The 144,179-nt window shown below is 37.2% G+C and overlaps 1 protein-coding gene across 2 annotated transcripts; it reads left to right on the top strand.

Annotated features, from left to right (window-relative positions):
• Positions 1 to 60,936: 60,936 nt before the first annotated feature.
• Positions 60,937 to 131,247, top strand: LOC113112091 (carbonic anhydrase-related protein 10-like). Of its 2 annotated transcripts, XR_003293390.1 has the most exons (4): positions 60,937 to 61,112; positions 61,505 to 61,892; positions 78,814 to 78,888; positions 130,580 to 131,190. XR_003293390.1 is itself a non-coding variant. In XM_026277485.1 (3 exons), the coding sequence occupies exons 1-3, from the start codon at positions 61,832 to 61,834 to the stop codon at positions 130,771 to 130,773; spliced, it is 330 nt and encodes a 109-aa protein (XP_026133270.1). In that variant the 5' UTR covers positions 61,151 to 61,831; the 3' UTR covers positions 130,774 to 131,247. The 2 variants fall into 2 exon arrangements, 1 of the variants encoding a protein (XP_026133270.1); XM_026277485.1 differs by lacking the exon at positions 60,937 to 61,112 and having other exon boundaries at positions 61,151 to 61,892; positions 130,580 to 131,247.
• The last annotated feature ends 12,932 nt before the right edge of the window (positions 131,248 to 144,179 follow it).

The following is a 144,179-nucleotide window of genomic DNA, read 5'->3' as shown; positions in this document are numbered from 1 at the left end:
GTGGACTTTAGTTCGGCTTTCAGCACCACCACCTCAACAGCCCTCTAGACCAAACTAACCCAGCTCTCTGTTCCTAGCTATATCTGTCATTGGATCACCAGCTTTCGGACAGATAGGCAACAGTTAGTGAGACTGGGAAAATTCATGTCAAACAGCTGCACCACCAACACTGGCGCCCCTCAGGGATGTGTTCTCTCCCCTCTGCTCTTCTCCCTGTACACCAACGACTGCACCTCTAAAGACCCCTCTGTCAAGCTCCTGAAGTTTGCAGATGACACTACAGTCATCGGCCTCATCCAGGACAGTGATGAGTCTGCTTACAGACAAGAGGTTGAGCAGCTGGCTGTCTGGTGCAGTCTTAACAACCTGGAGCTGAACACGCTCAAAACTGTGGAGATTATCTTGGACTTTAGGAGAAACCCCCCTGCACTTTCCCCACTCACCATCATGAACAGCACTGTGACTGCAGTGGACCCTTACGAAAGGAAAATATATTTACTATTAATGGAGATGATGATTTTGCAATTGTACTGTCTTGATTAATGCTTAATTTGCTATAAACAGATGTACTGTAACCTAAGTAGTAATAATGCTTTTGCTTAAGTACAAAGATGTAACCCTGTGATTAATGCTATATGGAAAATGTATTGTGTAACTTCACTAACATTAAGAAAACTGCTTACTTGCATGAAATGTATGTAGTGACTGATTTAGAGTAGAAACACTTATGTATTAGAAATAGTTTTTATGATAAATGGACAATATAGTATTTAAGGTGTATTTCACCGACTGTTAAGAGGAAAAAGAAGAGGAAAAGGGCTAAAGCAATGCGACGTAAACAACTGAAAGCCTCGGCAGAGGAGTTGGCAGCACTCCAGGTGATGACATCAGAAGAACCAGCGTTCGACGTCTGGGTATAAAAGACTGAGAGAGAGACTCGACCGACGGATACTGAACAAGCACAGTATCCCTCGACGCCTGATACCAGCTGATTATACCTTGATTTTGTAACTTTACTATTGTACTTTGATATAACTTTTGTTAATTTTAATAAAACTTGTATTTTATTATTGACAAGTTATGGTCTGCAAGAGCAGTAATTTAAGAGCCGTAAGCAAGAACTGACCACAGGGAAGTCTACTGAGCAAGATGTAAGTATTTTTGAAATGCTTATAGTTTTGTTCAGGGTCGACTTTCCTTACCTACCTGAGAATAATAAAGAAATAGGTAAAAGGTGTATAGATAAAGGAGACACCATAAAACATTACCAATATATTTCTTAAAATATATTGTGATATATTATTTTCCTTTTTATTTCTAATATTTTATATATTTTAATACATTTAATAATATATTGATGACACATATATTATATAATATATTGCAAAATATACAAATGATTGCCGCTTTCAATATATTGGAAAAAATAAATATATATAAGAATATATGCCTAATATATTACATTATATTTTCCAATATACTCAATATATATATTGGAATATATATTCTCTTGTTGATATATATTCCAATATATGTTTCATAAGGGGAGTCGTTCAGATTCCTGGGAACCACCATTTCTCAGGACCTGAAGTGGGACAATCACATTGACTCCATTGTGAAAAAGGCCCAACAAAGGTTATACTTCCTTCGCCAGCTGAGGAAGTTTAACCTGCCACAGGAGCTGCTGAAACAGTTCTACTCAGCCGTCATTGAGTCTGTACTGTGTACTTCTATAACTGTCTGGTTTGGCTTAGCAACAAAATCAGACATCAGAAGACTACAGAGAACTGTTCGGACTGCTGAAAGGATTATTGGTGCTCCCCTGCCCTCCCTTCAAGAACTGTATACATCCAGAGTGAGGAAAAGGGCTCATAAAATCTGGATCCCTCACATCCAAGTCACCCCATTTTTGAACTTTTGCCATCTGGCCGGCAAATACCAGAACAGTAAGGCACAAAAACAGTTTCTTCCCCCAGGCAATCTACCTCATGAACAGTTAAATGTTCCCCACTTATGCTTATGCAAACAAAAGTGCAATATCCTTATATTTATTTGTTACCCCTCCATCCTAGTACATCTTATTCAATCCTATTCCATTATCATTTATAGCACAATTATTTAAACACTTATTTATTTGCCTACATTTTTTAGTTTTTTTTTGTTGTTGTCTGTGTGTTGGTGTCTCTGTGTACTGGATGCTTATGTACTAAAACAAATTCCTTGTATGCGCAAACATACTTGGCAATAAAGCTCTTTCTGATTCTGATTCTGGTACTGACCACGCGCACATGTCCGCACGGTCGTCTGCTCAGAGCCTCCGCACACACTCTCCGATGACAATTTTTATGTCACACCTACCTAGCTGTCCATAGCGGACTCGCGGACGCGAAAAGTATAACAGAGGCTTAAGATGCAATCTGTAAGATGTGCAGGGGAGCATGACTTCATGACGCGCGACATTGCAGAAAATGTGCTTTCACAAATGTAGCCTATGGAAAGCAATTTCAAATTTAATAATATGAGGTTCTCTCCATATATGTTTTGCCACATTTCTTCAATTAAGGATGATTGCTGCGTAGTATATGGTGTTTCCATTTGCTTGAACTTCTTCAAGTGAGTTGCGGGGCAAACCGAAAATCTTCCTTCACTACTGATAATGCAACTATTCTTTTGTGTTCATTCACTGTCATTCTCCACATTTCTTTTTTTCTCCCTCAAAAAAAAAAATTACATTTCTAATGCTCAATTTTACAGAACTAATGGCTGTTGATGACTATTTGAATTGAATTCTGCCAAAGTGCACGCTTGTAGCCTATGTGTTCTTAATGTTATGTAAGTCGGCTCATGTTTGAAAATAATTGATGAAAAACTAAATAATTTCACATAAAAACATCAGGCTATAGTTTATATTTTGTTTAGTAGCCTAATTATTATTTTTTTTATTAATGTAAAAAAGAAAATTAATTATAAAACAGAGTTTTCATGTGGCCCGCGGTCCGCGGGATGAGAACCACTGCCTTACGTCATCCCAAACGCACACGGAAAACGCATGGAGAACACAACGCGACTGAGCATAGTTATCAGTTTTGTTATTTTGGTGCTATTATGCACAGCATAATAATTTATTTTAATTATTTAATTTTAATTAATTTAATTTTGATGTGTAGTAGTGTGTGGAATCAACCTCCGCTTTCTCGTAGAGCTGAAGATCTTTGCCCAATGGGACCTGACGGGTTCGGTCGGGTTTGGGCTTAATTAATATCATCTTACGTGGGCTCGGGCTTGCACTCCGGTTTGCAAGGTAAACGAGCGGTCATCTGATGTGTTTCAATTAGCATGAGAAAGATGTGAAAATGGATGCTGAGTAGGTGAAACAGAGGCTTGCCTCTGGCGATTATGTTTTGGTTGCACCAGCAACTAAAGCAAAGTCTGAGGTGTGGACAATTTTTTACTATGTTTATAATGAGAATAATGAGGGAATAATGACGCACCATCAGTGAGCACAGGGACGCGCTGAAGCCATCTACAGTGGATTCAATAATGATCATCCACAAAAACATGTAGGCTCAGCCTAATATCTATGAGTAAAGGTTTTTCAAATGATAACTAAATATTCATTGAGTCTTAAAAGCATAATGTGGACAGACTATTTAGGCTAAAGTTGGCATTATTCTTTTATTAAATGTCAGCTGCTAGTGGCGAAGCAAATCCGGCGGAGCCTTTATCTTAATTTCATTATTGCCAAACACCTTCTTAATTTAAAATTCATCTCAATTTAATTAGTTTAAGACTCGTTTTTATTGGTGCGTTCGTCTATTTAAAGGCTAAATGAGCCTATGCCTATTTAGAATGTTGAGATGTTAAGATGTCACAGAGGACTTATTTTATTTCTTTATTCCAACTTCCAAGTGGTCTGGTCTATTTTAGTTATGAAGAAATTATGTTAAAACCTGTATAATAGACTCATTCTTGACAAAAGGCAAAAGAGCTGTGTGTGTGTGCACATTTGAATAATGTCGGGCTGTAAACTGGTTCGGGCTTTTAAAAAGCTGTCAATCCAGATGTACTTGTTGGGCTCCGGTCCTGTCGGACCTATCATTTATGCCCCGATTACAGCTCTACTTTCTCTTGTGTTGAGGAAACAATGATATCGACAGTGTTACGCTTGTGTGGGATACTTTACTTGAAAGGATACATTTTTATGATTTTTTTTAAAATAAAAGATCACTGCAGATTAATTTTCACCGCCTTCTTTGATCATATTTAGCAAGGGTTCCTATATTTTTGGCCATGACTGTATATATTAGAAAGGGGTTGAAATAAATGTATTATTGTATTAACTTAAATTCTTGAAATCTTCATAAAAATGCAGAAAATAATAATGTATATGACATAATAATAAACATTAAATCTAGAAACCTAAGACTAGAGAATTCTTCAATTTGAGCATTCATATGTCTGTGTGTCTGTGTCCTAGCTCTTACTCCTGAGGCGGCACACACTCCAACGCAGGTCACCTTTCGACGGAAACTATGCTCACTCCCTCCACCTCACCTATCTTTTGTGGTTTCATCCTCATTTCCTTCACTCTCTCAGTTTGCAGCTCTGGACAAGAAGTTCCCTCAGTATTTAAGCAGGCTCAGTATAAAAGTGGCCACTCAACTGAGACTGCCCTGCTCTCAGTTACTGAAGCCCTGTGACTGGCAAGAGCAGCTTCAAAATCCTCAGTACTCATCTTACTGGACCTGTATGCTGCTTTTGACACTGTTAATCACCAGATTCTACAGTCCACCCTCAGAAAGTTGGGCATCTCTGGAACTGCACTCCTGTGGTTGAAGTCCTACCTCTCCGATAGATCCTTCAGCGTGTCTTGGAGGGGTGATGTGTTTCTAAGTCACAACAACTTGCTACTGGGGTTCCTCAAGGCTCAGTACTTGGACCACTTCTCTTCTCCATCTACATGACGTCATTAGGATCTGTCATTCAGAAGCATGTCTTTTCTTATCACTGCTACGCTGATGACACCCAACTCTACTTCTCATTCCAACCAGATGACCCGACGGTAGCTGGTCACATTTCAGCCTGTCTGAGTGACATTTCTAGCTGGATGAATGACCATCACCTTCAGCTCAACCTTACTAAGACAGAACTGCTGGTGGTTCCAGCTAACCCATCGTTTCATCACAACTTCTCTATACAGCTGGGTTCGTCAACCCTAACTCCTTCAAGGACAGCCAGAGACCTAGGAGTTGTGATGGATCATCAGTTAAGCTTCACAGACCATATTGCTACAATGACCCGGTCCTACAGATTTGCCTTATACAACATTAGGAAGATTAAACCATTACTGTCAGAGCAAGCCACCCAACTTATTGTCCAAGCTCTTGTTCTCTCCAGATTGGACTATTGTAATGCTTTCCTGGTGGGCCTTCCTACATGTACTATCAAGCCTCTGCAGCAGCGAAGGTTGTCTTCAATGAGCCAACAAAAGCTCACGTTACTCCTCTCCTCATCAGGTTACACTGGCTACCAGTAGCCGCTCGCATCAAATTCAAGGTACTGATGCTTGCCTAAAAGACGACCACTGGCACGGCACCAACATACCTAAGCTTACTATTTCAATCTCATGTGCCCTCCAGAAGTTCGCGCTCTGCAAGTGAACAACGCCTTGTGGTGCCATCCCAAAGAAGTTCAAAATCACTCTCACTAACCTTTTCCTGGACTGTGTCTAGCTTGTGGAATGACCTCCCAATCTCAATTCATACAGCTGAGTCTTTACTCATTTTCAAGAAACATCTAAAGACTCAACTTTTTCGCCAGCACTTAACCAACTATTAATAGGACTTTTCTTGTCTTTCATATATATATATATAAAAACCTGGCTATGTGTTCTGTACTAGACTAACTAAGACTTGTCATGGCACTTGTATACTGTTGTTGTTCTCTTGTTGATCTGATTGCTTCTATTGTTCTCATTTGTAAGTCGCTTTGGATAAAAGCATCTGCTAAATCAGTTGTCCCCAACCCCCAGGCTGTGGACCGGTACCGGTCCGTGCATCATTTGGTACCGGGCCCCACAAGAAGGAATAAATAATTTACATTAAAGCTGCAGTTGGTAACTTTTGCCGCTTGCATCTGGCGGAAGAATTTTGTAGCCGGAGCTACTTCTCTCTGTTTACATCTATGGCGAGTCACGCAGGTACTGTGCTACTCTGCAGTGTTGCCGACCCCATCCAGATGAAAATAGTCAGAATATAAACACTTATTATAGGTGTACCGTAGTGATTCAGGATAAGACAAAAACACGGTTTTGAAAATGGATTCATGATGTACTCACTCATTATATATATTTTTTACATTTTCAGCACAAAACAACACTGTGGCACAGCCCTGCACTGATTGGACCAGAAGAGCTGTGAGCGGTGGATTTTTGCAAAACAAATAACAGAGGTGAAGGCAGAAGTGTGCTGAGCCATAACAATCTTTTATTTTGAAAAAAGGCCGGATGCTCTGTGTTATTTTCATGGATTTTATATTAGTTTTTGTGGTGTATCTTATTTTTAAGGCATGTTTAAACGTGACCATAGCGACCAGAATCAATGAAAAAAGTGGGTTAGGGGTCAGAGAGGATGTTATTTATGTTATGTTGTTGGCACCATGTTACGATGACGCTGATAATAAAGTTGGATACGAATACACAGTGGATTCATGTTTAAGGGAAACAGGTCAATTTAGCTCAAAGGGAATCATTTAATAATTTAAAGGGAATTTGAACAGAATCACTGTTTCACGGCTGTTCACGGAGACGCCCTGCGATTCAGTGAACTAGTCGTTTAACATCAAATCTGCGCTGGATACTAATATCCAAACTATAGTGAAAACACTATTAATTAGCACAGTAACAAGATCGGCAGTTTAAGACATTAACTTGTAAGTACAAAACACAAGATACTTCTCTTTTCAATATGAATAAGGTTTTATTAGATAAATCTAAGACATATAAACTAATCTAACACATAAACGCACGCACTCACACACATTCACACAAGTTGCAGGAAGATCGAAAGTTAGGAAAAGATGAGTTTAAGAGAATGGAAATATGGAATCACAAGTTCACAGCAATATGTTAAATTGCATAGACATGAACAACCATCAATCACGTAATTAGCGCTCGCATTGAGTTCCTCAATGGGGTTAAAATTATATTAGATACACCAGCACAACAAATATCTGGGAATACATTGCCTTCGTTTGCTGTGAAAGGGACTCCCGTTGAAAGGAGTATCCCGGTGTCGCTGATTGGCTGGAAGTTCAGTAGTGGCTGAAATGACATCTTGGGAAACCTGTGCTTGGGCGTTGGCTGAAGCTGGAGTTGTGTGGCTGGTTGGAAATCAAACGCGCAGACGAGGTCGACGTTACAAAACTTAACTCAGAACACGAAACTCTCAAACGGAAAAGAAAATAAATAAAGTTTGACGAGACTAGGTTGTGTTCCTTCTCATCGTGGCATAGTAGCAGCAGGCAGGCACGCTGGAACCGCGCTCAAAGAACAGTGATGACTACACAGCATGGACTGATAGCACAAGCAATGCTAGAACTAAAAGCAAATTTCATGGTGTCCAAAGTATTTAAACTTCCCTGTTGGCCACCCCTCAAATGTTGCCTTGACCAATCAGATATGGTCTTGGCTCGGGGGTATCATAAATCATTTGTTTATCTTACCAAGCATGTGGTTCCTGCCCCGCAGGGTCTAATTTTGGACATGATTCCTATAACACGATTATGATATATTTTACAAATAAATGATTGTCAGGACAATATCAAGCAAGAAAATTCGATTATATCAATACTAGACATGACTATGTATCCTATAGGTATCAAAAGACATACACAATAAGTGATTATACATGATAGTCAAATGTGTGGGTTACACATAAATGAATATGGAGTTAAGCAATGGAATGATTAATTTATAAGTCTTTTTGAGTTCATTCTGGTCCATATATAATGTACAAAAATCAGTTTCTTTGCCATTCTCTGGCAAAGGGACTTTTCTGTGAAGACAAAGGTTTAAAGCCCTTCCCCCTTAGGAATTTCAGTCTGGTTCTGCTGGGTGGGGGAAGTCAATGCAAGTATTTAACTTGATCTCCTGGGTTTACATGTGATGTCCAGCATTGCATTTCAATCACGAACAATAAATTTGACAATCTCTTCTTCGAATTAAAATTGTCAATAATTGTTCTATTGGTGTTAATGTTGAAAGCTGTTGTATGAACAAGTTGGTTGGTTGGTTATCTTGCTTGGTTCTTGTGGTACTAGAACTGATTTATGACTTCCTGAGGAGTTCGGCTGTCGTTTCAATGCACACAGCTCTGATAGACTCTTTAATTTGTATGGTTTGACTCATTTCTGCTACACATGTTTATTATTATATTTACAATATACCACAGTTTTTATGCCAGTCGTATAATTTTATTTTGTTGTATTTATCCATCACACCTTAAAGCCCGGTCCGTGAAAATATTGTCTGACATTAAACCGGTCCTTGGTGCTAAAAAGGTTGGGGACCACTGTGCTAAATGATTAAATGTAAATGTAAATGTGTGTCATGTTAATCAGAGCAATAATCTTAGATGCTACTTTTAGTTTCTAATTCAATATGTCTCAAGTGTTACCCGCTGTAGAATTGCTGCTGTCTCTTTATGAATGAATGGAATATTCAAGTCAGATGATGCAGAGTGATAAATAGCAGTGGATCCTCGGACTAGGGGTGCCCTGAGATTTTACTATAGTGCTATAAACTTGTTCGCCATTGATGGGAATGCCCACAAAACATCATAACCATTTATACCGTGGGGGAAAACAAACCATTCGAATTGACATGCAGAGATCTTGTTAGGCACGTGATCTTTACTTTTTGTGATGATTTCATTTTAGTTTGGTGCTGTGCCGAAAGGTTGTGTGACCTTCTGTACCTCTAATAAGTAAAAAAATATTACACAAAAAAACAAAAACCCGATCGTAAGATTTATATGACTGATAAACAGATGGACTACCAAGGAAGCACTTAGTGGGTAGCACAGATAGTGTCACAGCTGGTCAAGGTGAATCAAACATAAGATAATCAAGTTGACCAATAGAAGCAGAGTAAACAGTCTTATCTGAGCTGAAACTTCTAGTCCTTCAATAGATAGCAGAGGATTCCAGGATTTACAGGCTGACAGGTAGGCAAGGGACACGCTGAGAAGCTTGTAACCTTGAGACCAGCCGATGAGTGACTGTGGTGAGACTGCGGGGACTCAGCTTCCTGCTGGGCAGCTGGAGGGGAGTCCCACACCCTCTCAATCTCACAGAACCCGTAATCTACCACGGGGACTTCAGAACACTCCTCCGTCCAGGGAAACAATGACGGACAAATTGAAATGGAATGAGTCCGGTGGTTTCCTGGCACAGTGAACTCTGGCCGCACTCTGCCCAGGGTAGATACTGGCTCAAGCTGTCCTGATGTTCTTCCGGAAGACCGAAGTTCCTGAATACATGTTGGAAGAGGGCTTCTGACATTTCCAGGGTGGTAGGTAACCTTCATAGTGGGATTAATTTTCAGGATTTGGAGAACCGGTCAATGACTATTAGGAGGTCGGTGGTAAAGTCCACCCCCAGGTGTGACCAGGGCCGGCGAGAGATTGGTAATGAGACCAGCTTATCCTCAGGCAGATGATGTGATGTGATGGAATTGGCACCTAATGAACATCCCTTGATGTAGCGGGCAACATCTTGGGCCATGTTAAGTCACCAGTAGAAGTTCTGGAGGAGCAAGAGGGTTCGGTGGCTGCCTGGGTGCCCAGATCCCGGAAATGTGTGGACGGAGTCCAAAACTGCCAGACTCAGGGTGGACAGGACTTAACTTTTCCTGAACCTACGGCAGAGAAGGTTGCGTGATAGTGGCGGCATGGATTTGGTCATCGATTGCCAATTGGTTGGGAGACATGAAGACTGAAGGTGGTAGGATGGACTCTGATTCCTCTGGGGTTGAATCAGTCTGGTGTAGGTGGAAGTGCACATCCGCTTTGATATTCTTACTCCCCAAATGGTAACTGTCCACAAAGTGGAAGCAGGTAAAGAACAGAGCCCAGTGGCCTGTCTAGGGTTAAGGCACTTGGCTTTTCTAAGATACTGCAAGTTTTTGTGGTCTGTGATCACTTCAAATGGATGTTGGGCACCCACTAGCCAATGTCGCCACTCTTCTAGGGTGAGCTTGATGGCCAGCAATTCCCAATTCCCCTTGCCGTAATTCTGCTCTGCCGGGGATAGTTTCTGTGAGAAGTACGCACATGGATGGAGTACTGGGGTTTACCCTTCCATTGGGAAAGAATGGCAACCGCAGGATCGCCAGTATCCACAGAAGGTGGATTTGAGCTGGAAGCAGGCCCGGTGTGACTCTGGGGTCCAGGTGAGGGTTTTTGCCTCCCATCAGAGGAGAGAGGTGAGTGGTGTGGCTGTAGTGGGCGAAAAAGCAGGAATAGAAATTTGCGAAAACCCAGGAACCTCTGCATCTCCTTGACAGTAGTGGGTTGTGGCCAGTTTTGAACTGCATTCATCTTCCTCTGGTCCATTTGTATTACTGCAGGGGTGACAATGTAGCCCTGGAAGTGGATGATGGATTTGTGGAATTCACATTTCTCAGTTTTTTAAGTACAGGAGGAGTTGGCGGAGGCGTTGGAATACCCAGGTGTCATGGACCCCATCTTTCTTGGCTACGAAGAAGAAGCTCGATGCTATGGAGGAGTACATTTCAAGAACAACAAGGGTTCATCCATCCATCCACCTCAACTGCAGCATCGAAAAAAATGTTTATTGGTTACTATAGTTAAACCATGGTAAAAACAATATGTTTTGCTATACTAACCATAATTTAACCACTGTTTTTGTAGTAAAACTGTGGGCTACAATTGGTAATAAAAACATGGTTAGCCTAGTATACTTTTACTATAGTAATGCCATTGCTAAGGGATTGTATAATAATATTAAATAAACATTTTAATAGATTAAGACAGCACAAAATTACAGGGAGTGAGATTTATTTGATTGAGATGTGAAGGAGGGTTACTGTAAGCCGTGCAGGGGGAATAGATTAACGACAGATCACTGCAGGGTAAGTAGTATGTAGCAGAAATGAGTCGAACTAGACAAATTAAAGAGTCTATAAGAGCTGTGTGCATTGAAACGAGAGCCAGGCAGTCATAAATCAGTTCTAGTGCCACAAGAACCAAGCAAGATAACTAACCAACCATTTTGTTCACACAACAGCTTTCAACATTAACACCAATAGAACAATTATTGACAATTTTAATTCGAAGAAGAGATTGTCAAATTTATTGTTCGTGATTGAAATGCAACGCTGGACATCACATGTAAACCCAGGAGATCAAGTTAAATACTTGCATTGACCGGCGAGGGATTGGTAATGAGACCAGCTTATCCTCAGGCAGATGATGTGATGTGATGGAATTGGCACCTAATGAACATCCCTTGATGTAGCGGGCAACATCTTGGGCCATGTTAAGTCACCAGTAGAAGTTCTGGAGGAGCAAGAGGGTTTGCTGGACATCACATGTAAACCCAGGAGATCAAGTTAAATACTTGCATTGACTCCCCCCCCCCCCCCCACCTAGCAGAACCAGACTGAAATTCCTAAGGGGGAAGGGCTTTAAACCTCTGTCTTCACAGAACATCCCTTTGCCAGAGAATGGCAAAGAAACTGCTTTTTGTACGTATATATGGACCAGAATGAACTCAAAAAGACTTATAAATGAATCATTCCATTGCTTAACTCCATATTCATTTATATGTAACCCACACATTTGACTATCATGTATAATCACTTATTGTGTATGTCTTTTGATAACTATAGGATACATAGTCATGTCTAGTATTGATATAATCAAATTTTCTTGCTTGATATTGTTCTGACAATCACTTATTTGTAAAATATATCATAATCGTGTTATAGGAATCATGTCCAAAATTAGACCCTGCGAGGCAGGAACCACATGCTTGGTAAGATAAACAAATGATTTATGATACCCCCGAGCCAAGACCATATCTGACTGGTCAAGACAACATTTGAGGTGTGGCCAACAGGGAAGTTTCAATACTTTGGACACCATGAAATTTTGCTTTTAGTTCTAGCATTGCTTGTGCTATCAGTCATCCCAGTTTCTAGTCTCTAGCTATGCTTCGGCTAGCTTGTAGCATCTAGCCATGCGGTTAGTCATCATTGTTCTTTGAGCGCGGTTCCAGCGTGCCTGCCTGCTGCAACTATGCCACGATGAGAAGGAACACAACCTAGTCTCGTCAAACTTTATTTATTTTCTTTTCCGTTTGAGAGTTTCGTGTTCTGAGTTAAGTTTTGTAACGTCGAGTCTCCGACGCCTGACCTCGGGTGCCCGTTCAACTTCGACCAGCGTACACGACTCTGCACTTTCAGCCAACGCCCAACAACCATGGGCTTCCCAAGACGTCACTTCACTACTGAACTTCCAGCCAATCAGCGACACCGGGATACCCCTTTCAACGGGAGTCCCTTTCACAGGAAACGAAGGCAACGTATCCCCAGATATTTGTTGTGCTGGTGTATCTAATATAATTTTAACCTCATTGAGGAACTCAATGTGAGCGTTAATTAAGTGATTGATGGTTGTTCATGTCTATGCAATTTAACGTATTGCTGTGAACTTGGGATTCCATATTTCCATTCTCTTAAACTCATCTTTCCCTAACTTTCGATTTTCCTGCAACTTGTGTGAATGTGTGTGTGTGCGTTTATGTGTTAGATTAGTTTATATGTCTTAGATTTATTTAATAAAGCCTTATTCATATTGAAAAGAGAAGTATCTTGTGTTTTGTGCTTACAAGTTAATGTCTTAAACTGCCGATCTTGTTACTGTGCTAATTAATAGTGTTTTCACTATAGTTTGGACATTAGTATCCAGCGCAGATTTGATGTTAAACGGCTAGTTCACTGAATCGTAGGGCGTCTCCGTGAACAGCCGTGAAACAGTGATTCTGTTCAAATTCCCTTTAAAATCTTAAATGATTCCCTTTGAGCTAAATTGACCGGTTTCCCTTACAAGTACCAACCTCCTACACCTGTTCACAATCACCTGATTATTAATCACTGACACCTGCATCCACTTACCACACCATTCAAAAACACACTCACCACAGTCACTCATCAGCTGGTCTCAAGGTAACAAGCTTTTCAGCAGGTCCCTTGCCTACTTGTCAGTCTGTCAATCCTGGGAATCCTCTACTATCTATTGAAGGACTAGAAGTTTCAACTCAGAAAAGACTGTTTAAGGCTGATTTATACTTCTATGTTGAACCGTAGCCTACGCATAGATGCACTCCCTTACACAGCCTTGCTGGATTCAAAATTCCCCACTGCAAAAATGACACCACCTACCAGATCGCCAGTGACCAAGGAAATCTGCTGGGCAAATGACTGGTGCGGCACTGCACACCAGAGGTCGTTCTACGCATTGGGTGCTTCACACTGAATGGTTCTCGCTACTGGTGCTGAAGGAGGCTGTTGAATTTTCAAGTGGAGTGCAGAATGTGAGCAGCAATGCCTAAAGGAGATGCCCATCCTGATTTCAGTCTGAACCAACCTCTCCATCTGCTCCACCTCAGTGGAAAACCCAGACTCACCGCATGTCACTCCTATTCTTCCTGAGTATCAGGGATTCCAGGACGTGTCCAGAAAGGTCACAGCCACTCACCTTCCACCTCACTGGCCATGGGACTGTGCCATTGACCTGTTGGCTGAGGCAAAACAACCCAAAGGGCATGTCTACCCATTGTCGATCCTGGAGAGAGTGGCTATGGAGGAGTACATTTCAAAAATAACAAGGGTTCATCCATCCATCCACCTCAACTGCAGCATCGAGAAAAATGTTTATTGGTTACTATAGTTAAACCATGGTAAAAACAATATGTTTTGCTATACTAACCATAATTTAACCACTGTTTTTGTAGTAAAACTGTGGGCTACAATTGGAGTTTTACTACAAAAAACAGTGGTTAAATTATGGTTAGTATAGCAAAACATATTGTTTTTACCATGGTTTAACTATAGTAACCAATAAACATATTTTTTTTTTGTGTGTGTGTGTGTGTGTTATTTGATATAAATACAGTACAGACCAAAAGTTTGGACACACCTTCTCATTCAAAGAGTTTTCCTTATTTTCATGACTATGAAAATTGTAAATTCACACTGAAGGCATCAAAACTATGAATTAACACATGTGGAATTATATATGGAATTACATACATAACAAAGCGTGAAACAACCGAAAATATGTCATATTCTAAGTTCCTCAAAGTAGCCACCTTTTGCTTTGATTACTGCTTTGCACACTCTTGGCATTCTCTTGATGATCTTCAAGAGGTAGTCACCTGAAATGGTCTTCCAACAGTCTTTAAGGAGTTCCCCCGAGAGATGCTTAGCACTTGTTGTCCCTTTTGCCTTTTGTCTGCGGTCCAGCTCACCCCTAAACCATCTCGATTGGGTTCAGGTCCGGTGACTGTGGAGGCCAGGTCATCTGGCGCAGCACCCCATTATTCTCCTTCATGGTCAAATAGCCCTTGATGCCTTCAGTGTGACTCTAGAATTTTCATAGTCATGAAAATAAAGAAAACTCTTTAAATGAGAAGGTGTGTCCAAACTTTTGGTCTGTACAGTATATTCATGTAATCTTTTTATTTTACGACATGTATTTGTGAAAATGATAAGGCAGCCACGGCACACAACACATCGAATAGTGATGCACATTTGAAGGCACTTCAGTGGACCTTAATGTAACACTTTTTTTCAATGTATTTTTTTTTTTTATATATATATATTTTTATATATCAATAAGAAAGTATGACAGGCTTTTACTCAAGTCAATATCACTTTATTAAAATTAACAAAATGACTACTTTCTTTTTTACTTTACTTTTTTACTTTCTTTTTACTTTCATTCTCGTACAAGATTGTAATCTACTTTGAGTTTAAACTAAACGAGCCAATGCACTATGGAGCCAAAAGAGTCTCAATAAAGATAAATGCACACACTACATTCACATATGCACACATAGGATTCATATATGCACAAACATAATTCATAAATACACACACAGGATACACAAATGCGCACAAAATTCACAAATGCACACACAAAATTTAAAAAGCACAGAAGATTCACAAATGCATACAAAATTCAGAAATGCACACACAATTCAGAAATGCAAACAACATTTACAAATGCACTCAAGATTCACAAATGCACAGGACAGGATTCAGAAATGTATTTCTGATGCACACACACATATATCTTGATTTACAAACTGCTTGCAGTCTGTGAACTTCACTGCATTTGTGTGTGAATTTTGAGACTCCCCTGACTTGGCTCGACACACAAATGCCTTTTTTTAAACATGGAATGATCTGCAACCAATCAGATATCTCCCTTGTTTTAGCAAATCACAAGAATGCACCCCACGTGGGGGATTGTTTACCTATAAGCCAATAAGCGAACGACTCACTTTCCTCAGCGAACAACTCACTTTCCTCACGCAGCCGGCGACTCACTTTGCGCAGCCGGACACCCACTTTGTGCAGCAGAAGACTCACTTTCCGCAGCCGGAGAGTCATTTTCCTCTCACAGCGAACGACTCACTTTCCTCACGAGTCACGCAGGGATCGACTCACTTTCCTCATGCAGCGAACGACTCACTTTCCTCAGCAAACGATTCACTTTCCTCACGCAGCGAAGTTGAGTGAACGATTCACTTTCCTTCTGCAGCGATCAACTCGCAGCCGGACACCCACTTTGTGCAGCAGAAGACTCACTTTCCGCAGCCTGAGAGTCATTTTCCTCTCATAGCGAACGACTCACTTTCCTCACGAGTCACGCAGGGATCGACTCACTTTCCTCACGCAGCGAATGACTCACTTTCCTCAGCAAACGACTCACTTTCCTCACGCAGCGAAGTTGAGTGAACGATTCACTTTCCTTCTGCAGCGATCAACTCACTTTCCTCAGCGAACGAGTCACTTTCCTCACTCAGCCGGCGACTCACTTTGCACATCCGGAGACCCACTTTTCGCAGCCGGAGAGTCACTTTCCTCTTGCAGTGGACCACCTGACTCTCTCTTCATGTAGGGACCAAATATTATAATTAAAGTGACTTCTATATTGCATCCAAAAGAATATTTAGATATATTTAAATATTCAAAAAGGTGTATTTTTTTTGTACTTTCATTACAATATTCCAATAAAATGAGATAATTGCCTATTGCAAATTTATGAATCCATTTTCTGCAGTCACTGGGCTATATGTATTGAGACATTTTTTTATTTATATTTTGTAAAAAAGAATAAAAAATAAACCTGAATTGTAATCTAAACATCTGTATTTCCATACAATTTCATAAATAAGTAGGCTATAATATGCCGCACCACAGGCAGTGAACGCGTTCATGTGATTGGCTTATAAGTAAACAATCCCCCATGTGGAGTGCGTTCTTGTGATTGGCTAAAACAAGGGAGATATCTGATTGGTTGCTGATCATTCCCTATTTAAAAAAAAGCAAATGCAGTGAAGTTCACAGACCGCAAGCAGTTTGTAAATCAAGATATATGTGTGTGTGCATCCGAAATACATTTCTGAATCTCGTCCTGTGCATTTGTGAATCTTGAGTGCATTTGTAAATGTTGTTTGCATTTCTGAATTGTGTATTTCTGAATTTTGTGTGCATTTCTGAATTTTTTATGCATTTGTGAATCTTCTGTGCCTTTTAAATTTTGTGTGTGCATTTTTACATTTTATGCGCATTTGTGTATCCTGTGTGTTTATTAATGAATCATGTGTGTGCATGTATGAATCCTGTGTGTGCATATGTGAATGTAGTGAGTGCATTTATCTTTATTGAGACTCTTTTAGCTCCATAATGCACATTGGCATGCAATTATTGCATCCAGCTGCCGCTGATCACAGCATGAGTATAAGAAGGCAGCACGTGCAATGTATACCAGGTTTTCGCTGAGGAGCCGAGCCGGAGGAGTCTCCGTTCCATCCTTCAGGAGGGATTTCAATTCAATTCCTGAATTTGATCTGAACTGTTTGATTGTACAAATGTATAATTGAAATAAATTGACATGATTGTAATACTGTAATACTGTAGCTAAGTGATGATAGATAGATAGATAGATAGATAGATAGATAGATAGATAGATAGATAGATAGATAGATAGATAGATAGATAGATAGATAGATAGATAGATAGATAGATGGTGGTGTTCTGACATAAAGCATCATTCTCTCTTAGTTCATCATCTGTTTATTACATTTTGAATACGTAAGTCATCCTCTCTGTCAAAATCTTTCAACACGAGGAATGTACAGCATTTGTATTTCTCTGCTTGTAAAAAAAGATACAGTGCATCCAGATTCTACATCAAAATTGCATCTTGTGTCGTCAGCACCACATGCATGCATCATGGTACTCTCATGAACGTGCGTCAAAGACTTACACAGAAGAGAAAAAAATTGTTAAATAAAGTCATTCTTTTTTCAGTATTCTAGTAGCTTCATATCATTATGGTTGAACCACCTGGACTATTTAAGGATGTTCTTACTACCTTTCTGGGCCTTAAACATGCCAGTTCCATTGTTGTCTATTCAGGGAGAGAAAACTCTCAGATTTTATAAAAAAATATTTTAATTTGTATTATGAAAATGAATGGAGGCCTTAGGGGTTAAGAACTACATGAGGGTGAGTCTTTAATGGAAGAATTCTGAGTGAACTGCCCCTTTAATTTTCCAGATTGCATTGTTGACTTTTTTTATATGACCTTCAAATTCTTTTACCATTTCATCATGAATTCAGTTTTCTCAAGTCAATTTTGGACAATCCTGACACCTACATATTTTCTACTCTAAATAAACGAGACCTTTCTGTTTGAAATTAAATACAAGGCATAGTGAACAAACTAAAAGCACTTAGTATAGTGTATAGCATAACAGAAAAAAGCTTTTAAACTCAACATATTGAGAGAACAAAGCCCAGAGTTGAGATCAAATACCCTCTAATGAGGACTCCCTCTACTCCATTGAGTCAGACTGCAACAACACCTGCAAAGCAATTATGGCAAGTGTGCTTTGCTGTTAGATACTATGTAACTAACATGCGAAATAGAGCATTTAGCAGAGGTACTATCAAAGCCAAGTGAAATCTTTATGACCTTCTAATGAACACTTTAGACATGTCTAAATGTGGATGTATAGAAGTTGATATCGATTTACTGAACATTTGAGCCCTTGATGCTGTCAGTCAAATTAGTTTTTTTTTTTTAAGTTTAATGATTTATTTCCATGATGGGAGCTATATACTTTGGTCATCTTATTTATTTGTATGTGGTAATGTTTAGATGATACTGTTAATAATGAAGTAATGTTTTCTTAGGGATTTTTTTCGACATTTAACCTACATCCAGTTTTTAGAACCAGTGAAACATTGTTTTCATAGTACATTTTCTCTTTATTATTAAAAAGTATTGTTAGGATGTTGCTCCATATAAGTAGTATAAGTACCTCAATCTAAGCTATTAAGTAAGAATATTGAGCTCATATTGCAAATGCCATCCCATCCCATCCCATTTATTTAAAGCATTTTATTGGTCATTTTCTGGTCAGGGTGTGCAGGTGGAGTTTAACATTCTTAACTGTACCTGGCCCCTTATCTGACCCGGAGAGAGTTAAATGAAGTATTTCTTGCATGGTTGCCCCATGAAGATCAGCAGATACTGCCTCAGAGACTTTGCTCCAAAAGGTATGAGCCATGTGCTAGCTTTCTGAACTCAACAGGGCAATATTTCTTTTCCTCCCTGAGCACAGCTGGAAGTCATCCTCCTCCTCATTACTTAAACTGTCAAGATCGGCCCCAAAAAATTCTGCACTGCATCTATGAGCAAAGAACAAAATTCAATCACACCACAATGGCACTGACCTCATTTCTTTCAGGAAAGTGCATCATGTAGTTAAACTACACAATGAAACTACAGTTTTACCGCAAAGTCAGTTTTTACTGACCTGATTCCTAATGCCTTGATGCAGCACTTTCTTCCACGGAAAACTCAGATTGCCTGATTTAACAATGTATCACTGTTTATGTTTCCAAGTTTCCCTTTTTACCATGCCAATATTTAATTAATTTACTGATATTGGATAGCTGGTTGTGTTGCAATGGTAGAGCACACATATCAGTGTAAAGATTTTCTTCTCTTGATTTGCTCGCTTACATAAATAGTATGTCTTGATAATTCATGTTGCACTCATCCTAGAATAACTGACATCTGTGTTTTCACAACAAAGAGCGTATATCCCTGATGATCAGACAAGAACTGAATTTTGAATTTAGAACATAATGTATTAGCTTTTATTGTTGGGTTTACAATTATTATCAGCCTATTACTTAGAATAAAAGAATAACATACAATCTAAAGAATAGAAACTTGTTTTATCTGCCTTTGTTTACTTGTTAGCATAAAATAAATGAACTAGAATCTTTATTTGATGACCATCATTACTTGTTAGAATAAAATATGATGGCATAAAAAATATTTACACTGCAGTTACCATTGCATAAATAGTGTTAAGAGCCTAATGTTTTAATGTAACATATTAAATTAATTGGGTACACCAATGATTCAGTGATCCATTCATAAAGACAGTCTATGATTTCATTCATGAATGAATCAGCCGGTTTGATCAAATCTGTTAATTGAAAGTGTCTCATTTATTAAGAATTGCCTAATCAATTAAAAATGCAGATTCATTCAGTAATGATACATCTCTCTGTGTTGCTCAGAGACTTTTGTTTGGAAAATTGACTGTGTTGTCTGAAAATAGACAATTGGTATTAATGTACTGTTGTATGACATAAATATCACCTTCACATTTGTGCTGATATTCAGTAAATAGCAAACTTACGTGTTTGATATTACCTAACTATAAATATTATGGAATTTATATAAATCTTTGGTGCTATTTCTGACCCCACTTGACACTATTTTACGTCAACGTTAGCTTGTTGTAAAGCTTAATGAAGGGCTATTATTAGGCTGGCTATAGAGATTTTAAGATTAATTTAAGATTTGAAAAACAATTTGAAGTCACACCCCTGGACTGTCTGTGTGTGTTTTCCCCCCATGTGCTCCCTGTGACCCAGTTTTTCCTTTATGTGTTTGTATGATTTGGTTCAGGTGTGTCTCATTTATTACCCCTTATTAAGTCTTTTATTTAAAGTGTTGTCCGTTCCTTTGTCCAGTGTCAGCTATATTATGTGCTCTGTGTGTTCCTGCCTGCCCTATGCTACCCCTGTTTGGATGATTAAAGACTGTTAAACTTGAATCTCCTGCATCTCTGCGTCCTTCGCTCCTGCACAGCAGACATTCCTGACAGCTGAAGCTTAGGGCAAACACTATTGTTACAACTAGTGAAAGCAAGCCAGGGAGACTCGGATGCTGGTCTGCAGTGCAATTGATTAGCATATGATAGTGTTGTGGCTATGTCCAATAATGATGAAGAAAGCACATGGGTTCATGAGGTCTCAGAATTAGTTTAAATATACGCTTAATTGAGAAATGATACCATGTGCCAAATTTGAATGAAAACTAAACCAAAAAATGAAAAAAAAAAAGGATAAAACCTATCTAGTAAATGCCAAAAAGGTAGGAGCTTGGGGCTGTGGCTGTGTATACTTGTATAGAATAGAATTGAATATTGTTACTGGCCTGTGTCCAGTTATACAGTCATGCATTGCTATCAAATGGCTTTACCACCATCTTAACCATTTATAAATCCAGCATCCATAAAACAAAAACAGTATTTGAAGAGAGTATTTTTAGATTCACAGAATAATAATAATAATAATAAAAAAATGTATAGAAAGAAATCCCCAGATTACCAACTATTTCTGAAGAGATCCTGAAGTGTGCATTCAGTGGACAGTTTACTATCCCATGAGGCCTTGGGAGAGGATTTGTGAATGGCAGTGAAGTGATCCAACTAATACTGGCAGGTCACATGACAATGACAACATGACGAATGTAGTATGTATGTCCAGATTACAATCGTACTACTCAGTACACAATTTCGGAAATGGCCATGCTCTTTTTATAGTGCACTTTCAGATAGTATATTTAAGTTAGTATACTACAACTGCCATGTATTGTTTTGACATTAATACATTTGGCCCAGAAAGCTTTAGCTGTTCATTGACTCATTCCGAGTGTTTATAAATATCTATACATATTTCAGGAAATGGCTTTCTGGAATATCAACTCTGGCTCTTGTTCACACTTGACCCGAAACACTGAGGTGTGAAAAGGGCTCTCATGTTAAGAGAGAAGTAAAAAAAAAAAAAAAACAGCTCAAGGTGGTAACATCTGAGTAATTTTTATCAGCAAGGTCTGCGTTAATGCTCTGTCAAGACCTGTAAGCTGCCTATTTGATTTTAAGGCAAATATTTATCACCTGGACAGCACAACAGAAGGGTAACCACTGCAGATCTATTTCATCAGGAGATCCTCCTCTACCAGAATCTCCATCTATGACTCAGATGTCACCTCTGATTGATGGTGAGCACTTAGCGTTTCCACAAGGGGCCCATGATCACCTGAGAGCAGTGATGTGGCTAGACAAGACTGATGCCTCATCCGAGTGGATGGATTGACTGCTCTTCTTCAACGGCACAGGCAAAAGGGCAGGCAAAAGGGCTTGATTTCACAGGGAGAATAAAATAAATATGCCCCCCTAGACATTCCAGCGGTTTCCAACAGGGCTATCAAACTCCTCTCCGTCAGCAGTAAGATAACACTTTGCGATGGCTCTGATTTAGTTGGGACTGTTGATGCATTGATATACATCTCATCTCTTGTCTGTAAACCATCCATTAATGCATGAGAGGTGCATTATCTCTATGCATGTTTTCACCACGGACAAAAGCAGGAAATAAGATGTCTTCATGCTTTTTCCGCCTGCTAGTTCTTTCCACCTCCAAATTTAATCTCTAAAAACTCCTGGGTCGAGCAAGGCTGCCTGACATATCAACAAGAAACTTGGTAACCTTTCGATTACCCATACATAATGAGTTTTAACTCGCATCTGTCATAGAATGTGTTGACAATGACAAATCTGAGCACCACATGCTGAGAGGAATTCTAAACAGCCTGGAGAAGCAGCAAACATCCATGTTTACGCATGCTTTGGGAAACTCCATGGTTGCATTCTTGGGCTCACAGGAATTATTATTATTTTTTGACACTTCTTGTGTGAAGGAAGCGGGGTGGTCGTGGCTTGGGGTGCCATGTATTAGAGTCAGTGGTGAGTCTTCAGTGTGTTCCAAGTCATGCCTTTGACAGATGCCACATTAGCATGGTCAGACTGGTCTGGCCAGATCGTCTGTTCTGTCATACTGGGCACTGTCTGTCTTGACTGAATACATAAGTGCATTATAAGGCCAGAAAACAGCCTGGAGGACTGAAGGCTGGGGAAGTCTCTTGCTTTGGAGCCAAATCATGTAGATCTGGAGATTACAGAGCCACAACTTACTGGCAAGTGATTTATTTAACAGCATATCCAATATCAAATTAGTTTGTTCACTTTGCTGTCAGTCTACATACTTTTGTCTTTTACTACTAAACTGTCACCTCTTCCAGCTCATTTCAGGGAACTATCATGTTTAAATGACACAGAATTTACACTACAGTTTAAAAGTTTTGGGTCTGTATGGTTTTTTAAGTCTCTTATGCTCACCAAGACTGCATTTATCTGATCAGAAATACAGCAAAAAATAGTAATATTATGATAAATGTTTTCTATTTTATTATATTTTAAAATATTTTTCCTGCAATTCATTCCTGTGATGGCAAAGCTGAATTTTCAGCAGCTAGTATTTCAGTCTTCAGTGTCACATGATCATTCTGAAATCGTTCTAATGCTGATTTCGAGGTCAAGAAACGTTTCTTATTATTATCAGCTCCGAAAACTGCTTAATATTTCTGTGGGAACCACAATACCTTTATTTATTAGGATTCTTTGATTAATATAAAGGTAAAAAGAATAGCATTATTTGGAATGTAAATATTTTGTAATGCCTTACTGTACATGTATTTACTGTCACTTTTGAGTTTTGATAAATTTAATGTGTTAAAAAAAGTTTGTACAGGAATGCACATTTTGTAATATCTTTCAATATAAAATACATACATTGTATATTATATTATATTATATTATATTATATTATATTATATTATATTATATTATATTATATTATATTATATTATATTATATTATATTATATTATATTAAAGTGTGTAATATATAGATTTTTTTGTTACACCAAAAAAACATCATTCAAAAATATTATCTAAACTTTGGTATTTAGCAAACAGTGATAAGAGATGTGAGTGGCTCAGTGATGTTAGACTTGATATACTGCTTCAAAAGGCAACTTTTGAAGGTTTAAATGAGTGTGAGATTAATGTAATGGTAGAGGGGATGATCAGTCACAACTTAAATTATGTTCTGTTCCTCACACAGTGATTTTACACTGTTGGCTTCGGAAGACATTGAATATACCACTCAAATTGAATGAACTGCTTTTATTATAGTTTTATGGTGTGTTTGTCATTTTTAAAGCCGCAGCTTGGACAAAAAGCACCTTCTGTGTAGCATAGAAAACTGAAAATAAAAAATAAATGAGCAATAATCATTTGGCCTTGGGTAAAATAATAGAAACCTCTAAATCTAGTTGAATATTGCACTAGTGCCAAGCTTGAAAAATGGAACTAGAGTGGCACAAGCATTATGTCAGCGTAGTTGGAACCATCAGGAATTATTTCTAAATAAAATTAACTTTCAGAGTTAGAGTACAGTAAGCGAACTTCTGGAAAACCTAAGCTGTCATTGTTTAAAGTGCTTTGTATGTTTTTCTTCATTTGAACTTAACCCTGTGTTTGTCTTTCATCTTACATCAGTGGCAAAGGCCATTTTCACTCATGATGCTTTTGGCTTTCACTGATGGTCTTGCTTTTGTGCACTTGTTTTCTTTGAGTCTCTTGAGAGCCTATTTCCACTTAAATTCACAGTGAAGATACCAATCTGCAGTGTTCCAAGGTGTTAACCCCAGCACCTCTGTTACAACACAAGTACCTGCGCTACAGTCACTTACAGTGTTTGTCTAAAATGCAATCACCCCGCACTCACAAATACAGACAGTGTCACAGAGTTTCAATAAATGGGCTATTGTTGCTCAAAATCAATAACAACTTACAAGCCTTTGGGAAACCTTGAGGTTAGTGGAAGGCTAATAGGGCAGTATATGATTATGAAAAAAGTTTTGAAAAAGAAAACTTTGTGTGAATGTGTGTCAGTAATCAAGTGAACATATTAAAATATAATGGTTAAAAGCTAAGTTCTTCCCAATGATTTTCCATACCACAGACATGCAGACAGACCAGAAAACTTACATTCATGTTGATGAAGAGTAGACACATTGATTTTAACATTTATTGTCACAGGAATTATACCAATGAATTTAACTGAGAAAAAAAAATGAATAGAATAGTATTCATATTACATTTGAATCTCAAAATCACATATCACTGTCATTCTATAAATCTATAACAGCCAAAATGAGTTATCCCTTAGACATACATTCTTGAACTGTTTGAACTGTTATATTGGATTTGCTTCCTGTATATATTTTAATGTTGAAAAGAGATTCTGTAGGATTTATAAGTAAAAGTGGAACAGTAGTTATGTGACAGTGCCAGTTACAAAACGATTTTGCCTTCATGTTAAAGTGCTTTATTTCTTCAGAAATTTGTGCTAAAACAATGGACAATTTACATTAAAGAATATTAGTTTATATTTTTCCACCTGCATAAAAACATTTTGTGTGTGTTGTCATTGAGAAAACACTAAATGTAAATGGGACAAAACGTGACTTATTTTTAGCCCTATTCGGACGGGACGAGTTTTACAGGGGGTCGTTAGAGAAATCTGTGTTTCACAGACGTACTTGGTGATTTTAATCCCGTCCGAATCTGCCACGTCTGTGTTTTTCTCACACAACCTCTGTGATAATTCCAGAGCAAATTACCTACTGTTTTTCAGGAAACTCCGTGATCCTCTGAGAAAACTAATCCCGTCCGAATGCGAATGTCTGTGATTGCCGGTGATATTTTATTTCAACGCGTTTCCTTGTGTGTTTTGGCCAACGTGAATTACCGTAAATGCTCTTACCGCGCGCATGTTTGATATATTTGCTTACCGGCAAAGAAATAATAATAAAAATATAATACAAATAATAAAATCAAGAGCAAGATCACGTAAACTGTTAATACCGGCTATTGTAATATCAGCATCAGGTAAGATTACTCACGTTCATTTATGCATTCAGTTACATAATGTTTTAAATACATGTACCTTCATGAAAATTAAACATACGGTAGGTTTAGCCTACTACACAAAAAAAGGAAAACACGTTAGACTAAAGGAACCACACATTAACATGTATTTGCTATACTAGCCATTTAGTATTTATTGTGTAATAATTCTAAGGGCCGTTTCATAGTCAACGCATCTGTACGCATACGCGTCCCTGAGGCTACGCATCATTACGCTTCGGCCGCCATTATGCGTCGGTGCGTAGCCAAATGTGTCGTCCTAGTTTTTGATACGTAGTTTTGAAACTACTGTAAATTATTTAAATTATCATTATTATTAGTGTTGTTGTTGTTATTATTATTATTAATCTATTAAGGATTTTCTTTTTTCTAAAAACTAATTAACTGTGGTTAATTCACCTGTATCAATGTTAAAAATATATAACATATTCTACTTTTTTATAAAATAATTTGAAACTGGTTGAACTGGTGCTTTGGAGTCACAAAACAGCTTGATTCTAATGTTCAAAGACAGGGTGGAAAATTGTCACGCACTACCGGTCACACACAATGTGAGCATAATGCACTATAAGTGGACTTCAATGAAAGAAAATGCTAAAAAATTTATGATTTGGCCCTTTTAATCTATACAGGAGGGTGACCTCATATTCTGTCATATGCCATGATCTGTATCAAGTGTTTTGACTAAACCACATTTAACATCAGAAAATCGGGCCATAGTGGAAATGAGTGATCAAAGGAAAACCTGGATGGCAAAATCACTAGCACAAGATTCCAGGGTATCGTTTGTTACATAAAATCAATTTCTTTAAAGACAAATCAAAGCAAAAAGTGATCAAAGATGTGAATGATTCACTTAAGTAAGAGGTTAAGTCAGAAATTAGTACATTTAGGCAGATATGTTATGCGTAATGATGTATCAAAGACAAAAATCACAACCAGCAATGTTTTCTTTGATCTCAGTGTAAGGTGCACTGCATCAGTAATCCTTCTGCTAATTAAACACAATGCGAGTTTAACTTGGTAAACTGTTCAAGTTTTCTAACAACCCTTAGATCTTCCTCACAGTAATCACCAACCAGTGCCAAATAATCACAGACCCCCTCAGCTCCCACTGAAATTGTATTTCTTTCTTCTTTTTCCTTTTATAGGCCAAGCTTGCTCGATTATGACTGCTAGAAACCGCCCCATGCTGTTATACAACATTGCCTTGAACCAGTTTGCTGCTCTTTGTATCTCTTTTTTTTCTGTCTAATAATTACAGTTTGGTATTTAATCATGTCAGTCGTTCTCTCACGCACGCACCCAAGTATTAGCTGGAGGTTTCTGCTCTAAACAGAGAAAATGTAGATCATTTTGAAGTGCTACCCTCTTCAGAGAAGCATTTCTATGGCAGGGACTTTGAGGCGGGTTGCGATTTTATTACATATTCCTAGGATATAACACTAAACATTTCCATAATCTTCACCTCAGAGCAGCACAGTAAACAGACTCATTTTCAATCATTTCTCATGGCTCTATGCAAAACAGGCTGTTATGAATAAATGCATTTTGAAATTGGGGTAAAACACATACCACACATGCGATGATGGGATTGACGGAGCTCTCCGTGATGCAAAGAGCATGGTGTGTGTTCAGTGTTGCTACTATGGCACAGATTTAAAATATAAATGAGGTCAAAAGAGCATGAACAAAACCAAGAAAATTATTGAAAAAGAGCAACATTAAAGCATTATTTGATACGATCTGTTCTGACATACTTATATATAACAGGTATTAGTTTGAGGATCTGTAAAGGCTCTCTCCCATTACTAATGCAATATTATTCCTCCTCGCTACCTAAAGCTGCATATGATTTCACATGACTACATATGATTTGTGATTTGCTGCATATATTTGCTTCTGACTGTGAGATATGACATGTGTGACACTGAATTTATATTACTCATGTCTTCAGAAGATTATTGCCAGTAGCATTCGGCATCAGGAAACAAACACATGCTGGTTATCTCCCCTCCTCATTCACTCTCTTTACATTGTAACTCTTGGATGACAGAAAGCCTTGTTTTCCAGCATTATCACACAGGGGAAATCCTGTGAGCACAGGCCCCATGGTTTGGAGTGACAGAGTCGCCTGTCACTCAAGATTACAGCTCAATAAAAGTGACATGTACGATCACTGTTTAAAAAATATAAAATAAAAACACTTCCTGGCTGCAGCCAGGACATGCCTCTAAAGAATTGGAGCCTGCTTGAAAACTACATTTCTCACAAAAAAAAAAAAAAAAAAAAAAAAAAAAAAAAAAAAAAAGAAAAAAGAAAACTGACTCCTTATTCCAAACTCAAATTAGGAGTCTAAGGAGTCTAAGAATAGTTTGCAATATCCAACACAGAGCAGGGCCCCCTGAGCAGTTACTTGTACAGGGGCATTATATGCACTGTTAATGAAGAAGATTTTGCCAGAAAAATAAAAACAATACAATTACTAATTTAACTTTTTAATCAACCAGTTTATGAGCTGATATGCTTGAGGGACAAAATTACATTCCCTATCATTTTCTGTGTCATAATAATAATAATAATAATAATAATAATAATAATAATAATAATAATAATAATAATAATAATAATAATACTGCACATTCTTAGAGTTTTCTGAGCTTGTAAAAATTGCCCAGGAGGACATGAATGCATCATATTCCTGTTTATGCATCTGAGCACATCTCCACCCTATAGTATGATACTTCCTGAACAAAAGTGGTCCAACTGCACAATGTTTCCCTGAGGCAACAACAACAACAACAACAACAAACATATATATTAGTAAAGTTATTTAAATTTAAACATGTTTAAAATTTATGTTTATCTTAATTTTGGCACTGGGTCCCCTGTGTGCTTTCATTTCATGGATGTCAGGTGATATATATTTTATATATATATAAGAGTTATATATATATAATAAAAAAAAACTTTTAAGGGCGGCAAGAGGTTCAAAAAGGTAGTTTGTTGCCTGGGGGCAACCCTATCCCATAGAGCAATGGTTTACAACCCTGGTCCATGGAGAACCCACAACACTGCACATTTTTGGTGTCTCTCTTATCTGTCACACACATTTGCGATCTTGGAGTCTTCACTAATGAGCTGATGAGTTGAATCATGTTTAACACTGTTAAAGGTATAAGACATCAAGGAAATATGAGATACAGAGTATACATGACATTTGTGCGATACACAATTTTTATTGCTAAAAATCATCCAGTATTCTAGTTATGTTTTAGCATATATTACAATATTTTAGAAAAGAGCTGATCTCATTATTTTCCACTGGCCAAATAGTATTTCAGTAGTTTTATACAATTCAAATCAAATGTAATTTAATTAATGCAGTTTTGCTGATAAGGTGAAAATCTATTAGCTATTTTTAGTGTATGTTTATTGCAGTGTAAATAGAACTGTCTGACTCACGTGTCACTGACAAAGTAGCTATTTTAAAAAGAAAACATGCAAATTACCATTTTCTTCAAGTTGTATCATTCAAACCCTGACAGCAAGCAGTTTCGGCCCAGATCCAGCCCACCTCTGGCCCGCATGGATTTCACGCGGGCCAGATGTGGGCCGGATCTGGGCCAACACTATGTTGCTGTCTGGGAATACAGTGGTATTATTCATTATGTTGGGGAGACCTTCACATGTAATCATTACCTCATTGTCATTGTACCTATTCAAACCAGACGGAATAGACCGTTCCACCAAATCCAGCAGTGTTCGCAACAATATCGAAGTGTGCATCATTGATCATAGTTCTCATACTTTCTCAAAACATTGTGCACCTATTGCACTCCTCACTGTCATTAAAACAGCATACCACAGGGAAAGTGACCAAGCGCATCAACAAAACATGCCTAAATTAGTATAATTTCCATTAATGAGAATGGAATATTTAATATAAATGTGTATTTCGAAATTAAAACAGATTTTAAAATCGTTGTGAGAAAGAGAGTGTATGCATAGTCTAGAATGCTGGTATCAAGTTTATTTTTTTTTTTTTTATAACTCCTGATACGTGCATGGAAAATTACGTACGCATTTTCTATGCCCATTTTGTGCATACACAACGTTCATAAATGAGACCCCAGCTCAGTAGCCTTACTTAATTAAGGACTCCCTTTCCCAGCATCCCGCCTGCTTCACACCTACACAAAATCCCACACCTCAAAATCAGCACACCTGCCACCATTCACCTCTTCACCTACTATATATAAGCAGTCACTTTTTACATTCTCCTTGTCTGGTCTCGTCAGGGTTTACCCACACCTAAGTCCTTCCTACCCACCTGCATTCTCACATCCTGACATCTTTTCTTCAGCCTGCCAACCTGCAAAGAGGAAAGGAAACATTGTTACTCCTTACCTGATTCACCTACCTAGACTCTTGCCTGTTACCCGCCTGTCTTCGCCGTCAATATTTTCCGTCGGAACTGTGAAGAAATACAAGGATCGGTTATCAACCTGAGCTAAGTCCAGTCATTTTCAAAAGACTCTTAAGTTACTCACCAGTTTGCTCTGCATTTCTCCCCTCCGCACCAAGATGCAAATAAAGATTATACTACCGGTCTGCTTTCCCGAGGTCTCCTTCTGTATTTTGACAAAAGCATAGTATGCAAATAATACTAAAAATGGTATAAAATTAAATAAGCTCAAATTATGATAACATTAATAATAACATTTTAACAGTGTTATTCTGTTTTGTGTTAATTTATAGAGCCATGCCAAAGCATCTACATCACTTATCCAAGCTAAATATATATGTATACATGCATGCATGCATGTGTTCTGGAGCCAATTGAGTTCAATTTACAAGTCCTAGGATGAGCACAGGACCCCCCTGAACCTGTGTCTATTCATGTGCACCAAAAATAGAAAATAGTAAGATGTTTATTAATTATTAGAGTGCTGTGTTACTACCTGCCAGTCACTTTGGTTTCATTTGCATCAATTTTTATATCAGTATCAGTTACTTTGCTGCCGCCAAGTGCCATATCGCCATCTGCATGTAGGCTGTCTCTCCCACACAGACTCACAGGTCAGACAGTTTCAGCATATGATGAGATCTCAATGTCTATGGGGGGGGGGTGGGGGTGGGTTGGGGGAAGAAGAAGAACAAAACCTGATAATTTATTTTGGTTGATATTTATTTTATTAAATTAGTTTCAGTTTATGAAAAGCTTTTAATTAACACTGACATGAAGATTATAGATGGGTTTATAGAGGATGATTAGGGCCCTTGTGCTGTTTGTGCTCCGGGGCCCCAGAAACTTCTGCAGCAGCCCCCAAAGAACGCAACATTTAAGTAGTCACTGTGATCTACTTACTGAAATAGATATGATAATCAGTGTGAGGGACTGTCTGCAGATGGATGTGAATGAGAATCAGCATCTCGTGTTGTCAAGAGTTGTGTGTGACAACCTTGCGGACAAAAGCAGTGAAAAACACAGCGAGGTTCCCAGACATCTCCACAGTCTTTTAACCTGTCACACTTCATCTGCTCACTACGTTCATTCATGAATATTGCAGCTAAGAAATGCAATATGACTAGGAAGTGCACTGTAGAAAGTCTGAACTGTGTCCCTCAGGTGTTACACCCACTCGTGTCACCAGCTGCCCAATTTAAACCTCAAATTTAATTTGTCCTCATAGACATGACGGTCAGATGAGGGTATGTCATAGCCTCTGTGACCTTGTTTTTTTGTTCTTTCTTCTGCTTCTTCTGTGGAAATTACATTTCACATTCTTTCCACAAAACGAACTGCTGCTATAATCCATATTTGAAAATGTATTTATAAAAAGATATTCACACGTTGTTGTAATGGATTAAATATCACTGTTCCTAACACTTTCAGGAATATCCGAATAGATGCATTGATATTCCGGTGAGTGGCAGCTAAAGTGATGCAATCAACAATGTTCAATCAGGCATGACAGACCTCAATACCATGGAAAAATTGTTTTTATAACTAGAACAAATATTAAAGGGATAGTTCACCCCAAAATACTGACATCATTTATTCACTCATTCCTTTTCCATACAGGGATCACAGGAGTGGCCAAGTTCTAAAAAGGACATATATTTTTTCTGAGGTAGACCACTTTGAGATATAGTAGTTTTGTGTGAAGAACTTAAAGGGTTAATTCACACAAAAGAAAGCTCTCAAAAATATCTTAATATGTGCTCCGAAGATGAATTAAGGTATTATGGCTTGGAATGACATGAGGGTGAGTAATTAATGACAGAATTAAAATTTATAGGTGAACTATCCCTTTACTGTCCTCAAATTTGTTGGTGTGCAATCAGTTATTTGATTTCAGTTTACACAGATATAAGAATTGAAGACTGTGGTGGTTTTTAATGAATAATTGGTATTCCTAGTAACTTGTCATTACAAAATATTTTTTTATGATGCTTTTTATGTTCATATATGGATAGCATCTGGTCATCATTCACTGCAATTGTATTGAACAGAGAATTGTATAGATTTTATTTTATTTATTTATTTATTTATTTATTTTGCAAATTGATAGGATTATACCCAATTTATTTTTAAAAACAACAACAAGACGTATTTTAAATGAAGTTATAAATGGAAGGTGTATTATAGTAAATGGAAGGAAGACAAAAAATGTATATGATCCTTTATATAATTTATGGATATTGTGTTCTCAGATGTGCTTCATGTTTGAACAAGCCACTATTTAAAAAGCCTGGGAGTGATGTTGCCAATTTGTACACCGAAAATGTATTCAGGATTTACCACAAAGACATTTACACACAAACACTGCTCACACATTCGAGGGGATCCTCGTTCACTTAAAACAAGGAAAGCTGTTAGAGCGGATAAGGATCTCATCCAGCATTAATCCCAACCACTCAGCCCCGTCAGGAGAATGGAAAGCTTTGCCAATGTATTTTGCTATTGTCATTTTTGATTACATGCTCTGGAAATATTACACTTTATATTATGTTTTGAATAGCAATGATATAAATCTACAGGTGTTATATCAAATTCCTCAATTTTACTCATAAAACAAGAATGGAAGTGCTCTTTGGCCCTGAAAGACAACCCATATCATACAAATAGAATAATGTTACAGCAAAAGTCAGGCCAAATCATTCAATTTCCTCTGTACGGGGATTTAATAATTGACAGTTGAGATGATAAGACGGTGACTGCAGAGGCCTGACCTGAGGTCAAGAAATTAATAAAGCAAAGACAGTGAATAAAGTATTTCGTTTCTCCAGTGCGATAAGCTCTTAGCATAAAGCTTGTAATTGTATAATCACCACAGCTTCTTTTCTTCTCACAGGACTCAGCAACTCAGGTTTGCTTGTAAATGAATATCGATTTGTTTGTTTCACACTTTATCTGATTAACATAAATATTGTTGCTCTGGGGTCCACATTACAAGTTCAGAATGTTTCATTATATTGACTCCTGGGGTCTATGAATGGAAGTTCCACCATCAAAATGGAATTCTTGATTATCACAAAAAAGAAAGCAAGCTAATGACTTAATTTTAGTGTTTGATTATGTGGTTAACTAGACATGAATCTCTTGACAATTAACTTATTCTTGTGTTTAGCCCTGTGTCCAGAGGACACTTTAGAGGCAGTGGATGGCACGTACTGAGAATGGATGTTTCATGGCCAGATGCCTATTTGGATTGGCATATTTCCCTGTGTAGACACAGGTGTGATTGCTCAACATTTATATTACACCTGTCGAGGTGTGCTAGGGTTTTGCAACCTTGGAATGGAATTGAGAATGCTTTTAAATTCCAGTTAAACTCCTGAATTTGAATTTTGAACCCTAAAACATTGTGTGCTGTGTCATACATATTTCAAAATATGGGTAAACATATGTATACAATTCCTTCATTTTCATACTGTATTTTTACTTTATTCAAATAGTCTACACACTTTATACACCTATATTGAAGAATCTTTTTTTTTCAAGCGTGTATTTTAATGTAATGAATATGTACTGTAATTTAACATTGACGTGTCTCTTAGCAAGACAGGGAGTCAACTAGACTGTGTATAATTCAGTCATCAAGTTAAGCCTTGTTCATGCAGAGGCTTTAAAATATTAAGAGTTTGGACAGTCCACATTAATAATTAAAGTATGGTATTCCAAGACAAAGTGTCTGATGTGTGCTAGAGAGAAAATTTGACCAGGTAGTATACTACCATTGTCCTCATGAAAAGAAACGGGAGGCATCCAAAATTATAAGAATATTATCAACCATAAATGCAAATAGCTTTGCAATTTACCTCCCACAGTTATCTTTTAAGTTAATGTATATATTATAAACTTACCAAACCTTTGATATTTTGTTTTCTCGATTGAAATGTAAAATTCAACATTGTACACTGTTAACATGTTTTGCTATCAATTAAAAAACAAAAGTTGCAGAATAGTTGATAATTACCTTTTTTGATTTCCACCTATCTGAAACCATAGCAGACTAGTTAATAATTACCTTTTTTGATTTCCACCCATCTGAAGCCATAGCACAAGATGGTGTTTTCATCTATTTGTGTAATTTCATTTCCAAGTTTACTGAGATCAAATTAACAATAATGTGTTTTTGCTAAATGAAACAGAAGTATGTTCAAAACATCTATGTCTCTCTTTTTTCTTAAATAGAAGCATTTGACAAATATTAAAGAATCACTAGTAGTTCAAGTCAGACGAAAAGTCATTTTGAATCTTGTTAGTCTACAGCACACTGCAGTCTTTTGCTGCTGGTATAATTGAAGGAAACAATTAACTGATTATGCCAAAGGCAGGACACAATTAGGCAGGATATAATAATAACAATATAGAAAAACAAATATGTTAAATTTCCATTCCGCTCCTAGCAAATAATTACAGTAATGAGATTTTCTCTTGTAGAAGTCTTGTAAGGTGGAACTGGGACTAAAACAGATTGAACAGAGAAAATTGAGTGAAATCAATTATTGAGTGTAGCTAGAAGCTGAATCTTTGGTGGTCAAAATGCTTTGGTTGTACTATTGTGTTTAGTCTAAATGACATATTATGTTATTATTCTGTCGCTCTGTGGTAGAACGAGTTTCCAGCCTCCATCCAATCTGTACAAATGTCACATGGAAGTCTCACTGGCTTGTGCTCTTGCGGATGCATTGTGCTTTTCACGGCAAAAACTGCTGTGCTGTTTCCCATCAGATCTAGAGTCTGCAGTGAGGTCAGACACCAGATCTAATGGCCCACCGGCGTTCTTGGCTGACCTGACAGTGTGGAAGTTGCACATTCTTTTTTAGAAACACACCTCTCCCTTTCACACCCTTTCATTTCCTCTGCGTTAATCAGGCGACTGACAGAGCTGGAGATACTGACTAATGAAATGTCACTGTGACTCTGATAGAGATGCAGACCTGCAGAAACTGCATCCCCAGTATGGTGATCTCGCCATGGTGAGTCCATCTGTTTTTCACATGGGATCCATAGATGGAACCAAATGGATATCATCTGCTTATGATGAATTATAAATATTCTCGTTTGAGCCATAAGTAGGTCAGGACAGTGTAAGTCTTTGATAAAATTGCTGTTGGGACAAATGAACCAGGTATATTTGCATTTAGGAAATAAACAATTTTACTAACCTAGATACTGTAGGGTATATATATATATATATATATATATATATATATATATATATATATATATATATATATATATATATATATATATATATATATATATATATCAGTGTATGTAGGGTATTTAACTTTTTAGTGTTTTTAAACTGTATTAGATTAGATTAGATTCAACTTTATTGTCACTGCACATGTAGGTACAAGGCAACGAAATGCAGTTAGCATCTAACCAGAAGTGCAATAAGCAGTAAGTACAGAATAAAGGTCTATAATATGTACAATAACTATACAGGTAAGTATTATGGACATAATTTACAGATATTAAATACTATAAGCACGATATACAGATAGGTGTACTATGAACATACTATACAGATGGGCTATGTAAAAGTGTATGTACACTATTGGCAGAACTATGAACATAATTTACAGTATTGCAATGGACAGTAAAGTGCATAGAAAAAATATTTCAATGTGCAAATGGATTATACAGTGTTCCTGGATGAACAGGCAGTAGTGCAAGTAATAACAAGTTACTTTTTGCTTGTTGTGAGTAAATAAATAAATCAGAGTGTTGAAGAGGGGGAGGAGTCTATGTGTGGTGTGGGGGGTGTTGAGGGGTGTCAGAGGGCAGAGTTCAGCAAGGAGACAGCTTTAGGGAAAAAGCTGTTCCTGAATCTTGTGGTCCTTGTCCGGAGGCTCCTGAGATGCCTCCCGGAGGGGAGGAGGTTAAACAGTTCGTGGTCAGGGTGAGAGGAGTCCTTGAGAATGCTGCGAGCTCGACGTAGACAGCGTTTCCTCTGGATGTCCTCAAGAGCAGGAAGTGGTGTCCCTGTGATTCGTTGGGCAGTTTTCACCACCCTCTGCAGTGCCTTGCGGTCAGCCACTGAGCAGTTCCCATACCAGACTGTGGTGCAACTGGTCAGGATGCTCTCGATCGCACACCGGTAAAAGTTCACCAGGATGGATGAAGACAGCTGGTTCTTCTTCAGTGTCCTGAGGAAGAAAAGGCGCTGGTGAGCCTTCTTGACCAGGCTGGAGGTGTTTGTGGCCCAGGACAGTTCCTCCGAGATGGTGGTTCCCAGGAACTTGAAGCTGGAGACACGTTCAACAGCCAGCCCGTTAATGTGGATGGGGTCATGAGTGCTTCCATTCTTCTTCCTGAAGTCCACAATGAGCTCCTTGGTCTTATTGGTGTTAAGGAGCAGGTTATTGTCAGCGCACCATGTGGCCAGGTGCTGTATCTCTTCCCTGTAGGCAGTCTCATCGTTGTCACTGATGAGGCCAATCACCGTGGTGTCATCTGCAAACTTAATGATGGAGTTGGATCCATGCACAGGCTTGCAGTCGTGGGTGTAAAGGGAGTAGAGGAATGGGCTCAGCACACAGCCCTGTGGTACGCCAGTGTTAAGTGTGATGGTGGTGGAGTGGGTGTGGCCTGACCGAACATGCTGAGGCCTGTTGGTCAGAAAGTCCATTATCCAGTTGCAGAGGGAGGTGTTAATGTCCAGGTCTCCAAGTTTTGTGGTCAGCTTGGAGGGAATGACGGTGTTAAATGCTGAACTGAAGTCAACAAACAACATCCTAACATACGTGTTGTTATGGTCCAGGTGTGTGAGTGCAGAGTGCAGCACTGTGCATACTGCATCCTCTGTGCTCCTATTTCTGCGGTAGGCAAATTGGTGTGGGTCCAGTGTGGGTGGGAGGCAGTCTTTGAGGTGTGCTAGGACCAGTCGCTCGAAGCACTTCATAATGATGGGTGTGAGTGCTACGGAGCGATAGTCATTGAGGCACGTTGGGGAGGAGTGTTTCGGTACTGGCACAATGGATGTGGACTTAAAACATGTAGGCACAGTTGCTTGGATGAGGGACAGGTTGAAAATGTCTGTGAAGACCCCTGCAAGCTGCTCTGCACATGCCTTAAGCACACGTCCAGGAATGCCATCCGGGCCAGCAGCCTTGTGTGCGTTGATCCGGCTCAGTGCAGTGTGGACATCTGTGGAGGTGAGTTTGAGAGGTTAGTGGTCTGAAGAGGCTGAGATTTTGGTGGCCGTCTCCTTGCTGTCGCTGTTGAAGCGAGCATAAAAGTCATTTAGCTCGTTAAGGAAGGAGACGTCCGTGACCGTTGGAGTGGAGTTGCTAGACTTGTAGTCACTAATGATCTGGATGCCCTGCCACATGCGTCGGGGGTCAGAGTTGGAAAAGTGTTCCTCTACCTTCAACTTGTAGCAGTACTTGGCCTTTTTGATGCCCCTTTTCAGGTTAGACCTGGATTTACTGTAGGCCTGAGCGTCATCTGACCTGAAGGCGGTGTTGCGGGCTTTCAGCAAAAGTCGCACCTCCTTGTTCATCCATGGCTTCTGATTAGGGTATGTTGTTATCTGTTTTTCTGTTGTTACACTGTCAATGGTGGAGTTGATGTGATCCAGTACAGAGGAGGTGGAGATATCAATGTCCGTGTGAGAACCACAGGCAGCCTGTGAAGCAAACATACTCCAGTCAGTGTGTTGAAACCTGTCTTGAAGTAAAGAGTCTGCTCCAGTTGGCCACACTTTGATGGTCCTCACTGATGGCTTCACACGGTTGATGAGGGGTGAATACTTAGGGGTGAGAAACAAAGAAAGGTGATCAGACTGTCCGAGGTGGGGGAGGGGGCTCACGATGTAAGCTCAATTAATGTTTGTATAAACATGATCCAAAGTTTTGTCTCCTCTGGTGTGGCAGGAAACATGCTGGTGAAATTTGGGGAGTACTGTTTTTAATTTGCAGTGATTAAAATCACCCGCGACAATAAAAGCAGCCTCAGGGTGAGCAGTCTGTTGTTTACTAATGGCTGCATGAAGTTCGTTCAAAGCAAGCTTGGCATTAGCATTTGGTGGAATATAGACTGCGGTTATTATGGTGGAAGTGAACTCCCGTGGCAGATAAAAAGGTCTACATTTAACCATGAGAAACTCTAGGTTAGCTGAGCAGTGTCTCCCAACAATGACAGTGTTCGTACACCAAGCTTTGTTGACATAAATGCACAATCCACCACCTCTTGTCTTGCCGGAGTGATCTGCCGTTCTATCTGCCCGGAGCGTGTAGCGTCCGGCTAGCTCAATAGCATTGTTGGGTACGTCGCTGTGTAGCCATGTTTCTGTGAAAACCATGACATTGCAGTCCAGAAGTCTTTTACTGTGGGTGATGCGGAGTCGTAACTCATCCATTTTGTTCACCAGTGACCGCACATTAGCGAGGAAAATGCTGGGTAAAGAGAGCCGGAGCAGTGTTGGCTTAGGTTAGCTCTTAGACCTCCGCGCTTCCCCAACCTTTGTTTACGATCTCGACGCCGCCTGCGAGCACTTCCGCCCGGCCAGGTAGAGTGTGAAGCCTCGGGTGTTCTAGCGATCTCAGGGATGAGTCGAAGATTGGTGATAAAACTGCTGGTAAAGTCCTCACCGATATCCAAAAGCTCCTGTCGGGTGTATGATGTTAAAGCAAAGCTGTTCAGTACGAACAGACCCGAGATGAGCAGGAATAAAACTGCAAAATTGCAAAAACTGGAGAGGCGCTGAGCCTCGCGATGTGTTCGCGCCGCCATCTTAAGACTCATATCAGTAGTATGAGAGTGGTTTAATTTAGCATAAAGCTGGACACTGAATACTGCTATAATACTCAATAACTCAGACTTCTTTCTCTTAATGCTCCCAGCATTGCCAACGAGGTCCCAGTTTGTCTCTCCCTCTCTCTCTGTGGTGCTCTGGCTTATATCCGGTCTCTCCATGGCAATTACTGAAATCAAACATACGTGTTCATTATTTGCACTTGACCTACTTACGCCACGCTCTGCTCCGTCGTCACTCTCCCGTTACAGGCTCTGCCAAACCACGCCCCCCTCGCCACATACCCCGACCGCTCGACTCAGGCCGGGGAGCCATCCGGCCTGCAGCCCAAACCCCCCCCCCACCCCTCCTGGAGAGGAGTCAGCCACAGTCATCTGTACACCCGGCCTGTGGATCACCTGAAATTTAAAAGGTTGTAGAGCGAGATACCAACGGGTGATCCGCTTGTATTGACTTTATATCAGTGAGCTGCGAGGGTAAAAGGTGGTCTCCTCCAGGGGCCAGAGCGAGAGATTGGGACTTTGAACTCACTTCTGGACCAAGATTCTAAGACCATTTTTTAAGCAGGTTGAGGTGATATATTTGATGTGCTCCGCCTCTATCCGTTCGAGTTACATCATAGTTGAGGTCACCAACTCGCTGTGTGACCTTGAAGGGTCCCTGCCACTTTGCGAGTAATTCTCCCAGTGCGAATTGACGTAGTCTAGCCCCCCTGTTGTACAACCGACTCTGTTTGTCTTGAGACTGCAACAAATTCCATTGACAGCCGCCCCAACGTGAGGAGTTTTGTTCTTAGGTCCACGACGTATTGAATTTCATTTTTGCTATTAGAAGGTCCATCCTCCCAAATCTCTCTGAGGACGTCGAGGACCCCGCGGGGCTGATGTTCGTAGAGAAGGTCGAAGGGGGAAAACCCTGTGGAGGCTTGCGGGACCTCCCGTACAGCGAACAAGAGAGGTTCTAGCCACATATCTCCATTTTTGGCTTCCTCATGTGCGAACTTACGAATCATGGATTTTAACGTGCAGTTAAATGGTTCGACCAGCCCGTCTGTTTGTGGGTGATAGATGCTTGTTCGAATCGATTTAATCCCCAATAACTCTTGCGAATAGTACGTGACATAAACGCCTTGCCCTGATCGTTGAAGATCTCCTTCGTAATCCCCAACCAGTAGATTAATTGAAACAGTGCACTCACAACACTCTTAGTGGAAATAGTGCGGAGAGGCACTGTTTCAGGATATCGCGTTGCATAGTCCAACAGAACTAATGTAAAGTGATGTTCCCGCGCTGACCGCTCTAATGGCCCGATGAGGTCCATACCAATTCGTTCGAAGGGGACCTGCATTAATGGTAGGGGGCACAATGGTGCTTTTGGGGTGGCTGTTGGATTCACCAACTGACATTCACGACAAGACGCGCACCACATGTGCACATTCTCGTGAATGCCCGGCCAGAAGAAACGGGCCATGAGACGGTACCATGCGGCTATTATCCAATGCCCTCGGATGGATCAGACTTTGATGGATGGAGGATTGGTTACATCCTGCATCCACCAAAGCCTGATATGTACCCCACTTGCTACTCACTGGTATTTGGTTGTAAGGTCCAGACACTCGGCCCAAGGAAGGTATCCAGTGCTGGATGAAGGTTTCCTGGGTGTTCTGTCTTTCAGCGCGTAGAGTTATTAATTTTAGGTTAAACTCAAATCTGACTCCATTTTATTATTTAATCTGACTCCATTTTAGTATGACCTCGAATTTAGGTTGAAATGCAAATTGGTTGTATGCCTTTTTAATTAATATTCTTCTGACATTTGATTATTCTAGTTAACTCTATTTTTATATTAACTCATTCATTCGGGTGCTCATGTTGCTAACAAGGATACAACGTAATCTACTAGTCAATAATTACAGAGTAAGACAGAATAGAATCAAAATTTAACAATTTATTTACAGTCAGGTAGATATGTATTTTGCCAATTACATATCCAATTGAAACACATCAAATCATATCAATACAAAACATCAAATTCTCAAAGATGAATCTAGGCCAGCTTGATCGAGGGCAGCCTGTGGCAGGTCGGGGACCCAGATCAATGTCCTCACCTGCATCAATGGAAGTCTGTCAATGAAGTGTCCTGGGTCCCTGCAGTGCCAACAGGCTGGCCCAGACTTTACCGCCACCCTGGCGGCAGGAAGTGGGTCAAGCGATTGGCGTGGAGAGAGCGGAGAGGGCATGGGCTGGTTGAGGGGTCCCGTGGTCAAACTCCCTCCCCTGGGAGGAGCCTGGGGTGCAGCTGCTATTTCGGCTGCGTAACCCGTCCTCTACCTGGGTGCTGCTTCGGCGGAAGCCCTCCACGGGACCCAGGAAGAGGGACAGGTTTGGAGAGAGATAGGGGAGGGGGAGAGAGAGAAAAAAAGAGAGAGATGCCGATGGTAGAGAATCGCAGACTCCTGGACATGCCACCATTTGGTCCTCCGCCAGCTGGATGGCCTGGTTCAGCGACGTCGGGCGGTGGCACTGGTCCCTCTGCGCCATCTTCCTTGGCAGCTTGGACACAAACTGCTCCAGTACCACACGATCGATCACATCCTCGACGTTGCTACTGTCGGCCATCAACCACTTGCGGCAGGAGTCCCTGAGCTGCTGTGCCGTCATGAAGGGCTGGCCAGACTCTTCCAGGGTCAGGGTCCTGAACCTCTGTCGATGTTGCTCCGGGGTCCGACCGACCCGCTGGAGGATGGCACGCTTGAGGTCCTGGTAGACCAGGAGGTTTTGGACTGGCAGTTGGTGGGGGGCTTCCGGCGCTTCTCGTGACAGAAGGGGGATAAGCCGCATGGGCCAGTCCCCGGTGGGCCACCCTCGAGCCTCTGCCGACTTCTCAAATAGATCCAGGAAAGCCTCCGGATCGTCGTGAGGCCCAATCTCGTTAAGCGGCAGAGGAGATGTGCTGTCCTTGGACGAGGGGATGGCCTGGACCTTTCGGTCTACCCAGCTCCGGAACAGCTCGCGGTCTTCGCGCTGGGCTCGGAGGAGCGCCTCGAAGCGTTTGTCCTGCTCCTCCTTGATCGCCAGCTTGTGTTGATGTTGTTCCTGGTGAAGACCGGCGAGCGACTGGATGATGTCCGCAAATGGTGTACCTGACAGGGACTGCATGGCGGCGGCGATCTTCCTCCTTCCCAGGTTTCGGCACCAGTGTGATGTGGTTCAACTCAGTCTTAATAAGGAAGGAAGAAGACAGGGGTCGGCTTGAGGCTGGGACTCTCGTTTTATTTGGGGAATTTGTGGCCTAATGGTTAGAGGATTGGACTCCCAATCGAAGGGTTGTAAGTTCTAGTCTCGGGCCGGACGGAATTGTGGGTGGGGGTAGTGCATGAACAGTTCTCTCTCCACCTTCAATACCACGACTTAGGTGCCCTTGAGCAAGGCATCGAACCCCCAACTACTCCCCGGGTGCCGCAGCATAAATGGCTGCCCACTGCTCCGGGTGTGTGCTCACAGTGTGTGTGTGTGTGTGTGTGTGTGTGTGTGTTCACTGCTCTGTGTGTGTGCATTTCGGATGGGTTAAATGCAGAGTACAAATTCTGAGTATGGGTGACCATACTTGGCTGAATGTCACTTTCACTTATTTTAAGACAAAACTAGCAACGGTGCGCAACAAGCGCAATCAGCTTGCTCCTGCACAATAATACTCAATAACTCAGACTTCTTTCTGTTAACGCTCCCAGCATCGCCAACGAGGTCCCAGCTTGTCTCTCCCTCTCTCTCTGTGGTGCTCCGGCTTATATCCGGTCTCTCCACGCCAATTACTGAAATCAAATACACGTGTTCATTATTTGCACTTGACCTACTTATGCATCGCTCTGCTCCGTCGTCTGTCTCCCGTTACAGGCTCTGCCAAACTATGCCCCCTCGCCACAATAAGCCTCCCCAGACCATCTCTGACCCACTACCAAACTGGTCATGCTGAACTATGTCACAGGCAGCATAACATTCTCCAAGGCTTCTCCAGACCCATGTATTGATGTGCCATCCTGGAGGAATTGGAGGTTGCACTGCCTGTGCAACCTCTGTAGGGTCCAGGTATCACCTCATGCTACCAGTAATTACACTGAACATAGCCAAATGCAAAATTAGTAAATAAAACCGTCAGAAAAGATGAGTAGGGGAAAAAATGTCAGTGGCCTCTATAAACCATTTCTGTTTTGGGGGTCATCTCATTGTTAATTGTTAACTGTCAAGTAACACATTGAATTAAACATGATAGAATGTTCTTGTAAAACATGCTTCAGTTTTATTATTTATATTTATATTAATTACTTACATTAATATTTATATTTAAACAAACATATATTTGGAAAAATACATTAATGTTATTAATGGGGTTGTGTAACAGTTACCACAAGTAAAATTATGAATCAGCTGGTTGAGATGGTCCAGTGGCAGCTTGCTCTGTTTTGTTAAAAGCCATCTGTCTCTAATTTCTTTAAAGCAGGCATTGGGCCCACATACAGTATCAGTCTCTTAAAAAAAATTAAATAAAAAAAAAACATATAAAAGTTGCCTCTTTTGATGCTTGGTGATATATGAACATGCAGCTAAGGCACATTATCTAAATGTAGGCCACAGCACTGGAGCCATCCATTTGCTGATTAATTAAGATGACATTGCTTAATGGCATAGAAGAGGTTTAGCAGTTTGACACTTAATTGTAACAGGAGAGCAAACAATATGGATATTAAACAGACCACACTTAGGAAACACTAAATGTAGTGTTTGTTCTCACTTGGATTGGAATTGTAAAGATTGATTGACTCTGCTCTATATTCTGCCCTTTATTCTTAGCCCAGCGATTCACAAAGACTTCAGAAGTGTATATTCTGTTTATTTATTTTAGAGCAGAGAAAATAAATTAGACATGCACCACCTGTCATGGTAACTCTTCAGATACGCTGAGCATTGATTGTATTTATAACGCAGTTTTCGGTAAGTCAACTCGTGACAAGCTCATGGTTTCCCGCTGTTCTTGTGGTCGCTGCTAGGTGTGTGTTCCCTAGAGGAAGCGGTGTGTTCGCTGTGCAAATACAAACGTTGAGTGTGAAACCGCTTCTCGAATATGTGTTGACGAACACGGCACAACACTGAAAACACATCTTGCCCCTGAACTTGTGCTGATGGAGCTTGTTTCCTCACTCTCAAGATTAGTAAACACATTTCAACACAAATTCCTTTTATGCTCAACCTAGACAAGAGATTTGTCTTTTTTGTACTTTCTGTGATACGTTTCCCTGTGAGACCTCTTAATCACATGTGAAGGGTGCTACAATGAATCTTAATTACATAACAGACATTGTGCTACACATATTACAAATCCTCTTTTGGGGCACACTATAAAACAATAGAGGAGAAATTAGATGGGGGATTACTGTTCAATAATCCCATTAACGTGTGAAAGCAGCAGCAGGACTTCTCACCCCAGTTGTTTAATTCACTGGTAATTTTTGGGATGCTACAGTGGCTTAAAATTGTATAAAGAAATGGAAATGAATGTATGATGCCTGTCGAAGGCATTTTATTTTTAAAAAAAAGTTAACTACTCTACCTGCCTTGGGGAAATTGCTTTCACTGGTAAGCTACTAGAATGGTAATTTTCTCCAAACAGTTAAGAAAGTTAAAAAAACAAAAAAACAAAACAAATCTGTCATAATATGTATTGTATCCCCCAAAAAATTATATTCTTTTTCTTAATTTGAAGACTTGTCAGATGCCACTGCGGCCTAAAAAACTGCTCTCAGAAAAGTTAATTGAGCCAGTCAGGAGATTGTTATAATACATTTATAATGTTGTTTCTCCAAGGAGAACATTAAATCCCATCATCAGGCATTGTGCAGATGGCATTCTTGGCTTAGTCAATGAGCACTGCAAACAACCCGTTTATAAGAGTGCATTATAATCTTAGAAATTAACTTGAAAATGTAATGGGCGTTTCTGTTTCATTCTTCTGTCATACAGTGAATAATATAGATTAATGCAGTGAAAATATATCTTAGCTAAATCTCTTGAGTCTTAGTAAAACATTTCTCCTGCTTTTGAATATCTCATTGGTCTGATCAGTTTCTTATGTATGTGTGGTGCCCAGGCAGTGGAGAGATATGGGTTTGTGTTTCCTCTCGCATGACTCCTGGTTGAATTACAGTACTACTGTAACACTATTTCTGTGAAGTCACATTAATAATATATACAACTCTCCCTAATGAGAATATTGGCCTACTTTTGATATCCCATTTACAGGAATATCAACTCAATATGAAACAATTTCCACATAAATCAAACAAATTGCTTGTAATTGCTCTAATTCAGATTTGTTTTTGTTTTTTCCTTTCTATAGTCATAAACTGATGATAAATGATACACTGATGGTGAACCTCTTTCTAGTTATCTATCTGCTTTTTATTCTAAATTTCTCACTGTAATGGTTTTTTGTATAATAAATGAGGTAAAAATCATACTTACTGTGAACTCTAAGTACAAATTATTCATATTTGATGTCACAATGTCAAGCTGAATTGTGGCAAATATATTTTATCACAATATGTGGATGAATGAATAGGTGTCTCTGATGCAGGTAGTTTGTTGAGAAATGGCAGACATTCTTCTACTTTCTGATCATTCAGAGAGAGTTAAATAAGCCTAACCATCTAGATATGATTAACAGGTCTGTGTGCTGTGCCAAGGGTTGTATCTGGAAAAATTTACTTGCAGTGATATCAGAATAATCATGTGTTTTGGTTCCTACATTATCTTCTGACTTTTTTCTGCCTGTGACGGGCAGAATCAAATCCCAGAATTCATCTATATTCCATGTGATGGGCTTGTTTTGTATTCCACACAGAGTCAGATTCTGTACAGGGAGTTTTTAGCTGCGCAGTGGGTGAAACACGATCTATTTTCATACCTGAAGCGTTAAGGCCAATTCACACTTTGAGAGAAAAGACACTTGCAGTGCCACAAATAAACAACAATTAAGACATACAATTGAACAGCGAGAGTTTGATTGCAAGAGCCAACGGTGCAACACTTACAGTACAATAGCATTAATTACTCTTTATCTATCTATGTATCTATCTTGGTCTCATTGCTTATATGTAGGTATTAATATGTAACATTTACAAGCACAAAACGTACATTTTTGTATGTTTTCATTGATGCTAAAACTTAAAATGTAAATGCATTTTAAACATTTAAAATTACTTGTGCTTTTAGGGGGCACAATTAAAAAAAATCATCTTAACCTACTTTAAGTACCTGTATATTATTCATTCAGTCATTTTTCACCATGACATATACGTACCACTGCAATCTTAAGAATAATCTATAACAATTCCAACTAAAATTAATGTTTCATCATGTTTCATTTGTTTGACAAATACTTTTGCATTGTAGTGTCAGGGGCATCATGCACGCATAGCCACAATACCACTGTATAACTGATATAGGCTTATGTCCCTGCTGAAAAATAAAATAAAAAATACGCAAACCCGTCACAGAAAATGTTAATGGTTTCCACTACAAATAACCATTACAAACTTTACAAACCATCATCTTTTAACCATTAAAACCATTAAAAAAACATGTTTTCTCTAGTGTGATTTGGGAAATATTCCATTAAGATCTATTGGTTTTAACAAGCCACCTATAGAAGGCAACCAAAACTGCCAGAGTCCTGAGTGGAGTGCCCTCTAAAGGAGTTCATGGGCACAAAAAATTTGTAATGGTGTTTATTGTAAAAACTGCATCATGCGCAATCTATCTATCTGTCTGTCTATTTTTCTATTAGTTAGAGTAAGCAATCGACAACATGGATTACAGTTGCAATTATGGACACTTCTAAATCTGACTGCTTGTCTGCGAATGAGAAATCTCAAGTCGTACATTGGTTTGTATTTTGTGTTCATATACGATGAATTGCTGTCTTGAGTTTTCCTATTGAACTAGAAAACCAGAGCTGATCCCCTTATTCTTTTAAACACTTACTACCAAGTTTCGATCAAAGGGCTGTTATCACTTCGGGAGGCTTTTTCAGACATGGAGGCCTGTCTCATGGAGGGAGGGTGCTCAGCATGATTGGTAAACTGCCTGATTCCCATTGTTCCTATTCTTTAGATAATCTCTCTTTTATGCTTTTGAAAATTATTCTGAAATATGCTGACAGTCATGGGAGAGGCAAAAGTGTCCAGGCCACCAGGTAATGCCTTTGCATTGAGGGTTTGAAGATAATCCTCAGCTTGTGTTCTCTTCTGTAAAAAAGTTAGCAAACACTGTTTTTTTCTGATTGCTAAAATCCAAAGTCCCATGGGTAAGAATATCTTTATGTCTCGCCTGTTTATGGGAGCTGTGATGTTGAATTCATTGCTCCTGCGGAGAGGCATTGCCACAGATAATCCCAGACTTCTAACAAAATGTGGTTCAGTAAAGAAAGGGGGTGACTAAATTCCCTGTGTTTATTGTAAAGTGACTAAAAGAGGAAATGTCTGATGCATAATGAGTCTGTCTGATGAGGTTGGGGTGACATAACACCTTATGAAACAATGGCTTGGGGGTGGAAATGTATCCTTCTGTGAAGTTTAGCAATTGCATCTGATTATTTATTTATTTCTTTGTTTGTTTTTCAGGGAGCCTCTAAGCATATTTCTTTGCTCTTGTTAAATAAGATATCTTTGAAGGTCCCCCACAGCTAAACCTTGTCACCATTAACACCTTCTTTCAGACTGGTAAATACTGCAGTGTAATAATTACTCATTTGTCTTAGAAGGTGTCATTACAATGCCAAAGTCACCATTCTAATGTGTTTTAATGGACAGTATTTAATAAAGTAGCCTTCAAGAGGAGTCAGAAATATTGAGTGAATAACATAAAGCATTTTATGTTTACAACAATTGTAAAAACCACATTTACAGTACAAGTGGGAAATTCAACATTTTTGATGCTATGGGCCTCCAAATATGATGAGCCATACACAATTATTCATTCATCAATTTGGGCTGAGAATTTACCCCTCAAAAGAATTCAACAGAATGTATTACACAAACATTTAAGCTTTTAGTTTTTAAAAGCTGGTATTAGGTATTTTTACACAGACAGTTCCAAGAGAGCATGAATGCAATTACACTGCAATTAAAATGGCATAAATAATATTGGAACATTAATATAGGTTATTACAAAAACAGGATATTGAACGGAACAGAACTCTTGAATTAACACATTAAATTGACTGTCCTAATTAAAATAAAAGAACAAACTAAAATAGCATTTGTATTACTTTTCAGAATTGTATGTGTAAGTTCATAATACTAATGAATAAAAATTTTCTCAGGTGCACTTCAAGGCTTGAAATGTACTATCCAAATTAAAGTAAGTCTAAATGTTTCTAATGTGTATCGAGCAGACAGCTTCAAAGATCTGTAGATGATGTGTTGCTGTGGGCTCAAGGTATTATGTGCAACACAAGGATCTTCTCTGGATAATTAATGAAATGACAAATTTAGCTAAGAGAGAATTACAGAGAAAAATCCTTCATTTACCTTGCCTCCATTGTATCTCACTGCCTCATTGAACAATGTTTGCAGTGTGTGACTTTATATTGGTTCATAAAGTAATTAAGACAGAGAGCTATGTGGGATGGAAGGAGGTGGGGTGTCAGATACAACACTGGAGTCTCTTCGCGGAACAGACTGAGTCCATTAAATGCGTACATCTACTCCATTGTGAGTGATTTCCATTACCACATCCATGAATTAGAGATGCTCTGATACATCTTGCATTGAACAAACCATATCCATTAGTGAGCTTGAAAGACTTGTTAATGGACAACACTTTATTCAGAGCATGTCTTTCTTATTTTATTGTAAATGGCATCGACTGACAGCAGATTATATAACCCTGTATCACTTCCAGCACACTGAAATGTTAGTCAGCAATGACAACAAATCAGACGGAGCTGTGAGAAAAGGAAGTCGCACCACGGAGACTGTCATGCTCGCATTAGTTCCAAGCACCAAACTCCAAAACATTTACAGCGGCTGGATCAATGTAGTGCTGATACAAAAGTTTCAGAGATTTATGGGCCGCGACATAACAGCATCTACAGACGGAGAGCGAGAGCTAATGTAGAGATGGCAGGAAGTGTCCATCTAACACAATCAGCCTCCCTGTTATTTCTGACACTATACCGCAGACTAAAAGGCTACATTAGGCGCCCCTCACCTGCTTCGGAAGTCCAGACTGTGCTAGCATTAATCAATAGACACAGACCTGCCCACTGGCTTTTGCTTGCAGACATGCCTCACAGCTTTTCTGGCAGAAAGGCTGGGCTGAAATGCAAGTTGATGAAATGGAAAAAAGGAAGAGAGAATCAGGCAGAGCAGCAGCGATGAGATCATTATAAATTATAAGAAGGGACCAACGGTGAACAGAGATCCGTTTCTCGCCCATATCCACTCCTAAAAGGTGGGATATCCTACCGAGGGCCATCTTTGGGCGACGACGTTCTGCATCATAGAACGCACAGAGCGCATTGTCCTGATAGCTGGTGTGATGAGCGATTTTCCAGGAACAGTCTGGTATGGCTCTCAAAAATCCCCCCCCCCCACCCCTCCTTCAGGAGGTATTCAGGTCGGATCCATAGGATCCAAGGGGGAAAACAAATCACTGTACAAAACACAAAAACAAACGGAGGGGAACACAGTTGAACTATTTTTTGTTCTCTTTTTTTTCATTTCTTGTTGGTCAGGTCTTTTGTCATGACTGTGTCGGAGGGATGATGCAGAGAAGTGGATCAAAGTGACAGTCTTTAATAAATCCAACACACAGGGGAATTCACACAGTGAATGGCTGGTGACACAAAAACATGACGATGTGGACCCAGCCAGCACAAACTGGGGCATAAATACACTGGGAAACGAGGACAATTAACAAGACACACCTGAACCAAATGACCAACATGAGGGAAAACTAGGTCACGGAGCACATGGGGAGAGAAACACACACACAGACAGTCCAGGAGCGTGACAAGTACAGTATATGAAGCCTTGGTAAGAGACTTATTTTAAAACACTTTTAAAAATCATACCAAATCCAAACTTTTGGATTGGTAGTAAAATAATTAATTCTGAACTATTTTATTAATATTTATATCGATTTATTGACATGTAAGTTTGTTTATAATGAACATTTTTCCTCAGGTCAACTGATTTGTCTTTCACAGAGCTCACTGCATACCATTCTGTGATTGCCTTTTCTATACAATTCATGAGAAAATGCCCTGAATGCACTATAAGGTGGGTGGGTGGTGTGGTAGTTACACTCAGGGCTGCATGGTAACCAGAAGGTTGCTGGTTTGAACCCTGCGAGATAAAAGCCGTGAGCTATAACAGCTGTTAACGCTTAACCCCAGGTTACTCCAGAGGGAGTTTACGTGTACTTAGCTGAAAGTCGTTAAGATAAAAGTGTTGGCTAAATGACTGCTTACTTACCAGACACTAGAAAGATCTAAAATATTAACAGCCATGTGATAGGCCATTTCTCATCTACAACAGCTTGTGAAGCAGGGAGGGTGTTTTTTTCTGAGGAGGCAATGGAGGAATTGTCCCTTAAGAATGTCCAGTTACACAAATGCTTGCTTTCTGTAGAGGTGGATTTGAATGTTTGTGTACTTAAATCCGAATTCTATTCTCCAAGATAAAATATCAATATATTTTATTCCATCTGTTGGGAATAATCATAGCATACATTGAGGTTAATGGGTCAGTATAGTATAATACATTTTGACAAAAAAGATTGAACTTTTAAGGCATTTTGCATAAACATTTATTACTGTGAAGGCTGTCACATGTGTTTTATGCATGTACTGTAATTGTGAAAATTTTTACCATATCTGCCAAAACAAAGAATGTATTTAACATTTTTGATGTTTAATTAAAATTTTCCATTATTGTTCCATTTTGTTATAACACAATAATCGTTTTAATGTCTACAATAGTCTTCTTAAATTCCACAGTAATCTTCTTAATTCTAGGTTTTTATTGTGTTAACTTAAGCCCTATTCTGACTGGATTAGTTTCAGAGGGGTAGATGGAGTAAAGTTAATTTACTACAGGTTGTCTGTAATATTAATGGCCAATGTAACTTTATTTATTATTATTTTTTTTTTTTCACTTTCAATTTACACGGGATAAGAAATCTCAGTAAAACTACCAGAAGTGGGAGGAGTAACTCAATTACAGCCAACATGTTGTCATGTGTGTGACACATTAAATAAATTAAATTATGATTGGATTCTGTTTGCAATCTGCACTTACCTAAAGCTATAAGAAGCTCCATGCCTCTAACAAGTGCTTTCCACCTTCTTTACGCTCACTACATTGAGCGCCTGTTAGTTTTAGAGTGGATTTAAACATTTTGCTCCTAGTTTATAGATCTCTGAATGGTTTAATGCATGTCATATTCAGAAAACATGCAAGGTTTAACACAGACTTGTCCCACCACCTAGAATGCAACTGAATGTTTCTTCAAGCATGAAAAAAAAAAAGGGAAACTACTTTTAAAAATGAAATTGTGGAATATTTACATACATATTTATAGCTGGTCTATTTGCATGGGATTAGTATTACCTGAGGTAATTCTTCTGGACCTTTTTACAGAAGGTAAAAGTCGCCGTAATCTTTACTGACTTTGTCCATAATGATTATGGAGATGGCACATTTGGACGGGACTAAAATCACTGAGATGCTCTGTTAAAAATGACTATTCCTGTTCAAATAGGGCTTTAGTGCAACAATATGCCCCACTTAAAAGCTCATAAGGTCATCTTGTCTTTAATAACTAGTTATTTTTTCATGGGCAATAATGGCGGAGATGTTAAATACTCAAACATAAACCTAGACATATTCACTAGAATAAAAAATTAGCTGAAAATTAGCACTGTCACCCTAATACAGACCATTTCATTTATATCTTCCAAAGACTAATATAACAGATTGTCTGCATTGTGCATATCAATGTTTATAGCATTCATTTAACTATAAACATTTAGATGTGTTTTTAAACTGTTTATGACTTTGTTGTTTTGATTCAGTGTTCATAATTTGTTGCGTGTAGTTGGAAGTAATCCTCTCTGGGTCCATCGTGTTCACAGAAAGGGACAGATAATCTGTACTCATTGTTTAATCAGTCAAAATGTTCAGTATTACGACAGGTGTCCTGGCTTAGCGCCGTTCTGTGTGAATTGTCAGTTGGAAATGGGACGGTCCACCCTACCCAAAACAGGGCCATTTTTCTGATCCAATTTTAAATATGCCATTTTGGAAAGAAGTATTGAAAATGATGCAAGACTGCATAAAAAAAGTCCTTCTTGTGGTTTAAAATAATATACTACATAAAGTGCTCTTGAGCAATCATTCATTTACATTTGAGCCATTTGTGTTGTAGTGTGTCACTTGAAGTCTTCAGAACGTAAATAATGTGGACTAATGTACATCACACTTTAATGGAGATATTATAGATAGACCATTGTGCTTCTCGCTTTTCTGAGACCAAATGGTGTGTGGGTGAAGCACATTTTAGTTCGTAGGTGTTGTATTTCTCTAAAAAGCTATGAGCATCAGGAGTCCAGCAGAGTTAAGTAACTTATTTGTGCAAGGAAGTTGAACACAGTTTCCATGGAGTCTATAGTGCTTACAGCGAATCTCAAAGCCTTTATGAAGAAATTTTCAGATTGGCATATTAAAATGATGTTCAGAAAGGAATATGCTATGACCGTACTATTCAGTGTCCAGACAGGTACAGGAAAACAGAACCATGGGGAGTCTTATTTACCTTGCTCTTCTGAGATTAAACAACTTCATAATGAAAAGTTTTTACCCTTTAGTTGTACAAGGATTGCTCATAATTTTTTTTTTTAATTAAAATACAAAATTTATTTTTTAATTCATAATTTTTATTTTTTAAATAGAAATATATAATTCACCTGAATGCAAGAGTTAGGCCCAATGGAGTTCTTTCAGATACATTTTCATTAATGAGGAGGAGAAGACAAGAGGATCCCTTATCACCTTATTTATTTGCTTTATGTATAGAGCCATTAGTGCAGAGTATACAAGTGAATTATTTAATAAAAGGAAGGGCTCTGGTCGTCCAAAAAGTCTTCCATTTAAGGATTATGGAGGCCACTGTGCTCTTAGGAACCTTAAGTGCAGCAGACATTTTTTTGTAACCTTGGCCAGATCTGTTCCTTGCCACAATTATGTCTTTGAGATATTCAGGCAGTTCTTTGACCTCATGATTCTCATTTGCTCTGACATGCACTGTGAGCTGTAAGGTCTTATATAGACAGGTGTGTGGCTTTCCTAATCAAGTCCAATCAGTATATTCAAACACAGCTGACTTAAATTAAGGTGTAGAACCATCTCAAGGATGATCCGAAGAAAAGGACAGCACCTGAGTTAAATATATGAGCGTCACAGCAAAGGGTCTGAATACTTAGGACCATGTGATATTTCAGTTTTTTTTTTTTTTATAAATCTGCAAAAATGTAAACAATTCTGTGTTTTTCCTGTCAATATGGGGTGCTGTGTGTACATTAATGAGGAAAACAAAATTTTAAGGGGGTCTGAATACTTTCTGTACCCACTGTGTATTTGTATATATATATATATATATATATGTATATATATATATATATGTGTGTGTGTGTGTGTGTGTGTGTTTTATAATATAATTTAATAATTGTAGCAGTATTTCTCATTATTACTTTTTTCACTGATTTTCAGAGCAACTATATGTAGCTTTGGTAAAATTAAGGCACTTCTTCGAAAAGAAAGATGAAGAGAAAAAAAAAATCTTAAAGACCGCAAACTTTTGAATGCTTTCACTGGTAAATCATTTCAAGCTAACAATGTGTTTTTTGGATATGTCATGATGACTGATCAATTCCAGTTTAGTCATGCATAGTGGGATTATCAATAAAGTAAGTGATCCACTTTGTAGGGTTGGGGTGGCATTTGGGGCGATTCAAAGCAAAAATAGCTGTAGCTGTGATTTAGGACAATCAACATCTGAACATCAGCCAACCGTGTAATTGAGTACCACATGCTTTACCTCTGGTTAGTGTCACCTAGCTCTAAAACAAAAATCACATAAAACAAATGAGCCATTTGTGTAGATGAAACAATTCCCATTAGTGCTGTTAATCTGACGGGTATTAGGGCCACAAGAGGTATTTTTAAACACATTTTAATTTGTTGATTGTTGAAGAGTCATGATTTATTAAAAGCTTTTTCATAAACACTGCAAACACAGCTACTCCATGGAGGGTGAACAAACAGACTGGCCATCACTCTAAAGACCCGCAATGCAGTGTATTTAAAAGTTTAAAGAGAATTATGATTTTGCAATGTGAAAATAGTAAAGTTTATCTAGAGTACAAGTCAATGAGGTCGAGAAGTGCAATTAAGAATATAAACTTCTTGTGCCTTGTGATTAATTTTGCCACTCTCTCTTCAGAGGAAGAAAAATTACTTTCATTATATCATTTAATTCTTAATATCTGTCAACCCAAGAGAGCTGTCCCTACAAATTCCACCTGCACTTTTATTATTGAAAGCATAACAAATAGCAACAGTGCACTATATATTTTTTTCATTTTCAGTCTGGTCACGTATGTCTTGTTTATAACTTCCTCTCTGGCAAATAGGCATGGTCAAATGAATGCAAATACATCCCATTATTGTGAGTAACATGGGAGATGGGGAGCTAAGAGTGAGTGACACATAAGGTCTTGGGTTTGCTGAGAAAATATTAAACAAAATGAAACATGATGGAGTCATTTTGGAGACTTGTAAAGTAAGTTTAAATAAACATTAAAAACTAATTGTGTTTCACCTCTTCCCCTGATGTACTTATGGAAAGCACCTGGAAATGTAAACAAGATATTTTGAAGAATATTTCAACTGTTTTTGTCCATGCAATGACAGTGAATTCACTTATCTTATGGACTGAGAGCTTTTTAAAAATATCTTCATTTAGTTTTCTCAATATAAAGAAAGTCGAGCAGGTTTGGAACAACATGAGCATAAGTAAATGATTCCAGAACAGACATTAGTCACAGTGAGTTAATAGAATTTAACAGGAATAAAAACAAGGCTGTGAGGATAGAAGTACAGTCTGTTCATTGAATTGTACTACTGTATTTATTGTATGTATGGTACTATTGTATTAATAATTGTTGATGGATATATTTGCATAAAAAAAAAAAAATAGAAACATTAAATGTAGACAAAATCTCCGTAAAACAATTTTGAAAGTTGTGAGTTGGTGATGTGATCTAGGACTTTTATACAGTGAGTGCCGGTAAGTCTATCCCTCACATCCTCGAGTTCATCTGTATTCAATTTAATATGGTTAAAATGCATTAAATGCAATGGTAAATTGACCCTTTTCAAAGACTGTGATGAAGAAGTTCAAAAGTCACCAGCATCATAAATCAAGCATTACATTTTTTAGAATGTATTATTTTTTAAACTCTATATATCTGTATTATATTATCCTTGCATCAAAAAAATGGATGTTTGTAATACACCAGCTGTGGGAGTGATGCTAAATTTAATATTGTTCTCTCTTCTCGACTTCTCTCTGTCTTTCTTTATCTTCTCTCAAATTCATCACAATGGATGTAGTCTCCTTTTCTCTGCTATAGAAGTTCTATATATGTTGTTAATGTTGACTTCCACTTCTGAGAAACCCTGAAGTGTGAAAAGGGTGCATTTTTGTTTTTGTGTGAAGCATCCCTTAAAAGGTACAGTTGGAGTGGAGAAGGGATTCCAGAAGAATATTCTAAATTATTTACACATCCTATATATAATTTTGATAATTTTTTTCCTTTTAATTTAATGAATCATTTATGTGAGTCATGTTGTGGGTGTTGATCCATCACTTGCAAATGCTGTGTTTTAGCAATAAGGCTGCCAAATGTATACACAAGCTCTGTCTTGCTTTATTTCTTACAAGCCTTTTTGAGAAGTCTCATTGAACGTAACCATATTGGATGAGTTTTGGTTGTGTGAATTGTTTGGTGCTCCCACCGCTGGCATGCAATGTCCATTTGCATCAGTGACTGAAGTAGAAATCAAATCATTTGGCAGTCCTAATGTGTTTTGATTTTTCCATTAGCAGGCCAGTCGTTCTGGCATTCACGCTGGCATGATCATAATTAGTGTCTTCCATTTGCATTTTTGCAGTCAGTTGAACTGGTAGAGCATTGATCCCATGCTGATTGGCACTACCTGCACCGCTTTACAACACTGATCTGAGTTACGAGCCAGAGTTGGTTTCTGAACCCTGACTGCATTAAACCTGCTTGTGTATGTCGCTTTCCATTTGCAGAGCTAATGTGTCCCGGCTGTGGAACAACCGCCCAACATGAGGCCCTTGATAGAGATGGGCGAATTAAGGCTGACATCCTATCGATCTAGGCCTGGCCTGGCCTGCACCGAAGAGAGATATTTGCACACTAGGATTATAACCCCTGTAACCCCTGTTTAATGTGGTGCGCTGTCACCCTTTCTACGTAAAAATCTAATCATGTAATGTGAATGTCATGCAGTCTTGCTCGAGACTAAGAAAATGAGCTGAAAGCGTACAGAGCCACAGAAGAGACACTGTTTCTCAAGCGCTTTCAGCAAATGTGATTCAAGATGGAGTGAAACAAGTTTTGCGTAGGGCCCCCAGAAGCCTAGTGCCGCATTTTCACCAAAATTACAAGGAACAATTGTACCAGGAAAGTTTTTTTCACAGGAACTTTTTCCCCCCTAGACCTATTGATTTCTGCGTTTCCACCACAGTCAAAAGTACTGTGAATATAAGGCAAATAGTCTGGTGACGTAGGTCTGCACATGTTTCTTAATAGTACGCAAATTTTGGACTTGCATCCTCGGTAGTTCAGACTTAGCCAGTTCGACTCGGGAGTGTGATCTCCCATGGACGGGACGATGCAAGTCCGGTTATTCTGCAAACAGCAGCGTACTTGATAACATCAGTCAGCTCACCTTGGCTACTGCAATGTTCCTCTCTGTATATTTACAATAAGACGAAATATGATGTCAAACACCACTACCTCCTTTTGTTTTGATTTAAACCACAGAAATGTAGTTCAGGGAAATGTTCAGGGCCTATATGGCCAACATTACAATGAAACGAAATATGTAAAACAGTATTTCCTCTTTTTATTTTCATTTTAACATATTAATAGATTAATTGAAAAAAGATCAAAAGTTACCTGTTTGATTTACCCAAAACGAATTATATTTTATGTTTAACCACTAAAGAGACATCAGAGCTAGTAACAAATGTCAAAAGGACTAGCCAAGTCGAGACTGATCTCATCTGTAACATGAGTACTGAGCTCCCGCTGATCGTGTGGAGCTGATCGTCTCCGAAATCAGCCAAACATTTTTAAAAAAGCATTGTCTTCATAAATAAACCACATATTTGAGTTTTAAACAACTACATTCTCACCCGAAATACTTTTAAAATTACATTTGAAGAAGAAAGTTGTGACATTTGCCAAGTATGGTAATTGGAATTGGTGCTCCGCATTTAACCCATCCAAGTGCACACACACAGCAGTGAGAAGTGAACACACCGTGAACACACACCCGGAGCAGTGGGCAGCTATAGATCCAGCACCCAGGGAGCAAATGGGGGTTCAGTGCCTTGCTCAAGGGCACTTCAGCCATGGGTGGAAGAGAGTGCTGTTCATTCACTCCCCCCACCTACAACTCTGGTTTCTTCAACCTTCTGGTAACTAGTCCGACTCTCTAACCATTAGAACACAGCTGCCCCTAACCCCATAACAGTAATATTTTGAAAATTATCTGAATAAATGGAGGTTGAAATCACAACGCTGCGTGAACTCAACCAATCAGCATGTTTAGTGCCCAAGCCTCACCCCGAAAGTTCCGGACCTTTGAAAAAGTACTACCTTGCCAGCAGGGAGTTTCTGACGGGCATTTTTTTTTACCCGGAACTTTATTTAGATCCTAGTTCCTGTGGTAAAAACACATGGTCTGTGTTCTAAATGGCATCCTTGCTTACTGCAAACTGCTTACTGTCCAGTATACAGTGTATACTGCCTACTATTTTTTTTTTTTAAGAATAGGGGTGTGAAACTGTAAGCAACAAATGTTTCAGAGTAGTATGCTAAAGTGTTGTCACATGACAAAACATTAATTCAGCTGCTGAGGTTGTTACCTCACAGACAAACGTACTAACCATTATTTTAACAAATGCTTGTTAATTAAGGATTCATACTAGTAAAGAATGCTATATTTCCCAATTAATTAACTTTTCATACTGAGCAGAACTAATAATAACTGTGTAAATAGTAGTTAGGTGGTAGATATTTATATTTCAGTACTGTAGTACATTATAAAACAGTATGCAATAACATAGTGTGTTTAAAATAATCATACTTAAAAATATTATTAAATGAATGCAACTTTATTTGGACAAAAACCTCCCTACACCTATACTTACTAACCACCTAATAACACTGTATTATTAATGATACATTTTATTTATAATTTTCAAATATTTCCTTTATTTTTATTGAAAATAAATGCCTTTCTGATCTAATATGTGATGGGAAAAGGAGTAGCCTAGAACAAGTTTTGGTGAAGGGCAGCCTTGTACTCGGGTCGCTTGTGTCAAAATCATTAATTACATTTTTTTACCCACTGCGCTTCTGAGATAAATGGGCTTCTTTCGCAGTGCTGTTTATCCCAGCTTGGCATTGGTGGGTGGAGTTAATATAAATAGTCTCTGCCAACAAATTATGTTTTTTATATATTATGTTACTTTAATATTTGTATTATTCAATATCTTTGAAATAAACTGTACTGTATAAAGCACTATAGAGATAAAGGTGACTTAATTTGACTTGATCGGAAATGTGCTGTAGAGATTAAAGTACAATTTATGTCCTACTTGCGATATTGTTTTTACATAAACAGTAATAGTTTGTAGTTTACAGTAACATATATGTATAAAAGTGTTTTATAATTACCATTCCCCGCCTCCAGTTATTTCACGTGTTTGAAGATGAAACATTACATGGAGCATATTGCGTTCTGGGAAACAGTATCCCATGTCTTCAGATGCTTACATCAAATTTCAGCAAATGTAGCAGGTAATCCGGGCATTCCATGCTTACAGAACATTCACTTACTCTTCACAGTATATACGCAGCATACTGCAATATATATAGTAGGTATTGTATGGTAGTATGCCATTCCGAACACAGATTCTGTACCGTGTATATTTGGCAGATTCTGGTAAATATAGTAGGTCAATGGGTATTTGATGCATAGAGAAAACATGCACACTATACACAGCATACATACTGGATACTGCAGTAGTGTAGTATTATAGTATGGCATTTTGAACACAGCAACGAAGTACCAGCCCAAAGTCCCTAATTCCTGGGTAAAGTTTAATTGGTTTAAACGCAGAATCATAGGATCGGCTCTGTTTGTAGGTCATCTGGTGTGGGAATACCTGTGCTTGATGCATTTGACTTTTCATTTTCTTTTGAAACACATAAAAGAATGTAGCTGATGGGTAATCTTAATAGGCAATATGTACACTGAAATGTTGGCTGGTTAACACTGAACCAATAAGTTTCATGCAGTGTACCGACAATTAAAAGATCTAGAATACAGATTGCACTCCTCTTCTTGTCATCCCTCCTGTTTGACAACTGACCTTGAAAAAGGAACAATCATGACTTACCAGTGAGAGTCTGACAAAACATTCTTGAAAGCTGCATTTCAAATATATATAAAAAAAAAATAATTGTTTTGCATGGTCATTTGTAATTCTTGAAATTCCAGACCACAAATGATTGAGTCAAGTCTGTCTGATTATTGCTATGGCTTTTTTATGCAGATAATCTTTATAAAAGTAAATCTCTCCAGTCTTGCTTTTTATCCTTCTCTGCAATATGCAGTATTGTTGTGAATAAGCCGCAAAGGAAGCAATGAGTCACCATGGGCAACTGCATTGTGAAATTGTTGCTCGTAATTACAGAGAAATTTAAAGCATATTGTTTTTATGATATCATAAGGACTTGAACATACTGTATAAACTAACATCTGAACACATTAAATGAACACTCATGGATAATGATAACAGTTATCACATTTGAATGTTAATGTGCAATAAAATCATCATAAAACTCCGCAAGGCTCACTTACTGTATATTTGAATATGAGCACTGAGATTATATAATTAAGTTATGTAAAGAAAAAGATTACATAAAGATCTCAGATAAAGTTCTAAAAATAAATCTATGAATACCCTAAATGAGAACTCAAATACTGAGAATTCATAAAGACAAAAATCTGGAAATAAAGACTGATTGATTGATTGAGGACTAGCAACTGTGAGGGGATTTTGCCTCCCAAAAGGCTGTGCATTTCTACATTTTTGCATGACAACAAACATAATATATAATAGCAGCTTTAGCATTGTCCACAGGCAAAACGAGCTTACTTTAAGTCTGTATGTGTTTGTTTATGCATGCTTCTATTAGATGTAGAATTACCATCTGGATTGATATCCAATGCAATTTATGATTCATAAATTCAGATCCTTAAGTAGCATATATAACAATCAAAATCACTGTCACTTCTTAAAACGGTGAATAATAGATGCAGATATTATGCTTCAACATGCCTAACTTCCTTTTAACTTTATGCAGTAAGTCCTAGTAAGTTTAATACTGAAACAAAACATATGAGACTACACATAGGCTAGGTTATCATAAAATATTTATATAAATACATATCGCCGCGCGCTCACTTTACGCATTTTGTAGCAAAGAAACAAGGAAATCTTGCAACTGTTGTGGTGATGGTCTGAAAGATTTTGGAAACAAGTATAGCTACTATTTATTGAGAAATGCACGCAACATATTTGGATAAAATGCGGATCCTTGTTACTTGGCAACCCGCGTATCTCTAATGTCTCCGCCCATCTCTCTCTCTCTCTCTCTCTCTCTCTCTCTCTCGCGCGCTCGCGCTCCATCCACCTGTGCCTAGGTAACGTGATCACACAATTAATAGCGGGAGCGCGCACCCGCAGCGCTCGTGGAACTCAGGAAATATGAATAGCTGTTTCTTTCAGACACCAGTGGATTGGGATTTGTTTGTTGATTTTTAGTTTTCTGAACTGTCGCAGGATATCAAAAGTAACAGGTACGCGCAAACTGTCTTACCTCCAATGTAATTGTGGTTTGTTTATTGACGTTTCCGCTGCAGTGTTTCATAACTCATCGTTAAACTTGTTTGTTTGATACTTTGCATTGTCACAGGAAACGGTCAACAACCGTGACTGTTTTAAACACCACGGGCTATACATTTACAACTTTCTTTTCATCAATGACACTTTATGAACGCAGGTGGATTAAAGAATCCGTGCTCTTGTGCGCTGTTTAGTGTAACGGCATGTCGTGAACGAGGGAAGCACGCCCCCTTAGCAAGTGCGCGGTCCCGTGACTTTCCCGTTAAACCTGGTTGAGGTAAACTGTTACTCTCGGCCAGAGCTCCGAGGACACGACAAATCACAGTTGTACACTCTCTCTTCGCAGGGTCATCGTGGCATAACAGCTAGGAGCGCTTCTGGAACGGGAAAGAACGCCTAAGTCATTTTATGGAGGCTTGCGGGACGCAACGAAACATTTCTTAAAGTGTTTGGCACCGAGGATATCAGTTCAGATCCCCTTTCATCCGGAGCATAGTCTTGTTTGGATTTCAGCCTGTTTGAAATGTGGCGTTATGTGACCGAGATAAATGTGCTATGTGTGTGATTTGGAGTGGATCTTGTGGAAGGTGTCCAGTGGGAAAGAGACTGGGTGGACTCGTCTGCAATTGATCCCCGTTTTCTGAGCGCAATGGACTTGGAATGAAGACAAAACATGGATATAATCTGGGAAATATTTCTTATCTTTCAAGTCAATCTCATCGTTTGCACTTCAGGTAAGATTGTACATTATGATTCATTTGAAAGTGCTTAATATTCGTTTTATAATAGCTTAAGTTGTGTGTAAAACCATAAAAATGTAGGCTATTCTAAATAATTTACGTACGTTAGCTACTTTGTCCCTATTATTAAAATAATATTATTTAAAATATTTCGGACGGCTCAGAATTCTGTAGGAATCCAGTTTATATATATATATATATATATATATATATATATATATATATATATTGCTGCATACAACGACCACTTCATGTTATGTGCATCACTGTTCCTTTTTATTATTTCGAACAATTTAAGTTGAAAATAATGTATTTTGCTTAATATTTGCTTAAACTATTTTATTGATGGTTTGCCATCAAATAGCTTACTAGCAAACTCATTCGTCTATATCATGTGCTCTAAATGGGCTAGGCATAGGCTACAGTAGCCTAAGTTATGCGTAAATTACGTTACAATTAAATTACATTAATTATCATGGTTTTTCCACTGCTAATATAAACGTGAATAGTGATTTTGGAGGTGGTTATCACTGGACAGACCACATGTAAAAGCAATTGAAACCCGAATTAGGCTACAGCACGGATCCCTGACTGGTCTGCTCTGTCTCCATTAACACTTACTATCACTTTATTCAATCTAATGCGGAGCCGAATGATCGTGTAATGTCGAATATAGGTTGGTCTCTCAGACATTATGGTGTTAAAAACCACAACAGCCACGGAAATAACTTTGTTGGCAGAAGTCTAAATGCCTGTCAAAAGCTGTCCAAATAAGAATCACGATTATTATTAAATGACTAAACAAATCAAGTCCGTTCTGGTTTAACTTCAAAGCTCCTCTTGAGAGGTTTATAGAACGCGTCCAGCAGCGTCGCCCACGCGAGTACTGGACATTGATGGCAACGCACAACGCATCCGTCTTTTTCATGATGCGTGGGACAGCCAACGTAAACGTCCTTGACCAATGTTTATGGACTCTCAGATCTTCCCGTTTTAGTAGCTTTATGTAAATGTTCACCATCATTTTTGCATATGGTTACTAATACGGGAAGTCAGGTTGCTTTGAAACATTGGTGTAAACGCAAAAAAAAAAAAAAGAAAAAAAGTGATATTACATATGAGCACAATTCAGTAAGTTTTTACTTTTTTAGATCTGAAAAAAAAAAAAATATATATATATATATATAATATACTTGTCAGGATTTATATTGTGTGATTCCAAATACTAATCAAGGATCAAATGATTTCCTCATTCATACTGATCTCAAACCATGCTGGTTCCTATGAAGATAATCTTGACATCAGATGTAATGAGCATGATGCTTATGTTTAGTAGGGTAAAATTATGTCAGTTAAATTAGTGCTATTTTTGTCTACTTTTTATTGACGAATCCATGTTAATTTGTAATTCAGAAAGACAGGGTTTTTTCAGAAATGTTCTCCATTGGAAAATGATTAGATTATGAAAGTGAGCATTGCATATCAGAGCAGAGGCACACTGAATGTGGGTTTGCTATTTGGCATTCAGTAAACGTTGCCCAGTAGCGCACAGCCTAAGTGACGTCAACGGAAAAGGATGTTTCTGAAGAAGAGCAAGTTTTAAAAATTTAATTAATGATCATGATGGCAGCCTTTTTTTAAATTCAGAATAACATGCACAATGAATCATTCAAACTAAGAGCATTGAAATGAATGTGCATTTAAGTAAACTGGACAAATTTAGCATTTTGCAAAAAAAAATTCCATTAACTTTCAGATACTTCCTGGTGTAGCTATGGTGAATCATGTTTCAAGCACAAGATTTCCAATTTTCCACTGCCATCACTCCTCAAAAAGCAAAGGGCTGTTTTTTTCTTTTCAACTCCGTTTTCCCCAGCAGTTTTCTTGATGACGTGTCTTTTGTCAGCAATTGCAATGTTTTATGACCAATGGAAAACACTTCATTTTGCTGTTTAATCAAATTTTTATTTATTTTTCTTTTTTAAGTTTGAAGGTCAAATTGATCTTTCTGTCTTTTGGTATATAAGAAAGAAGCTCTCAGTGATTTTGTTGTTTGTTGGGACTTATTCACAAAGATCAAAGATTCTATTTTATCCCCACTATACAGTCATAATTGGATCATAACAAGTGTCATCTTCCTCAGTTCTTTGGTTTCCAGGCATTCTTACCAGAACATCATAGATTTTAGCTGACATTTACAGAGCATGAGCATTTGTTTAGTTATGGCAGTTAACATTTGCTTTGATGCCGCTCTGGATCCAGCAGAACAGTGATTGCCTCATGAGCCCCAATTCTCAATAAGTGAGGAGCATCTCCTTGTGTGAGTGTACAAAAATACTGCATTTTTAGATGGACTGCATTAGAAGTTGATGCAAAATCAATTACGGTTCAATCAGTTATGAGATCTTATTGAGACGGATTTATTTGTGCACTTTCAGATTCTTTATCCTGATACACTGAATGATCACCCTGATTAGGATGTACAACGGGTAGCAAAAGTCTTATAAATGCAGTTCATGTGATTTATCAATAATCAAAGTTTGTTAACATTAATCATGTGACTTTTGCAGACATCAAATGATCTTGTATTCAAGCTCGAGATGCTCAGAAATCATGCTTTGGAACATAATCATTAGATTCAGAAAAGACAATGTTGTAAGTTACAGTAAAATTTCCGTATCAGAGCTGCAAAGGCCCACGCACTGTTATTTGTCCAATTTCTCAGTCCAGTCAATCAGTTTTGGTGTGCACAAAAACATTCAGCCACCGTTATGATAAACCGACTTTATTATGTTTTTCAGGTTTGTTTGAATAGGACTGAGAATCCAAAAAAAATCACAATTTCGACACACCAGAGGTTACAGGTCTGATTTGTTGCACTGAGTCTTTGCTTATGAAAACACAAGAGTCTGCATTCATCCAGGTAATTGGAAGAATGTGTGTGTGAAAGTCTAGTCAAAAGCATCTGGACTTTTAAGTTGTTTTCCGCTCAATTCACTGATACAAATTCATATACAAATGTTGTGCATTGTAGTAGATCTTGGTCATCACTCACATTGCAACCCTTTTAAAAATGAGAAAAGTTATTCTCATCAAAACAGAGTTGAATACTGTGTCCAATGCTTTTAAAGAGCACCTCTTGTTTATTGAGGGTAAGGTATTTACGGTGACATTATTAAGAGGTTGTATGCACTTTCTTCTATGATGGCTAAATGTGGCCAAATTCCTAATTTGCATGGTTCTTGTTGTTGTGAGCATAATATTTTATATGTGCAAGATTTTAAATGGAATATAAAAAATCAATGCGTAAAATTTCTAATATTTCTACCTTGCAGAAAGTGTATTTTATAGATTCAGATAAGATAAAATTGGAGTAAAGTTTCACATTAAAATAACAATGCTTGTAATGTTTTTAATGTCATGCTCTCTACAAAATGACTCCCAGTTTCCCTGAATCCTGACAATTTAAGTGTGAATATTTAATTAGCCCAAAGAAGCATGTCATTTAATAAGGCACTTAAATCATTCAAACTAGACACAAGCCATGACTGAAAGGCTTGAAACCTTCTGAAACAACCGTGGGTCAGGAGCAGCTGTGTTTAGCTAGGTCTCCCCTGATGGTTGGGTGTAGCTAACACTATTGACTGTCACATGCAATGGGCATAGCCATTTGTAAAAACCCAGCCATGAATCTTGTCACAAACCCACAGCAGCGCAACACCATGACATGTTTGCACTAGCTCTCAGGTGCCCTGTGGCACATCATCCACAATGTGCACCTGGCCACTCTTAGCTCAACAAACGACGCTCGCCACAGCCTGACAGCGATCTTGGCTCTCTTTGCAAGAGAGGCCTTGCTGCTGCCATGCGTGTGACACCGAGAAGGTGTTTTTCATGTTTGGGCAATGCCACGGCTGAAGGCTGGAACATTAAGCAATGATATCTGTAGTACAGAGGCTTTTGCTGTGGCTAGGTGATCCTGCACGCCCACACTGGGCAACGCTGTCTCAGCAGACTAATCTGATAATCCCATGCAGATGTGTCTGTGAGTGAGTTTGCATCTGTGCATGTGGACCGGGAGAGAGAGGAGAGAGCGAGAATCGCAAGACTGTCAGCATCCTCCTTACGTGATTTGGTTTGTTAATCTGTTTCCCTTCCGGGATGAAGGGTTCGCGTCACAGTTCAAAACGTTTAGATATTATGGAAATTGTCAAATGAATTGTTCTAAGTGAACCTGAATTCCTAATACAAATGCAGAGTGTGTTCTTGTTGATAAAAGTGTGTGAGTCTCTGAAGAGAATCGCTGCAAATGCTCCTGTAATACTGATAAAGTTTATATCTGCTAGTAAAATGTCCATTCTCGCATTTGCCTCGATGCGTTTCTCGAGGGAAGTGCTAAGTTCTTCATGTTGTTTTGCTGGTCAAGGCAGTGGGTGTGTGTTTCACACCATGCCATCTGTCATATAATTTATTTATAGTAGAATAACTTTTAAGGCTGTGGTGCTGCTTGGGTCATAGTAAGGCCATCAGAGCGAACTACACCCTCCAGTATTAAATCTTTTGTTACAGACCATTAAGGCCCCAATGTACTCATTGCAAAGTTTTTTTTCTTTCTTTTTTCATTGTTTCATTAGGGGTAAAAAGAAGTCCAGAAAACTGTACACCACGGTGGTTAAGAAAGCATCTGATCATAGCGATGTGGATATTTATTGCACCAACGGTGCAATTTAGTTCTACAGTCAAGTCACATTATGTGTATGTATACAACTGATTAACTTAAAGCAAGCAACTTTACAGTATGAAGTATGGAAAAACTGTCATTGTCTCTCTTTCAATTACAATTACAACTTTTTACCGTAAAGCAGCTCTCTAGTGTATTTATATTTTCACTCATGGACATCTGACTGGACAGACAGAAAAGAAGAAATGAACCAGAGAAGATTTCCGCATCAAAGAAGGCGGTGCCCAAGAGCACACCTTTTTCCAGAAAGCTAGATTGGGCAAGTTTTATTTTTTTTTTTAAATGAGTGTGACAGCTTCATTAAAGGAAGAATAAAAATTGTCTGATGGTTTACTCACCTCCATGTCATCCAAGATGTTCATAATTTTCTTTTTTCAGTCGAAAATAAATTAAGGTTTTTGAAGAAAACATTCCAGGATTTTTCTCCATATAGTGGACTTCAGTGGTGGCCAATGGGTTGTTGGTCCAAATTGCAGTTTCATTGCAACTTCAAAGGGCTCTACACAATCCAAGGTGAGGAATAAGGATATTATCTCCAGAAACAATCGGTCATTTTCTAAAAATATATGAAAATTACAATTTATATTGTATCACCATGGGAACAGCACCAGTTGCACCTTCCTAAGGACAGGCCTGGGTTCAATAAAGTATAAAAAAAAACAAAAATCAAACCTTAAACCCTATTCTGGCATACCTTAAATACTAAATCAAGACTTCGTAAAACTTTATAGATGCAATCAGAGAAGTATGGTAAAGTTGATAATTGGATGTTAAAATAACCATGCTTTTAATATGCTCTCTATAAAATTATTCCCACCTTCCCTCAATCCTGACAATTTTATTGTGAATTTTTAATTTGCCTGAAGAAGCATTTAATTTAATTAAGCATGTAATTCATTAAAACCAGACACATATATAAGGCATATTTTAAAACCCATAAAATGCTTCTAACTTAACTGCGGATCATGTGCAGCTGTGTCTGAAATGACATGACGTTGAGTATGTAAATACACATTTGCGTGGAATGTTTAGTAAAGTTTGTTATTTCCAATCCCTTTTCATATCTCATACAAAGCAAGAATCCCTAGATTTTCCCAAATGCTAATGGCTAGAATGGCAATGTTGTTTAACACAGTTGTGTTCATACAGGTACCCATCCCCCACCCCCTGCGTGCACACACACGCACACACACACACTGGACGGCTAGTTGTAGGCCGTTTTAACAAATTAACAATTAACAATTTTTTTTTTTATATATATATATATTTTATATATAATATATATTTGTAAGTATTTTTATGAAAAAAAAAAATGACGAAAGATCATTGGGAGATGCTAGAGTTATTTATTAATTAAATTTTATTAAAGGCATAATTGACTAATCAGAAAATAACTTACAGATTGACTTAACATCCATAGATTAAAGATTACATATTATACACCTTTATGGAGTTTTATTTTAGGTTTTGATGTCCTTAAGAATATATATTTGTAGTATAAGTACCAAAAACCATCTAAATATATTTTTGCAGCTCCTTTCTCAGGAGTTCTGCGTAGAATAGGTTGATTTGGCCTGTCTAATTAATATTCATGAGCCTCTATTTTGATTGGTCTGTTCTTTTCTGAGTGACGCACAACCAGTCGAACAATAGGTAACTAGGGTCATGTATCCTGTAGTAGGGGTGGGCGATATCTCTATATTTAAAATATATCGAGATATTTTTTTAAACACAGTATAGATTTTGGCATATCGTATATATTGATATATTGTTTATATTTAATTCTGAATCCGCCACTTTGCTTGTTTGTCTTCTTTGTGCTGTGCTCGCCCCTGCCTCTTTGATTTTGTTCCCCCTCCCTTCGCGTGTTGTCTCATTGAACATGGCGGTGTCCGCAACCAGCCCGGAGGCTACAGAACTAGTATCAAAAAAGGACAACTGGCTCCATTAAATGGAGATACCTCGGTTTTAAGGTGTCTGGTGAACAGCAGGCATATATCTACTGTAGGGCCCTATGATTTCCACGATGCAGAAAACGCGGACGGAATCGCGGAATCCAGTCATAAAAACAGAATTTACAGTTTAATGTGGAAATGTCATGGAATTTGTCAAATTTTGAATGAATTAATCAAAAGTAGGCCATTGCACTCACATCAAATTGTGATATGGAATAATATCTGTAAATATTAAACCGGAAAAGTCTATTTAAATATAAATCCTTCATGTTAATGTCTGTGTTAATGAATGGCGCAGAAGCGCTTCTTTGTTTATTACAAACACGGAAGCGCGTGTGACGCTCGCTGTGATTTAAGCGTTTGTCGTCTCACTAAATGAGGATGTGAACACATGAAAAACATCTCCAGAACAGCATTTCATCACAAGAGTCACTTCATGGGCATCTGACCTTTTGATTTGTAAAACTAGCGTCATATCACATCATAGACTGTAGTATCACATACTGTACACAGAACTGTAAAGGTAAACCCGTCAAAATAAAAGTATTTGCCAGATTGTCTATTACTATTGTTCAGCAGAATGTACATAGCCTACTACTATTATTAAAATGAAACGAACATAATTTGAGGAATAATCACACAACATTTCTTCCATGTTTTATTTTTTAATAGTAAATCCCCTTTGTTTACCAAAAAATTAAGTTTGCTTAATTTTCAATAATTAAAAGATACATTAAATGAATGTTTTATGCCTTCATTTGATAACCAGAAAAATGTAAATACACAGAACACATTTCATAAGGCTATTTTAAGATTTTTTTTTTTAAACAAATTAAGTTGTTTTTATTCATTTAAATAATTACTCATGCTAAAACACAGAATTAGGTAACAATAAAACATATGGTGAAGAAAAAAATAAAACATTTAATAGGGCCCTAAACATGTTATATTTAGCATATTTGTTTTTGCAGTAGTTTTGGGGGTTATTTTTCCTGTAAAGATATCAAGATATATATCGTATATTAAGATATAGCAAAATATATCGAGATATATATATATATATATATATATATATATATATATATATATATATATATATATATATATATATATATATATATATATATATTTGCTCCATATCACCCAGCCCCATGCTGTAGTCTGCTTGGCAAATAGAAAAATAGAAACACCTGTAAATAAAAACACCTGTAATGATGTCCACTGCTGAGGGAAATGTTTTCCAGCCTTACATGTTTGAGCCTGACTCAGACCCCTAATGGGCAATGACCGGCAACAATCAACCACCTCATCAAATGCGCTTACAACAGGAAACATTGAATGCAGTAATCTACAGTATGTAACTATTTCTTTCCTGCTGATAAAACACATCAGCATCACGTTAGTATTGCATAACCATTTACAAGATATAATTTCAGATTATTCTGGCTCCATAATGTAACATAAAATGTGTGAGAAGTTTACTTATGAGTTGCGGGCGTGCCATAACAGCGTGTACATGAAATATCACTTACCACATAAATAGAGTAAGGAGAGATGACTGAGGACGATGGCGTATTGCAGATCCTGTGCACCACTGACAAACATCTATTGTTGTAAAATTTGTGCTAATTACTGCCACTTCATAGTATAAACAAAGTCTGCGATCGCAAATCTGGAAAATGAAAGTAAAATCGTGCATTCAAAAGTGGTTTCAATGCCAGGCATAATAGTGGCTCCCTGCCTGATGCCCGCAATTTAAACAGTATAATTCCCCAATGATATAACTGGGAGAGAAAATGTTGAGAGGATCACGATGCCGGCTCAACGGCCACCAACATTGACATCATCTAAAGGCCCAACCTGACATGGACGTGATGTTGTCTGGGGGTTTGACAAAAGGAGTGTGGGATGATGGCCAGTGCTCAGGGTGGCTGAAATGAGGTGACTGTGTAGTTCTGATGTCACCTTTTTACAGAATTCACAATGGCTTGCAAAAAGGCACAACTACTTTATGCAGCCTGTGTGCATTTGTCTGTGGATTGACTGTTTTGAAACTTATATGGTAGTTACATAGCCTTAGACCTCAGTTATCACGAAAAAAGTCAGGACATTTTAGTCTTGAAAATATGGGACCTTTAATCATCAAAATAGTCTTTAGTAGCAGCCCTAATTTGAATGTACAGAATGTTGTTGCTGCTGCTAAGTCCTTATATTACCTCTAAAACGATTATGCCATGGCTTTGACGAAGCTGGTTCAGAGGTCTGTTTAGTGGCACATAGGAATGATAAAAGCGTATCATGGGTGATTACACACACAGCATATCGCCTGGCCTTTTTATATTGATAAACTGTTCAGGATGCTTGGGCTTGATTGAAAGAGTCCACCGGGGATGAGCCCTGCAACATTACACTGGTGCAGCTGGATCCATAATGTGGTGCCACAAATGGGGCAGGTGAAAGACAATTATCTCATAAGTCAGTAAGCACAGCTGTCGGCAAGGTCAAGTTTCATTTATGGGCAGCATTTGCGCCTCTTTCTCTTTACACCCTGCACGCATGAGCCCTGCTACTGCCTCAGTTCCACGAAGAATACTAATGGTCGTCTCTGACAATTAGTTTCTGATGAAGTGTTTATTTACAGCATCACCTAGTTTCTCTGATACTTCTGGAAGTGCCATGTGTAGGTAGTTTATCACTTGGGTTTGAAATGCTCTCTAGAAGGATCGGAGATATAAATGTATGCAGTAGCAGAGTACCAATTCTCTTTTGTTGCTCTCTACTTCCATTAAGAACATTTTTTTTTGAGTTGGTTACTGTATGTAAATCGCCTTAAACTAGTAGTATAAACAAAGTATTAGATCAGGGGTAACCAATCCTGCTCCTGGCGATCGACTATCCTGCTCCAACCCTAATCGAACACACCTGCATTTAATATTTAAGTGATCCTGAAGACCTTAATTAGTTGCTTCAGGTGTGTTTTATTAGGATTGGAGCAACCCAGCATAGGGTAAATATTGGACCAAACACAGCTTGTTGGGTTTTATACATTTTGGTTTTATACATGTTTTATGTTTTCTAATGTATTGCTGGGTCAGTCAACCTGATATTTAATGTTTTTCATTTTAAGTAATACAAATGCACTCTATAATCTCCATTTTATAATTTATATATATACAGTGGGGATCGAAAGTTTGGGCACCCTTTGCAGAATCTGTGAAAATATGAGTGATTTTCAAAAAATAAGAGAGATCATACTAAATGTATGTTATATTTTATTTAGTACTGTCCTGAGTAAGATATTGTACATAAAACATATTAACATTTAGTCCACAAGACAAAAAAAAAATGCTGAAATTATTAAAATAACCCCATTCAAAGTTTTGGGAACCCTTGGTTCTTAATACTCTGTGTGGTCACCTGATGATTGTCGACTGTCTTTCTGTTTTGTGATGGTTGTGCATGAGTCCCTTGTTTGTTCTGAACAGTTAAACTGAGCAGCGTTCTTCAGAAAAAATCCTGCAGATTCTTCAGTTTTCCAGCATCTTTGCATATTTGAACCCTTTCCAGCAGTGACTGTATGATTTTGAGATGCATCTTTTCACACCGAGGACAATTGAGGGACTCAAACACAACCATTTAAAAAGATTCAAACATTCACTGATGCTCCAGAAGGAAACAAGATGCATTAAGAGCTGGGGGGTGAAAACTTTTGAACATGATGAAGTTGGCCAAATTTGTCTTATTTTGTTGAAATATAATTTTTTTCCATGTAGTTCTGCCCTTCGTAAGCAACAGAAGATACTTGTATGTTTCCCGGTACACAAATTAAGTACAATTTACCTTGATCTTCAAATTCCAAAAGTTTTCACCCCCCAGCTATTAATGCATCGTGTTTCCTTCTGGAGCATCAGTGAATGTTTGAATCTTTTTTAATAGTTGTGTTTGAGTCCCTCAAATGTCCTCAGTCTGAAAAGATGTATCTCAAAATCATACAGTAAGAACCAAGGGTTCCCAAACTTTTGAGTGGGGTTATTTGAATACTTTCAGCAATTTTTTTGTCTTGTGGACTAAATGTTAATATCTTTTATGTACAATATCCTACTCAGGACAGTACTAAATAAAAAATAACATGCATTTCGTATGATCTCTCTTATTTTTTTAAAATTACTCATATTTTCACAGATTCTGCAAGGGGTGCCCAAACTTTCGATCCCCACTGTATATATGTATGTATGTATGTATGTATGTAAAATAAAGGAACAGTTCATATACAGTTTTTTTGTAGACGCTCCCATAGAAGAAAATGTTTTAGGACCTGAAAGGAGCAGAAACTGCAGCCGATGGGAATATATGGAAAGAAAACTGTCATCAGTAAGCTGTTCCAGTTCATTAAATGAGAATCTTATGTATTCATGATTGAAAAGTTACATCAAAATCAGCTTCACCTCTTGCCATTTCATCTGTCAGACATTTAAGTTTCAGTTTCAACCCATCAAATGCATAGCGAGACCATTGCTAGCACACTATGATCAATCGCTCTCGGCTGTAGTCAGTGGAGTGCACAGGAAACTTTGTTACATATAATTGTGATGTAGTGTCAGCCTTGGTCGTGCCAGAAGTATAGTACCACTGTGCAGACTTTAGCTCCAACTTGTCTCAATGCAATAATTGGACTATAGCAAATGTGACAGACTAAGCTTTGTTTGTAAAGGAATAGTTCACCTTAAAATTAAAATTCTTAATTCTCTTGATGTTGCAAAATGCTATAACTGTCTTCTGTGGAACACAAAAGGAAATATTTAGAGAAATATCTTTTGTCTTTTGTGCATTGCACATTCTTGGCATCTTTTACCACATCTCACATGATGTCATTCTTAAAAAAAAAAAAAAAAAAAAAAAAAATATATATTTTTTTTACGGACATTCAGTTTGAATCTCACAAATTACATCAAAACTCAAATAACCAAAATTATGTTATCTGAAAAATGTTTTAAAGTAAGTAGCTTATGCTGCTGTTGTTTTGACTTATTGAAATCAGTTACAAAGTATTAAAATGTTACAGAGGTTTAGCAATGCTGACATTGCACATAACAATTGCTAAAATAGTGGAAACTATTATAAATTAACTAGCAGGTAAGGCAAATAGACCAAAGATGTTACTGGTTTAGAGATTATTTTCAGCATAAACACTGTTTGCAAACCTTTTCCAATGCACGGCAAATTTGATGCTATGCAAACTAAATGAAAGGCCAAGCCAGTTTTAGTACAGCCTTATTTTTCTTTATTTATGGATATTAAGTTATTATTATAGGCTTACCATAGTGATTTGAGGTAAAACAAACAAACAAAAACGTTTGAAAGATGGATTTGTGAAATGTTACACAGCATAGCCTCAATACCTGAAAAAAAAAAAAAAAAAAAAAATCTAAGGAGTAAAAATCACCAGAACTGTTGCCTACAATAATCTTAAGTACAGTACAGTTGTCCATTTTATACTTGTGTAAAGCATCATTTAGTCAATAAATATTCATTGTAAACTGGTGAAAAACACAACTGTAAATTAAACTCCGGGGCATCCTTATTAAACAGTATTTTAAGAATTGGATGTCTGTCAGCTTGTGTTTCTAAATATGCTGTAACTAAGGGAAATTAAATGTGGGAGGAAAAATGCAATCCTTGCACTCAAATGGTAGTGCCTTATTTTGATGTGTATCAGGGGCACAATTGCATGTGCTCCCACAAGTCCAGTTCTATCTGCAGCTGTGTGAATGTTATAGTTTCTGCGGTCTCTAATATACACATTAAAGAGCCAGTAAGATGAAAATTCTAAGCTTCCTATCATGGTTTATAAGTCCTGTAAAATAGGTTTAAATCCATCCAAGGTTAAAAAACATTGTCATTTTGTCAAAATATCATTTTAAAATTACATCAATTCTCAGAGATCCCCAAACGGTTCGCGTGAAGCTGTTCAAAAGATTCAGTTTCCTTAAACCCCACCTTTCGGTAGCATACTGTGTTCTGATTGGTCAACTAACATAGTCAGTTTTGATTGGTTGTTCCGCACACAACTTCATGGTAAACAATGCGTTAGCATCTTTTTGGGGTGAATTATGTCTTATTTTGAATCTGAATAGCGCGTTCAGGGTGGGGGCGTGGTCACATTAGATATAATGAAGGGAGACGTGAAAAACGGATATCGCGTTGTTTTCATATGGATTACTTTATCACAGAATATCTGTTAGCAGCACTTGTTACACTTCATTTTAATGACGTGTTTGTAAATGACGATCAGCACAGACAAAGGCTGCAGACAGCACACATACTGATAAGACGCTCGGGAGAAAACAAACACATAACTTCATAATCATACTTCGCGTTGTGATTCGGAGATGCTTGTCGGTCTAAATAAAGTTGGTAATGAACCCTCTTTTATGGCCAAACACATTGAAAATCCCGCCTTGTACTCACCGAGATTAGAAAAGCAGTCATCAGTGAAATGTTGTCAACACAACAAAAGGGATTTGTTGTAAATGAATTTTAGCCATTGGTTCTTCTGATCTTCATTCTTTGGCAGTGAAAATAAAACAAACTTGCCTTTACAATTAAAAACACACTGTCTCCTCGACATGATGCTATCACACCAACCAGAGCGCCTGTGTGGGGGGGGGGTGGGGCAAGTCCCATTTCTCCCAAGACGGTAGGCGGAGATTATTATGCAAAGAGTTCCTAGTGACGTACATAGAGATGGGCAAAAGATTTGAAATCTATAACGACTCGTTTCAGCGATTCAGAGTCGACTCCTTACTTTAGAAGCCAATAACTTTATAAATCGTATACTTTTTGGTTTAATTACTTTGCACATTGTTTACACTGATAGACAGCTACATCATACACTGTAATACAGGTAATTTTTGATTTCCCATCTGTGTGGCTCTTTAAAGAGTCCCTCATGCCAGATCGATGCTAATAATAATGAGTCTATTAACATAAACATAACTTCTCTAACACTAAATAGGTACTCATAGAACATTTGGTTGAATAATGTTGCTTCTCATCCAATCTCTCTATTTTGGATTGGCATTTTTAGCAATTTTGTTTGTCTGTACTCTTAAAAAAAAAAAAAAAGGAATGATCATTTGCTCAATACATATTATACAAAGCAATATTAACCTCCTCTTGTGATATCACATGACTACTGCAGAAACCAAGTATATCAATAATTAAAATGTTGCTCCACTTGCACTATTAATCTGTATATATCTAAAAATGGCATTTTCGTTTTCCTAAGGTTGCTCGTCCACACTGATATTTCAGAAAACACTTAAATCACCTTGCTTTGCAAGCTTAAAATGTCATAAATGCTCACAGAGATGATACCTCAAGAACAGACAAATACTCGTCCTGTATTCTTCTGACATGATAATTTTACAAAAACAGAATACTCCACTATTCACTTGTTCATCCAGGTGGCACTCAAAATTAACATTCAGTGTACGGCCTTTAAAAACATCTACTGTGTGATCAATATTCTGAAATGTTTGCAGAATGCAATCTGAAGATTGTACAAAGTAACATATTTCTTTAGCAACATTATTAAAGTGAATAGCAGGGACAACAATTACACTACAACTGTAGATATATATTGTCGCATTAATAATCATTTTCTAATATTTAAATTTGTAAATTGATGTACTTTCACATTGAAAAATTTTTTGTATTTATCCAGATTTATGTGGACTGCGAGATATAGGCAAGAGATTCAATGCGAAAGTGCATTTCATTGATGCATATAGCTGCAAATGTGTAAAAATCCCCCCCTCTTTTTAAACCGTGTTAGTGAACTACAGTAGTTGGTACAGAACGAGTACTCGCCTACCTAATTACTCACGCACGACTCTAATCTCCAGTAGTGACAAATGTAGACAAATTTGCCTCTGTGGCTTTTATGTTTAGCTGTTGTGAAGTGCCTCTTTGAAAATCCTTTACCAAGCAGGGGGGTCCCTCCATTGGGAAAAGTAATCAGAAAATTAGTGTTAATTACTTTTTGATCTATTGACACTAACTCTGCAGACATTCAATAGGTTTGTTACCTCTGTGCTGCAACCGCCCTCATCTATTCATTTGATTACCCAACTTTGAATAATGCATGAGCAAGTCAGCTGCTGGGAAATGGCACCATCTGTAAAATGCTGAAAAGGCAACGCCAGCAGCATTCAGTCATTTAAATGATATTATTAAGCCAGTCATTTGAATGCCATTATTAAAGTGTAAAGTGTAAACCTTGTTGGGTCTGAGTTGATACCGTCCCTTAGAGGCAGTTCAGAATTAATCTGGTGATTATGTATCGTCTTCCATCGAACGTGGGACCATTGACTATTTAGTAATTATTTTCACTCCCTTTGATTAGTTTTGACAGGAAGCATAGCGATGCAGATGTCCCCGCACTCCGCCTGACTGTGGACCTCCAGCATGCCGCCAATTACTTGAAGTCTTTCGGACAGAACCTTGTGAAATTAACAGCTTTAGATGTCTATGACCTCCGACTTTGTTTTCGCTTTATAGATTTGAAGCATTTATTTCTGCTGAAGCCAGTAAATATGTTATTGGGGGATCGCCAAACTGTGTGGGAAATGGAATAGAACTTAGCTGCTTTGCCGAAACTGCTGTCATAATGAAATATGTGATGTCTCATTTTCATGCAGCCCTGCACATTCAACTGGGACACGCATAAGATCTAAGTGCAACGAATTACATTCAATCACAACAGTTCTTTGGTCCCTGTAAGCTTACATCTGTATATACACTTACATAAAAGCCATCAGAACTTTCATTTTAATCACAATAGGCATAAAAAAACTCTACACTTGGATGTTCTGTGGAAAGCTTTTGTCGCATAAAGTCTGGAGTGCTTGAGTCTTACGCTTTCAGAAATGATCAATTGGCGTTATGTTTTTCTATCCTGTCTCTGTCCCTCTAATGATGGCAGCTTTGAGCTGCAGGGATGGGAGCTTTGTTTTCTCCACTGAGAGGGAAAGAGATGGTGTGATGCAGTGTCTGATGCTTGTCCTGGAGCTTCCACTAAAGCTCTCCTGTATTATTATGCCAGTGTCCCTCAGGAGAACATGGCTGATGAATTGTTATTGCCTCTCACTCCATACTAACTTCTGCTTGAAGATAGACCCTGACAGGATACCTGAGACTAGGAGAGGGAGAAAGATTTGTGATGGTCATCAGTTGGTGATGAGATATAAAGTTCTGTAGTTTTCACAGTTTTGTAGGCCTTGGCATATTCAAACAGTTACTACTGTAATGATCATACAAAAAAATAAAAATAAAAATTTACTCAAGTACTGTAACAAAAGTATCTGTAACTAGTTACTTTCCACTTCTAACTAGGTGTCACTGTAAATCCAATGTTTTTATGAATGTATTATGTTTTGGAAGACAAATTTGAGAAGTAGACCCAAAGCAATTCAAAATCACTATTCAGAGTTCTTAATAAAATATGAAAAGTCTGTTAACATCCAGAAGTGGTCCTCATTCATATTAATCAAGCAGCTTAAGCACTGTGATCAACTTCAGTTTTAGGGTTTCAACAGCATTATGTTCAGATAAAGTAGTACTCAGTGAAATCGTTAGCTTCATTGTGGTGTTTGATTTTCCCAGTAGAGCCTCTAAGAGGAGGAAGCGTTTACACCTCTCCAGCCACCTCCTCTTTTTGTGAAATTGAACCACTCTCCTGCATTAGTTCTTGTCCTTGATAGAAGGATTAACCCTCCTCCAGTTCCATTAAAAGGCAGCCTTGCCACCTCTGGCCTCATAGTCATGTTTTCCAGTGGCAGTAAGGACAAGAAAATTTAGGTGTAAAAATGCAATATCCTAAAATCTTGCCTTGTAATTTCAGGCTGTGACCTCTTTTAGCAGTGGGATCTTTACTTGGCCACTTCAATTATAAAGTACAGCCCTGGTTCAATCGGATTTCTTGTTGGGTTTACACAAAATGCGTCTCCATTCTAATGTTTGAGGAACAAAAGTGGAGGCTTGTAATTCCAGCTTTGTTTGTTTTGAGCTTCTCTTGCAGGGCTGTTTGCCAGAAATGATTTTTGAATGGGGAATGACAGAGAAAACAGTGAATGGTCATTTAATAATTTAGTTTGTTCTTTTTTTTTTTCTTTAATTAATGCTAAATCCCTCAAATTTTCCTCTTCTTTCCTCACAGCTCAGCCGAATCCCCCCAAAATCCACGAGGGATGGTGGGCTTACAAAGAAGTTGTTCAGGGGAGCTTTGTTCCAGGTAATTATTTTACAACAGCTTTTATCAGTGTTCACGAGTGGCATTCCCTACGCGTATGTTAAGCATATGTATTCTACATTAGTTCTAATTAGAGAACAGTTATTGCTTTGTGACATAAAATCACATTTTGGGTCCTATTAAATATGTCATTAACTTTATTTTAAGGAATAGTTTGCCCCAAATTTGCCAGGTGCAGAGCCTAGTTTGTACTCGCCACATCATCACAAGTGCAAAGGTGCATGCAGCGTGCTATTGAGGAAATGATGATGGACGGAAGATTTGGTTTTCAAGCTAAAGTAAAAAAAAAAAAAAAACACCTCTTAAACCAGAGAAGGTCAACATGTTAGTATTCTAGTGGGAAGAATGATTCTAGATCCCTGACTTGCTCAGCAATGCATCCTCTGCGGTGAATGGGTACCAAACAGCTAAGGATCATTAGTAATCCGCAAAACTCCAGTTCATCAATTAAAGGGTTAATTCACCCAGAAATGAAAATTCTGTGATTCATTACTCAGCCTTGTGTTGTCCCAAACCCATAAGACCTTTGTTCGTTTGGATAAAGTCCAAGAGCTTACTGACCCTCCATAGACAGCAATGTAACTGACATGTTCAACGCCATCATTAAATAGTCCATGTGAGATCTAGTGTTGTCAAATGAAACTTACATTTTACTATGGACAGTCACAGAATTTGTCAAAGTTAGCATAAATTAATCGAATCAAATCTCCATATGGGCCAGAATCTGTAAATGTTAAGCCGCAAAAGTTGGTTGAAATTTGAACCCTGCATGTTCTGCGCGTCTCTGTGTGAATGAACAAAAGGCAGAGACATGCGGGTTTGTTTACTACATAGACTGAAGCGCGTGACGCTTGCAGTAGTTTCAGCATCTGCCGTCTCAATGAGGACTTAAACAACATCACCAGAACTGTTCTGAGTCACTTCACAAACATTTTACCATTTCATTTGAGTAAAACCATCGTCAATTTAAAGGTATTCACGGCAACCCGTCAAAATAAGTTCATTTTTACATAAAGGCATTGCGCTAGAAATATTACTATTATTTAGTAGAATGTATGTGATACTGCTACTACTGTTGAAAAAAAATTATAAAACTTTTAAAAGAAATGAATCTTACAATATTTCTTCCATGTTTTAATTTTAATAGCAAATACCCTTTATTTACCAAAAAAATAAAAGGTAATTAAAATTAAAAGACATATTAAAATTGGGAGAACTTGTTTACTGTTTTTCATAATTATATTACTTGTAATTGTAATATTGTCTTACATATTAATAATAATAATTAAAAACATTATATCGGCTTTGTATCGGTTTTATATCGGCCCCCTGCTTTCCAAGATATCGGCATTGGCATATCAGTCGACCACTAGTCTGAACTCACATGAGGGAGAGTAATTAAAGGCATTATTTTTGGCATTTTGCTTTTATTATGATAGGGCAGTCTAGAGTAGACAGTAAGCAAAGTGGGAGAGAGAGGGGGCTGGGATCAGCAAAGGTCTTCTAGCCGGGATTTGAAATCGGGATGACCATAATAAAGCAACAATGTTTTATGTTGGCGCACTACCCACAAGAATGTCAGCACTGACCATTTTAAAAACATCTTGTATCAATCAGGAGCGAAATATGCATAGATCAAGCAACGTTTATAACATCCAAAACATTTTTTTTCACTGGGGGTAGTGTTATTATGGATTATGGAGAAACTAATTAATCTACATGTTGGATGGCGAAAGGGTGTGTACATTTTAAGATAATCTAATTTTTGGGTAAACTGTAAAAAGTGTGTAATAAGTGTTGGAATCAGGGAAGGTTTTTTTTTTTTTTTCATCTGATCATTTACAAAAACCACAGGCATGAACCAAACCACCAGATAGATTCTGACATTGATTCATTAGGTCTTGTGGAGTTTGTTGGAGATTGATTAATCCCTTTGCTTACCTGGAAGTAAAGCCGCATTGATACAAAGTGACATTAAAAATCAGTGTTTGATCACACTGCTACTTATGGCATGATACACCGAGATAGATTGGAAGTAAAAAACGGCCCACCACCATTCTATTCCATTTTATTTATAGCAGACGCTCGGACCTTGGGTTTAACTATAGTGCTATAGGCTACATGCTGTGTATAGTGAGAAAGGTGGGCAAAGGTAACCTGATGTAACTGTTAGCTTTTTTTCTTTTTAGCTTTTCTCAACCGCCTTTATCTTCATGTCTTTTGCTTGCCATCATTAGCCCACACTTTCCTTTGAGCAGGGTTGCCAGGTTTTCACAACAAAACCTGCACAATTGTTACTCAAAACTACCCCAATCACATTCCGAGGGGGGTGCCCCATTAAAAATCACATTCCGGGGGCTAAATATAATGTTGCTTCAACACTGCCTTCACTTCAGTTTTGGTTTCTTATAAGCAGAAATAGATTGCATATTAGTGCCCCCTTTTGTCGGCCATCAACGTCACTTAATCTGACACTTTTTCTTTGAAGATGAACCAGTCAGGCCGACGGCTGTTGGATGGACAGCCGTTGTGGCCTTCTCCAGAACGTCCATATAGCTAGTCTGCCCCTGATGATGCATGATTTGAGCTCTTGAAACAAAGACGATGAGTTAACAGCAGAAATTGAAATGCCAGACAGGTTGAAATGCATCAAGGATTCTTCTGGTCTTGGTTGTATTTTTCAAATGTTCAAATTAAGGATTGCTCAGAAAGATTTACAAACTCAAGAATGTGTCCAAGTATTTACTGATGCTTGAGCATAAGTCACATTTCATTATAAATTGTTCTGCTAATGAAGATGTTCTGACTTGAGTTACAGGGATGTCTTTCTCCTGTTCTTCAGAGGGTTGTTGTTTATTTGTATCGATTCTGTGTTGCACATTGCTTTTAACTTTGAAGCAATCAATTTGAGTCACAGAGATTTGAATCAGATAAAATGCTGATTTCAAAAATCAATGAATGTTTGCCACATTTATTATTAGTGAAATATTACTACAGATTTCAAAGACACTGGGTCTTATTTACTAATCAAGCTCAAATTGAGTTATGTGCACCGAGCACATTCTTCTCCCGATTCAGGTGCATATGCACAAAATTGTTTCAGAAAAGTAGGGCTGTCACGATCTCCTCAATATCGCAATACCGCGCTATTGACGAGTAAACCACAGAGGAATGCAAGAACTGCAGCAACCATGATTTTTCTGTGTTTTCTTTTTTCATGGGATTATGCCCTTGTCGTTTTACAGTTAGTGCATGTGATACTGAATATGAAATAAGTTAGTAATGATAACATAATGTGTACCATTCTGTTTTGTACAGAGGCTCTGTAGATTTGGAATTAACAAGCCTAAAAAGATATATTTTTGAAAATAGGTTGTCATGTCCAAGGAAAGCCAAATCTTGGTCTTGGCATCGAAACATTGCTGGTCAGCTGAGCCTTCTAACATGGCGCTCAAAGTTAAAATGATTTCAAAAGTGTGTTTCATTATGTCTCTGAATGAATCAGCGTTTTGGAACGTGTAGCTGAAGGATTAAAGACTGTCTGACAGCACGTCTAGAATGCGTGCAGGTGGAAATATCAATAGAAAGCCTCTTGTCCAGTCAGATTTGAGGATCATAATGAACTGCTGTACAAATGGACTAAGAATAGCCTAATGATCTTATTTTGAATGAGATCCATTATCTTCAGTTGAAATTTATTTTTCACCAATTGCTCTTTCTCTCTCTATAAACTATAAACCTCTTTGTGGTATAGTGGGGCGATGAGAATCCGTTAGGGTCAGCAAAGGGCCATCAACATACATAACAAGAGCAAGCCAGACGTCCAAGCTTATAGTTTATGATACCTTATTTATGTTTATGGTTTTATGTGCTCTTTGATCCTTTTTTTTAGAGGATTACATTGCTCGACGTTATGAGGGAGGGTAAAAAGAAGGATTTTAAAAGAGATAAAGCTAGAGAAATGGTTTAAACCTTTGTCTCTCAGTCAGTCACATCCTGTGCAATATCATGCTGGGCTTAGATGCACACCATCTTGAGCTGCTGAGAGGGGCGTTGGATTGACAATCTGGTTCCTGTTTATTCACCAGAGGTGTGGGAAGGACTTCGTGTTAGGGAAGGGGCAGCTGTATTTTGATGATTGTTTAATGCTCTGTGCACGGAACACTAAAGTGCCTGTTATCTATGAGCCCCAGCATTCGTGTTTCTGAGAAGCTGAACTGTATGTTGCATCAGTGTGATCTGAGTGTGCCTGCGGGGCAGTGGAATGGATGGTGCCCCTGACCACTGCGGACTGATGAGCTACAACACGTTCTATTCTCGCTAGGGTTCTTAGCATGTCTTTGATATTGCACACTGCAACTGATTTTTTTGTAAAAGAGTGAGAAAATAAGAAATTCTAGTTTAGGGCTGTGTATTGGTAAGAAACTAGCTATACAATATCTTTCGATACTAGGGGTGAAAGAACATCTGTACACATGAGTATCGCAATATTTTGTTTGGTGATACTGCACCAATTCTCAAAAATGGAATATCGATGTATATCGAAATAAAAACATGCCAGATAGCAGTCTACTTCTCTGAAGTTCTGAACTTAAACAGTGACAGGAAATACTAGCATTAGGGTGGATGGTAGGGTTGGCTGCAGCTTTCTCTCGTGTTGGGGGGCGTTTTGTGTTGTGGTGTTGCTCACGTTGGGATCTCGGCAATTCCACATATTTCATGTATTTTTCATGTATTTATAAGTACAAATGGAAAAGCCTGTGAAATCCAAGTTGAAAGGTTCTGAGAATGTTTGTAATGGCTGCCAAAAGTTCAGCTGTGCCAACAAATGAAAACATTTTAACATTTTAACAATATATTATATATTATATTATATATTACAATATTTTCATTATATATTAAAATATTTATTTTCTTTTATTTAAATTTATGAATGAATCACTGTTTCAATTAAGTGTTGACTTTGTGAGCACAGTATTATAAAACATCTAAAATTAAAACATTTTAAATTGTTTTTGTCTAGGTGTTTGTTAGTATTTTTATATATTCACAATATTTGGGTAAAATAGTGTAAATAGTATTTTTACTTAGAGTATACTTTTTAATAAAAAAATATTTGTTTGTCAGTTATTGGCCTTGAAATAATATGTTATTTGAAACGAGATCAATTTAGTTGCGAAGCAAAATTATAAAATATCGAGTTTTCAGTAAATGTATCTTACATACACGTTTAAGTATAAACCAGTTTAAAACAAGTTAAAAAAAATCTGAACATTGTGACATTTATATTTAGATGGTGTGCCATGTTAACTATCTCTATATGTAATGTTGGAGGGTCACCAAAAGCTTTCATTTAAGCTGTGGTTAAGCTACACAAAATCAACGAAGGATGCTAATAGGCAGGTAGATCCTGCATGTCAAGCACTTACAAGCGGTTTACGGATTGACACCCAATGGTCGAAAAGTAATTAAGGACAGAGAAAAATGGCCTTTGGACCTCTAGTTGGGCTGGGTCTAGAACAGAGGATGTGTAACCATTAGAAAAACATTGGACTGCACTGAAAACTATTTCATTTCTGTTCATTTAATAGATGACATGTGAAATTGTTTTATGCAGTAATAAGTTCCATGCATATTATCATAAATTGTTTTTTGCATCTCTCAGTGCTTTTGAACCCTCTCTTGCATCACATCATGCACATGGCCTGTGTCAAATCTGCAATTGTCACAACTTTCAAGGCAGCCAAAACAAATTCTGTGCATTGCCAGATAAATAGTGGGTGCAGATGGAGGACGTCGAACTAAGCATCTTTCTGTGTGAATAACTGAAGAATCTCTGCACATTTTCATATAAATCTGTCTGAGTCAGTCCTGATCAACACATTTTATCGCTGTATATAGTTTTTTATGTTGATACCACAGGAAAATGACTGTGATATACAACAGTCTGATAGGAGAAAGTTTGATAGGAGAACCTATGTGCACCATTGGTTGAAAAACCAAATGTTTCCATAATTTCAAGGCACAAAGTTTGTGGACTTTTTAAGAACAAAGACATTTGCTTGTCCTGACAGAGTAGTTGTAGTATGTAGTTTTGATGTACTGATGTCAGTTAGGTACACAGATGGATGCCCTTCAGCACATACATAATTGGGTACTAAATGGCCCATTCTCCTTTCACTTTTGACTGGATTTGTCATCAGAATATGATTATTTGTTACCGATTATTACTTCTGTTTTACTATCTTAGGTATTATACATCATATTCATCTGCATTCTGACAGGGTTTAAGAGCTGAAGTCAAAGATGAAAATCAAGGTCAAACACCTTTTGAATAGGTATAATAGGGATGGGAACTAGCAAGGATATGGTCAACTAAGATATACATGAGAACTCAGATTTTTCAGGGTCAGTAAGATTTTTTATTTTAATAAGTCACTTAAGGCTGCACTTATTTGATCAGAAATACATTTACATGAAAATTGTGAAATTTCTAATTGAATGCTCATTTCTTCCAATCTCATGTGTTTTTTTTCTGCTCAATATATGTAGGGATTGAATTAAGGGGGGATGTGGGGGGTGACATCCCTTGTTTGTAAAAAAACAAAACAAAAAACAAACAAACAAACAAAAACCTTCCCAATGGTAAAACCACCATTCCCCCTTATCATCCAATTTAGATCAATAAATGTGTATTATGTAAAACTTATAATGCAAATGAAATGTGACCCTGGACCACAAAACCAGTCTCAAGTCGCTGGGGCACTAGCCCCCCCCCACCCCCCAAAAAAAAACCTTCGTAAAAATATTATAGATTTTTTTTTATGCCAATAATCATTTAAAGTAAAGATCATGTTCCATGAAGATATTTTGTCATTTTCCTACCATAAATATATCCAAACTTAATTTTTGATTAGTAATATACATTGCTAAGAATTCATTTGGACAACGATTTTCACAATATTTTTTTTTTTGCACCCTCAGATTCCAGATTTTCAAATATTTGTTTCTGTGCCAAATATTGTCCGATCCTAATAAACAAACCATACATCAGTGGAAAGATTAATTATTCAGCTTTCAGATGATGTATAAATCTCAATTTATAAAAATTGACACTTAAAACTGGATTTGTGGTCCAGGGTCACAAATGTTAAAATTTTCTACTTATGATAATTCACAAACTACATAGTGGCAATTGGCCAATTAGAACTCAGTACTGTATCAAGCTGCTCACAAGCGGAATCAGGTTTTTGTAATTTTTTCGCACATAATAGTTCAAGCGCAATTTTTTAAGTTCTTTAAAAAGATTACAATAGAAAAGGTATGATTTTTCCTTGATTAGGGTAAACTTACCTATTAAGCTCACCAAAATCTACATTGAGACATTTTTAGTGCACAAGATATTGGTTTCAGTACAAAAAGTTATTTTAAAATTAAAATATGAATCTCACACAAAAATATTTTATTTTATTTTCAATGACAAACGCATTTCAATTTTGACATACATCATTAAATTCAAAAAGTCTAACGGTGCTTAATGGGTGCATGTTTGTACCTTTTAAGCACACCCCTGTTCCCATTAAGCTCACATCATTTTTTTATTAAAAATTCTTGTTTAAGTAACATTTTTTAAGAATAATTAAAAAAAATATATAATTTTGAAGGTACAAAGTCAATCACAAAAAAACAAAAACAGAATACTAAAATCAAGCAAAAAGGCATTAAAAGCGATCACAAATTCAAAAATCAAATGAAACAAACAAAACAAAAAATAATACATGGGGATAAATGCAGAAACTAGCTTCATCATGAAACTTCTTTTTAAATGGATGTCAATTTATTTATAGTCTCTTTAGCCTGGAATACACTACAGTATTTTTTGCCCCGATTTTCCACTCATTTACAGTCTGGAAAAGTTCATGCTAGTTGCCAAAAACAACCATCAGTTAATATTTTAAGTATGTTTACGAAGTATTTACATAGACGTTCAATGTGGAAGAGCTTAAAGAGAGCTCACTGAGCTTAATTGGAGCGGCAGCAATTTTATTTTTAAAATAAATAGTCTATGTCATGTGTTAAGTTAATACATATTTTAATATGAACATCTATTATTAAAAATACCTATGAAATTATACTTTTTCTTATTAATGTCACACTGAAGCTTTGTGATTTTCATAGTAGTGCACCGTTTAAGTTCATCTTAAAATATTAAATATTTAAAAACTACAGCAGTGTAAAACAACAGACCAGCAATAAACTGTCAGTTTAAAATATTATGGATGTTAAATCACAGGCCAGTAATGCCTGTGAAGTATTATATTAGCGTAGCACACAATTTTATACAGCTAGTCAAATAACTGTGTTCTGTACCATCTGCACTATGTTGCTAAAACGATCTTTTGGATCTAGTGTAATTTTTGGTTATGATATGCAAATGTCTGAACATTAATCTCTTAATTATACAATAAGTAGTGAAAATCAACCAAAATAAAGGCTTATATATCTAAAAATTTTACATTTAAGGGGCTCCTCTTTTGGTGAAAGTTTTTAGACTGCTTTCAAAATGGACTCCAGGCAGTGTTTACACATGGAGAACCATATAGAATGCCCTACTCCTTTTGGAACTTCCTTGGTGAAGGGAATGGCTGACCAAGTGTTACCTTGATACACTGTGCGTACATGCCAAAAAGCAGTTTGGAATTCACCTTTTGATTTAAACTGAGAATGCACGCACAGAATGAAGTGTCCAGTGTATGATAAGAGTAAACAGTTAAAGCACGTGCAGCGGTAGCCTCCCCTGGGTCCTAATACCCTTTCAGTAAGACATTTTTTATTCCGTAAGGGGCACTGATGGCCTACTTCTAATAAAATGAAAGCAAAATACACAAATAATATTAAGATTGTGTTTCTGATTAAATAAGGCAGTAATCAATGCCATAAAACAATGACTAGCCTATGGTTTGATTTAAAGGTCTGAAGCTATAGCTTAACTTCTCCATAAAGTAGTCCCAGCACTGCACATTTTGTATGTCTCTCTATATCTGACATACCCACTTCATGTCTTGCAGTTTAAACTAGTCAAGTCAAGTCAAGTCACCTTTATTTATATAGCGCTTTAAACAAAATACATTGCGTCAAAGCAAATGAACAACATTCATTAGGAAAACAGTATCAATAATGCAAAATGATAGTTAAAGGCAGTTCATCATTGAATTCAGTGATGTCATCTCTGTTCAGTTAAATAGTGTCTGTCCATTTATTTGCAATCAAGTCAACGATATCGCTGTTGCATAAACTAATGAGCTGATGAGTTGAATCAGGGAGACATACAAAATGTGGAGGGCTGGGGGTACTCCAGGAAAGGTTTGAGAACCACTGGCTTACATGGAAAAAAAAAAATATTTTTTTTAATGATGGGTTTTAGTAGTTATATATTGCAAGTCTGGGACAAAGGTAAAACAATTTTAGTTTGAACTCCATATAACGTAGTTAGCTTCAGCCATTTGAAAATATGTTAACCTACAATCCCATCACAATGCCACAGAACATCAGCTGAGATATATGTGATCATTGTGTAGCAGGAACTGCTTTCAAAGGGTAATGGTGTTGCCCCAGCTATCCTGGCCCCATTTTTACTGTGGTCTGTTTGATGATGGTCTTCAAATAATCCCCATGTATGAATAAATGAGTAGTGTCTCTGTTCTTGCACACATTAAGTGCTGCAGTAAGTAAAGAGGATTTAGAATATTAAAGAAGCTTATTTAATGTACAATGCTTTAGGTATTTGCTAAAATGCTTGAACTTTCACAGTATTTCTTAATTCCCAAACAAAAATATAAGTAAATTTAAAAAAAAAAGTTCTTCATTATTCAGAGAATAAGGATATAGGCATCTTTTAGATAGGAAATTATGCATATTCACACGAGACGACAATTCCAATCATTTCCGTGTCCTAGGAAAAAAAAAAAGATGTTGAACAAAATGTTTTGTTCTACATAAGGAGGAATCCCCTTGTGGTCTCTTCTAAAATTTGTTGAAATCAAATCATCAGCTGAATACTACTTGCTTTGTTTTGGTCTATTATTGGAAAAACCATTGTAGAATAGATTAATCATGTGACAAAAATATATAATTTTGTCATCCATACCAGCAGATGTCACTGTAAATCCAAACCATCAAGTTTACTGAGTTGGAAGACAAAACCTAGCCCATTCAAAACCACTTAGGAAGTCTTAATACAAGACAGTAATGTGACCTTCATATAACAAAAGTAGAAAAAATCTACTGGAAAATAATAAGATCAACCTCTGGGACTTACTGTAAAATTACAGTAAAAATAAGGCGTAACTTTGTTGGCACCATGTGTTGAAGAGGTTTGTGTTTCCTTGCGAAAGCTAAAATACTTTGTTTTGCCTTCCAAAAGAGGACACGACTAGAAATCAATGGTTAAGACATATTTACAACACTATTCCATAACAGTTCAACCCAAATATATTCAGATTTGTGCAAAGCATTTTATGACTGACTGTTTCTTGATCCTGAGATAGTACACTTCAATGCCAGCTTATAAACTGTAAGTACGTTTTCAAATTGAAAGGATTTGCCACTGTTTATTCAAACGCAAGTTTTGAGAGTGTAGAGAGTAGTGATTGTTGTGTGTCATTTCTTCAATCACAAATGCAGGCATGGTTTTACTCACAAATTCAGGCATGGTTTTACGTTTACACGTTGCAACACATAAAAGGACAGTATCCTTATCAGACAGTATCAGCTAGTCATTATGATCTGTAATAATGTCCCCAGTGGATGCAACAAATGCCTCCTTTGTAATGGGCTTAATTGGTTTTGTGCCAGTTTTCTGACAACTTGTGCTACCTCCCATTAAAACAGAAGGTAGCATAATTTGGAAGCAAAATCCTTTGCTAACATTTACACCTACCCCAACCCTAAACCTACCCTTAAAGTAGGATAAATACAGTGTTTGTAGCATAATCTGATAGGTAGCATTATTATTTAGAACTCTGGGAGACGGCATCACACTATGTAAAGGGGCGTAACATTTCTGTCACATGCTTAAAGTATTTGGCAAATCACAACGCACTGGATAGCTGGCAAATCAGAACACACCTCGCTTTTCAGACCGATGAGCTTTGTAAAAATCGACTCGTTTCAGACAGGCGGGGCCTAGAATAGAAAAAAAATAATACAGTATGTGTAAAATACGTTTGAACCTTAAACTGCATAAACACTTAACATAATACACAAAATAATGTTCTTTTTTAGCAACATAATACAGTATGACCCCTTTAAAGAAACATCCAGTTACTCAAAAAGAACATACTGCAATGATTTACTGCTTCAGTACTTTCTACACGTTCGGTTCACTTCATTTTGTCTTAACCACAACATATTTACTTGTGGGAACGTGATATTATGTAATGGTCACAAGATCATTTTGTTGAGGTTATGATGTTGTGGCCATTCAATGTGAAGTCTGAAGTCAGATTAAGGCCTATATGATTTTCTCGTGGCCACAAGTTTAATGCATTAACAAATGCATTAAACTTATGGTCACGAAAAATGGATGTTGTTCCCTCAGCATAGCATCTTGAGGCCACCACTGCACATTGCTAGCCACAACATAAGGATGTCAATACCTCAACAAAATTTGAGCAAAATTTTAAAAAGTTAAGAATATCATGGTGACCAGGAGTTCTCAAAGAAATTTGGCATCTTTGTTCTGTTAACATCTCCTTATTTTGGTCTCCACTACTTCAAATGATCCAAGATATCCATTCACCCGGCCATCGAACAGGACACAGTATAATAATTAAAGAAAAGACACAAGAATATTCCTTGCCTTTTGTTTGCGAGTGAACCGTAGAGAAAACGCATTATGCTGCCACCCTAATGTCTGGGTGCAAGAGACACGACAACAAAATCCCCACCACAGCTGAATGGTAATTCATCTCATTGACAGTCATCCCTGCTTTTTCCTGAAGGCATGCAGGAATACTAAGTTTAGGCAGGAAAACATATCCAGAGCAGCTAATTTTCTCCACAGGGATGAAATACATCACAGGGCAGTTCCTCTTAGAATGGGTGACAGCTGTAGGTATTAAGAGACTGACTGATGGATGGGGTGCAGGGAGGAAGACTCTCATAACCTGCTCTTTATTTACTGCCACTTGACTGACAGGGACGAGTACGGGCACGATAGATTCTGGAGGAGAGAATGGGGATGGTTTGGGACATGTTCGAGACTGCTTTGGACATCTTGGGTGCGAAACTGTAGTAACTCCTTTCTGTCACTCAAGCTTGAATGCTCAGTTATCACCCATCTGTCAGAAGCCAAAGGGCTCCTGGTGTGGCTAGAAACCTGAGAGCTTTAAATGACATTTATATTTTAGGTAGTTTGAAGCATCTTTTATGTACTGTGAATCATCCCAAAATTTGCTGAAGGTATTGTGGATCATCCAAAATTCGCTAAACGTATGTAAGCCATTTGCTTACAAGAGCTGCTGCTGAATGAGCCCTCATTAGTGAAGATAAATGGGCTATTCGTTTCAGATTCTTGGAAGTTATCATCGTCGTTTTAACCAAACTTTCATGTCTTGTTCACAGGTGGTAGGTTTTGCTCTTAATATGGTGCATTTACTATTCACCATGTACGTCAGCACTATCTGCTGCAGATTAAACCAATTTCCCTAGAGGGGGTGAAGAAAGATGTAAGTGATTTTTGACACCACCCTCATTTAAGAGAAATACAGAGAAGTTGAAGTCTCCGGGGTGTACTGAGGAGTCTTGCAGATTATTTTAAAAAGCTGCTGTTACATATTTTTACATGCGCGGTTCAAACAAGACTCTTTTAGAGGTGCACTAAAAGCAGTAGAAGGGCTAATGTTATGGCTTCTATAAAGATTTTATGTACATCCCTTATAAATTATTTGGTATAAAGGCAAGGCTATTAATGAAAGTGAAGCAAGATGTTTCAGTCTTGGATGGTAAACGCAGTCTGTTCAGAATGTGATTGTTTTACATAAGAATGTGATGCAATTTGCATTTACTCATCAGGTCATTGTTGTCTAAACTGGAAATGTTTGAGTTTTTCACCCACTCCATAGAAAAATATAAATAAAAGAATAGTTGAAAAACTTAAAATTTGCTTGCAAAAGTCTTGGGTTTTGAATGACATGAGAGTAAGTAAATGATGACGGTTTTAATTCTCAGTTCTTTAATTATCATCTAAATCATGACTTCTTGGGTTTACATGAAGGAATAGTCACACATTTGTTTTGACCACATCCATGTACTGTAAGGCTGCTATTTGACACTTTATTTGGCTCTGAGGATATTGATGTTGAGAACTTCTGAACTTTGTGAGACCTCTGAACATGGTTGAGAATATCTCACATTTAACTACAGCCACATATACAATACAAAAAGTATATTCAGGAGTGGATACTGTTAAATGTGGCTTTCATACTTTAACTAATTTTATCACAGAGGAGTCATGAAATGTTGTTTTACAGACTTTGCCTGAGAAACTTTTACCCTCCGAATTGTGCTAAAGAGTGAAAAAAGTATTATAAGAAGTTTTGGAAAGGCTTGTGATAGCATTGTAAAAAATAAATAAATTAATTAAAAAAATCATTACGTGCATGAAAGCCAAGAAGCCTTTCTTGCAAATTTCTGAATGTTGTTTATATTTGTTTTATGCCAGGACCAATTTATCAAATAATAGGCACAATTTTGTATGATACAAAATAGAACTGAGAAGCCCATTTTAAAGGTTCAGTACCATGCATGAAATGCTGCTACCATATATATATATATATATATATATATATATATATATATATATATATATATATATATATATATATATATATATGCACAGTTACATCTGGAATTGACAGCTAGTGATTACCATGCATTTTCTTCGAATTGAAAAGAGCAACTTTGACATTTTGATGAACTCCTTTTGTGTTCAATTAGGGAAAAGTTGAGTTTTGTGACAAGAGGGTGGGTAGGAGGTGAAAGACTTTTCAGTTTAATGTTAAATTACCTGTCAGAGGTTAAACTCGATTGGACTAGACAAAGGTACACATTGAAATATATGTATTCTGCCACAGATTTTGAGACAGTTTTACCAAAAGTAATTGTAGCAACATTTACCATTCAAAAGTTTGGGGTTGGTAAGATGTTTAAGAAGTCTCTTATGCTCACCAAAGCATTTATTAGATCAAAAAAAATTCTGTAAAACAGTCAAATTGAATATAATTTTTTTTTCTTTTTTTGTCAGGAAAATACAGTAATTGGCTGAGATACAACTATTTGAAAATCTAGAATTTGAGGGTGCAAACAAATCAGAAAATTTAGAAAATCACCTTTAAATTGGCCCAAATTAAGTTCTTAGAAATGCATATTACTAATCAAAAGTAATATTTTGTATATATTTATGGTAGGAAATTTATTAAATATTTTTGTGGAACATGATCTTTTCTTACTGTCTCAATGATTTTTGGCATATAAGAAAAATCGATAATTTTGACCCATATGGTTGCACAATAAATTTAAATGAAATCGAAATCATGATTAGGCAGAAGCTGCAATTGTCATGTGTATCTTTCAGTGAAGCACGATTCTGTGATCAGTAGTAAATCTCCATCTTAAGACCAGAGGGCGCTCTTATGCAGAAACTCCAAATTGCCCCGCAGAAGAAATCCAGGAAATCCCCATGGCGGTTGCTGAATAAACAGAAGATTTTGATGCTTAATTGATTGAACGTGACTAATCACCACGACTATGACAATAATATGGTTTATCTGAATTCGTATATTTCATTATAATAAAGTACCGTATTTTCCGGACTATAAGTCGCACTTTTTTTCATAGTTTGACTGGTCCTGCGACTTATAGTAAGGTGCGACTTATTTATCAAGATTAATTTGACATGAACCGAGAGAAATGAACCAAGAGAAAACATAACCTTCTCCAGCCACGAGAGGGCGCTTTATTCTGCTCACTGCTCCTGTAGTCTACCACTGAGCAGCGTAGAGCACCTTCTCGCGGCTGTAGACAGTAATGTTTCCTCTCGGTCCTTGGTTCTAAATAAATGCGACTTATATGTTTTTTTCCTCATCATGACGTATGTTTGGACTGAAGCGACTTATACTCAGGTGCGACTTATAGTCCGAAAAATACGGTATATCTACAATGCCATGCTAATCGACATGGCTCTTATCACTGCTTAGAATGCTATGAAATATGTTGCCTGCCTTATTCTGTGTAAGAAGCCACATCATCTCACAGAAAGATTTATTTGAAACCCTTGAATGATGTTATAAAGTGATTTTGGAGTAAAAATATGTGGTATTTCCAAATGCTTTCAGAAGGAGCAACTGCGAATCTCAATTTCATAATCGTACGATTATATAGTCAAAGGTATTAATTTTTTTTTTTTTTAATTAAATTATTTTTTTGCATAGTTTGCCAGTGTATTATGGCTCTGTGTAGTAAATGCTGCTCCATCTGAAAGGGACGTGACATTCAGCCAAGTATGGTGACCCATACTCAGAATTCGTGCTCCGTATTAAACCCATCCAAAGTGCGCACACACAAAGCAGTGAACACACACACACACCGTGAACACACACCAGAGCAGTAGACAGCCATTTATGCGCTGGTGCCCGAGGAGCAGTAGGAGGTGTCTTGCTCAATGGCACCTCAGTCGTGGTATTGCCAGCCCTAGACTTGAACCCACAACCTTAGGATTATACAGCCCTAAAATTTAATTCTAAATATCATTTAATTTTAATAAACTAAATGTCATGCCCCCCCCCAGGATTCTTCAATGAATAGACATTCCAAAGGAGTATATATGTATTTTTTTACCAATGTAAAATTCTTTACTGTCACTTTTGATCCATTTTTAATGTGTTTTTGAGTATTAATTCTTTTAAAAAATCCTTTTGAACACCGGTGTAATTATCAAAAGTACCTTTTCTTTCTACTTGGAAATGTAAAATAAAATTCAAAGTTAAGTTTAATATTTCATAATGCTCATTAATAAATGTAACATTGTTCTTAACATTTGACTAGCCCATGTTATACTTTCATCTCCAAGGCAGCTTTCAAGAACACCTTATCATCTTGTCTTGTCCATAGTGCCCTTGTCTAACATTGAGTCTTAACTTCAGGTAGATATAACAGAAAGATTATACTGTGTGTATATATAGTAGAGGACTATACTGTGTAAGTCCTATTAATGCAGTTAAAGCTCGCTTCCCCTAAGTTGCTCAGCTGGGATGTGGAAGTGAACAATCCTCTCCAGTCGAGCATCCCCTAGACATGAATGCTAAAAAGCTAGGAGTCCTATTATGAGAAATGACCCCTACAGCTCAGGAAATCTTCCTGGAACATCTTAGAAAGACAAGATGATAGCTTTGTATGAATAGTTATTGGCTTTGACTCGCCGTGGTGATAATGGCAATTGAATTCAGTTGTTCTTGTACTGCTCGATGGCAGTCATGCCTAGCTGGGTAATGCATGAGGATGACACACAGGAAAGGTGTGTATAAATAGAAACCTTGGAAATGTGAATTGGAGGTGGATTTACTGTGGATATGAGAAAATCACAGCGACTGAGACATTTGTGTTAGCTAGCTTAAGTAGAATTTTATTTTATTTTATATTTTTTGTGAGGTGGCCTTTGCCTGACCTTTTCTTTCCTCTGCATGGCATAGCAGGATAGAACACAATTTCTGTACCGTATAACGAAAAATTGATCTTTCTAAAAGATGACAAATGATTAGGGACTTGTCGACATGCTTTTAACAAGTTATCAATGTGAATGCAAGCCACTGATAATAGATTATAAGGGATTATAAAGGCCAAACAAATATCTGATTCACAGTGTGAAAGATCAAAACCTTTTATCTTAATTTTAGAAAATTTAGCGTTATAGACATGCTCTCAATGCACAAAGGTTGCACCCAAAATAAGGCAACTTAAAGTAGTAGTTCACCATAACATTGAAATTTTACCAGTAAGGATTCTGTGATCTGGTGTTAAGGAAGAATGCTAAGATGGTTGCAAAGATTTCATTGTTTTCCGCTATTTGTGAGGGTGTGAGCAGATATCTTATAGGTGTGAAAAAAGCAAGAGCATGTATAATGTCTCTCATGGCAAAACTGTAAATTCAATTACATTTATGAAAGGAGAAAACATTATTTAATGTGTGGGAACTGGATGACCCAATGACCATGGTTTAAAACAATCAAGCCATGTTGTCTGGTGGTTATTTCACTTGCTATTCTGAAGAGAAATCAGTAAATGTAGTTCTTTTATTTAATATTTACCATCATTCCAAAATATGGTGATGGGTCAGGTTACTTCATAGCCCACCTTAATCAAACTAAAGCTAAGAATAATTACTGGGACAAATGGTGTCATATAGGGGTGTGACGGTTAGTATATAACCGTGAGACCGGCGGTTATAGTTGAACACCGTCATTAGAACTCTATAACCGCCAAAACCGTGTCTTTAAAATATTTTTTAGCAAAAATTATTTTCATTTTTTAGATAGGATCATAAAATGCGCAATATATTGGGAGACATGTTTTTTTCCACTTAATGAAGTTTTGTAAATCGTCAGACATGATATTTACCACTTCATAAAATTTTGCTTTGTAGAAAACTTTTCTTAAAAACGAATTTCGTTTTGTACAAATCTTATCTTAATTTTAATAAATGTTTCATCAACCAATTGCATGTATTTTAATAAATAAAAAGCTAATATAGCAGACAATGATAACCGTGACATGGAAGCACCAGCGCGCCGCGTTCACTTGCACTGCACTGTGACCTAGAGCGCATCTCATCGTAAATGAAACTCAGCGTAGGCCTATGCCTCATTAGCATTAAATATATTTGCTGCATCCTTTCTAAAACAGACAATGGCTTTTTTTTGCGGCTCGCATCAGCAAAGCATTGCATCGCCATAGACCGCAAAATAATCAGCGGATGGCGGGCGGGTGCGGCTTTGAAATTTGCTCTATGTTTTCCGCGAAGCAGAAAACGAGGACGGAATCTCGAAATCCAGTCATGAAATTGAAAGTTGCATTTTAATCTGGACAGTCATGGAATTTGCCAAAGTTAGCATAAAATAATCAAATCAAATCTCCATATGGACCAGTATTTGTAAATGTTAAGCTGCAAAAGTTGTTTAAACTATAAATCCGTGTTCTGCGCGTCTCTGTGTGAATTAATGAATGGCAGAGACGTGCAGGTTTGTTTACTACATAGACTGAAGCGCATGACGCTTGCATTAATTTCAGCATCTGAGCTTCAGAGTTCTCTCTCCTTCAAGCGATCTGAACTTTTCAGCTCATCTCAATGGACACACAGCGCACCTGTATTTGACACTCTGTAAACTCTTTGTGAATGCGCATGACTCACCATCACTTTACTGATAGCGCTGTTTCTCACACATGCAAAGAGAGAGAGAGCGAGAGTCTTACCACGCTTAAACAACACGCTATATGTAAACTATTCTTTGTTGTCTTCTACTGTCAAAATAATGGAGTTAATTTAGAATTATTCATATTCATTTTCGAACAAGCAGAAGACATACCAGTTTCTCCGGTAGTGGGCGGAGCTAATGCGCAAATGGCAATGGCTTTTTTTGCAGCTAGCATCAGCAAAGCATTGCATCGGATGGCGGGTGGGTGCAGCTTTGAAATTTGCTCAAAAAACGTTGGCGCGGATGATTTGTGTTTTGTGACAGATCTCCTTAATAAACGGAGGTCTGAAATCTCTGCCTCTTTACCGATCAGAGCGCACGCTGACACGGAGTTAACCCGCTATCTCCAAGAACAACCCCCATCCACCCCCCGACGGTTATGTTATAAACCGTCACATTTGACTCACGTCATAACCGTCATCACCAATTCTGAAACCGGCACACCCCTAGTGTCATAACTGTAACTGGGACAGGGGACATGGACCGTAAAATTAAAACTGTTCAAATTGTATTGGACTTTCTGGTCAACTAAGTCTTGTGTAGCCAAAGTTTTGACTATCAACACTGTATGGTCCGGTTTTTATATTATTCTGTCCAAGAAAGAATCTGATTGGCATTAAAAGAAAACAATCACAGCCTTTTATGTGCTGGTTAAAGATGATTCATCTGGGATTTCGGTCTGTTCTGCATATGACACGATCCTGTGTTTTTACAAAATAAATAAATACATAAATAAAAAATAATCAAGGATTAGGTATTTAAAAGTAGACATATGCATAAAATTGTGTTGCAAAAACTGCTATTAGATCCATATACTTTTAAGCTAATTATCTTGTGTCAAAGCTAGTGATAGTTGTTAATATTGATGTTGCATTGCTAGGTGAGGCTGTTTCTAGGAATTCTGGTGGATTGAGAAAGCATGTCCAATTACATTTTTGGGGTGTTTTTGTATGCAGTGGAAAGCCAGTACAATCACAACAAATTTGTGAGCATCAGCATCTTACTGTGTTTAGTTGTTGCTTTTGTCATATACAGAATTTTTAGAGTTACACCATCATGGACTCTACCCTGTGTTGCTGTGTTGTTGCTCACTGTCCGATTAAAATGGCTGATCTGCTTCACAACTGTTTCACTATGCAGCTTTTCTGCTAAGATAACATTTTAAAGGTCCCCATATGATAGTCAACCATAAAGGTCATCGTTATCATACAATAAGTACAATAAAGCTTCCTAAGTCGACTGAAATAAGCAAAGCCTGATGGGAAAGGAGAAAAATCTAAACCCACTCTCAGTAACACTGCTGGAGGAAATGTGCTCTGTTTTTTATTTTTATTTTTTTGTCCATTTTCTGAGTTGTCTTTTAAATGGTAATACATGAGAGAGACACGGAATGCTATCAGAACATGCCTTTTAACTACATAGCAGCAGTGCTTGATTCTCTTTGGGCTTTATTTTTCCCTTTTAACTGCTGCCAAACAACCAGAAAGCCCAAGAGAGGGCCAGGCACGTCTGCCTCTGGCTCCAGATTTGGACGCGCACACTCCACATTGTAATAAGCTGTTAGTTGCTTTCCAGATATTAATGCCATAGCACCATAAATGTATTCTTTTCAGGGCTAGAAGTAAATTAATCAAATTAATTGCATGATATTTGGATTGATTAATCAGTTTAATCTGCGATTTAGAATGGGTAAACAAAGGCCTGTAAAAAAAAAAAAAAAAGAAAAATCTGTTTGTTTGTTTATTGATCATTTTATTCAGCAGGAATGCATTAGATTTGATCATTAAAGAAATGTATCATATTTCAAGTCGTCTTTTCGATTAAATTCTGTTCTTTTGAACTTTCTATTAATCAAAAAATCTTAAAGAATGTATTACGGTTTCCTTAAAAATATTAAGCAGCACAACTGTTTTTAACATAGATAATGATAAGAAATGTTTCTTGAGCATAAAGTCAGGATTAGAATGACCATGTGACACTCAAGACTGGAGTAATGGCTGCTGAAAATCCAGCTTTGCCATCATAGGAATAAATTACTAAAATTATTTTATATTACCACTTTTTAATGAATGGATGCTTGGTGAGCATATTAGACTTTCTTACCAACCCCAAACATTTGAACGTTTTCTCTAGCTCATGTCCACAAATTAATTTTAAATAAGACCTAATCCATCATGCTTTCACATTTCAATCCTGTGTCACTGTCATGATTCTGCCTTCATGTCCTGACTTTTCTCTAGTCTTGAGGCAGGATCATGATAGACCCTTGTTTTGTGTACAAGCACATGGCCTTGTCTTTGGGCCATGTGCTTGTGTTGTCTCGTTCCCTTGCCCCGCCCCCCTTGTTATCCTAGTCTTGTCGTGATTGCCGTATCTGTGCCACCAATTCTCCTATTTAGATCCCCTAGTGTGCTCTGTCTTTCGTCGGTTCATTGTGATTGTGATTGTTCCACATATGTGTTCCTACTGGTCAGCCTTGTGAGAGAAGTTTATCCTTGTAACCCCCTTTGAGAAGTCTTTGTGTAACCGTGAGTGTTTATTTGTAGTTAGTGTTCTCGTGTTTTGAGTCTTTGTTTATCTCGTTAACTCAGTCCTGTTCAGTTATTTTGTATTTACCCTAGTCAGTGTTTCCCCCCTCGTGGGTTTTGTTTTCCTCCTTTTTGTATTTAATAAACCCTGTGTGTTGTGATCCCTGTCTGCACTTGAGTTCCTCCTTGCCAAACCCTGACAGTCACACCTTACCAAATTGAAAGGTACAGTAGATGCAGCAATAGCAGCAGTATTATTGGACCAGGTTTTTTTTTTTTTTTTTTTTTTTTTTTTTTTTTATACCTGGTTTTTAGTGCAAATACGAATCCACTGTTCTTTGCAGCTGAATGCTAAATGCTTTGTTCTTTATAGCTTTAGTTATGGTTCACAATAGGCCATTTTGTATGTTTCTATCATCTGCTGTGTGCAAGTGTTCAAGCTTTATTAAGCATACACTTTAAATTTGAAGTGTGTAATTTTTTCGATGTTAAAGTACTTCCTCCTATTCCGGAGTGATATGCAGAGACAACCATTTGTTGACTGCTAGTACAAACACTGCATTTTTTTTTTTTTTTTTTTTTTTTTTTTTTTGAGCATCCCAATAATCCCGACATCAAATGCCTCAACCAATAGCATGATATTTAAGGCAAGACTATCCATTTGGCCAACTAATGAAAGATAAGGAGAGGAATTTGGGGGAACCCATTGTTGTTTGGTTTTGCAATAGAATATCTGACATCTAAGGATGTATTCTTAGATTTTGCCTTCCAAGAACACAACAAAGCTTGACCAATCACAGACAACCCCCGACCACCTACATAGTCATGTAACATATGCTTCACCCGGTCCGTTTCGGTCTCTCAGAGCGTGACTCGCTGATCTCAAAACTGATCCATTTGCCACCGTGGGCCTGCCAGTCTCCTCCACAATTACAGCTCTGCTCTCTGACAGTCGCTGCATACCACCCTCTAGGCATCTGACAACCTGCTTCCTCCCACACATACATTTATAGCCCTGTCACCAAAGAACGCCATGTAATGAGGAATATGCTTTTCCCCACTGCAGTACTGATTCCTGCCCTGTGTTACGCCATATTTCTTTGTACTACAGTACGGTACGGTACGGTAGAAGGCGGTCACTTGATAGATGCTGCTGCACCCATAAATCATGCTAATCTAGCACTGGCCTACCCGATTGCTGTGTTTCCACAAGATGAATCTTTTATGCGATCATCAGATGTCACTCCTCTGTTGCTTGATGTGTGTTTGTGGAGGCTGGAGGTTTCGAACTTTATAAAATTCTGTGCAGAAAACTTGGCTTGTTAAAGGAAAAAACGAGAGAAGAGATGCAACACTAAACATAATATCACCCAAAATCTGGCAAGACTGTTTATTTCATCCTGAAAAATATTTATTTTATCGAACACCTATATATTGATGTGGTCATCTCGTTGTATATTTATGGTGTATGTTTAAAAGCAGATATACAGCCAACAAGTTTTCCAAATATTGTTAAATGAATGAATCAGAATAAGTGTGATCTAAACGCCTGAGGCCAAATTAAAAATCTCAGAATAATAATTGAAAGTTGAAATTGAACAGTATTGTGTAAAAAAGGTTCTGTATAAGATATGTAAGTAAATATATGAGATTATGTGATGTTTATGGCTCATAATCAAATTTGTGACGTTGTATTTTTCAAAATCTTCCAAATCTAATACTGGTTTGTGGTTGATAAGAATTTTTAAAAACATTTTTGAAAGAAGCCTCTTATGTTCATCAAGTCTGCAATTATATATTTTCAAAAAACAATAAAAACAGTAATGTGAAATATCACAATTTGAAATCTAAATGTTATTAATTCAAGTGATGGCAAAGCTGAATTCTCAGAAGCCATTATTCTAGTCTTTAGTTTCACATGTAGGGCTGGGCGATATATATATATGTGTCTCTGTGTGTGTGTGTGTGTGTGTGTACATATATATATATATATATACGTATACGTATATATATATATATATGTATATATATATATATATATGTATATATATATATATATATACATATATATATATATATATATATATATATATATATATATATATATATATATATATATATATATGTATATATATATATATATATATATATATATATATATATATATATATATGTGTATATATATATATATGTCCATATATGGTCCCACTTTATATTAGGTGGCCTTAACTACTATGTACTTACATAAAAAAATAAGTACAATGTACTTATTGTGTTCATACTGTATTGTAAAACACTTTTGCTGCTATCGAGGTGGGATGGGGTAAGGTTAGGGAGAGGTTTGGAGGTATGGGTAAGTTTAAGGGTGGGTTAAGGTGTAAAGTATGGGTCAACAGTGTAATTATAAATGTAATTACAGAAATTAAATACAGATGTAATTACATGTAGTTTTTTTTTAATATAAGTACGATGTAAAAACATGTATGTACACAATAAGTACATTGTACTAAATTATTAATTAAAATGTAAGTAAGTAGTAGTTAAGGCCACTTAATATTTTTTATTTCAAAGTGTTTTTATTGTTTTAAATGTACATAAAACAAACCAACATACATTCTCTTATGTCATACAAGGCATCCCCATCCACAAACCTCATACTTTATACATTATCTCACATATCTCCCTTCGTCGCAGATTGGCATCCAAGGCTCGCACAAATATTGAGAATGCACATAGAGCACCCAAAAACAAAACAAAACAAAAAAAAATAAAAAGAGAGGGGAAAAGAGATGACAACATACCTTTTTTTTTAATCTAAAGAATTAGCATCAAATGCAGTTTCGTAATAATCCAAGAAAGGTTGCCATACATTCTGAAACCTTTCTGCTGAGTTTTGGACTATAGTTCTTAACTTTTCAAGCCGGAGGAAGGACATAGTTTCGCACACCCAACGCGAGTGTTTTGGGGGTTAGGAAGATTTCCAATTTGTAAGAATTAGTCGACGAGCTAACAGTGTAGAAAATGCTATTAATTGAGATTGGCCTCTTGATACCCCAAATTTACCGTGTACCACCCCAAATATTGCAATTATAGGATCTGGATCCATATTCTTTTTACAGATGTAGGTGAATGTATTAAATATCTCAGACAAGAATGTGCCTATGCTTGGGCATGACCAAAACATGTGAGCCAGAGAGGCAGGGGCTTGGTGACAGCGCGTACAGTTGGGATCCACATTAGTATATATTTTGGCCAATTTGGTCCTAGAGAGATGCAGGCGATTAAATACTTTGAATTGTATCAACCTGTGCCTAACACAGATAGACGATGTGTATATTTTATGTATAGCTCTTTGCCAAATTTCATCCGTCAATTCTATGTTTAGATCCTCCTCCCACTGTACCTTAAGAGACAGAAGAGATGGGCATTTCATGGCCTGAATAGCAGTATACAGCTGGGAGACACCACCCAAAAGATGGGGCTTGACCGTCAGACAATGATCTAGAGGGCCGATATTTGGTTTTAAGGGGAATGAACGAAACTGGGAGCGGACAAAATCACGGACCTGAAGGTACCTAAAAAAATGTGTTTTTGGGAAACTTAATTCATTAACCAAATAGTCAAAAGAAACAAACGTGCCATCTACAAAAAGATCTCCCACACTGTTTATGCCTTTTCCAGCCCAGGTGAGAAAGGCCGCATCTATAAGCGATGGCTTAAAAAGAAAGTTTGAGGAAAGAGGCATAGACACCAAAGCTTGTATGTGACCAAAATGTTTCCGAAATTGGGTACATATGCGTAAGCTGCCTCTTACAATAGGATTGTCCATGTGTGCACCGACCGCCACTGGCAGTGGAGCACACAGCATTGAGGCCAAAGAAACGGACGAGCATGAATGTTGTTCCAAGGCCACTTAATATAAAGTGGGTCCATATATATATATATATATATATATATATATATATATATATATATATATATATATATATATATATATATATATATATATATATATATATGCGCATGATCATATCGTTAGTTATATCGCCCAGCCCTAGTCACATGATCCTTCAGAAAAAAGTATGCTGATTTTGTGCTCAAGAACCCTTTCCTATTATTATCATAGTTGAACATGATTGTACTGATTAACATTTTTACCTCATTATTACCAATATTATTTAAAATATTACTCCAAACATCTGAACGGTATTTTACTATTCACATAAATCTTCAAGTCAACTTGACACTATAAATGCGTAGCATTATAACTAATTTTAGCCAAACAGAAACTTGAGAACTGAGGTTGTGAAGTTCCTGATAAGCGGCAGTATTTGACGGGGCTCTGCAAGGCTCTGGGTGTGCAGTCAGTTGGATCTTGTGATAGCAGCCTGCAGTGCAATAAATTTACTACAGTAGATAGAGGATTACTTCCACAGAGCCTTAGCCAATCACTGCCCTGTGTTGCTGAGTGTCTGTTACCTTTTGCCACTGATTTGGAATCTGTTTTTCTGCTCCTCCTTTTTATATTTAAAAGGTTAAAATTATGTATGACTGCAGGTGAAATAAAGAATGTATCGCTCGTACTCTGAATGACTCACTGATTGTCAAAGTGCATCTTCGGGGTCTTCATTCATTTTTCATTTCCTCTGGGGCACTGAAAGACCATTACATTATAGTTCATGTTCATCTAATTCTCCAGAATGGTAAACAGGTTTTGCTGTACAGAATGGGAAATTTGAAAAACCTAAGAATTAACTCAGGTTCTACGCTAACCCTAAGGTACAAATATAGTGGTATTCGAAATTGGACTGTCAGTTGATTGAAAATATTTAACCTGCATTGTTCTTTACATAAGACGAAAAAACAAAATATTTGCATGGATGACATTTACAACAGACGATATGTGAGTATATTCTACATGACGACACAAAACAGAGATACAGTAGAGCTCTTAAAATACACAATCGATATTCCTCTTGCTTTAAAATGCACAGAAAAGGCATACAATTTATGGCATTATGTTTAAAGTTATATGCTGCAATATAAGCCCAAAGTATACTTAGTCTAATTTTTGTGTCTGCGCCGAAAGTTTACATACAACAGCGGACACATAAGGTGAATGTTGAGACAGAAGAGTCCAGGTGTTAGTGTGCATGTGTCAAACTTTTTAATCCGTGCTTACCCTTGGTTAAGTATGTTTTAAAAGTTGTGTGCACATCGCTCTGTGTGAAGCCATAATATTCCAAAGTGACTTGTATAATGAAATTTATGTCATGCACACAAAACTTGAAAACTGCTCATTTTCCATAATTGTAAGATTATTCCAAGAGTTATTCCACTGGACTACACATGGAATCTCTAGTTTCTCTTTCCAAATCCCCAACACATATCCCATGTCAAAAAGGCATTATGGAAAATATAGTGCCCTTTAATACACACGGCGCAAGGTGTGGTGCAAATGTTTTTGCTAGTTTCAGCCTGATGTGGTTCTCATTTTCTCGTCCTGCGCTGCCTTGTTTAAATAGCAAATGCATTTGTGTCTGGTTCAGGCACACCATTGCCGCGTTACTATTTTGAGGAACTGAAAAAAGACTGCGCCATAGACCTACTCAAACCTGGTCTAAAGTCTGTCTCAGTGTTTTTTATTTGTTATTTAAAGAGCCCGTAGGTATAGGTGGGTCCACAACACACGTGCATGCTGCTTATTAAACACACAGGGACACACAACAGCACGCAAACATGCCAAATATAAAAAAATGAAAGTATTACAATGTAAAATAATATTGTTTAGGCTACATAAATATTAAAATGCTTACATGTCATAATGGATAGTCATCACATGTATCAGAATTAGGCTACCTATTTGCTCACGCACAAGCATCTCCGTTTATTCTCGGAGATGTTCTGTCTTTGCGCTTGCCAATTCCGCCATGTAAATATCAAATCCTTCATGGCACAAGCACAACTTGCTCTTAAAGGGAAGGGGAATGGTTGGTTTATTGCACATTACACTCAAAAAACATCCATTACTCATTAAGAGAAAAGAGACAACTTTTTTAGACTACGTGCTTGGGCGCGCCGACTGTTTTCCCGGAAAGTAAAAGTGGATTTGGACACACCATGAGTGCTCCTGTGCCATGTGCTTGAGACCATGTGCTTAGATCATTAAAATAGGGCCCATTAAATCTAGGGTGTTTTTAAATTTAAATTTACTTGCGAGAGTAACACATAATATATATTTACTGCCACATTATACATGCTTTTACCTGTCTGTGTCATATGGAATGTTTGCTTTCCCTTTTCTTTTCTTTGCATTCCTACTGTACAGCAAATATGCTGTTGATGATTCAAACATGCAGAGAAATGAATCTAAACACTGGTTCAGGGTTTTACTTGATGATTATTTACAGTACATTAACAGGCTGCTTTCCTCAAAATCTCTGCAGTTTTTTTCTTCTTTTTTTCAAACACACACAGCTTTTTCTTACTGAATTGTGATGCATTTGCTACTTTGATGTGAATTATTATGTAAATGCATTGTTTATAAAAGAAGATTCTATCAAAAATATTTATTGATGCGTACAACTCTTTAACTTGTAATCTTTTTATACCTTTTTATTCTTTTGTCTGTATTCTTTTTTTCAATTCCATTCACATTTATTCGGAATGAGTCAGACATTAACATTAACTTCCTACTCAAACAGAAGAAAATACAATGGTAAGAGAGATTATTCAGTAGTGCGGGGGTTTTCATTTACAGTACAAATACATTTGAAAGACATCAAATGATGATAAGAAAAGGGAGAAAATTTGGTGTGGATTCAAATTAATTTCACCAGTATAAGCAGCATGGCCACATCTCCAACATGAGGTCAGTTTTTGATTAATTTCTGAGCAAACAGTGAACAAATGCAAATGTAAGTTTCAAATATTAAAAGAGACTTTGCCAATAATAATTAATTATTTCAAGAAATTTAAGGCATATGTTACTCAAAAATGAAAAATGTATTTGCTATCAAGTCTTTCAAAACTACGATGGCCGAGAGATCTTAACGCACTGCAAATAGAAAAACACCTGCAAATTAACAACTTAATCAACTTGTCAACACACGTGCTGCAAATGCTTACAACACAATCAAATAAAGAAACTTGATGCAAATAGAAAAAAACAACACCTGCAAATTAACAACTTTATCAATTTGACAACAAATGTGCTGCAAATACTCAAAACCAAATAAAGAAACGCACTGAAAATACCCAAAACACAACCAAATAAAGAAACGCACTGAAAATACCCACAACAGTACCAAACAAAGAAACGTGCTGCAAATAAAATTCTTTATTTGGTTGTGTTGAGCATTTGCAGGGCATTTCTTTATTTGTTTGCGTTGTGAGCTTTTTCAGCACATGCTGTCAAACTTTGAAGATGTTTTCTTGATTTGCTGGTGATTTTCCTATTTGCATGTGTTTTCTGAAGTTACAGTGCGTTGAACTCTCTTGGCTCTTTATTTGCTTCTGCAAAACAAAGATATTTTGAAGAATGTTTCTCAATATCTTTTTTATGTTCCACAGAAAGTTTAGAATCACACAATGGCAAGAGTTTTCATTTTTGGATCAACTGACCCCTAAACTCAATTAGTTAAAAGACTAGTGGTGCTTGTGAATCCATTTGAAGTGAGGTTTTTGATCCTGCCAAAGTTTCATGTGCTAATCCTTTACTGTCAAATAATATTTTTTCACTGTTGTTGGCCTTTATATAATTTAGGGAATCATCTTAGAACATTGTTGTGAAATATAAGGGGTGAAAAGAAATAGTACTTTTTGGGGAAAAAAAAGAAAATCTATAGATAAGCCTCACATTCATGAACACGTTTTTTTTTTTTTTTTTTTTCAGTGAATCCAAATCATGAAATAATAAACCCCCTTTGAATCATTCATGAATCTCATTGACTCAAATTTTGTGTTTTTTAATTATTGCGTAGGTTCATTTAAACTCTCCTTTGTTGATGGAAAGAATAGTTGTGATGAACTTTAAACTTGAATTTGTCTTGTGGTTTTCTATTTTAGCACCGGAATTATGTTGGTTATCACCCACTCATTATTTTTTTGTTTGTACTACATCATTAATTTTTGTAGACATAACTAACTCTGCCGTGGGTGTATAGTTTCAGGCATGCTTGGCACTGCATTTAATGAGAAAATTTCTAAATTAAGTGTTGTTTGTGTTTAAAGTTCAGTTATGATAGAAGTATAGCATTATATTTGAGTTGTGTGTTTATCATTGTGGGAGGCTGTGAAAGATATGACCATGATGTGTGTTGTTTCATTCCATGAGCAATAATTTACTTAATGCCAGCGCTGAGACCAGTCTCTTCTCATGCGCTCATCTAAACTCACTACTACTACTATTACTACTACTACTACTACTAATACTAAATGCAAAAGTAAATTAATTTATTTGTCTTTAACATGCTTTTTGCTCGAACCCGGGTCTCCGGCATGGGAGGCGGACGCACTAACAAGGAGGCAGAGACATTTTAATCAGTTTTACTCACTGCATGCGGTTCCAACACACGATCGTGACCCTTTTTCGTTGGGATTGCATCATCCTTAAGAAAAAAAAAGATACCCAAATCCGTCGTCAAACTGGGCCTTGTTTGTAAAACAAGCATCTTCGAAATGCAGGGAACAAACACAAACACTTGCACAACTCCGTCGATACTCTTTAAAAATAAACTCCGTCCACTGGTCCCTTAATGCTGTTTTTTTTTGGTAATCTGTGCAGGGTTGTCTTGCCCTGGCAACCAAAAACACACTTCTTTTGTGACATTTCGCGACGCTCTCGCTCTGATCAGTGAATGTGTCTGCTCTCAGTGCTCTGCTATACGGGAGCGCGCGCTCTTCCTGCAGAAGTGCCCTCAGGACCCATATAAGGAAATTCCACTCCATCTAACGTCACACAGAGCCATACTCGAAAAAAACTTTCAGAATCTTGTGACAAACCGGAAGGAGTATTTTTGGAACAAAAATACTCCTTTAAACGTACAACTTAATTTTTTAAACTTTGTCCATGTTTAGCATGGGAATCCAACTCTTTAACAGTGTAAAAAACTCAGTATGCATTTCACCCCCCCCCTTTAAGTTTGTTAAAACCTGTTAACCTGCACCTGGACGTGGGTGAACTGAACTCTGTTTGTTTGCACGTCAATGTTTACGAAAAGATTAAATGAAACGGGACAAAATTTATCTTGACAAACTATATATCATTATAAAGATCTAAGCCTCAAGCATTGATGACAGACGTTGTAATATGGATGATGATTCCTTTGTTAACGTTTTCAGTTCTTCAGGGGCAGAATTGTTTTGTCCATTATGGAATAACTCGCGCTCAGAAAACTGCCTCTTGGTAGTAAAAAACTGCATGGTTTTGTAGCGTACAGTGAAAGATAGGTGGATTTTTTTTTATTTGAATTCTGGCACGGCTCGTGACATGCGCTGTGACACACCTGTCTGATGGAGGCGTTATTTACTAACGTTTTCTTATTTTTTTTCCTCAACATTTTTCATATATGTGTGAGTGTGTTTTATGGGGAATGTGTCTGTATCTACATGATTACCATCTGTTTGAGGGCAAATCAGTACGCTATTACTGTGTAATCACAGCTATCAGTGTGAACACCATCTACAAGAATCGAGTGTGATTATTGACTTTTTGTCGCATCTTGCCATCAGCACATGATAATTGACTCTATGAGGAGAAATAATTGTAAATGCTGAATTTCTAGCAATATCAGGATGTATTGTAATTGGCATACCTAGTTAAATCTTTTTTTTATTGCTATACTCTTATTGTATTTTTCTAGTGCTCAAATAAACTAATTATATGATGTCTAAGATTCTGTCTATTGTTTTATAATTGAAAAACGATGCAGTTGTATGTTTAATGACTAAAATAGTTTGTAGTACCCTTCAATACAGCTGGTAAATATTTTTTTTTTTTTTTATATTCGGCGTATGGGGGGCAGGGGTAGACCCAGTATCAGAAAAATGGTTGCAGGAATCTAATTTTTCATGACATCTTCAGATTTGAAATAGAAACTCAAGAGACGTGTGACTTTCAACCCATTACTTTTCTAGATTGCTCCAGTATTTTTATATAAAGAAAAAAATTATTCGGTGTGGTAAAAATTTTTTCAAGGCACTTCCGTGTCTATAACTTTTTATATTTTTGAGCACTTTCAGCTTTGAGTCCAATAATGGGGGTCTGGTTAACAGGTTAAACAATTTTTTTTTTCAGTGATAAATTTTTTCTATATATATATATATATATATATATATATATATATATATATATATATATATATATATATATTAATTAGCAGCATTTACTACACAGAGCCATTGTTCACTGAACAAATGCACAAAATATGATTGTGGTTTTGCGCAGTCTGTCAGTAAACAATGGCTCTGTGTAGTAAATGCTGCTCCACGTGAAAACACGCACATGTAGAGACTTACCGCTGATTACAGAACTGGATTTACTGACAAGATGCACATTAATAACATGCCGATATTTATTGTGCATAACTTTATTTTTTCTCACTGTTGCTGGTCTATCAAATGCCTCAACTTGAAAGTTAGACAGTTAGCGGATCTACATAAACTGGAGAATATATGTGTAAACTGGATGTAGAAATGCAGATGGGACAGTGTAGCATCCTTGTGGATATCCTAGATGAAAGTGTGATTGCTGCTAAGCTGCCAAGACTTCCTCTACTCTAAACTCCTCCAGCAATGTGTTGTGATGAGCATTAAATACAGATCCTGTCTGGATTGCACCTTATCAGGTCACAGAAGGCCCAGAGCTGCTAAAAAAGAATCAGACCAAACAGAGAAGCACAGAACGATTGTTTACAAAGCTCTGCATGAACTGATATTGTTTTGTCTGATCCCAAGGGCCAGATGTCTGGGAGGGGGAATGGAAGGGTAATGTTTTTACAACACACCTGTATGACTTGAAGCTGTTCATGGGGCTCAGTGTGTATTGTTGTGTGTGTGTGTCATTTATATAGTTGTTTTGGCTGGTTGTTTTTCATGAATCTGGATGACACATTAGGTTTAATATGACCCACACTGACTAGGGGAGTGGTTTAGAGGGGATCTCTAATTGAACTCTTGGAAGTGGAAAGTGGTGTTGTTCTTCCGTTTAATTTATTAATTTCACAGGATGTACGCAGAGTGCCTTACATGGAACATCTTGTACACAAGCTTTAAACTTGGCATTAAACTTGTAGCTTGCCCCACTTGTATGCACAAACCTTCTAATTCATGCATTGCAAGAGGAGGATGGCCACATCTGAATCTGTTTCCTCTAAAGGATTCACTTAAAAATCTTGAAATATCATTACTCATACGTTTGGTGTTTCAAACCTGTATGACTTTCGTCTGTGTAAAATTAAATAAGAGTATCTGATTTTTTTCAATAAAAGCACAAGAGTTGTCCATACCGTTCTTTTGAAGTCATACTGTAGTTCTTTGTAATGAGCGGACTTAAATTTTCAAGATGTTATGTACTGAAACCTAGCTCTTCTTGGTGTGTCTGTGAGCAGCAATGTAGCGATACCTGATTGAATAATGATCCCTAGAGTTAACTGGTTCAATGAATCCTGTTGATCTAGTTCACAAAACCAGTTTGAATTATTAATTGATGAATCAGACTGATCTTCAGGCCATGGGAAGGGATGAATATCAGTTGTGACTGACATCAGTTTAGGCATCAGTTCAGTTTATCTGTGTGATTTTTTTTAAATTAGAGATTGACTTTAAGATATTTAAAATTATGTGTTCCATTGGAGAAAGCTATACTGGTAGATGCATTTTAGATTGTAATATTATTTCACAATATGAATTTTTTAAATACTGTAAAAATAAATGCAGTCTTGGTGAGCATAAGAGACTCTCATAAGAGAGAAAAAAGTCTCACTAACCCCAGAGCAGTAGTGTACTGTATATCATATCTTCTATAATATATTTGGGAATCATGGGTTCAGTACATCCAAGAGCAAGAAGAGAGCAAGATCCTCTACTTGCTACTTATATTGCATCCTATATTCTCCAGCAGTGTTTTTATACAGATCCCTTCAGCATGATTATGAAAGCAGACAGATAATGTACTTCTAGAAGACCATTAACAGGAAATGAACTCAAGATATCTTGCTTCTATCTTTGAAAGAAAAAAAAATATAGAATTTGATTTCACGCATACCTTTCATTTTCAGGCAATAGTAATATTGTTTGGGTTCACCTCAACCTTTCTCCCCACAGATTGTGGAGGTGAATTGCCAAAGTGTGCACCTGTAAAACTTGTTTTGTATGAATAAAAGAAGTCAGATGATGTCAGACATCACTTGAATTGCATTGTGGTGTAGCTTCGCTGCAAGGCCATGATTATTATGCTACAGGCTTGAATTCCGTAGCTTTTATTAATGCATCAGTCCCCAGTGCTCTAGCCCTTTTCATATCATTCATGAAATGACTCTGAAATCAGCCCCCATGGATTTGTGCCTCAGAAAATCTGGCCAAGATTTCTTTCTCACATTAATTACCTTATTTATTTATTTATTTATTTATTTATTCAAGAAGCCCAGTACTGATGAAAGACCTGGATGAAGTCTTCTCAGTACTGTCCTCTTGAGTGTACAAGTCTCATCTCCAAGACTTATTCTGAAGAGCTCTCGCTCCTTTCTTTCTCTCCCACACACTCTCTCCTCACTTGCTCTGTTGCTACAATCATATCACTTAAACATGTTGTGCACATGCATCTCATGTCTTTTGTACTGTTTCTGGGGTTCTTGATGTGCAAGATCCAAAAGATATCCTGTTAAAGTTGGCGATACAGAAATTTGGTTTGGTGACAATGTGATGCTGGTATGTGTTACAACTGAATCAAAGAATTTAATCAAGCGAAATGATGTCATATGCCAAGCTACTTGAACTACCAAAATCACCCATAAAATGTACTATCCGGGTAACACAGAACACTAAGATAAGAAAATAAGCACAATCGGAATAAACATGCATTGTAACATAAAGCACCCTAATGTACAGTATTGATTGATATGTTTGATCAGTTTAGCCTTTTCAAATCATCATGACTTTACTAAAATAAAATCTATAGATATAAAAAAAATAGCATATAACAATGTTTAAACGTTAGACCCAGATAAATGTGCACTATATCCAATGGAGACGCTTCAGGACATTGAGACACCACTTGCATTTTTTGTTCATTTTATTATTTATTAGTAAATAATTCAAATATCTCCCTACTATTTCCCGCTGTCAAATTTATGGTAATTACTTTTGACGGTGCTTTGCAGCAAGCTTAGGCCTATTGTGTGCACGTGAACGCAGAACTGTTCAGCTGTGCTGATTTGGACATGGGATGTAATAATGCGCATTTGATCAGATACAACTGCAGTAACAAATTATGAGATGCATTATTGAATGCTTGGTGAAAGAGATGTTTTTAATTGAGATTTAAACAGAGGGAGTGTGGCTGAACCCTGAACATTATCAGGAAGGCTATTCCAGAGTTTGGGAGCCAAATGTGAGAAAGCTCTACCTCCTTTAGTGGAATTTGCTATCATAGGAACTACCAAAAGTCCAGCGTTTTGTGACCTTAGGGTGCGTGATGGGTTGTAGTGTGGTAGAAGGCTAGTTAGGAACGCAGGAGCTAAAACATTAATGACCTTGTAGATAAGTAATAATTATTTGTAAATGATACAGAACTTAATAGGTAGCCAGTGCAGAGACTGTAAAATTGGGGTAATATGGTCCATATTCTTGACCTGGTAAGGACTCTACCCGCTGCATTTTTGACTACCTGTAGCTTGTTTATTGACGAAGCAGGACAACCACCTAGAAGTGCATTACAAGAGTCCAATCTAGAGGTCATTAATGCATGAACTAGCTTTTCTACATCAGAAACAGGTAACATGTTTCGTAGTTTGCCAATGTTTCTAAGATGGAAGAATACTGTTTTTGTGACATTGGAAATATGGTTTTCAAAAGACTAGTTGCTGTCTAATAGAACCCCCAGATGTTTGACTGTATAGGAAGTTACAGTACAGTACATGCGTCTAGTTGCAAACTGTAATCTATGAGATTCTGTGTACCTTTTTTTGGTCCAATAAGTAATATCTCTGTCTAATACGAATTTAATAGAAGAAAATGCTTGGTCATCCAATCTTTTACATTTTTAACACACTGTTAGCTTAGATAATTTATAAGTTTCATCTGGTCTCTTTGAGATGTATAGTTGAATATCATCAGCATAACACTGGAAACTAATCCCGTGTTTTCTAATAATATTACCAAGGGGCAACATGTACATTGAAAATACTAGGTCAGATCCTTGTGGCACTCCATATTTTACTGGTGATAAATGAGATGACTTGCCATTAAAATAAACAAAGTGGTAGCGATCGTGGAAGCGATCAGACAGGTAGGATCTAAACCAACTTAGAGCCTGCCCTTGAAAACCTGAATAGTTGTATAATCGATCTAGGAGTATGTCATGATCTATGGTGTCGAACGCAGCACTAAGATCAAGTAAAACTAGCAATGAGATGCAGCCTTGATCTGACACAAGAAGCAAGTAATTTGTAATTTTAACAGGTGCAGTTTTGTGCTATCGTGGGGCCTGAAACCTGACTGAAATTCTTTATACAGATTTCTTTTTTCTTTTTTTTCAGGAAGGAGCAACAAAACTTTGTAAAAAAATTAAAATGGACCTATAATTTGCCAGTTAACTAGGATCTAGTTGTGGTTTCTTAATAAGAATAAGAAACCAATGTGTTAATAAATTAAAATGAAATAATAACAAATAACCCTGTTTTAAAACTGGAAGTGAAAGAGAAGGCTTGCACATTAAAGGGGTCATATGATGTTGCTAAAAATAACATTATTGTATGTATTTGGTGTAATGCAATGTGTTTATGTGGTTTAAGGTTGAAAAAAAAATGTTCTACATAATGTGCATTATTGTTTCTTCTCTATGCCCTGCCTTTCCTTTTATAAAGCTTATCGTTCTAAAAAGCGAGGTGTATTCTGATTGGCTAGCTATCCAGTGGGTTGTGATTGGCTGAATGCCTGAAGTGTGTGACGGAAATGTTAGAGTTAGAATGAGCCATTTTAGGAGGGTGTAGTTGACGCTTAACTTTTATAAAGAATACCTATTTGGATTTGAGACTTTAGTCTTTGCAACTTTACAAATCTTATTTATGCACAAAGAGCTTGTAACACTCCAAAGAGAAACAAAAAATTTAAATCGCATCATATGATCCCTTTAATGTAACAAATGGCTGCACCCATTCTTAGATTAAAATTAAAGTGGATTACATGTCAAATTATCAGAGGTCATAAATTGTAATTTATAGCTTGCTTTAAATGCTCTTTCTTTATTATTTCATGTCCATGCTTTGCCATATGGCCTGGGTTTGTCTTGTTGATAAATCTCAACCACTTCATTGCCAGTAGTCCTTTAGTTCACATTGTAAAACCAGACACCACACACCATTTTCCTCAATCACAGGATCATCTTCTCAGCAATTATCAAACAGTACATAGTTACATAACTTCCCTCTCGTTCATGTCAGTAATCCACAAATTGCTGGATTTATCAAGTATAGCTGTGTGTAGACTAGGTTAAAAATTGTATTTTGTATGTTTTGAAAGTCAAATACACCCCTGCAGTGAGCCTATAATTTAGTGCACATCCAAAATAAGAGAGCCTTCTGACGTCTTATGTACATCTGTTGCAGACTGAAAAAAACATCTTAAACAATAATGCAGATCACTTAGATCTGCATCAGATAGTTCTTTTAATCAAATGTTACAAACCAAGGTCCGTCAAAGTTCTGTCAAATTAATTAAAAGAAGCCTTTTAGAGTAGTAGCTGATGATGATCATTTGTAGATTTCTGAAAGTCGTTACTCTGTTCAGCCTGGCTTATAAATATTAACTAGTTGATTTAATGCTAGCCCAGTAGTCCTAACTGATTTGCCAAAGGTAGATATTGGTGCTAGTTCTATTACAATTACGGTTACTGCTACTCATCGAGTTCACTGCCAATGCAACCAGTTGACAGAAGCTTCTGCTTAGTCTTACAGACGTTATTTTATATGTGTGCTAAATATAATTCCACAAAAATGGGGAAATGCGATACCTAAATATTTAAAAAATGTATAATATTTGCTATTACACCCCCATTTGTCATAACCCATAACCCATTATCAGATTAAATTAAAGATGTGAGAGATGTCTGCCTGTGATTAGTCCTGGCAGCCAGGCACAACCTCCGCCAACGCCGTAATGCTTTTTTTTCATCCTTGAAGGTAAACATTATTATCGCCCTTTCATCTTTTAAAACCCACTGAATGTGAGACGCATTGCTGTGTCCTCTGTCACGCCCTGCTCATTTGGCACGGTGTCATTCTTTCCCCCCGCAATTAATGAGAGCAAAAGAAAACAAAGCAGTGGGGTCTATTGAATTATTTGATTAAGTAGCTGCAGCTAATGGAGTTTCAGGATTTAAGAGCAAATGATGTATTGCAGATGACTCATCAAGGCATTTAATTTGCACCCTTACCCATTTACGCATTGTCTCATTCATATGGCCATGCATCTTCATTTCATCTTTGAACAGCAGGTCATTCGGGGGTTTGGAATGGTGCAAAACAGGGGGTGGATGGACGGTGCAACCCAAGGGAATTGATTTCTTCATTGCTCTGCCTTACTCTCGCTTTTGCTCTCTTTCTTATTAGTGGTTAGGCCACTGTAAAACAGTGTCTATGATAAGTACAAAGGGCTCGGGATACAGTTAAGTCGCCTGTTAAATCCTTTCAGAAACCACATGCTTGTTTATTGCTTCGGAGCTTAAAGGATTCATGGCTGGCACTCATAATCAGTATTCTAATCAAGGCATTAAACCAGCGTTTTCTCTCGCACACAGCTGTTTTCCTTACAAAACAGTGTTCTTAAATCACACAGCGTCACATGGACTTGAATCGTGCCATATGACAGAGGTTGTGCGGATGATTGAAGTCCTTCCTTTCAGCGTTCATAAGGTCATTCGTTTAAGTTTTATTTATATCTACATGATTAGAGGGGTGGCTTAAAGAGATATTTGGTTCTTACGCAATGATTGCGGAGTTTGAAGGCTCTTTGATTTGCATGTGTCAGATGGTAGATTGCACAGAGTTTTTATGCCTCTGCCGCTTGTTTTTTCAGATCAGTCGGGCTGGATGGATAAACTAAACCGTAAAAAAAAGACTCCACATATGACCATAATCTATTTCAAAGGGAGTCATTTGTCAGTGTGGTTGACCTTTGAGAGACATTACTCCCTTCTTACAGCTGCCACAGACAACTGTCAGGGTTGGAGGTACATCAAGAGACATCAAGAGACTGCTTTTCATAAAATGGCCTCCTCATTCTCCTGCTGGGTCGAATGTACTCAAATATTAATCAAATCCAGCACGCTTGTTGATGCGTTACAGCCTCCGTGAATATAAGCACTGTACTTACACCCTGCCGCATATTCCTAGCACATAGACGCTTGCTGAAAGCAGCCTCAGGCAACCCTCTAGCATCCAATACCATGCACAAATACAGAGAGGCTCCAAAAGTGATACCTTGGACATGCACACAAAGGAAACCAGCAGGCAACCTTGAGCCATGCCTCACCCACTTCTCATCATAGAGAGTTTCCCTAATACGCAGACATCTCCTGGTTCAGTCCGAGTGGCAACAGGTGAATAATTCAAGTGATGCAAAAGAAACACATTGACAGCTGCACGTGTTTCGCAGTGGCTGTTATAGCTGTTGTCTGATACATGGACCTCCTTGGTACCATCCAGCTATCAAAAAGCACCAGTTTTAATTTTTTAAACAGTTGCCAATAATGAGATAAAATTGAGCTGTGGTGTGCTATTGAAAAATGTTACTATGGTGTTTTGAAAACATGGGTTGAATTGAATGCGTTTATTAGGTATTGTGAACTAACATTGAACAAAATATTTTTAATAGCATTTATTATTAATATAAATACATGGCAATGAAGTATTGAATTAGATCAACACTATAACAATACTGGAATATTAATTTATATTTAATAAAAATACAATTTTACGATATGGATCAACATTTGTTTACATATTCTGTATGTTGAACTAACAATTAATAATTTGTAGTCATTTATTATAAATTCAATATTACTATATATATATATATATATATATATATATATATATATATATGTGTGTGTGTGTGTGTGTGTGTGTGTGTGTGTGTGTGTGTGTGTGTATCTATTTATATGTATGTTTGTGTATGTGTATATATATATATATATATATATATATATATATATATATATATATATATATATATATATATATATATATATATATATATGTATGTATGTATGTATGTATGTATATGTATAACTTTTCCAATTTCCGATATTTATGTAATTCTCAACTTTTGGCCACAACTGTATATATATATATATAATGTTGTAACTGTTACCTTGTAGTATTATGAGTATTATACTAAAGGCATTAGTATCCTTGGTACTCATTTGCATTTGCGTATACAACAAGAATACTAAATAAGATTTATATCAATTTTTCTGAACAGACACATTTATGTGGAAAGTGTAAATGTAATTTGCATACAGTCAGGTAGCAGCTAACATGTATGAAGCGACCAAGTGTAAATACCCCATAATAAACTGGACAGAACTGTGTTCAGAGCAAGGTTAAGCACTTACGAGAAACAATAGTCATATTTAGCTGTGGCATGTATCTGGCCACATATCTGATCATTTTTGCTATATTTTTACTAAATTTTCACAGATAAAGTCCAACTTTAACATTGGTTCCAAAATGCATTTATTCTAGCTGCTGTCAGAATTATTCTTAGAACTCAGATCTGCACATCTGTCAGTCTCCCAGCGCTGAGGCATGAAGCCCAGAATTGTCCTTGTCGTTAAGATCTGATTAATATTTTTCCCCGTTGATCAGCCAGAGTGCTCAATTGCACAGTGTTTCCAGCATCAGCGCTCTGTGTCAGGCTGCACCTTTTCTCTCTTTATCAGAGACACATTGTTTCATTATTTTTGATGGGTTGCATGTTAAAGGTGGAACTTTTTTTTTTCCGCCAAAAAAATGTATCTTATATTTGAAGACTACGGAGAATTAAGAATGACTGGTAGATAGAGATGTTCCGATACCCTTTTTCTCTTCCCGATACCGATTCCGATACCTGGGCTCAGGGTATCGGCCGATACCGAGTACTGATCCGATACCTGGGTGTATATCTGTATATACAGCTGTATATACTACTAGCCCTGTGTAAATTGCTAGAATTCTTTTTATGGTGTGCTTCAGACAGATCCCTCAATAAAACATGAACAAATACATGGTGAACTACTGTATTTATTACAGTATTTTTATTATCTAACATGAATTTGACAGTATTATTTATTTTCATATGCAAAAAAGAACTTGCATATGCATATGCAGCCAAAAATCTAACACCGCAAACTAAAAAAAGGTATTTAAGTTTTACAATATAACTGTATAAAAAAACTGCAACAAATAAGTCTAGGAATATAAAAAAAAGATCTATTAATCAGATAATCTCTTTACAACAAAACAAGTAAAAAACAAGCAACCATCTAGGCATAATTATTATTATTATAGAGACGTATTATTATTACTGTAGGCTACAACAGTAGCTTTATATATTGTCAATTTACTCATGTAAACCAAACATTTATTTTAATGGGCTGCCATGAAGATCTTTGAGTGTCTGTGTTTATGATATGACAGTATTCTCAAATGAAACGGTAAATTCTCATGAAGTGACGGTTTATGCGTTCGTGTCCTCATGACACACAGCAGAGACTACAAAACAGCGAGCTCTCGCGCATCTGTGCCAGTCACCCACAGAGATGTAGATTTTGCGGGAGTAATATTTAAATAGTATTTTGCAGTTTAATATTCACAGACACTAGTATATATTCGGCTACTGTCTGGAGCCCTGCGCTTTGACTTACACGGAAGCGACTGAACGCAGCTGCCGGTACTGAATATACTCGAGAGTCTGTAACTACCGGTACTACAGAGACATACTGCTAACCACTGATCTATAATATAGTAGCGGCTTCACTGTCTTTTGGCAGTTTAGAATGTGATGAGTGATCCAGTCATATATAGATAAGGGCTGCTAACGCGTTTTCATTTCTTCTTCGCTGCTCTAAACAGGGGTTGCTTGTGGCAACACAGCACAACTTCCTGTGTTTTCAATGCATTTTGAGCAGCGAAGAAGAACCGTGCAGCGGTTAGGCAAAGCTTGCGGTCATAACTAGGTCTTTTTTAAGAAAATGGTATCGGATCGGTATATGGGTTCATGTACTCGCCGATGCCGATGCCAGAATTTGTTGTGGTATCGGAGATATTTCCGATACTAGTATCGGAATCGGAACAACTCTACTGGTAGATATCATTGTGATATTGGTATCAAATCAGTTCAGGACAAGTATTCATTGTCAAGCTACAAATTACATTTTGTAACTTTTTTATATCTATTTCTTTTGCTGTTACAGACCTGCATTTCCTATTTTTCTAGTTGTGGTTATGTAGCCTCCTTTATATCCTATCACATGTTTCAGTACCTAAGGTGTCCACCCACAGCTGAATTTCCCCACAGTGTTGTAAAAGTTAACCATGTAGGGTAACTTCACAAAGACATGTACCTGATGAACAGCTGTGGAGAGATTTACTGAGGGGAAGTGGAAGTTTTGTAGGACATGAGACTAGTGCTGTGGTAAGGAGAGTCAGATGATCCTGAAACTGTCTGCTGCTTTTGACACAGTTAACAACCAGATTCTCCTGTCTACCCTCAGAAAGATGGGGATCTCTGGAACCGCACTCCTGTGGTTCAAGTTCAGGGTGTCTTTGAGGGGTGAGGTTTCTAAGTCACAACTTCTGGCTACTGGGGTTCCTCAAGGCTCAGTGCTTGGACAAATCTCTCCTCCATCTACAGTACATGACATCATAAGAATCTGTCATTCAGAAGCATGGCTTTTCTTTTCACTGCTATGCTGATGACACTCAAATCTACTTCTCATTCCAACCAGATGATCCGACAGTAGCTGCTCGCATTGCAGCCTGTCTGAGAGACATTTCTAGATGGATGAAGGACCATCACCTTCAGCTCAACCTTACTAAGACATAACTGCTTGTAGTTCCAGCTAACCCATCGTTTCATCACAACTACTCTATACAGCTGGGTTCGTCAACCATAACTCCTTCCAGGACAGACAGAAACCTAGGAGTTGTGATCGATCGTCAGTTAAGCTTCACAGACCATATTGCTATGACGGTCTAGTCCTGAAGATTTGCCTTATACAACATTAGGAAAATTAGACCCTTCCTATCAGAGCAAGTCACACAACTTCTTGTCCAAGCTCTTGTTCTCTCCAGACTTGGCTGGCCTTCCTGTATGTTCTATCAAACCTCTGCAACTGATCTAGAATGCAGCAGTAAGAGTTATCTTCAATGAGCCAAAAAAAAAAACTGATGTTAATACTCACCTCTTCAGGTTACACTGGCTACTTGGGATTAAAAGGAGGGGCATTTTCATTTTATAGAGCATTTGATCTGTGAAAAATAAATAAAATCTGTGTAGTTCAGGATTATATCATCAGTATTTTTGTACATTTTTATTAATTAATTAATTTATCTATCTATCTTTAAAAGATTTCTGCTCAAAGTTTACTTGTATACTTTTTTAAACCATTAACATTATACTGAATTCAAAGATAATGTAAACACATATGGACTAAAAGCCAAAAAGCCTTGATTATGTTTTTGTCTAAATCAATCAATCTGGCTGTTTGATAAATCTAAAATAATGTATTTTTACTAATAACAAAATAATAATGTTTAATATAAATGCTCATCAAATAATAAAATAATAAAAGTATATTAAGCAGCATAACAGTTTTCAGCATTGATAAAATCAGCATATTACACAATCATTTCTAAAGAATCATGTGACAGTCTGGCTGCTAGTAAATACATTAAATTTTTGTGTGTACAGTATGTGTAATTTGATTTCAATAATATTTCAACAAATTAAAATTGTTATTGTATTAAATGCCTAGATGAGCATGAGACCACTTTTAAAAATGTATAAATAAATAAATAAATAAATAGAAATTCTTACCAACCCCAAACCAAATAATATCATGGCTTATGATCCAATCAATCCTGATGGACAAAATCCAGCCCAATCCCATATTATTGCCCACTGAAAATAAACTTAAATACATCATATTACATAAGTTAATTGTGTTGTGAATGCATGTTACACATGGGTTAGTGTTTCTTTACAAATCATTATTCCTCTGTTGTTTTTGGATAAACACATGTAATGAGCACAATTTAGATCTCAGTGACACAGGAATCCTCTCTTCTGACAAGCATGACCAAGATAACAGCAGGATGACTTGGGGATTATTTTCAGATTCAATGAGAGGTTTAGGCTAAATCCACACTCTGACATGCCTGACATGGTTAACGGACAGCCAAAGAGAGCTTAAGTGTTGGGGAAAACAGGGCAGAGACAGAGAGAAAAAAAAAAGATAAAACGTGTGTAGTGGTTCAGTTGACTAGAAGGCTAGCCTCAGGACTGCCTATTCAAATGAGTGTTTACACGCCAAATGAACACAAGTCTACGTCTACTAGTAATTTTGTCCTCCACTTCAGATATTATCCTCATGCTGAATTATAACGGAATCAATAAGTCTGGGTTTCTTACCTCTAGATATGTTCCATAACTCATCCCAGACACGTTTTGCATGGTAGTCTGTTATTTACTCAATGTCAGAGCTGCATGATGTCACACCTGAGCTGATCGTGTTCAAGTACAAGTCAGGAAAAAAAAAAAAATTGGCCATTGATATCAGAAATATACTATAACAGAAATGTTATAGTATATTACTGCTAACTAGTATAGTACATTATAATAAAAAATATGTTACTGCTGTTTCACTTCTGTTAATGCACTGAGCAGGCTTATTGGATTCAGAAAACAGGTTTGTTGTGTTTCCTCAGAGATTCCACTTTGAAGTTCTGACTTGAGGGGGCATTTCAGTTAAAAGTTCCTACAGGGAACTCAGAATTTCCAACTTCCAAGTAGAAATGGAATATACCCTGTGTAGAACTTGTGATTATCCAATGGGACACACTTACAACATAATGTTGTAAAAAATTAAGCAGTTTTTACAGAGTGTTATTTAAAGGGGTCATATGACATTGCTAAAAAGAACATTATGTTGTTTATTTGGTGTAATGCAATGTGTTTATGCGGTTTGAGGTTAAAAAAACAAACATTATTTTCCACATCATGTACATTATTGTTGCTCCTCTATGCCCGCCTTTTTGATACGCATCGATTTTTACAAAGCTCATCATTCTGAAAAGCGAGGTGTTTGCTGGTTGGCCAGCAATCCAGTGCTTTGTGATTGGCTGAATAACTCATGTGATGGAAATGTTATGCCCCTAATCATACTGTGCATTATTTGTCAGAACACTGGCTCAACGAGACAAAACCAATAAAACCTTTACAAACTAGGCTTTTTTTTTCATCCAGTATGGACATAATTATTGATTATAATTACTTATACCGTGTTTTAACACATTGAGTTGTGTATCACTGTAAACATAAAACCATGCCTGCATTTGTGATCAGAGAAACGACAAACAACAAGTGCTATTCTACATTGCTCAAAACTCACATTTGAATCATCAGTGGAAAATTATTTAAATATAAAATACATCGTTTTTAGAGTCAGAAGCACCAGACTGTCCTCCATAAAATCCACTGCACACATCTGAATATTTGGGTTGAACTTTTATGGAACTATGTTGTACATTTAATTGAACCACTGATTTCTAGTTGTGTCCTCTTTTGGAAGGCAAAACAAAGTTGTTTCGCTTTCACAATGAAATGCACCGCGTCTCCACAACATTGCGCCGGCAGCAACAGTGAAAATAAAAGTTATGCCTTCTTTCTTTGCGTGGACATTTGGGCGGTGTTATGCAAATCTTTCCACACAGTGATGTAGACGTGGGGGCGTGTTAAAACATACCTTTTTTTTTTTATCAATGCATCATACACATCTCTGTACCAATCAAATATGCAACACTTTGTTTTACTTAGATTATACTTATTATCTAATTTAATGAACCTGCACCGCAAAGTTTTCCTCTTGATTTTAGGGCATGTTATTGCAGAACCCAGACCTAAATGATGGGATATGTTTCAATGTGGTATTAAATATGCTTACACGCTGTGAATAAGTGCATTCAGTGGACTGAGCTTTGACATTTCTCAGACCTAGGATAGTCTTGTAGACACATTTCTTGTCACATCCTCTGATGTAGTCAAGACTACACAATTGTGGGTATCATGACAGGCCTATCTTCGGTCCACTTCACAGATCATCATCTTTGCATGTTTTTGGATTCAACGAGTCTGTATTATTTTGGAAGATTTGTAACAGCGCCCTCTACTGTATAACATGAATAGCTTGTGAATGGTGGGAAAGTGTTGTCTCAAGCCAAGAAAAAAGACTTTTAAATAGTGGCCAAAGCATTAAATGGCACACTGCATCCAGTAGTCTGTATAGAAATATCAACTGTGCTACATTTGAAATCCTTCCCGTAGCATTTAATTCTGTTCTATGTGGTTATTGTCAGCTCAGAAGTGCTCAAGGATAAAGCCGCTCTTCAGCGTATCCTTTGGAGGCCAGCATTGAAGGACTCCTCAGAGATGCGAAGCCTCCGAAACAGGCAGATGACATTTAGCAAGCGAGAGGAGAAGGTCCTGTTGAGTGCTTTGCTGTTGATGTCTCTGTGGTGGAGGAGCCACATACGTGTGCGGCCTGTGAAGAAACCATAGAGATTTTAGTGACCATGGTTCCTCTGTGCAGGCTGTACCATGGCAGTTTTATTCTCATTTGTATTCTGCTTTGAGAAGCCCTCTTTTCCGCCAGATCAGATATCCCTGCCCATTAACAAATGACAGGAGGAGTTATCTTGACTGACATGTTTATTGTTCTTGGGTTGGTCCGGCCTAATGAGGCCCACCGGCCCAGGGTGCTGAGATTACGCTGGCATTAGAGGACACGTCCAAAGAGGTTCAGCTGTCCTATGCCATTTAAACACGCCGACTGCATGCTTGTCCCGCTGGATGCCACTTTACCTTTGGAACTGTTTACCTAGACAATGATAGTTTGTGAATGATTCGTGGTCTCAGCCACTAATCATTACGTGAGGGTTGATACTCCTGTTTGCTCTAATGCTACACCTGATAAAGCACTGCTTTGATGAACTGCACCAATTAAGGGACAAAGAGCTGAATTACTCAGATGACATTCTGACTTTCCAAGCGCAAAACAGCTGTCTTTTGCGATTTGTGTGTAATAATCTTTTGCAAGATTGTTGTATGCTTACTAGTTGCAAAATTATTTCAATATACAATGTTGTTCTATGATCTTAGTTATTTTTTTTTTTTAAATAATGAAATTCATAGATTACTTCATACAATTGCTTGAATACACCTTTTCTTTGGTGAGCATGTTTTTAATTTATGAGGTAAAATGACAAAATGTAGTGGATGAGTAATTCAAAATTTTTGTTACATAAATGTTTACATTTTTGGTGTCAGTTTAAAAAAAAAGTTTTCAAAATTAAGTAACTGATTTATATATTAAAACATTTTAAACATTGTTTATTTTTGTGATGACATATCAATATCTCACCAGTCATTACTCCAGGCTGGAGTGTCACATGATCCTTCTGAAATGTGCTAATTTGGTTCTTAAAGTGATGGTAACCCCAAAAATGTAAATTGTGTCATTAATTACTTACCCTCATGTCATTCCAAACCCCATAAGGACATTGTCAAAATAGTCCATGTGACATCTGTGGTTAAACCAAAATTTTATGATTCTTTGAGAATACAAAACAAGCACAAAGAAAATAAAAATTATGATTTTATTCAACAATTTCTTCTCTTCTGTTTGGTCTCTGATGCCATTCATGACAGTACCATGACACACGCTTTTGTGAATGGAGGCGGAGACTTACTGGAAGAGAAGAAATTGTTGAATGAAGTAATTATTTTTGTTTTCTTTACACACAAAAAGTACTTGTAGCTTCATAAAATTTGTTGAAATGCTGATGTCACATGGAGTATTTTAATAACTTTATTTTCTGTATCGACTTTAAATGTAGATCTCAAAATGCTGAACAAAAACAAATACACTGTATAATTTAATACAACAAGCAAAGATATGAAAAGAAATATAAAACAACAACAAATAAAAAACAATAAAAATAATAAATTACACAAATGTTTAATTAAAAGCTACCCTAAAAAAAAAGTCCTTGCTACCTTTCTGGGCCATGAATGTGGTAGTACCCTTGTTGTCTACGCAGGGTCGGAAAGCTGTCAGATGTCATCAAAAATATCTTGATTTGTGTTCCAAAGATAAACAAAAGTCTGGAAAAAGTCTGGAGTTATTAATGACAAAATTTTTGGGTGAACTATCCCTTTAAAAAACTTATTATTAATGTTACCATTTCCAGGCTTTCCTCTGGTTTCTTGTTTACTGCTTAGAGATAATAAAGCTGATAGCCAAGGTTTTTCATTTCTTTCAGTTTTGCCATATGCTGGGGATAGAAATGAACCCTCCCCGCAATTGTGAAGTTTCACTGCCGCCTCCAAGTTTAAAGATTGGTTGAAGAGGCTAAACATTTGAAAGCAACTTCCAAGCATTTAGCATCAGTTTTGTAACAATATTTTATTTTTATGTATTCATTGCCAATCGGTTTGGCAAAACAGACAGTAGTTTTTAATGTTTGACCAAGATAGCCAGTGATATATCTGGATGTTTTCAAAACTCACTGCTTTTCCACATGTTCCTTTTCCCTCTTTTAAGACAGTGCTCCTCAAACCTGTCCTGGGGACTTCCAACCACTGCACATTTTGTATTATTATGAGCTGATGAGCCGAATCAGGTGTGTTAAATGAGGGACATACAAATTATGCAGTAGTTGGGGGTCCCCAGAACAGGGTTGAGAAGCACTGTTTGAAGGAATACTTTTGCCTCTTTCATTCTAACTATGGTAAGTGCATAGCTACTCTCCTGTAGTCTTGGGGTAGAGGCTCTGTGATTTTATGGCAAGATCTGGAGTGGAAGTGATTAATGAGCATCTTAATTGGTGCAAGTGTGTCTTCTTAGTCCTATAGTGCATGCCTTCGCTCGACCCTGAACTGTAGTAAACCTCGAGGGTGGCCACTACACAGAGGAAGCTAATTATTCTGCAAGTGCTAGTCTTTTCTTTCTTTTTTATGTCAAAGAACAAGATCCAAACCTTGTGATCATGGGAATAGATGGAGTACTCTGTCAGTGAATAACATTGTGATCGACCTTGATTTGATATGATTAACAAAACCTTTCCTGTGCTTAGATTGTAAGTGCAAACTCCAAATAATTTATTACGGCTAAACGGAAAAATATGTTTTATGAGGATGATTACTGTAATGATTAAGTCTAATAAGTAAATGTAACTTTTGTCTTAAAATGTGTATGAAACGAGAAATGTGAATATATATATATAGGGTTAGGGTTAGGGAATATATATTCAATATATAGGGTTAGGGTTAATATATATATAGAATATATATTCAAAATAACCATACATTATAAAAATACATAAATAAACCAGGCTATCAGTCAAATTTACTCCCCCCACCCCCCTTTTTAACCACTAAATCACACCACTGCATACAAAAAGAACAATTACACTAAACAGAAGACATTAAAATGCTAACCATTTTTAGTACACTGCAGCATCAAAGTACAACCATTTATGAGAATAACAATGTATTTTAACTCCTGTATTATGTCATGTTGTCCTATGTTTACTGTTAATTTTTAAATACCTGTATCACCAGTGCTGGTATATTGCATCACCCCTAATTAACATAACACTATTTCGTTATTTAGATATCACGATTATTCAATTTAATTTTAATTTATTTGGCCTGGATAGTGAAAGAAAAATGACCAACATCCAGCATGTATATGACTAATGATGTTTAAATGGATACCTCACAGTGTTGGTCTTGAACTGAGATGGATCTATTTATGCTTATTATATACACACGATTGAGGCATTTTAATTGTTATTTTGGATTACCACTGTATGACCTGGGGCCTTAAAAGATAAAAAGCTTGCAGCCATGCACTAAAGTGGATATTTGAATTTTAAGTGAGTTTATACAGGTCATTAAACAGAACAACCTCTTCTGTCTTTTTAAAGACCAGCTCTGATGTGCCCAGTCACACTGAGAGATAAGTAATTAAACCATGCATTCAAAAATGTGTTTACTCACTCTCATGTCATTCCAAGGCTATTTAGACCATATTTCATAGAACATAAACTTTTTTTTTTTCTTTTTTTGGGGGGGAAATCTTTATATAATATTTATGCAAAATTTTATAAAAGCCATTTCTCCCAAGCAGTAGACTATGTTATAAGATTTCTGAATATATACAATAGATTTGAGTGAAGAGCAGACTAAAATAGTTGAGAATCTTCCCCTCTATTAATATGTTAACCGCTATCCCTTTAGCGTAAAACTCATTGCTGTTCAGATTAATGCATTTTAAATCTATTTTTAACATGCAGCTTATCTAAAGTGAAGATTCAGCTTGATTTTTGTACACATGGATTATTATATTGCCAAAGGTGAAGAGCTGTTGACTGTGGTTGCTCTTTTAGCACTACCAATAGGTAATAAGTATTTACCATTTATGACATGTCACCTGTGTTTAGCAGATCGATTCCACACACTGCAGCCCCATTCCTGTTATAGATTTCCTGTCATTTCAGTGACGGATGTAGAAGGATGTGAATTATTTCCCATTCTTCTGCCTGCATCTTGTAGGACATTACAGACTAATTCAGCTTTTTCCTAAATAAGAGATGACTCAACATTTTTTTTGGAATCCATTTTCATTCTCTACACTGCACCATCTAATGCAGAAATGCCAGAAAATGAGAGTAGAATAGCAGCCGGCTGTTAACGCCACTGAAGCGATGGCCGACCGCACCAACCATACATGCTTCTATTAATCACAAAGCTGCTCCATTGCCTCAGTTGAGTAACGCTTATGTTTATCAAGAAGTGTCCACAAACAATATGCTGGCCTTCTTAGCGTAGCATTAGGGAGTCAGAGATTGCACATCCTTTGCACGTGTGTCTGGGTTTATGCTCTTTGTTTGTGTACGAAAGTATGTGTGCACGCGGCTACTAAGTTATTCTCTTATGGAGAATAGTTGAACACTCACATGACAGGAAACAGCAGGTGGTGCTTGTTCAGGAAAATGCAGGCTCGAATTATGGCGACTCGCAACATGAAAAATACGGTGTGGAGACCACCTGCTTCTCTTAGCATCAGGACAAAGGAGACAGTGATTTATGAATAGTCTTTACTTATATGGAGGCCTGAAATGAGGGCAGAAGCGTTGATGTCATTGTGGTTGGATAGACATTATAAATTATGTGTTGTCGCTTTTCTGTAAAGCCAACTGGGTCATTTGACCAAAATGTTCCAGGAATGGAATTTACTTGATAGAAGATGCAAGCTTGGAGGTCCTTAACCACACCACTGACGGCTCATAAATTATTAATAAAGAATCCTGTTTTGCAAGCTGCCAATCATCTGATGTAATGGTTGTCAGGTGGAGGTGCATGTAGCACAATGCTGTGAAAATGCCAAGGCGAACACTTCGTATAAATAGTCTAAATTGCTTGAAAATGTCATGGGCTGCTGGAACTCGGATGTTGAGTAAAGTTATTTAAAAGAATAGAGGGATATTGTTGTGCCGACTTTCTCATGAGTATCAAAGATTTATGATATAGGGAGACCGGGGGCAGCTGTAACATTTCTAACATTTCCCTTCATAACGCACTGCTACAAATCTAGCTGGCCTCTTTTGGTATGAGAAACCGTAGCTGTGAGCCGTAGCCATTAATAGACTTCTAATAAGAAAATCTAGATCTTAAAATTGAAATGAATAGAAGTCATAGTGTTACAGTTGTAACAGTGATTGCTAGTAGTTATATTAACGCACTCTATCTGAAATAACAGCATTATATTACCTCGAAGTAATATAATTTATTTAATACCTTTTAATATCCCTTAATCATCTTCATTTTTATATGGTGCTGCTTATTTTAGCTGCAAGGAATGTTTCATGTATTTAAAGCAGAAGACATGGGGATAGCTGAATTAATTTAATTGTTACATATTTTCTCATGCTTTATAATTATTACATCCAGTTGTGGTTCTTATTTATTCATTCATTTATTATAAATTAAATACAAGACTACTTATTATGAACAAATGATTTTGATTGTTTGAAGAACGTCCTGCAAACCGTCACTGTGTACATTCTCCCGTTGCAGTGCCATCGTTCTGGGGGCTGGTAAATTCTGCATGGAATCTGTGTTCTGTGGGGAAGAGACAGTCTCCAGTCAACATTGAGACAAGCCATATGATATTTGATCCCTTCTTGACACCACTGAGGCTCAACACTGGCGGACGAAAGGTAAACCATGTCTTATGTGATGTCTGCATGGCAACAGTGTCAGTGCGGTGAGCTGCCTGCCTGGAAAAGTAAACATTATTTCTAGTGTCAAAATGCTGTGATCAACTGTGAAAATGCTACTTTAGTGAAAAAAATAAAATACGAAAATGCATCTAGGTCAGTGGTTATGCAAGATTCAGAACAGTTAGGAAAGTAAATGATGGTGCTTAGTTTGAATCGCTATTTTCCACTGCTGTTTTTACTGTAGCTGATATCCTTCACCGTGTCATGCTAAACTCCAACAGCATTTTTTATCATTATTATACATGCAGCTCTGACTTCATATCATTCGAGATGCAGGACGTTTTAAAATGAACTAGATATAGATACACTGGAAGAAACAAGAAACCATTTTCACTCAGAAATTGCTAGTAAATGTCACAGGCATTTACAACTACGCACTTTGAATTAAACATGCCTGTATTTAGATAAATTGTGTTTGTAAAAAAAAAAAAAAAAAATCCATGAGCACATTATGCATCAACTAACCACATAAAAGTGCCATCATTTGTTTGTCAATAGAGAGAGGATGACATGTTTTGCATATTAATGTATCCTCTCTTCAAATGCATCAGCAGTGGGTAACTGAGGTCGTGCATGTGGCGGCACTGAAGACAGAGATTCATAGTCATACATTCAATGACTAGAGAAAGGAAGGATAATAATTCACTGCATGGTAATTTGGCCAAAGCACTCTTGTCTTCTTGTCAAGTCTTATTAAATCATTTGTTGCATTCATCATCTGTAGTTTAAAAGAATAGCAGTTCACACTGAAACAATTTAATGAAAAGGGCTGGTCCTAAACTAAAAAAGGTTAATTGCTGTTTTTAGCGGCACATTTAAAGCCATTTACTAGATTTTTGCTTACTAAATATATCAGCATAGATAGTTCATGAGTTAAAAAGTTTAGATCAGTCTTTAGAGATTGTTTCAGATAACCAAGAAGCAACCCTGTCCTCTGATATCCTGGAACATGTTAAACAAATATTTTTTTTTCCATAGAGATGTTTTGGTTTCAGTCGTACTGGACTGTAGTCCTTGATGAGTGTGTTTGAAGTCACACCATACGTGTCTGAGTTTCATTCAGAGTGGAGTTTACATTTGCCTGGCTCTCCACAGCATGATAAATGGACTAATGAATAATTAAAGGAAATTAAAATGACCTCAGAATAGAAAACCAATTAATCAGGCGCAGACATGCATCAAGGTTATTTGCTTTGGATTGAGGGAATCACAGTTATTAAATTGTCTGTATTAATTGAATATTTGCTCTGCTGTAGATGAGCCGCAATTACTTGAAGAGCTTTTAATGAATTTAATCGCTCTGACAAGGGAGGAAGATGACAGTATCGTGTCCGTTATTGAAGTCTCCAATCAGCAAAGTGGAGAATTTGAGATATGAATATGAAAAGATGCCATATGGAAATATTTTCTTCCAACGTCATTAGCTTTGGGGCGCATTAGATATAAGATAGGACTAATTACCGAAACGAATCAGACCCCATGCTGTTTAGCATAGCATAGATGTGCTGTAGAACATAGTGTAGTAGATTGTCTCACTATGTGTCTGTCACCTTCCTTTGTCAGTGTATGTAAAACGGGACAGATTCCCGCCCAGAGACAAACAATGACAGATACGATCTGCACACAGATTTTATTCAGTTACATGAATATCATATTAGATTACTCACGGAGTCAGCCTTGTCATTGCGATTTCATTAGCTTGGGTAGTTGACAGTGTGAGATACATTCTCTGTATAAACTGATGGGATCAGTTCGGCTGTCAGTCAGCTTACACAGGACGATATTTGAACTTAGGGACACCACGACTCTCATGCAGATCACACACAAACAGTGCACACCAAAAGAGACTCGCCGTGATAAATAAATGTAAATGAACAACAGATTATTTACTCTCTCAACTCTTTTTTCAAATGACTTGTTCTTGAGGGAACTTGTGTAAATCTGTTACTGATAGTAATGGTAATGTAGAGTCAGCCGGTCATTATCATCTGATTATGCAAGAGTGATCAAGACCTTAATGCAAAGCATGGGGTGTTTTGATCTCCCTGTTGGGGTTTGTTTTACAATTAGGATCGGATGGTTGTACATTATTCTAATTTTTATATAGCATACTTATGCAAATACATGGCTATGGAAAATTGGTTTGAGTTAAAAAAGACCATGGTTTCCCAAAGGTTTGTGAGGGAACTGCAGGGGATTTGTGAGTTAAAGAAAAGCTTAAATAAGTCTTTTTTTTTTTTTTTTTTTAAATCAAGTAAGTAAATAGAACTGCACAATTAATTTAAATAAACAGATATGGTTGTTATTTTAGTCTACATGACTGTGTGTTTCAGACTGTTATTGCAATACAAATATCCAGTAATTATACTTAAAATATTTAAAATGTATTATTATCATTATTATTATTATGCTGTCAAATTATTGGAATATCAACTTAAAATCTAAGGGGTACTTTAAGAAAATATTGTTAAAGGACCAGTTTTACTAAACAGGGCAAATTAGCGTTAGAGGAAAATTCCATAAAAGCGCAGATTGGAGGGGAAAATGTGAGTGATTTGATAAAAATGCACACATTTATGAACACTTCCATTTCCATGATGACCATCGCAATCTACCAGGAGCAACGCAAATTAGCACCTGCTTTAAGACATGCTTTTTGGGGGCATTAAATAATGACTCAAATACCATTAATTTGACAAAGGCAAACTTTAGTAAATCGTGTTGCATGATTCAATTATATACTCTCCTCCCATAAATTTTGTGTCTGAAAGGGAAACTCCTACAAATGCATATTCAAAAAGCTTAGGTGCTAAAATAGTTGTTTCCACACATTTTAGCGCTAATTCTTCACTGCGTGTCTTTAGTAAATCCTGACAGTACTATTTAAACAGCAAAAAAGGGTTTCGGCTGGCACAAGCTGTTAATAAATCTGTCCCCAAGTGGTTTGGATTTCAAAAAGTCCCCGAGTTGAAATATTAATTGGAATGATTATAGAAATTATGAATATTTATTTACATTTTAAGGGATTAAAGGAATAGTTCATCTAAAAATTAAATGTTGTTTACTCACTCTCATGTTGTACCCGTATGCCTTCCTTTTTTCTGAGGAACATAAGATTATTTTGAGGGGGTTGAAAAATATCAGTAAATATTTTAATTTTAATTTAATTTAATTTTATTTTATTTTGTATATGATGAAAGACAGTGATGCCCCAGTGTTATTTGATCCTCAGTGCTCTACAAAATATCTGCTCCACAGATGAAAATCATAGCAGCCACCATTTAAAAAATCTGATCGCTCAGTGGAGCCATGTAATAAGAGGTGATTGCAGTGGCAGTTAGATATAATATTCTTTTCGTATGAGTTCAAGGATCAGTGATGTCATTTTTCCTGTAATCTGGCCAGCGGGAGAAGGAGATTGAAACCGTTTAACATGCAAGATGTACATATGACTAGATGGGGAGTTCTGCTGCCACAGGGAGAGAACACTCCTCTTGCAGCACTGAATCAGTATAGTTACACTGGGAACATGGTGGAACAAGAAACATGGAGCCATGGGATGACATCTGTAGTGATCTGTGGGAACACACTGTTGGTGGTGTCCTATTACATATTTGGCCCCCTAGCACACATGTGACTTCCATGTTGGCTTTGTACCTGAATGTTTCAGCTCTTTTCACTGTTTGTTGCAAATGTTTGCACTCGCATAAACCGTTTCGATGCCCTTGTTGCTAGCGGTTTATATTTCATGAACCACGCACGCCATGCCAAGTCGCTCCTAGAAAAGAATTTACATCCTTTGTAATTCTGCAACTCTGCATAACACGTCGCTTACAGGCATGACCGCTTCATTTCCTTTGCGAACTTCTTGTGTTGGCAAACCCTGGGGAACATTAGCATAAAATATGCAGTCAAATATTTTTGAATAAAAGTGGAAACGTAAAATATTTATTAGAGAAAGCATTTGCAAAAGATGCCTCAACATACACGTGCATACATAAAGCCCAGCTATGTTTTTCATGGTGAATGTAATAAACCACAAAGGACACAGATGTTTATTGCTGAGGGTGAAACGCCTCGTGATTATGAGAATTGATTTAGTTATGCAAATTACTGATTCAAATTAATTAGACTCAAGTTTGTGTTGGCTGAACCTGCTAAGCTGTCACAGTATACAAAGCAGTTTGCGCATGAATATCTCAAAGGCTGCAATTATGTCTGTCTCGCCGTGGCCTCTTGCTTGTCAAGGCGCTGGATTTAATTACTGCTGGATCGGGAGAGCTCGAAGCCCTTATTCGGAGTCGGAATATGCAACCTAAGCCGGCGTTCATGGCTCGTCCATCTGTGTGGGTGTATAAATTTGAATCATAAACATGGAGCTAAAAAGGATTAGGAAATAATTGGATTCAATCACTTGTGTCCGCAGGAAGGAGTGTTTGTAGGGTCCAAGGGTTGTAAGGCAATCTCGCTGTAGCATGAGTTGCAGGAAAATGGGTCACACGGAAAGAGGAAATGGATCAGCAGTCTCCTGTCCTCTATTCTCAGATCAAAGCCTGAGTGCTCCACCGCAGCAGAGACTCTGAGTGTGCCTTCATGTTTGTGATGTTCAGATCCTACTCCAACATTATGATAGCAGGGTTTTATTAAAAAGTTCAGATCACTTTGTGGTGTTCGTTGAACCAAATAAGAACTAGTTGGTGGAATTAATTGTATCTCAGTTTCAAAGGACAATAGTGGAATGATCTTATAAAAAAAAAAAATAATAATAAATAAATTTATTTATATGAAATTATGTTTTAAAAATGTTTGTTTTGTTGTTTTATTTAGTCTTGTCTCGTTTTTTGTTTTGTCTGGAATTTTGTTCTTGTCCTTGTCTTGTTCAGTTTTGTTTGGTATGGTTAACTTGGAACAGGTATCGTAAGTGCGCCTCTCATTAGGTTTTGGGCCAGAGCTAATGACTGAACTAGTGTGGTAGTGTAGTACTGTAATGGAGATCAGGGTGGTTGATCTCTAAAGGTATTGCTGTTTAAATGTGCATGACTATGAAAGATGCATGAGCATCCTCCCCCAATAACACCTACATTTGTTCTGTTTCAGCCTTCTGTGAATGATATATGCAATGCCTTAGTGGCAGAGTCACTAAAAGAATTACGCAACTCATGTAACACCACAAACGGACACAAAAAGTGCTCAGTGCAATTTTCATGCCGTAAAGTCGTGGTTCTGAGTACTATGTTGTGGAGGGTGTAGCAGACTGTAGTGATCTGGCATACCTTGCTTAACCACCTTTAATCAACCACAACTGAACTTTACATTATCTCAAGAACTTATTAGAGATCTATTAGAGACCCGTGTACTGCAGTATCTTCATTGCAGGTGTTTGTGTCTATGATGATTATAATGGTTGTACACTAATGAAATAGATATGTAAACATGCCGTGGACATCATGCTGTGACTACTGTAAATCCTTCTTCTCATGGATAATCTAGTTTTAGACCTCCTTGATCTTGTTTAAAGAATAACCCTAAGTAATTAAGAATTAAACATTTTAGTAAAATTAGATGTACTGTATGCTGTCTAATCGTTCATTATCCCTGGTCTTAAAAACATAATCTATATTGTTCAGACAAATACTTGTAGTCAGTTTGAACATTATACATACTCTTGGTCAATTCAGAACTGTGGCAAGGTCCGTAATCTTTTTAAAAAGATTCTCTTACATGGTTAAAATAAGGGCTTGGCAATATATTGATTTCGTGGTGATCTTGAATATCGTGATTTTAATGCATTTATTTATGCGGCCATTAAGTTTCCTACAGACCATATCATTAGTGTAGTTGCAATTAAGATGTTTTAAAAGCCTGTTGAATTTAGCCAAAACTGCTTTAGGGTTGGTTAGTTTGGTTAATTTCCATGTGTCAGTTCAAACTGTCATTTCAGTGAGTTGATTAATAATGGATCCAGTGTTTCTGTTTGATATAAATGCTAAAAAAAGGAAATATGCAATTAAGCATGGCTGTTTTTTGTTTTGATATATTGGTGCATATAAATGGTTCTTTGTTGTGTTCAATGAAGATAAAAATAGAATTATCAAGATATTTAATATTTTGTGCAGTATAGTTCTGCAATATTTTACGATCATCATCTTTGCATGCTGCACATAAGTGACCCAATATTAAAACATTTTTGAAACTGGACTGGTGGTGTTAATCTTACATCATGTAATATCATCAAACTGACACAGAACTACAGCTGCAAAATTCTGCTTCGTAATCTGCTTGTTGCTCTTATTCGGTGCTGTATTTTATTTATTTATTTACTGACTAGCTCTTTGGTAGTTTATAATAGATATTGAAGCTGCTATAGACTAGCCATCAGATGTGATCAGCAGGGAAATGTAGCATATGTTTTGCATGTTTATGTTTGCTAACAGTCTGACAATGGAAGAGAATGACATACATAACCGATAGTGACAAGGGGTAGCACATTTAAGCTGTGAGTCAGTGGAGAGAATAGTGTGTTCTCACATTGATAGCTACTAATAAGGTCAATGAACAACCTGATTTAAAACACATTACACCAGTTTCGTATTGCAACATACCTCTGAATTCAGAAAGGGCCTCATTCATTCCTATTAGTTTTATATAGAGTATTAATCTATTTGCCTAAGTGCATTTTCAAAACCTGTAGCATGGCTTATGATACACTGTGCAAGCGTACAGTGTGTTAATAAGCCAGTGGTGTATATTTCAGTAGTTGAAATATGTATGGATGAACTCTGCAGCATTCTACCCAAACAGACTCTGAGCACTAATGTATTTCAGTAAGAGACTGTATATTAAAACCATGCATTTGTTATCTGAATGCACATTGTAATAATTATACAGAGATGTATTGTTCCATAAAACTCAAGTTGAAATTAGCAAACAATGGAGCGGAATCATTGTGGTGTTTGTTGTTTTACATTAGCTGAGTTGGAGGGCCATTACTGGAATTAATTTGAACGCAGTGTTTTATAAAATTGAGCCCATAATTTCATATGATTAATTAGAATGTCCTTAAAAAAATGCAAATAGTCTAAAACCAATCATCCAATGCGTTTTGTAATATATATGTATATATACACAGCATATGATTCAAATCAAATCCATGCCTCAGATTAATCTTAAGTTGAAACGCATATTATATTAAATACTATTGATCTGAAAATATCTCTGTATTTATTATCTCAGTATCAGTAGCATTTGTATTGTCAGTTTTGTACTTTGATGTAATTATGCTTAATTTCTTATCGATCCCCATAATGTATGATCTTCGACTGCAGCCACTCGTAATGAAAATATTAATGATGCAGCAGAGTTTGCTGAGGTTATGATCATATCAAGTCAAGTCACCTTTATTTATATAGCACTTTTAACAATACAGATTGTGTCAAAGCAACTAAAAAGGAAAGTGGTGTGTATAAAAGGCAATGATGCAAAAATGCGGTTCATTGTGGAATTCAGTGCTGTCATCATCCATTTCAGTTCAGTTTAAATAGTATCTGTGCAATCGATGATATCGCAGGAAATTAAGTGTCCCCAACTAAGAAAGCCAGAGGCGACAGTGCCAAGGAAGCATCGGTGACAGAATGGAGAAAAAGCCATGGGAGACACCAGGCTCATTCGGGGGGGCCAGTTCTCCTCTGGCCAGATGAAACCAGCAGTTCAATTCCAGGCTGCAGCAAAGTCACATTGTGCAGAGGACTCCTGTGGTTTTGTCCCGGTGGCTGTCTAGGTGTTTATCACCATAACACTGATATACAGTGTGTGCATTCATTAACAAATCGTAAAAGCAAAGCTAGATGACAAAGATATCAAGTAACAACACAACAAGATGTAAAATATATCTCTATATTATCTTGCTGAAGAGTCTTATGGTGATGCCTCTCTTGTCTGTTGATTGAGACATGGGCAAGACCCCTCTGGTCTGCTGTCAGGATGACTGATTGGTTCAGAAAGCATAGAGGCCTGCTTGAAAGTGAAGTCTCAGAATACAGTGTGCAGCACAGCACACCAAAGCTTTCATTAGTTGGGCTTTCTATAAGAAGATAAAAGAGGGTATTCGCTAAAAATATATTGCATGATCAAAAGCATTGTTTATATTCACATGATGTATGTTGTTTTAGCACCCAATTTAATATTATGAGAATGAAGCATCAGCACTTTTATTTTATTTTTATATATTTTGTCACTTTATTTTAAGGTCCGATTCTTGCTATTAATAAACCATTTACTACAACTTTTGCATTAGGGATGTAGAATATGGTCATGCAGAATATATGTGCTTTATAAGTGCTAATAAAGAGGCAATTAATAATAGGAATGCTAATAAGCAACTAGTTATTGAACTGGTCCCTATACTAAGGTGTTTTTATTTAATTTTAAGTTTGGTACTTGTATTGTATGGAACAATGGGTCTCAGGCAAGTAATTTACAGGAATTAGGACATCTGTTTTCTATAAACTCATTAGGATTCACACTGGCAGTCCACAGTCTTAACATTATTAAAAAATAAATTAATGATTAGTAATATATTAACGAGTTTCAGTGAAACATTTGAACGTCCTATCCTTTATTATTTATGTGGTCATTTACTTTTAATTAGGAAAATCAGGGGAAGTTTTAATTCATTCCCCTAAGATTGCCCTTGCTGTATTTTTAGACATATTAGAGTTGCTCAGTTGATTCCATCTCCCTGGTTCAGTTTGTTTCTTTTATTGCTAGTAAACACGGTCCATAGCTTTAAATATAACTTATCTATTTTCCTTCTCTATACAAAATTGCCCCCAAAAAATGTTGAAATGTCGCACTCAGGTTCTTAAAATTTTGGCTCAGATACCCAACCTTCCTGTATCAGTGTCTGTGAATGAAGAATTGTGAAGAAACGTAACAAAAAAGGCCTTTTATCTTTTCTACAACATCCTCCCATTGAAATATTAGTCATATCAGCTGTTCTTTGCACTCAGCTCTCAAAAATTCCTCTTTGCTCTTGTCATTTTGCCATCCAATATTTTTCGCCAGAGTCAGGCAACCGATGTATCAGTGTCTGAAATAGCCTCTTTACTTGTCAGTTGTGCCTTTTCCCTTTTTTTGCCCTGCGCCAGTGCATTTAAAATCATCAAACGCTTTCTTTTTTCCAACTTTTTAAAAAATACATTCTGTGGCCTGTGAGTAACGTCTATGAAAAATGACTATTAAAACATAATTTCTATTCAATTTATGAAAAAAATGCCAGTAGGAAGCTTCTAAAGAAGCACCTTGTAATTTTTTAATTATTGATACAGCTCTAGAATTTGGAGAGATGCATTTAAAGGCAGAAGAGAGCGGTTGGATCGAGGTGTTTTGCCGACAGAGATTTGGATACAAAATCACGGCATCAATGCTAGAAGAACATGTTTTAATGGTTTTCTCACACTGTTAGTCTGCCACACTCATATTTTGTGCAGGTGAGCTGTATTGATCTCAAGAAGTATCGAGGGAGCATTATCTTCCAAAAACAATTTGCATACGCTTTCAACTAACTTTAATTTGAAAACAAAGCCGAGAGTTGAGGTGTATCCAGAGAGACATGTGACCTTGTACTGAAGCCAGGCATGCCATGACAAGTTTAGGTAAACTCATATCTCATGTTTTTGATGAAATGGCTCTGTTCCCAGGCTCCATAACTGCAGGACTTTTATGCATATCCCCGGCTCCTCTGTGCCAAAAGATCAATGCAGACCTTGATGAAGGTGCGCTCAATGGATTTCTTTGCTGTCATCTTCATCAAAGAATTCATCTCTCTTGGTGTAATGATGCTTAACCTAAAGTTCGTATCTTCGGTACCTTAATTTCTGTCTGGCCATTACAGGCAGGCAGTTACTTAATAAAATGCAAATGGATGAAGAGAGGAGTATAAATCATCTCCCTCTTGTTCCACATAGAATGATTATTATACCTTCCTTATCATTATCATGGAGCGCACACTGGAATTGTCCTTTCAAATGGAATATTTTCTCTGCTTCAGGTGAACTTGAGTCTTTTTTTCAGTACAATGTGTCTAAAGTTGTCTAATTAGATGTTTTAAGAAACTTAGAAAGACTGTGGGTTCATACAAAGACTATGGATGTGTGTATTTAAGGCCTTTCTTCAGCCAACCCGAGAGAATGTGCCAGAAAATACTGTTTTCTCAGAGGAGACTATACATATGCATTATTTTTCTGATGAGAAATAAAATGGTCTTGTTTTCCTTAAATGACTCAAAGAGAACATCACCACATTCTGTCACGCATGAAAACAAACTTAAAATTGAATATGAAATGATCTGAGGAACATATTTTTAGTACATTGCTTGGTTAAATTATATGTGTGATAATCATTACATTTTCAACATTTACCAGTATGTTGACTAATCATCAAAAAAGTGTATTAATTATAGTCTTTAATAAACTGCTATTGGACAAAAGATACACTACAGTCTGAGGTCAGTAAATTCTGTTGAAAAAAGCATAAGTATATCACTTCAAAAAAAAAAAAAAAAAAAAAAAAAAAAAAAAAAATATATATATATATATATATATATATATATATATATATATATGTGTGTGTGTGTGTGTGTGTGTGTGTAATACTATAATATAGTAATATTGTAATATTTAAACCGTATCACTGTATTTTTTATCAAATAATTCCACCTTTAATAATCATGTCAGAGAATAGAATAGAAATATTTAAAACTTACAAACCATGTTTTTGAGTGTTATTTTACGTGAAGTGTGTTTTAAACCATTGTGTAGTTATTTTAAATAAATAAATAATAAAATTGGGGTTTTAAAACTACTATACAGATAATTTCCAGGATCTAAAGGCCCAAAATCAGCTGAAAGTCTGACAGCAGTGCATGCTGGGTGAACGGGCGGTTAAGTGCTCCCCTGAGGTAAATAGTAGGGCCTCATATTCCACTGCTGTCTGTCAGGTATCGCCCTGATTCAGTTTTCTGTCAGTAATTCCATCTTGTGTTGATATTGAAACCACAGCTGCCTGTTGGAGCCCCCTTCCGGATATCATCCTGCGTACCATATCAATACCAATACACCATTACCAATGACAGGTGTCTCCTCAAGGAACTCATATTACCACAAGAAGCAAAATTACTGCATCTCAAGAATGCTTCCTCTTCTTATGTTGACAGTTTAGAGCTGCATTTTGTTTTAATGGGAAAAGAAGCATTTAAAGCTCTGAATGTTAACTCAAGTTTTAAAAAACGGTTAAAGGAGTTAATCGTATTCTTATGAACTGCTGAGTTTCACTTTCCTCTTCTGTCCCATTGAACCTCAGGCTGCTCCAGGTGTGAACTGTGAGGTGTGTTAAAGAAAAGTGGCTGTTAAATGGCAAATATGTGATTAAATGACCTAAATGTAATTAGCTTTGCACATTTTTACACGTTTTATGTGTCGACGGATGTTTTGACAGTTCTTAGAAATAGACCTCTGAGAGCTGGCAGGTTAAGAAACCTCAGCAATGCAGATCAACCATTGTACGAAAAACGTATAAGAGTCTTACAAGAGGTTAAATAATACATGGCACAGCATTAATGATTGGAGAACTGCGTCTTATTTGTGAAATGCTTAATGTTACAGTTGCCTGTGTCACAGTCTGCCAACCTACGCATGATTTCTTGTGAGTATACGGACTGTTTAAGTACCCGTTGAAGCCATGCTGTGACACTCAGTTGGTTGCATTGCAGATTGAAATGGTCCAAATGCTGTTACTGCACAATCTGACGTCAACTATGATGATGAGGCAAGTTGTTTTTTTATGAAATAAAATTTAGTTTTAGACAAATAGAGATTAATTGGTTGTGTTTTTGCTTTAATCAAACGTCTGTCTTGGCCAGTTTTTGTCACTCTGTACATGCAGGTGCCAGGTGCTGTGTCTGGGTGCACTAGGCATGAGATTTAAAGGGACACCAGCGCTAACCTGTCATGAGACTGCATGCTCTGCCCTTTTCGCTTCACTTCCTGTGCACAGCACTATCAACACATCAAATGGGTCTTCATCCTGCAGCAGCAGGTTTAGCGTAAGGCTCACTGGCCACGGGCCACGGGAGATCCACCTTCCTGTCATTGGACCAATTTGTTGTTCTCCCTTATTGGTTGACTTGTTTTATTGTCTAAAAATGATATTTTATTTCCATGTCTTATTTCTGTATTGCAAGTATGGACTGCAGCATATGACAGCAGTTGATTGATTTCCACCTTCCACCTCTACAAGCCAGATTTTACAAAGAAGTATCTTTGCACTACGTAAACAGATTAGGATAGAGTAGTTATTAAATCTTTTTTGTTTGTTTGTTTGTTTTAGTATAGAAAAAAAAAAGAAAAAAAAAAAAAAAAAAAAAAAAAAAAAAAAAAATATATATATATATATATATATATATATATATATATATATATATAAAATTTGCACTATACTGTGCAAAAGTTAAGGGTCAGTAATGTTTTATACGATAAAAGAACGATGCATTAAATTGATCAAAAGTGACATTAATGATATTTATAATGTGTTACAATAGGTTTTCAAAGAAAAAAAACTATCAAAAAAGCATGCTGAAAATTAAATTTTGCTATTACAGAAATAAATGGCATTGTTAACATATATTAAAGCTGCAGTAGGTAACCTTTGTAAAAATATATTTTTTACATATTTGTTAAACCTGTCATTATATCCTGACAGTAGAATATGAGACAGATAATCTGTGAAAAAATCAAGCTCCTCTGGCTCCTCCCAGTGGTCCTATTGCCATTTGCAGAAATACACCACTCCCGTTAAGAAACAACCAATCAGAGCTGCGGTCCGTAACTTTGTTTGTGTTCAAAGTGTAGAAAAATGTATATAATAAGCGAGTACACCATGAATCCATTTTCCAAACCGGGTTTTTAGCCTGTCCATATTCGGACTATTTTAGATTGCTTCGGGGGTACCGCGGCGGAGTAACCCAGTACCTTTGTGATTCTTCATAGACATAAACAGAGAGAAGTAGTTCCAGCTACGATGTTCTTCGGCAAGACGCAAGCAGTTCTGTTTATTAACCGCTAGAGCGTCAAAAGTTACTGACTGCAGCTTTAACATAGAAAATAGTTTTTAAATTGTCAGAAAATATCACAGTATTACTGGTTTTACAGTATTCAAGTAAATAAGCAAATGTAGCCTTGTAAAACAAGACTTGGACATTCATCATGTTGCACAGTTGTTTAGATCCAACTTCAAAGGGTTTTATGGCCAGCCAAACACAATGCTATCTGTTAGCTCAGATACCACAGGGGATCCCGGGAAGGGCAGTTATTTGGTATGCTCTGACAGCTGAGGTAAAT

This window comes from Carassius auratus, chromosome 12, assembly GCF_003368295.1.
Source record: "Carassius auratus strain Wakin chromosome 12, ASM336829v1, whole genome shotgun sequence".
NCBI classification, from domain to species: Eukaryota; Metazoa; Chordata; class Actinopteri; order Cypriniformes; family Cyprinidae; genus Carassius; species Carassius auratus.
This window is presented reverse-complemented; position numbering and strand designations above follow the sequence as displayed.

Excerpts from the sequence above, each read along its gene's own strand:
- LOC113112091 (XM_026277485.1), top strand. The coding sequence starts at position 61,832 with ATGGATATAATCTGGGAAATATTTCTTATCTTTCAAGTCAATCTCATC. Across the intron at positions 61,893-78,813 it reads TCTCATCGTTTGCACTTCAG|CTCAGCCGAATCCCCCCAAA; the intron begins GTAAGATTGTAC and ends CTTTCCTCACAG. Across the intron at positions 78,889-130,579 it reads TCAGGGGAGCTTTGTTCCAG|TGCCATCGTTCTGGGGGCTG; the intron begins GTAATTATTTTA and ends CTCCCGTTGCAG.